The following is a 144,179-nucleotide window of genomic DNA, read 5'->3' on the forward strand; positions in this document are numbered from 1 at the left end:
AATTGTCACTTCAACTCAGGTATTGTTTTGGTCCTGGTTCCGAGTTTTCCACCAGCTACTCTTTTTCTGAAATGCAAAACACGTCGATGATTTTTCGGTTCTTGTAAAGGCTTGTCGATTATTTCGGAAGTTTGTTCAAGGAAATGGTAACTATACAAATTTCCTTCTATGAAAACCAATTCAATTATTTGGTGTTTTTTATTGAACCATTTTTACTAAGTCCAGATTTGCTAGACTTGCTTATTTATAATTCTTCCTTTTGCACGGAGGAACCATATATCATATATGTTATAATTCTTAGATTATTGAGTAGTACCCTTTTTCAGAAACTTCTTACCTTTGCAACATATTTTGTACCATAATTCCCTTTGTCTTGATCTGTAATTTTATTTTCTTGATGTTGGACAAAACTAAATCTAGCCATATTACTGTTATTTGGTGGTAGCTAGTTGATGACTTTTGCTTGTCATATGAATTTTAGAATCACTTCTTTTTGCTTATGGTAACATTTGAGCACGTTATTAGGTGGTCCCAAGCTTATTATGAGGATTTTCCCCTGGGAAATTATTATAAAAGCGATATAAATGAAAATATTGATTGGTCTCTAAACCACTGTAGTGCCATTGTTTGTTATTTGTCCTTACATTGCTTATATACTTGGTTTTGTAATTGATAACCCATTAATCTTAAATTATTTCTAACTGATAGCACATATTTCTTAGTATTAGATGGTTTGATAATTTATTATTTCCTTATCCACTCTCAGCTATTGTGACAATTGTCTTGTGGTTTTAACTAATGTAAGTCTTCTCCTCCAAGATAATATATGTTTGTAGGCGGATTATTTGTTTCTTTTATCTTTATCCATCAGTATATGCTTTTGTCTGTTTTGTATCAGGAGAAAAAAAAAGTCTATAATTTCTATGTGTCTATCTTTTTCTCTTAACTCATGGTCATTCTATTGATGACTTCTTTTCTTTTTGTCCTTATTTGGTGCTATATGCTCAAAGGAAATCATCATCGGTTACAAAGGATTTTCAGAGGGTTGAATAATGTAAGGTATGTTATATGTAGAAATGTCAATTAAAGAGATGTAATATGTGAATTGGCATTTTGGTATAACATCGCATTTGAAGAATTTTATTGTTGATACCCTTGGAATAACAAAAACTATTGGTATGTGTTAGTTTACGAGGTGTTGATGTTTGTTATGATGTTTTTAGAAACATTTGTAGTTACCAATGTTAAACTTAATTGTTCATTTAGTTTTTGTTCATAATTTAAGGTTCCTTTTGGTCATAGAAGCTTGAATGGGGGGCATTGTAATTTTCTTCTTAGATATGACATTATTGAACAAGGTCTTGTTAACGAACCAATCTTTTCCTTTTGGCTTAATCGAAATGTTGAGGAGGAGGAAGGAGGCGAAATTGTGTTTGGAAGGTTTGACCCAAAGCATTATATAAGGGCAAGCATACTTATGTTCCTGTCACACAGAAATGTTTATTGGTAGGTTGGTTTCGAAGTAGTCATCTCGTACCTCCTAGTTCATATTTTCTTTCTTGATTTGTAGTTTGACACGAGCGATCTTCTCGTAGATGGTGAACCAACCGGTGTGTTTCCAAATCGATTATTAATTATAATACATCTAAAGTTAGTAGAATATTAAAAAGGAAAGAAGACAAATTTTCTCTCTCTTTTTTCTTTTATTCATGTAATATGGGATGATTTTTAAATATGCATTTATGTGCTTCTGACTAAAGAAAATTGTTAATTCAAGTTAATGTGAAGGTGGATGTTGAGCAATTGTAGATTCTAGAACTTCACGTTTGGTTGGTCCAACTGTGTGTACATAGACTTAAAACTTTCCTTGTAATCTGCAACTTCACTGGCTTTACATATGTTACCACGCATGATACTTTTTGAATCAATAAGCTGGAACACCTTTTATTCATTGAATATATCTGGAACTTTTTTTCTTCTGTATCATATTGTTAGAGGTTGGTATTTATATGCTTGTTTAACGTTTTTTTCAATATTACACTACTTGTTTCTACCAACTCTCTCTGAAGTGGCAAGCAATGTGAACAATATATTCTCAAGGTGGGTGAGGGTGTTGTAGCTTAGTGCATTAGTGGATTCATAACATTTGATATTCCTCCTCCTTGTGGACCCCTCTGTTATATGTCTTAACCATTGATTCTGCTTTTAGCATAATTCAAAGTATAATTTCCTTTCATTAAGAACCTGTTTTTATTGGTGACAGGATCTTGGGAGATGTCTTCATGGGCCGTTACCATACTGTCTTTGATTTTGACAAGCTGAGAGTCGGATTTGTAGAGGCAGCTTGGAAGAAACCCACTTGGTTGGTCGCTTTGTTCAAAGATGAAGCTCAATTCCATAATGTTATATAATCCTCAATACTTGATGAATTTTGTATTTTGTGAACGTTGTATAGTTGCTAATTACATTTGATGTATTTCTTTTATTATTGGATAACTTTTTGTTATTTTGATTTTTTATTAGCTAACAATGTATGAGACATGAACTACCTTTTAAATAAATTTCATTCACATAATTGGCATGTATATTGTATGTTGATGTTTGGAATTGAATATTGATATTTCAAAAAGTTTATTATAGATAAAATATGTGAAAATACTACATTATTATAGCTTTCATTTAAAGGTATGATTAAACGTTTATATTTGTTAAAAAATGTTATTATAAACAATCAACAACTTTTTAAACTTGCTAGAACACGTTTTTCATAGCTTTTAAAAAAACGTTATCATAAATTATATAAATAGAAAAATATGTTAATAAAAAGTTGTTTTTATAACATTTCCAAAACGCTATCAAAATACATACTTTATATAACTTTTATAAAACACTATTAAAAATCCAGACTTTTAATAACGTGAGCTATCACGACTTTTGGTAAAACGTTATAAAATGTCTATGATAGCGTTTTTAGCGAGCTATCGTAGACTGCTTTTCCTGTAGTGAAAACTCGTCTCGCAATATTCTAAACCAACAAGAGCATATATGAAATTTATGAAAAAATAATCAAGTTTTATGGACTTTTCTTATTTTGTTATACGGGCCATAAATATTTAGGGTTTTTGTTACATTTATGTAAATTAAGCTTTCCAAAAAGTTATTTTAAACAAATGTCAAACACCTCAATTTATTTTTAAATAAATTATTTTAAAAAATAAATACTTCAAAAATCAATCCAAACATAGGAGTAGTAGATCCCCTAATATTAACATTGCCATGACATAAGTTCCTACCACTTGAAAGCTAAGTAAAAAAAAAAAAAAAACCATCAGACTCATGCAAATGGGAAAGGAGAAAAATGTATTTGAATGAAGAGTTTTGACCAATGGAAAGGTAGCAGCTTTTCCATTCTACTGACTTTCGTTTGTTTAACCTGTTGGAGTTGATGCCCTAAATCTCGTAGTCTTGTAGTTTGTAATTGTATTGTACAAACATTTTGTTTATCTAATAAAATAAAATGTTTTATTTTATTTGACATTTAGTTGTGTTAACCCATAAAACCAATAAACTAACATCCAAGATTATCTTTTGTAACCTAAACATGTATGTGGAGACATACAAGTGAATCATGTTTAAGTAATAACCTAAATAATTTGTATTATATGAATAAGGTTGGATACCTTATCCTAGTGACACTACGAATACGACTTGTTTTGTAGTTGTTACAATTGTTCAAAAGTGCTACAAATGATTTGATCCTAATCATTCATGTTGAGACATTAGAGCAGGGGTATTCTATACAAAAAGTTTATATAAGATCGGAACATGAAATGAATAGTCTATCTTTTTAATAACGTTACTAGTTGAGACCACATTTCACCAAGATAACCATAGGTGACTTGACCTGAATTCTGGGTGAGTTGTAAATTTCTGCCTATGAAAGCGGTTCTTTAATTTGCATGGGTGAGAGTCGCCTATGTCACCAACTCAATATGCCTACCATTTTGGGGATTCATCTAATTGAGGAGCTGGGAATACAAGTATACAAGACGGAATTCACTCATTCTCTATAGATATAGCAAGTAGAGAAATTGGTTTCTTAAGGGCTGATTCCAGGGCTTGAACAATGTGACACCACACCCTTTCTTGGCCCGAACGAAGTTCAGTTATAGTGAGATTATAACTTACCGTTCATTAAGGAATCAGTAGTACTTAAGGAGTTAGATGTAACTACATGGGCAAAATGGTAATTTTTGGCCTAGTTGTACTTACGAGCAATTTGTGAATATTCATTGCACTGTTGATTGGTTATATCTAATGAACATAAAAATGTATATACAGTAAGAAGAGTGCAACTGTTAGTCTTTAGTGGAACAACCGATAGTTAATGAACGATGATTAATTTAGTTAAAGAGTTTAATTAATTAATTAATCTCATATCATTGAAGCTTGTCTATAAAGTCCCCTTGTTAGCTCAATAAGAAAAAATGAGAATCAAATTTATTTTGGTTTAAATTTGAATTATTTAAATTGATTAAAGGGAATAAATTGTATATGATAAACTTAATATAATGTATTTGATACATTATGGTATAAAGTTTTACGAGAGAAATAAATATTTGAATATGATTAAAATAATATTAATAGGAATAAGATTCATAAATAAACTATAGGCTAAAATTAATATGGGATTTGATTCATATTAGAACTATAAGCCATTTGAGAGATCTAAACCATTGGTTATATTAGATATGATATAATATAAAGTTTATATTATATGAGATATAATATGATTTAAATATATATTAAATTTATTTTATTTTAATTAATATATTTTTAATTAATAAAATAACTCCCACGAGAGTTATTCTACGTGTAGAGAGAGGGAGGGAGTTATTTGATAACTTCCCTCCATCTCTCTTAAAATGGTTAAGATATATTGTACAAAGAACAATCTCTCTGCTCTCTATTTTTTTGACCATCTCTCTGTTCCAAAAAGAAAAAGAAATCTCTCTAAAAAATTTTTTTCTTACCATATCACAGAAGCCCACAACTCTCTGTTGACTGTTACCTTGAGAATAACGAGGAAAATTTCGTGGTGTTCTTGGAAAATTCAAGAAGTTCTTGGGAGGTTCTAGAGAGGTTTAGTTTTCTTTTTCCTTTTCCTCCTTAGAAGCATGTTTAGGCTTTTCTGTTGTTTTCTCTGAATTCGTTTTTGTGTGTTTCAAATTGAATTCCATTTGCACGACATTCATATGCTTCTCTATGCAAATTACATTCCCCTGTTGTTTTACAGATCGCGAATATGTTAAATATGATAAGTAATTAATGATATCAGACGACTATAATCATAGGGCTATTGGAGGGCTATCAGAGCATTATTCGCTTTTAAATTTACTGCTTTTGTAATTTAGAAAATGTAGAGACATGAGCCTTATTATCATAATTTTTTTTGTTATTTTTGCAAGCGCCCCTATATTTATTGTAAGGGTATAGACTATAAATACATACTATTAATCTACACTACAAATGCAAATTATTATAACTCAACTATAATAAGCTAGGACTATAATTACTTACATTACTTATCCAAAACGTCTTCTAAAAAAGCGTTTCATGTTTTTTTGGCCCTAAAGTTGATAAAGATCAACTTATTAAAAAAATGTCATATTACATTATTTAACAAAATGTCATTATACATATTTACTTAGTGCCTATTTAATAACGTTTCTATACCCTGTTTTTTATTTTTTGTTCTTTGTTTGAGAAAGGAAACGAGACTATGTTTGATAATTATTCTTGTTTTCAGTTTCTTAAAAAATAATAAACAGAACCAGAAATTTGTTTGATAATCATTTATAGTTTCTTGTTTTACTTTTCATAACGTTTTCACTTTTTTAAAACATAATTTAATTATGTCAAAAATAATAATATATATATATATATATATATATAATTCATTAAAATATAAAAATAATTATAAAACATTAATATTATTAAATACACATAAATCTCGTTGCAAAGTTAATAACTATAATATAATAGATTTTATTAATCTTGTCGTTAAAATTTTATTTCTCATTCAATTCATTTATTTTAAATGGTGTTGATTCAAATCCAATTCAATTATATTATAATGTAAATATCGTGGTGGTAAATTATTAAAGATAACTAAAATGAACATTTTAGTAAAATAATTTGTATAATGTAAAATTCTAAACCCTAAATCCTAGTTTCTCAAGTTTTTACCTTTGAGAAATGTTTCTTAAAATGTGAGAATGAAAAACGTGAACGATTATCAAACACATCTATTTTTTGAATTATGAAAAATAAAAACAAGAAACGACAGAAAACAAGAATGTTATCAAATGGATCATTAGTTGCCATTAACTTAAAAATATTTGATAGTTTATCATTTTGAATATTTATGTTATAAATATGTATATCATATCTATCAAGTGTATATCAACATATTAAGTATATATCAAATGCATAAGATGTATCATTTGGGTTGATTTTTTTTATCATATCTATGAAATGAGAATATTTTGCAAATCCCAAACCTCAAATTGTCACCCACTACTATTTGTCTATTAAAACTAACCTGCATTTGTTGATACAATGTTTTATTTTAAAATTAAATTATTGAATAAATTAGTGGTGGAATTATCGTAGAATGTTGAAATTCCATTTATTTAAATTTTAGGTTATTTTCATTTTATTTTTTAAGGATTATAATGGTCAATTTTTTAAAGTTAAAGACTAAAAATAAACTGTAGTTGAAAGTACAAGACCCAAAATGAACCATTTAAAAGTAGAATCAAAATGAGTCAAAGATGAAAGTATAGAGTCAAAATAAAGATTTTCAAAGTATAGGGTCCAAAATGAACAAAAATCCAAAATATAGGGACTAAACTAGTATTTAAATCTAATTGTAAAAATTAGATCCACGAATAATAAAAGTTGAATTCTTAAACTTATATAATAAGTACTAGTTAGGAAAGTTTTAAGAGTTCAATTTTAAAATTTAGACCATTTTGAAGGTTCAATTTTTAATTTTGATAATTTAATGATATAATTGCAACTACTTCAAGTTTTTGCAATTTGCTCTAAATTATACGGAGAACAAACTAGATACAAAGAATTCCTTCAGATAAAACAAAAGACCGAACTAGTCCCAATAGAAATTTCAAACCCCATACTAGGAGAAGAGATGCAATAAAAGAAAGATGTGTGAAAGCTAGAAGCCTCATTAACAAAAGCCATGAACAACTCTATTCCAAGCATTTAATTAAGAGATAGGTGATACTTCTTATTGACAAGTTAAATAATTCTTTTTCTTAAAAACATCAACTTACCTCAATAAAGAAGTCAATTACTATCTTTTTTTTTTTTTTTTTAGAAGCGAGCATTTAGTAATTTTTCTTTAAAAAAAGCATCGACCTACCTCAATAAAGAAGTCGATTACTATCTTTTTGTAGAAGCCAAAGTTTGGTAATAGTTTTTTTTCTAAAAAACAGTAACCTACGTCAATAAATTAAGAAGTGAATTAATTACCATCTTTTTGTAGAAGCAAATGCTTAGTAATTCTTTTTTCTAAAAACATCAGCCTCCGTCAACAAAGAAGTCGATTAATTACCATCTCTTTGTAGAAGCAAAGGTTTGGTAACTTATTTTTCTAAAAACATCAACCTACCTCAATAAAGAAGTTGATTACTATCTTTTCATTGAAGCGAAGGTTTGGTAATTTTTCTTCTCAAAAACATCACCCTACCTCAATACAGAAGTCGATTACTATCTTTTCGTAGAAGGCAAAGTTTGATCCCCTCACATTCTATTTCTACCCACACGTGTGAAATTAAAATTAAAATTAAAATTTAAAATAAATAAATAAATAAGTTGACCATCACAACGACCATAAAGTATGTACCACTAATTAAAAAAAGGTTTTGAAATTGAGATCCTTCTGCTTATACAGCTAGAAAATGCTGATGCTAATAAATAAAATACAAAAAGAATATTTTAAAACTATAAAAAAATGAATAAAAAATATCTACAAATATAACAAAATATCATATTTATCTTTTATTGGCCACGATGGACTCCTATATATATGTATCTATTATGACACAAATAGACTGTTATTTCATTATATTTGTAGGTATTTTTAACGGTTTTATAATTTAAAACAATTTTATAAAAATGATCCAAATATGATAGATATATAATGAATCTAACGATAAATTATTTAAAATATATTTTAACAATATATTTTAGTTTTTGTTCAAGTTTGATTATGTTATGTACCAAATTTTAAATTTAGTCGTGGAAAGTAAACTTTTATCAAAATTAGTTAACTAATAACAATAATATTTATATAAAAAAGATAGCGTATAAATATAATTCTATCATGATAGATTTTCATGGGGATAGAGGGTTTGTACGATAGAGTATCTTAAAATAGAAATCTAAAATTAAGAGATTAAATGAAATTTTGTTTGAGATGTACTTGGTAGCATGTCCAAAAATTAAATTATTATTTAGATTAGGAAAATTGTATCATATGATAAAAAATTTTTTTAGAAAAAAGTAGCCCATAACACCTATTTTTTGCATATTACAAATATGACAAATATGACAAGTAATTAGATATATCAGAGGACTATTCGCTATTCAATATGTTACTTTTGCAATTTAGAAAATGTAGTGACATATGCCTTATTAACATAAATGTTTTTGCTACTTTTGCAAACACTCCTTTAGCTTATATATAACATATTAATTGACAATAAACAATTCTTAATTTATGAACATGTTTTATATTAAACAAAATTTGTACAAGAAGTATTATATATTATAAGATAAATTAAAAATTAGTCTCTATGTTTTTGGGAGAAAATTAGAATTTAGGTTTTCTGGTTTATATAATAGAGACTACTTAAGATGATTCCATATATATGCCATTACATATCAAATTGTATTGACTAGTTAAATTCTAACTTTTAAATCATATAGACTAACTTTGCGAAGGAATCAAGTTACTTAGCGGAAGCATGTGAACATATTTGCTAGTGAATTTCGTTTTGAAAAGCTTAGAAAACATAGAAGTAGGACACAAGATAGACAAAGGCATGCTTTCTATACAGGAGAAAAAGATGACAAACTAAACCTTGAAGACATTCTTTAATGCCTTCCTTCTCTGCAATCCCACGAGCAGCTACAAACTGTTCAAATCTTCCTCGAACTCGAATCATATTCCAATATCAAAATCAACCAACGAGACACCACGATTGAGCTTTCCTTGCTACTCTTAGGACAAGGAATACGATGATGTCATCCTTCTTGTATTTTAAGATAAAAGGATAGAGTTGAGAGAGAATGAGAGATTTCTTTTGGTGTTTAGAGAGTTTTTGTACGATGAGAGATTTCTTTTGGTGTTTAGAGAGTTTTTGTACCGTAACCACCGTAGAAAAAAAAATTGAGAATGAAAATTATATTATTAAACTCTGTCTGGCTAAATTACATCTAGCCTTCTGAAAGATTATTATTCTTGACTTTCATTATTATGATATAAAAACGACTCACCATCAAAATGAAAGACGGTCGATTATCTACCCAAGACGATAGCGAGTCCCACATATGAGAAAATGTCAAAATAGAGTTAAACCAAGTAATATTGCAAAGACATAATGATCGTAGGGCCAAATACCTTATATCCTTTTAATACTTTGAACAATTCAAATTATTTCAGAACATTTATTTCTTGTTTTCATCCATAGTGAGCTAGCAAGGGAATATATCTTATGAACCGACATATTATAAACTTCAATGATACAATATTAATTAATTAAATTAATCAACATTTATTAATTGTGTGACACTCCACTAAAGACTGACAGTTGTACGTTTTGCAATATAGATATATTTTTGTGTCCAAGGGTAACCTATCAAAAATAAGTTAATTCTTTACAAACCAAGCTTGTAATTACAGCTGGATCAAATTACCGTTTTACCTCTATAATTACATCTAACTCTTTAAGTCTCTACTGATCCTCTAATGAACAACCTATTTGTGATTCTACCATAAACAAAACCCTTTCGGGCCAAATGAGATGGTGAGACCCCATTATCCAAGACTTGGAGTTGCACTTACAACTTTTGTACAATTACAAAATGGGTAGGCAGTGTTACTAGGATAAGACATCTAACCTTATCCATATTTACTAAAAATTATTTAGGTTATTACTTAAACATGATTTACTTCTATGTCAACCATACATGCTTTAAGTTACATAAAATAACATTATATTTTTGAGAAATTTTCATAAATATAACAAACCACTAAAATATTTATGGTCCGTGTAATAAAACCCATGAAGTTAGCCATTTCTTAAATATTTCAAGTTTGCCCTTTCCGTCTTTCTTCTACTCTTTGCTGCGATTTTTTATATTGTCTTTCTTCTTTTCCTCTTTTTTTTCTTCCTCTGCGATTTCTTTCCATCGTGTTTCTTCTTCTCTTATTTTTTTTTCTCACTGCGATTTTTTTCATCGTCTTTTTTCTTTTCTTTTTTTTTTTTTCGCTACAATTTCTTTCCATCGTTTTTCTTCTTTTCCTCTTCTTTTTTTACATGCATGGTTTAAATTTGGGTAACCAAATGATCGTGTACAAAAAATAGCCAAATCTAAAAGATTGTGTATAAAGAATCTTTAAAAAAATCGTTTAGATTGGAGTAGCCAAATATAAACGATCGTGTAAAAAAAGTAAACAATCATGTAAAAAAAATAAACGATCGTGTAGACAAAGCTAAACGAACGTATGCCAAAAGAATTTTAAAAAACCGTTTAGTCAAATCTAAACAATCATGTACGAAAAGAATCTTGAAAAAATTCGTTTAGCCAAATCGAAATTACCAAATTTTGAAAAAAAAATCGTTTAGATTTAGCTACAAATCTAAATGGTCGTGCACGATCGTGTAACCAAATTAAACGATCGTGTAACTAAATTAAACAATATAATTAAAAAAAATAAATCATTTAGATTTGTATAGCCAAATCTAAACGATCGTGTATTAAACAATAGACAAATTTAAATAATCATGTACTAAATATATAACGCGTGTTGTTGACGGGGAATTTTTGATATTTTCCATCGTAGGTTTTTTACGTTTTCCGAATTGTTATATGTAGTGTAAAAATTCTACGTTTTGTTACATTTTTTTTTAAAGACTCCTATATTTTTCTTTAGTTAATTATTGCATATATAAAGTTATCGACCACTATTTCAAATAACATATAATTACGAGACTTTAAGACATTCATCCGGACACTTTTAACTTTATCCAAACTATAGAGACCAAATTTATAATTCAATGTAATTTACATTACATAATACACATTTTAAATTTAAAAACAATGAATTGAGCTTACAGTATATTATATTGTATTTTAAAATGTTATTGTCTTCCATTTAATATAATTTTGCATTTTAAGTTATAAAATCCCAATTTCAAATATAACAAAAACATAAAAGTATTTCAAAATTTATACCATTTGAATCACATAATCTAGAAAAACAGTTTTAATAAATCAAATTCGAACGGTCCATCCAACAGATATTTCCTAAACCAACTCAATCTGAAAAGCATAAAATATAATTTGAATTCTGAACCAAACTAATGTTTAGTTAAAAAAATGAAACTAATTTTAAAATGTATTTTGCCTAAAGAAATTTGAACTGTATTAAATACTGAAAGTAAAATTGGACCAAAGTTAAAAGGAAGTCCAAACTACATAAATCAAATTCTAATGTTTGCCCAAAAAGAATATTTTAAAAAAAAGAAAGAAAAAAGTAAAAGGGGTGGCAATAAATAATGGAGATTAAACTTTTTCTTCTTTGGAAATAATAATGGATTGATTTCAACTAACTCATCTGTAACTCACGGTATCTGGGCACAGTGTTTCAAATATTTTAAAACTCCTTCAAAGTCAGAAAAGAAGAACAATTTCGTTGGAGAAGAGCAATCTCTCTTTTCTCCCTTTGTTCTCTCTGTGTGGAAGCCATATGGGTATTCCTCGAAAATAGCAAAGGAATTGGGAAAATAAAGAAATACAAGGCAAAGTTTGTTGAAGATTCTTTGTGGGTTTGGTCGTTTTTTCCCCTTTTTTTGGGGGGGGGGGGGGGGGGGGGGGGGAGGGCTTTGAAGGGGTTTCAAGAGTATCAATTGAAGGATGTTTGGGTGGGAGTGTTGGTGCTGGAATGGCGTCGTTGATCCTCTTGACTTTTGCCTTTCTGACCCTCAACCCTTCTCTTTGCCTTCACCTCTTCCAAAATGGCCTCCAGGTATTACTTCTTGTTCTTGATTCATCATTTCAACACCACCCCAATTTCTCGAGTTTCTGAATATCCATTTCCAATGCTTAACTTCATGTTCTAAGTTGTTTGGATTTCTGTGTTTTTATACTGCCTTCTTTCTGGGTTTCTGTTTTGGATTCTTCTCTTTCAACCCTTTGGTGGATTTTTGTTTTTGTTTTTATTGTTTTACCCTTCTCTTTCAAACACCCAAATTGAGATAGTTTTTGTTTTTTGGGATGAACAATCTGATGTTGAAAGTTGTTTGGATTGTTGGTTTCTTTCTGGGTTTTAATTTTATTTTTGTTTCTTTTTCTATATTATTTTAGCTTTCCCTTTTGAACCAACTTTAGCTAGTTTTTACATGTTGGCACGATAAAACTGATGTTGGAAGTTGTTTAAATTACTGGTGCTTTGATGCTAGTTTTTTCTGGGTACTCTGTTTTGGTGGATATTTTTTCAGCTAGTTATTGCATATTGGAGAAAGTTGTAGGGATTGCTGGTATTTTTTTGAGGCTGGTTTCTATCAGGGCAAGTGTTTTTGGTTTTTTTCTTTCAACCCTTTGATGTATATATCTAAAATATCTCTTTTATTTTAATTTTTTCTTTCTTGTGATGCTTGTAGAAATATCAAATTTGTAAAGACAAAATGAGTGAATACAAAATTAGCAACTTCTCCATAGTGGGATGATCAAGAGAAGGCATTCCTTTTTTTTCATTTTTTTTTTCTTTCAACTCTCTGGCGGATCTATTTCTATATTGTTTTGCCTTCTCTTTCATTTACTGCGTGCAGCCATCCCAATTTGTAATCCCAAAACAGAGTTTTTTTTTTGGGTTTGAAGAATTTCTCTTTGTTTGGAGATTTGAGAGTAGTGATTGTTATACAAATTTCTTGAGTTCCCATATAACGACTGGAGCCATTAGCTTGAGCATAACTCGACTAGTCAAAGTATTTGTAACCTTCTTAAGAGAAGTTGGTCTAGGTCTGAATCTTCTTTTGTTTTTCCCCTTATTTGTGATGCTTTGATATCGACTAGTGTTGTATTGTACTAAAAAACTTTAAATAAGTGGAGGATATATGTGATCTTTCATTCTTTCACATGTGGAATTGAATATTAATTGGATTTAGAAAGTCTTAGCATATTAACCGTTCATATCAATTGGGGAAAATGACCGTGCAAGAGTTCTAATTGGACCTTTGTAGTACAACATTAAAGTACTTCTAAACTCAATGGCTTAAGGCTCGGTTGACCGGTGACCACCATTTGGTTTTTGGTATTTTGTCTTTGAAAATTAAGCTTGTAAGCACTATTTTCCTATATTAGGTTTTTGCTTTGTTAGGAGCGTCTTGAAAATCTAAGCCAAGCTTTGAAAACTAAAAGAAATAGTTTTTGACTTGTTTTTGAAATTTGGAAATTGGTTCATAATTCAAATGCTCTTTTAATAAAAATGGAAATCATAGTAAAGAGCGGTGAGAAAACTAGTACAATATTCTAAAACCAAATGGTTATCGAATGGGGCATTAGCTTAAGATTTTAGGTGGTGTGTTTGAACTTCGACTTTTATATATGCTCTTAATACCATTTATTTTTGCAGCCATGTGAAGCTTCTTTTTGTGAATTTGTTCACTAGGAAAAGGTTTTTCCACCGGAAGAATAAGCCTTGGAGAGATAGAAGTTTACAAGATCTCAAAATTAAAGAAAGTTTGGCGATGCAGCCAGGGTGCTGTATTTTACAAGCCTCAGGCAATCCCAGATGGCTTTTTCTGCCTTGGACACTATTGCCAGCCTAGTGACAATCCATTGAAAGGCTATGTTCTAGTTGCTCGTGGGGTATCGGAAGTTGATCATGTTGACAATTCTGTCAGGGAATCTCCCGCTTTAAAGCGACCAGTAAATTATACGTTAATCTGGAGTTCTGGTTTAAATGGAGTGGATTCTGGCTTTATTTGGCTGCCTAATGCTCCCGAGGGTTATAGAGCCATGGGATTCTTGGTCACTGACAGGTCGGAGGAGCCTTCACCTGACGATATTCGGTGCGTGCGAGCTGATCTTACAGAGAGATGTGAGACTGGTGACTTAATTGTTACAATTAAGTCCAAATCTCAATCATTTCATGTTTGGGAAACAAGACCCTTCGAAAGGGGAATGTACAAGAGTGGTGTTTCTGTGGGCACATTCTTCTGCTGCACTTCATTGAAAGAGTATCTGAATATTTCCTGTTTGAAGAATCTCAGTTCCACATTTGAAGGAATGCCAAATCTGAACCAGGTTCAGGCACTCATTGGACATTATGGCCCAACCGTTTTCTTTCACCCTGACGAGGCATATTTCCCATCATCAGTGCCGTGGTTTTTTAAAAATGGCGCTCTTTTGTATCGAAATGGTAATACGAAGGGTGAGCCTATTGACATGAAAGGCTCCAATCTGCCTTGTGGAGGGGAAAATGATGGTGAGTATTGGATCGATCTGCCAACAAATGATAATGCAAGAGAAACTTTGAAGAGCGGGAACATTGAAACCGCCAGACTCTATGTTCATGTTAAACCAGCACTGGGAGGAACTTTTACTGATATTGTCATGTGGGTTTTCTGCCCCTTTAATGGACCAGCAGCCATCAAAGTTAGTTTTCTTAATATCAAACTGAAAAAGATTGGGGAGCATGTTAGTGATTGGGAACACTTCACGCTTCGAATCTGCAACTTTTCTGGGGAGCTATGGCGAGTGTACTTCTCAGAGCATAGCGGTGGGAAATGGGTGGATGCCTCTGACTTGGAATTCATTCAAGGCAATAAGCCAATCGTGTATTCGTCGAAACATGGTCATGCTAGCTACCCGCATCCTGGGAGTTATCTTCAGGGTTCAGTAGCTGGAATTGGAGTGAGGAATGATGCAGCTCGGAGCAAGTTTTTCATTGATTCGAGTTCTAAATATGAAATCATTGCTGCTGAATATCTTGGCGATGGCTACATTGCTGAACCAGATTGGTTACAGTACATGAGAGAGTGGGGTCCAACCGTTATGTATAATTCGAGATCAGAGATTGAAAGACTAATCGATCTCCTTCCTCCATTTGTCCAATTTTCTTTGGAAGATCTACTTGCTCTATTCCCGACCGAGCTCTACGGTGAAGAAGGACCAACTGGACCAAAGGAAAAAAACAACTGGTTCGGAGATGAAAGGTGCTAGAGATATACATACAGATTCATCAATTAACAACACCACAACATGAATAGCTATCAGTTAACTTTCTAAAGTGGCCGTTTCTTCATCGAAACACGGTGAAAGTGAGTAGATAGGTCAAAACATTTAGCTCCATTATTCTGTTACAGTTACTTGCTGATCTCGCTGCAGATACAACTCTTGAATTCGGATTTGAGGGGATTGCGTCATTGAGATGAATTGTAGTTTCGCCTCGGCTTGCAGAAAGGGAGTGTGTTGTATATTTCATTGTAAAAGTATTTAAGTTTATAGTTCATGGAATGAAACGTTTAGAAGTTCAAAGAAAAGAAGATTGTGAAAGAATGAATAAAAGAAATTAGGCTTTCTTATGGATACACGATATAATTGTGTTGATATATAGTTACTATTTGATTGAAATTCAGCAAATTTCAATTGTCATAATTTAACATTCTATTGGAATGAAGTTAGGTATGTTTACCATCTCGCAATTATAATGAATGTGACCTGGGAAACACATTTGATTACTTTGGTGGTTGTTTACACAATTCTATATGCAGATCCACACAAAATTTTTCTTCTCCTCCATTGGATCATCAATAGTTTGGTATCAACTGCTCCATTTACTGTTCATGCTCTACTTCACAATAAAAAATGTCGAAATTATTGGAAAGTACGTACTCACTTTATCCTCTATCGTTCGGGGAAAAGATCAAGAACACACTACCCTTAACTAAAGACCAAAAATACCCAATTTTATCAAAACATATACGTAGTATTTTGCTCATCGTAGGGTTTCTTCTTTCTCCCACTCTTGATACATGGTCAAAACCAAACACGTAGATACTTTTTGCTTTGATTTAAGAATGCAGAGCGAGATGAAGTTATTTTTTGGGCTTCCAATCTTGAATTTATCAATAAATTACTCTCTTGCTCTTCCTCCCAATCTCGCTCTCCATCCAACTAGTTCATTCTTGATTTTGGTCGTTCTCCAATACGCTCTGGGGATACTAGACTTGCTAGGTACTTCTAACTTTGATTTAAAGCATTAAATAAAACATTAATTATAAAGATTTTGCATAATTAAATATTTTGTTTTGAAAGATATAATATAACCATCTAATTCTTGCATGTTCTTTCCAATGGGTTTTAAAAATTAAACCCATAGTACAGACTTATAGACTTTTGTAAAAATGGCAGAAAAAGCTCTACCTACGTGATACACCTAATAAGCACCTGATACATTATTGCACTACAAGAAATAACATAAACGATAACTAACGAAAAACGCTATAATAGACTTTTTATAGCGTTTTTCGAGAGTCCTGACAGCCTATGTTATTAAAAGTCTGGGTCTTTTTATAGCGTTTTTTCAAAGCTATAACTAGTGCTATCGTAGAGTTTGAAGATATAGCTTATATACGTTGCTATAAAAACATTTGATAGCGTTTTTCGTTAGAGCTATAATAAATTAATATAGCTTAAATAATGTGCTATCTTTAAGATGTAATAGCGCTTTCTCGACGCTATAGTATAGTATTTATAACTATAATTTTCAGCTATAATAGCCTTTTTTCGATGCTATAATATAGTATTTATGACTATAATTTTCAGCTATAATAGCCTTTTTTCGATGCTATAATATGGTATTTATAACTATAATTTTCAGCTATAATAGCATTTTGTCGATGCTATAGTATATTGTTTATAACTATAATTTTTAACTATAATAGCCTTTTTCGACAGTATAGTATTTATAGCTATGATTTTCAGTAATAATGCTATTTAATCGTTTTCAATCAAAATATAGGTAACATTTTTCTCAAAAATCTATAAAACCATTCATAATGTACTAAAATTACCAAACAATGTAGTCATTCTAAATGTACCAACCATACACATTACCAATCAAAATACACATATTAGTAAATAATGTATGAACCGCACAAATTAACCCTCAAAATACAAATAAAGTTCATCATAAGTCTACAAGCAAAGTTCGTCATAAGTGTACAATCTTTAGTCCTCTGGTGAAGACGACTCCATTTCATTCACCTATATAAATTTATAAAACATATATTAATTAAACAAGTATAGAAAATCTTTAAAAAATATAGACAAAAAATATTAGAATTAGACAACATACTAATGATCACTTTATCAGATGGCCATGCAACTGTACTTCCCAAAGCTTCTTCAATACATGTCATTTCTGATATTGGCCTCCACAAATATGCGTTTGGTTTCTTTGCTACATCAACCCATACTCTAATTGCATGTGGACCAATAGGAATATGATGGACCATAGCAGTTGGATCATTAGAAGACCATCTTCCTTCAGCAACAATCTCTCCCGAGCCATACCAATCTAATAACTTGCACTTAGTTTGACTGTTGTTATTGATACTCTGTGAAAAGACAAATATGAGATACTAGAATAAGAAGATAATGACATCATAAACAATTTTCATCCTATTACAAATAAATTTACCGATGGAGAAGACATTGGAGGAATATTTAGTCGCTTAAACACACTTGCAGTAGCATTTGAAAGTTCCTCACTTGGTTCAGTCTATGATAATCACATATGAAACCAAAAATATAGTTAACTACTACGAGAAAAAAAAAGAATCTAAGTTAGTAAAAGAAAAAAAGAAATACCTGTTTCTTTAAATAAGATAACATAAGTGCTTTCATTTCGATCATTTCATCTTTCATTGTTTTCATTTCTACCATTTCTTCCTTCATCTTCAAATATTCTTTTTCAAGAACCTTATACTTGTGGTCTTGTTGAGACAAAAGAGATAGTTTTGAACGAGTCACACCAAACCCAAATCCTCTTACATGACCACGATCGGGGCCAAGAACTTTACTTAAAGCATCATCAACCACGTTTGTTGTTGAAACTGTCGTCTCAGCCTCAGTTTGTTCAATACGCTCCTAGCAATATACAAACAAACAAACCTTAACAATTCTTAAAGATCTAAGCTGCTGTAACTTTTAGCTACTGTTTTAAGCTGCTGTTTTATTAAAGATGTAAGCTACTGTAACATAATTCTTAGTGGACTGTAGGTATTTTGGCTTGCTGTTTTGTAACTTTTACCTACTGTTTTGTAACTTTTACCTACTGTTTTGTAACAATATATATACACTTCTAGCAATATATAAACACATATCTAACATTACACTTAGTCAAAGTGATGTTCAGCAATTCTTTAATACAAGTTGTTGTTGTTGTTGTTGTTTACTGTTTGATTGGTGGTGTGTTGTAGGTTTGGAAAGATGTGGGAAAAGTTGTAGGCTAAGATGGATAAACTACTTGAAACCTGATTTGAAGAGAGGAATGTTTTCACAACAAGAAGAGGATTTAATTATCAGTCTCCATGAAGTTTTGGGAAACAGGTGAACACAAGGCACGTCAATATTGAAATGTCTAAATCTAACTATAATTGTAGGTGAACACAAATGTCTAAATCTGCACGTCAATATGCAAACAGGTGAACACAACAAGTTGGAGGCGTTTCAGCAATAATGTTCTAAATATATGCAGACACGAAACAAGGTTTCACGGGCTGATGTGGATAATGCAATCATTTACAGCTGGTTCAGTGAAGTTTTACAACTTATTTTTGGCAGGAACAGTTTAGTAGTTTCCTTCAGCTATCTGACAAATTCAAATGACCCATTTTTTTCAAGTATGTATTAGCTAGAGCACATTGTTTGCAAAGTATTTATTATATTTATGTCTTCATGTACATTTATCTGGAAACAAATAATTCAAAAGGCATCATTTTCTGTTGGAACTGTACAGGGTATCAATAATTTGTTTTGGAACAAATAGCTTTATAGAATTTTTCTTTTTTCAACAATTCAAGGGTTGCTTAGATCCTTTTCACTTGATTCTTGGAATGTAAGAATTTGAACTTTGTTGTTTATGAGTTTTCTTCTCTTCAGCCAACTTTCTGAGTTAGTCAAATCCATTATTGCTTATTTAATAATCTCTTGGATTGATTTCTCTACTTATTTCATTTTAAAGGTTGTGGTTAACATTGGTGGATTATTTATAATGGAAAATAGTCGTGGGGTTTGAGAGTTATGATTGTTTGTGGAAAATTTGAATAAAGTTTATATGAATACATATGATTTTTGGTTGAATATCAAAAATCATTAGAAAAGCTAAAGATTCCTGCACACAGAAAGACCCAACAACATATATAATTAAGATACCACAAGATTCAATAACGATAATCAAGTCTAAGAATACGAACAGAAATTGCAAAGAAGACATACAAGTGCCTCAGCAACTTGTGAATTCACCGGTTGTCCATCCTTCCTTTTGTGTGCTTTAGTCCATAATGCAACCCTTGTGACCAAAGATGGATCCAAACTACTTTTTCTCTACAAAATGAGATTTATACAATGAAACCACATATACGATACGAAAGCAAAATTGAAGTATAGTAACAAACTTTACCATCTCTTCGGCCAAACGAGCATACCCTTTTCTACTACATGTATGTGGGAGTTGTTTTTTCTTCATGGCTTTGTACTTTTCACTTTTCAACTACTCAAATAAAAGACATTCAAACTTCACACAAATTAATAATTCAAATGTAAGTGTATATGTTTTGAAGTAGAGATTTACGTACCTTGAAGGTTGCACTAGTCTTCTCACTCATAAAATCCATCCAATCATCTACAGATTGTAAATTATCAGGCATTAGCTTCAAAATTGCATCCTTTGTTGGGGCATCTCGAATTTGTTTTACTAAACGAGATTTTCCAGCCCTCCATAATCTACCCATCTTTTGGAAGAAAAACTTTTTTTGCCAATCTTCCACATTGTACCTTGACTGAAGTATAAAAGAGTTAGAAATGAAAAATAATGTAACTTAATAAAGTAATGAACTTATTAGAGAAAAATAAAGTAACTTAATACCTGGATAGATTTCCATAACACTACTTTCAATCTTGTTGGTAGTTTTAGCCAAAAATATTGTTAAACAAAAACATTAGCCAACACCAAATCTTTAACAACAATTTCTATGTTCTGTTGTTCATATATATAGTTTCTGTTTTTATTTCTGTTCATATATATGTGCTATGTTGTTATTCCCAGTTCAAGTACTAATACTACATCCAATTATGCAGCTATAATCTTTACTGTTTTTTAATCCTAAACTACAAGTAAAACAAAGATTCATACGTCCAACTATTTTTTTCAGGGTGAGATTGATAAGGTGGACTGAGTATGAGTTCTAGGTTCAAATGAGGACATCTTTCTTAAATTAGGAAAACTTCCCTTTCTAAATCTTGAAACTCTTCAACAACAGCCATGAGTTTATCTTCTTCCACTTTTACTTTCACATCAGTAGTAGTGAAGGAGATTGTTGTTGAAGCTACATAACCAAAGTTATTTCTGATACAAAAAACTTATAACAAGAACTTGAGGAAGCAAAATAAATGAATCTATGAACACAAAATAAATATCACAAAATAAGCAAACTTATAATGAGTCTAAAATATCACAAAATAAATTTATGAACACCTCAGTGCAGTCGTATACAAGGAGGAGTCCTCGGCTTTGTCTTGAAGTGCATCTGTAAAGCTTTACGAGGTTAGGATGTTGCAATTTTGAGAGAATCTCAACTTCATTTGTGAACAACATAACACTTTTGTAATTATTCTCGTATAGCCCGCTTTACTGCAACTGTCCTTCCATCCTTGAGTGTTCTTGATTAACAGTCAAAACAAAGGGTTCAAGTAACAGTATCACATCAAATCAAGACCTCCTTAGAACATACACAATCAAAATAGTTTAAATACTATGTCATTCTTATAAGATACACAATCTCAAGACAGTACCATAACCTCCATCTCCAAGCTCTCTTGATCGGTCAAAATTATGAGTTACTTCCTCAAGTTCAGCATAAGTAAGTCCATTAACACCTCAGTGGAGTATCTAAAGATGAAGAAGATTATTATTATTAGACATTGAAACGAAAATGTTGCAGTTGTGTAAAAAATTAAAGGAAATGCACGAAGAAATTATTTTGAGATAAGGAAAGGAAACATTTCAAGCTTCATTGCCTAACGTAATGATTCAGTCAAGTTTCTAACCTAGAAAGGAAGAAGAAGCTAACCTCGAATCATTAGGTTTCAAGTGTAATGTCGACGGTGAGTTCCCTTGTACGAATAGAGAGACGATCGGCTATCGCGCGTAGTGACGATGAACACAGAGGGACACAGACAGAGATGGAAGCAATGTCGTCGTCATTTGAATGGAAGTGTGAGAGGTTGGCCAATGAAGGGATGAGATGAAGAAATCAATTGAATAATGTGAGAGATGAAGCCGATTGAACTGTGAGGGCGATGAAGAACTCCAAAGAGATGAAGAAATCGAAAAGAAAAAACTTTAGGGCTTATCGTGCGTGTGGGTTTTTTGTTTAATTATTTCAATTATTTTTTTCCTTTTCAATAGCTCAATTTAAAATGGGCTATGTTGAAGGGCTATTAAAAGCCCAATATGTTGTAGTGTTGATATACTCGATATACACTATTAATATACACTTGGTACACTTATGATATATACTTGATATACTTGATACCCTTTTAGTAGACATTTGTTACATCTGATATCCTTCTAACAAACACTTGATATATACTTGATAAAACACTCGGTACAAATTTGATATATATCTGATACACATGATACATTTGATATACACTTAATACATTTGATATACACTTGATACACACTTGAAATGCCAAATATTTGGATTTATGACAAAAGATTTTGAACTTTTGGAGGATTGTGAAAAGAAAAATATATTTTTCTTGTAAAAGTATAAACCATAAACACATACTATTATACCTCAAACAAAAATAACCTACACTCTAATCACAAACTATTATAACCCAGCTATAATATTTAGAACTATAGTAACTCATCCCTAGAGGTGTTTAAATAACCCGACAACTTGAACAACCGGAACTACCCCAACCCAAATTGTAAGGACAGAGTTGGGTTAGCTTTTATTTTGGGTTAGGTTAGATTGAATCTTTTATGGCTTTTTCAAGTTGGGTTGGGTTTGGATTACATTTTTAAAAAACTGGGTTGACCTAACCAAACTTGAATTTCTTAATACTATTAAAATATATATTATAACTTATAAATATTGTAATTCATTCATCTATTATGAAGTTTGTTTAAAGTTTGTAATAGAAATATTGGATTTTGATATTTATCATTTGAGTTTTATGAAATTTTAGTTATTAATATGTGTTGTAGACAAATTTAAGTGCTTTAAGTTAATAAAAAATATACTAAAAAAAGAAAAGAAAATAAATAAATAACCCCAACAACCCAACTCAACTCAAATTTAAGAGTTGAGTTGGGTGGGTTAGAGATCTTATTTGAATTGTCAATTTGACCAACTCAAAAATTTGGTTGGTTAAAAAAATCTCCTTAACCTAACCCAATCCAACTCATTTACACCCCTACTTACTCCAAATGTCCCCTTATTTTTTTTTGTTCGCATTTTTTTTACCACAAAGTTGATAAAGATCAACTTACTTACAAAAATGTCACATTACTTTATTTATCAAAATGCCATTATGACATATTTACTTAATTGCCATTAAATTAAAAACTTTTAATATTTTATCATTTTCAGCATTTATGTATATAAATATTTGTATCAAGTGTATTAGGTATATCAAGTGTATATAAGGTGTATCAAGTGTATATCAGGCATATCAGGAGGTGCATCAGGTGTATTAAGTGTATATTTAGTGTATCATATGTATCAAGTGTGTATCAACTTATCAGATGCATCAAGTGTATCAAATGTATATCGGGTGAATTGAGTGTGAGACCCTGATCGTATCTTAAGCTACGCGATAAGACTGTATGCAATAAATAGTTGTCAACTAAAAGTGTTTCTCGCGATTTGACGCGTTGAGGAGTTTCAATCGAGCGTTAAGGCGATTCAATCAACCATTGAGGAAGTTCCTAGCGTTTTGGAAAAAGGCGACCGATGGTTCCTTCACAAAGAAGTAGTTGATGTCATTCTTTATGTATTAAGAGCTGCGGTTAGTAAGTTAGTATTATGATCCAACTGCTCATTAACAATCAAGATTTGGACAGCGAGAGCTATATGGAAAAACGCGATTTGTTAAAACTCACCATCAAGTAGAATTAATCATTCATGCATGAAAATTCTCATTGGAGAATTGTACAAATAAGGAAGTTTCGGGCAAGTTCTGGAAACTTAATCTAAACTCTGAGCTAAGTAAAGATCGTATAATTTATGAGGTTGACAAGGTGTTTGGCTAAGTGTTTAGGCTAGAAGGAGATATCATCTCGACTATGAGTGGTTTTAAAACATTCTGAAAACCAAAATAATTTCCAACTCATATTGATTTTGTTTAATATTCCAAATTGATTTATAAATAAGTATATTTTGATAATGAATTATGATTTGTGCTTGTGAAATGTTCTTGGTACCCTACACGATGAATATGTCTTACATTTACTTTGCTATCTGGAGTAAGATACCTTATACTTGTTTTGTGATCTGGTGGTATAAGATGCCGTTTGGTTGCTTTGTGATCTGACACTGAAAGACGCATTATGCGTAATTGGAATTGATGGTATTCACTGATTGCCATTACAAGAAGAAGGGAGTCTGTCGACGTAGAGATGTGTCGACAGAAGCCAAAACTGCATCGGTAGAGGCTATGCCAATGCAGAAATAGCTGTCGGTAAGAACGTTGTGAGACAAGCATCGTGAAAGGCGTTTTCGTCACGCGAACGGGACGATGTCGACAAAGAGTTACTATCGATGCAATGTTCGCCAACATGGTCAACACGTCGACAACGAGAAACTGTTAACATCTGGTAACGTCATTGCAATTACGTTACTACCGACGTCGTCAAGTATGTCGACGTACGACATTGACAAATTTTTGCTGACGCCGCATAATAGTGGCAATTACCAAACTTGACTTTTCTCACCTAGTTTCTACATGCTATGTGAGATAATAGTGGCAATTACCAAAATTATGCGATTAAGGAGGTACGGTAGGCGATTAAGACCACAAGTTCAACGTCGAATGTCCTTTACTACCTGTGGGGGGGGGGGGAGGGGAATAGAAAAAAAATTTGAAGGATTAAACGAAAGCGCCTAGTGAGTGGGATCTTTTGTCAAACACTTTAAATAAATCAAAATTGCCTTATCGCCACATAACTATTTATCCGAATAGGCATTATAGCAAAGTGTAAATCTAACTATTTCGCAGTTTATCGCGTTGTATGCTTTTCGCATACTAGATGTTATTTCACAGATTGATTATGTACAATTAATTACGTTTCTGCGTACCCTTTCTCTGGCTCAAGCATTTACCACTCTATTGCCAATTTGTAGGCATGTGGTAAAATCTTAACGCATTGGTAAATATCATTAATTCTTCCACGCATAATGCGTCTTCCCATGTCAGACAACACAATAAGAAAAATGGCATTCTATACCAGATCACACAACAAGTATGAGGCATCGTAATCAAGATCACACAGTATGAATAGGGCATTCTATTCTAGATCACACAACAAGAATAGAGCATCTTATCCTAAGTCACACGACAAGGATAAGACATCTCATCATAGGTCACACAATAAGGGTAATGCATCATACTACGTAGGATACATAGATCATTTTATTTTAATTTTAAAAAATCTTGTGCATTATCTAGAAATCACCATTTCAAGGCATAACGTCAACATTAATCTCAATGCATTTAACATAATGTAACACCAGACTCAAAGAGGATGCTTTGGCCACAACATTCATTCTACTAGGTCATTCACAAAATACTTCTTTTCCATTTATAAATCACTTACGTTTTGAAGGTGGAAAAGCATAATGGAAATCATATGGTTCATGGTTTCAAAAGAAAATATTAAAGATTTAAATAAATTTTAGAAACCCTTTTTCGTTTGGAAACATTTGGTAAGGAGAACCACTCATAGTCACAGTCGATTAGCTTCCTAGGCCAAAGTCTCCCTTATACTTCTTGGAATCCTTGTTAAAAATGAGCTCGTTTCACGCTTCGAATCCTTGGATACCTCTCCAATTCTTTCTTAACAAAATCAAGGTAAAAACAACCTCAAATGACTTGAAATTCCTCTATTTATAGATTTCTCCGGTGAGAAGTGACCCAATCTCAAAACACCACGTGCCTTTGTCAACCCCTTATCCTGAACTTGGATTGGATGGCTGTGTCAAATCAATCGTCGACCTATGGGCATCTGGGTCACATCATTATTTGTAGGTGAAGTACCTCAGTTTGTTTGTTTGTTCACCGCGTAACCCTCTCTATGTAGAGGCTTTCGTTGCATAATCCTTCCTTAAATCACGATTTACTAATAGAAGTCTCTTCACACATTAACCTCATCGCAGGGCCTTCATACGTAAGACCCGTAATTAAGACCTATAATTAAGATCCATAGTTAAGACCTGTAGTTAAGATAAGAAGTAAAAATTTGACTAAGTATCAAAAAACAGGCATTTTGGATGGTGTACGTGAGAAGAGGTTGGTTAGTCCGTGAGAAAGGTTATGCGAGAAGACTTTTGAAAGGTTAGGTGATTAGAGTTCTTCGTGAATGTTGTCTAGTTGGTGTCAATAGTTTCAATCTTGTGATGACCCCTTTGATGCCTTGCATACAAAACAAGAACTTGTCTCAAATGTTGAATAGACTACTGGCTAACTTATCTAATATAGATCAGATTTGAAAGTAAAGTATCAAAGATCAAAAAGGTAATATAAGAGACGGATCACTTTTTTGACTCTTTGAGTCTGATCACAAAGTTAGTTTCTACAATGTTAATTATTAACGATCCAATGATCATGTGCTTTCAACTATTGCAATAGGACAACTCTTCCTATTATTATCGTAACAATATGTTTTCTTTTATGCTTTACATGTTCATGAAAAGATTCCTTGTTTTGTTGTGACCATTTATATGGGGTTGTTTTGAGAAATGGCAGGTCCACATCGACGAGATGTTAATGAGAAGAGAGATTGTTTGTTCTGATATTTTGATATTTTGATATTTCTACTAGCAACTAGGTCATAACATTGTTACTTATCAATTCAACCATCTTGATGTCTTTTACAGGGAGTTATCACTAAACAAATGACTGCAATAGAAGAAATGGTTGCAAGTGAGTACAATTAGCCAGACCCTCATCTTTGTGACAAGATCTTGAAGTTGGTCATTTGTGAAGCGTTCTACTTTGCTATTAGTTGCAGTTTTAGTTATTGCTCTCTCAATATATTCTTTTTCTTTCTTTCTTTCTTTTTTTCCAAAGGATGATCAGTGTAATAATTAAGCTTCATAATTTCTGTGTTTGGATCCAAGTTGTATATAAATGTCACATTATTAAGATTTCATTTTGTATATGTACAAGTAAAAGATTTCATTTTAACTATTTGGTGTCATACAAAATGGACAATAATGCAAGGATTTAATAAAAATAAATTTGAAAAAACGACATTAAAGACAGCTTTAATGTCGGTTAAAAAAAATTAAAGACATCTTTAATGTCGTGGAAAAACGACATTAAAGATGTATCATAAGTGACATTAAAGACATATTTAATGTCGGTTATCCACCGACATTAAAGATGAACCGACATTAAAGGTCTTCAATAACACCTTCAAAGATGTCGGTTTATAACCGACATTGAAGGGCTTTAATGTCGGTTTATAACCGACATTAAAGATGTCTTTAATGTCGGTTATAAACCGACATTGAAGCCCAACCGACATTAAAGCCCTTTAATAAGGCTCGCAAAGATGTCGGTCGCCAAGCGACATTAAAGGCCTTTAATGTCGGTTTTAAACCGACATTAAAGGCCAAATTTCTTGTAGTGTATTCCATCGTAGAAACATATCAAACTACCAAACATTTGCTGAGAACATGATCTCTAACAAAATGAACATCTAATTTGATTTGCTTGGTTCGAGCATAAAAATGAGGTTAGAGGCAATGTAACGCCCCCAAAATTTTGAGGTAATTTCTCAACATTTTTATCCTAAGTTATTAAGATTTTATTTGGTTGGGTGTTGTGTTATTTGATTTTGGTAAGAAAGAGAAAAATTGATTTTGTAAAAGAGAAAAGAAAAGGGAGAAAGATAATATTAATAATAATAATATAATTATATATTGAAAAACGGTGTGAAATAATCAAATAAACCTTTAGTTAATTCTAAAGTATTTAACTGTTGAAAGAGCTAGAGGGACAACAGAAGAAAATAACACATAAAACTTTGGTAACTTAGTTCGGCAAATATCACCTATCTCTGGAAAGCTGCGCATAACTCAGATGAGTAATATTATTTAGATTCACAATAGTCAATATACATTCATACAACAAGTGGTTTTTACTCAAATATATGACTATCTTATAATACTTAATAACTTATGTATTCAAGCTCCTCTTGAACATATGAGTGAATTTACTCGATGATGTCTTCATGCTCCCTTTGAGTTTAAGGTGACCTATTGATCACTACTTCATCTTTCACATTACTCCTCATTGAGTTCATCACAGTTCAACATGTTGATACCATAGATAATAAGTCGCACTACCTTCTTTTTGCTTGTAGCTTCGGTGACAGTAAATTCGACTCATCTTCTGTAATTGCTTTCTGCGTTATTAGCCGTACCAAACCTTACAATTTCTGTAGTATATAAATATATTTCTTCAAGAATAATCTAAAAAAGATATTGATTTATTTAAAATAAAGAAAGATCATTTATCTTTTTGGAATTAAATAACTCATTAATAAAAGATAATCTCATAAAATCTTTTTGACAAAATCCCAACAAACTCCCCCTTTTGTCAAAAAAGAGGACATTTTTTTTCAAGTTCAAGTCAACGCTTCTTAGTGACTTCTCATGGTGCAACGATCATCAAATAGCCATATTCAACCTCATAACAGCACATCAGATCAACACATTCATCAACAGATTAGCCATACAATACTGAAGATCAATATTTCATTTCTCTAATTCGTATCCATCACAACAGAAGCAAAAAAAGAAAAAAAAAACAATAAACATCATACGATTATATAACCTCGTATGATCCCCTTAAAATCTTAAAAAAAAAACTTCAAAAAGAAACTTTAAAACAACATCAAAACTGCATAGCTTTAGCACTAACAAAAACAACAACCAACTACAACTACTCCTCTAGCTCTACTTCTCCCCTTTTGAACAGAAAAGAAATACTACTCCTGCTTTTGAGCACCAGTGCTAGAGGAGGGAATTAGTATCTTCAAATGATGGACAAGCGAATCAATCTCCAAATGCCAATCAGTGAGCAAGTTTATAGATGTAGAGAGAGCTCGAGACTCAGCTGTAAGTGTATTTATAATTCTGGAGGCTAAGTCTTGATGAACAAAAAACCCTTCAGCACTCTCATCTACATCTTCTATGTCAAACATATAGGGGTTCCTCGAAGGTCCCATATCATGTTCTATGTCAAGAACATGACTTCCCTAAAAAAATCTATAACTTAAGGACAAATTCTTCGGGTCAGGCCCAGGAGCATCAATTGGAGTTAGAACCTCATCATTTAAATGTATCAGTAAACTCGAGAAAAACGGGGCAAACATATAGGAATTTTGACTTCAAATGTTTTCACATGTCTTAGAAGCTAATTGTATATAAAAAGTCCAGCATCCACAATCTCATCATTGCATATTTGATAAAGAAAAGTTCCTAAAGCAACAGAAACACTGGAAGCATGTGAAAAGGGAGACCAATTAGCAATGCCAATTTTATGAAGAATGGCATATTTTACACTAATAGACACAGTTGGAATTCCATTCACAGGCCAAACAAATAACGTTCCTCCAGATAGTACAAAAGCTAAGACTTCATTAGATGGATGTGAAGGAGTAGAGTTAGATTCCACAGTGTTACCCAAGAACCCATTAATTATAGTAGAAGAAATTTTGAACTTCAAACCTCGAATGTGCACTATTTGATAATCAAGACTATTTAGATTGTTGAAATCAGTAAGCAAGTTGATAATAAATTCCTTGATCAGCTAAGGATAGAATGACCCAACATTTGAAATTGTTTTGGACAGTCCTACCTTAACAATTAGGTCCATCTCACTTAAACAAGAATGGTGCTTATCAAATACAATACGCCTCTATACTACATATTTCCATCTTTGCACTCTCTCTTCGAGTTGAAACGAAATTCTATCAATGGGAACAGATGGAATATTCGGTAGAATCTTCTTCCTTCCAATTTTTGTAGTGATGTTTCGCCTATTTTGTTGAAATTTCTTTTCCTTTGATCTTGATTCACCTAGAGACTGTTGAGTCTCTTTTTGAGGAACATCCATATTTGGTTCAACATTGTCGGGTGCACAATTATTAGTAGGTTCAACATGAGCATCAACATTCGCATCAGGATTCTCATTAGCAGGATCAACAATGTTCTCACCCAAATTATTAGTAAAATCACCTATAGGATCAGGGTACGAAACTGAATGTTGATCGTCAGCTGAAGAACCAAACTAAACAGAAGACCTAACTAGTGGAGAATGCCCAGATTGACCAACTTCTTCACTTATAGAAGAAGGATGACCCCTACGTTGGAACAAAAACGTCTACAGAAGATGAGCTTTCGTCAGAATGAGTAAAGTTTATAGGAACATCAGCTACAAAGGCTCAACATTTGAAAATAACCCATTCTTCAACAACTTGGCTAAGGGAACATCTTCTCGCTCATCCGAATTCATCTCAGAAATAAGAGACTTAAATACACCTGGTGCAATTTCAACATCCTCAGTAGCATTATCAGTAATATGCTCACCATGCACAGAAACAAGAGAACTTTCAGAAATATTCACCTGAGACTTTTTCGATGGTAGTCGATAAGGTCTTTGAATGAGAATTCTTTTGAAACGACGACCCCTCATTCACACACCATGCATGTTGGTTTGAGAATCAGGAGCTTCATCAACTGCTTTGGACGAATGAGCTTGATAGTTCCCTTTTTGAGTATTCACCATTTTCGATTTTGAAAGGATAGCAATAGTCAAGACTTCAAGAATGTGTCCGTTGTATTTCTAAAGATGAATAATCTTCTTTGAAGCTCTGGAGTCTTAAAATACAAAAAACTTCCCACTTAAAAACGATGTGCCCATTATTAAAGCCTATTTCGGTGCTGACGTGCCTATTAATAGTGACCATAATTACTTTTCTTCACCTTTTCGAAAACAAATAATAAACTTAAATTCTACATACTCCTAAACCAGACCTCAAAAGCTCAAAAGAATTTACATCTAGTGGTTTAAGCATAGTGTTTTTTTTTCTTCTATAAGCTCCCTGATAAAATGATGCCTTATGTCAATATGCTTTGTCTTGCTGTGCTGAATTGGATTTTTGGAGATATCAATAGCACTCAAATGATCACAATAAAGTTTCATAATACTCTGTTGAATATCATATTCCTATAACATTTGCTTCATCCACATAAGTTGAGTATACCCACTTCCTACTGCAATGTATTCTATCTCTACTAAAGAAAGTGACGTACAATTCTATTTTTTACTAAACCAGGAGATTAGATTATTTCCTAGAAAGAAGCATCCTCTAAAGGTTCTTTTCCTATCATCTGAGCATCCAGCCCAATTGGCATCATAATATCCAACAAGAATGAAATTTGTATCATAAGAATATAGAACTCTAAATTCACTTGTTTCATGAACATATTTGATTATTGTTTTGACTGCAGCTAAATGTGAAACACGAGGATCAGATTGAAACCGAGCATATACCAACAACATAAGCAATATCAGATCTGCTAGCTATTAAATAAAGTAGACTCCCTATCATGCATATCTATAATTTATGATCTACAGACTCCCCAGTAATTTCCTTAGTGATTTTAACATGTGTAGCAGCTGGAGTCCTCTTTTGCTAGGATTTTTCAAGACCAAATTTCTTAACTAAATTTTTGGCATATTTCTCTTGAGTAATAAAGATGCCCTCTTTTTTTTTTTACTTGATCCGAAGACCCAAAAAATAAGATAGCTCACCAACCATACTCATATCGAATTCTGATTACATGATATCAATAAATTTTTTAACAAGTTTGTTAGGAAAACCTCTTAATATAATATCATCTACATAAATTTGCGGTGCTTGCTTTAAACCATATAGAGCTTTATTTAGTTTATATACATGTTGCAGATACACAGAATCAATAAAAACCCTTAGGTTGAGCTACATAAACTTCTTCGTTCAAATACCCATTACGAAAGGCACTCTTGACATCCATCTGATACAGTTTGAACTTTCGAATGCATGATATGCTAAGTAACAAGCATATAGCTTCAAGTCTAGCTACAAGTGCAAAGGTTTCATCAAAATCTACTCCTTCGACCTGCGAGTAACCTTGAGCCACCAATCGTTCCTTGTTTCTTGTTACATGTCCCTTCTAATATGTTTTATTTTTAAATATCCACTTAGTTCCTATAATATTTGCTCCCTCAGGTTTAGGAAACAAGGTCCACACATTGTTTCGTTTGAACTACAGTAATTCTTCTTGCATCACATTTATCCAGAATTCATTTTTAAGAGCTTCATTTAGGAGATGTAGGTCCAATAGATGAAGTATAGCAAATATCAGCAATCATCTTTGTATAATCAACCTTGTCCTTCTTTTTGATGGTAAACCCAGCTGAAGGATTTTCAATTATAGAACTGACGGATGATATTTTCAGATATGTGAAAATGGAATAAGTTCACTCTCCTTTGATGTACTTCCTTCTGAGTTGATTTTGAGCCATCTTTAAAGCTATTTACACTTGTATCAGCTATAGGAGCATCAGCAGCAGCTACTTCAAGTACCATGGTAACTTTAGGTGCTACTTCATCATCATCATCTATTCGTTTGTATGTCTGCTCATAGTCATTTACAACCACATTGATAGTCTCCATAACCACTGTGGTTCTATTATTGAATACTTTGTAAGCCCGTCTATTTTGAGAATAACCAAGAAAAATTCCCTCTTCTAATTTAGCATCCCATTTTCTATGGTACTCTCTGTCAGCAAGAATGTAGCAAGTACTACCAAAGACATGGAAATACATAACATTAGTTTTCCTACCCTTCCATAACTCATACAAAGTGACAGTTGTTCCAGAACGAGTAGTAATTATGTTGTGAATATGACAAGCAATATTAACAGCTTCAGCCCAAAAATGCAAAGGCAAAGATTTAACATGAATCATGACTCGAGCAATCTCTTGTAGGGTTCTGTATTTCCTCTATACTACACCATTCTACTGTGGAGTTAATGAAGCTGAGTATTACTGATGAATCCCTTCTGCTTCACAGAAATTATTTAATTCTTCATTTTCAAATTCTTTTCCATGATCACTCCCGATTCGAACAATATTCTTCCTTTGTTCATGCTGTAAACTCAAACATAAACTGATGCAAACTTTGGCAGTATCAAGTATTTCTTTCGAGAAATCTTATCCACATGAAGCGAGAGAAATCATCCACAACTATAAACACATACTTCTTCACTCTAACGCTCTCAGTTTCCATGGGACCCATAAGATCCATATGCAATAATTCTAAAACTCTGTTCGTGTAACACTGATTCATAATTTTGTGAGATGCTTTGATTTTCTTTCAAACTTAACAGTCACCACAAAAGAACTTGCTCTTTGAGTCAATGTTTTGAATTCCTATGTCAGCCTCATTTTTTACCGCTTTATCAATACACCTTAAGCTGGCATGTCCCAGTTTTCTGTGCCACAGTCAAGTTTGATCTTTTTTGATTGAGTGGCAAACATCAGAATTGTTGGATATCTAATGATAGCAGTTATCAGCTTGTCTACAGCTATGTATAAGAATTCTTTTATTTGCATCAATCACTACACAATTATCTTTCCTAAAATTTACAATGTAACCTTGGTCACAAAGTTGACTGACACTAATTAGATTTTCCTTGAGCCCTTCAACATATCAAACATCATTTAGATATGGTAGATTGTATTTCTCAATATTACCTTTTGCTATTCTTCTTCCTTTTGCGCCATCTCTAAAAGTAACATGTCCAGATGCACACTCTTTTAACTCAGAAAAGAAGGATCTGTTTTCAGTCATGTGTCTAGAACATCTACTTTCAAAATACCAAACATTAGTTGAAGCTTGAATTGTTGTAAAGGCAATATTACAATTTTCAGAGTTCTTGTCTTCCCATTCCTGATAACTTCTCTTGCCTTTTGATGAATTTGGCCTGTGCTTATGTGAATTATGTGTAGCTTTTTGAAATCGAAATCCATATCTTCAAAAAATAAAAAAATGGTTGGATATGACCCTTCTTACCATAGTAATGACATACCCAGTTACTTATTTTTGTAAAAGTGCTAATAGTTTTGTTTTAACAGGTAATTCAGCCTTGATGTTTACTGTAGCAGGAACAAATTTTATCCAGATGTCTAACCAATGTTCTTTTCAGATGAGTCAATGCCAAGACCATATCTGTTGGAACTGAACTGTCCTAAACTCAGTATTTAATCTAAATTTCCAGATCCTGAATTTAACATTTTTACAGATTACATAGTTTGATCATATTTAGTTTGAATCTCCCTTAATTTTAGCTTCAGTGAGGATATAATAGACAGTAGTCGTTCATTTTCATCCAAGAGGCCTTGTATCTTTTCATTCTGTATAGCTCTAACTTTTGAATCCTTTTTCCACTGAATTTTCAGCTGTTTAAAAGACAACTCATTATCACTCTCTTCTTTAGAATTTTCACTTTCATCTTCAGTCACAGAGTCAGTCTCAGTGATATTTACTATGAATGCATTTGTGCCACCATCATTTTCCTCACTATCATCGGTGTCTACATCAGACAATGTAACACGAAAATTCTTCTTTTTGCTTTCTTAGAAACGTAGGACATTCAGCCTGATAATGGTTAATCCTCTACACTCCCTACATTTGAAAATTCTACCTTCATCATCTCTTCTTCTAAAGTTAATTGAGTTCCTAGAGTTGGATCCAGTTGTATTCATATTTTTGAATTTCTTTACCACTTTAGAAAACTGTTTCGTCAGAAGAGCTATAAACTCATTTACATTTGCTACACTTGGTGATTTATTGTCAGTTGACTCTTCTTCATATACCGATTTAGAAGCAACACCTGTACCTTTTTTATTTTCTCTGTTTGATATGGTCATCTCAAACGTGAGAAGAGACCCAAACAATTCATCCAATTTTAGCTTAGTAATGTCATGTGCTTCCTCTATAGCTGTAACCTTCATGTCAATTTTTCCAGGCAGAGAAAGCAACATTTTTCGCACTATCTTGGATTCAGAAATCTTTTCTCCAAGGTTGAATGATCCATTAGCTATTTCCAGAACTCTCTCATTATATTCAGCTACAGACTCATCCTTGGACATTTTTAAAGCTTTAAATTTTGAGGTTACCAACTGTAATCTGGATATTTTAACTTTTGTAGTGCCATCATATGAAACCTTCAATGTTTTCCATGCTTCTTTGGCCGAGCTACAAGAGAATTAATTTAAACACATTTAAATCAATACCATTAAAGATAATATTAATGGCTCTAGAATTTTCTAGAGAGGCTTGTTCTTCAGCATCAGTCCAGTCAACTTTAGATTTAGGAACTGAATTACCATCTACGGTGATCATTGGTGGTTCCTATCCAGCTCTCTAAGCCCTTCCATCAAGAGTTTTGAGAAACGAGATCATGCGGGGGTTTCTAGTGAATAATTTTTGCCATCAAGTATAGGAGGACGGAAGATTAAAGGACCTTCCCTAATTATCTCCACGGATTAGCAATCGACTATGATACCAATTACAAAACGGTGTGAGATAATCAAATAAACATTTAATTAATTCTAAAGTATTTAACTGTTGTAATAGCTAGAGGGATAGCAGAAGAAAATAACATAATGAACTTTGGTAACCCAGTTCGGCAAATATCACTTACGTCTATGGAGCTGCGCACAACTTAGATGAGTAATATATATTCATACAGCAAGTGGTTTCCACTCAAATATATGACTATCTTAAAACACTTAATAATTTAAGTATTCAGGCTCTTGCTGAACATATGAGTGAATCTACTCGATGATGTCTTCATGCTCCCCCTAAGTTTAAGGTAACCTCTTGATCACTACTTCATCTTTCACATTGCTCGTCATTGAGTTCATCATAGATCAACATGTTGATACTATAGATAATAAGTCACACTACCTTCTTTTTACTTGTAGCTTCGGCGATAATAAACTCGACTAATCTTCTGCAATTGCTTTCTACGTCATTAGCCATATCGAACCCCACAAGTTCCGTAGTATATAAATATATTTCTTCACAAATAATCTCAAAAAACTATTGATACAAGATTCCTAAAATAAATGAAGATCTTTTATCTTTTTGGAATTAAATAACTCATTAATGTCTTTTTGAAATTAAACCACTCATCTACTTACTCTAAAGTCGGAAAGGAGTGAATTCCATCTTGTGTGATTATGTTCCCAACTCTCCACTCGGTCTTGTCCCCAAAATGATAAGCATATTGGGCTGACAATCTGACTACTCTCACCCATACAAATCAAAGGACAATCCCTTGCGAACTAGAGTTCATAATACACTCAGGATTAAGACTAAGTTACCTAAGTCATCCTAATGAAATAGAAACCTAACTAGTTAACGGAGTTACATTTAGTGGTTACTATTTCATAGTCAAGTCTTATGCAAACTCATTGCTAGGATATCCTCATTCGCATGTCACCTACATGAACGCATTAGATCATTGCGTTTGTATCAAATATAAAGTGAGTCGTATCTATATCGTTACCAAAATAAGGTACCTAGTCTTATCTCTATACTATAGACCCTTTAAGTTGCATCTTGAATGTTGATCCCTATATGTCTCTGTGTACTATTCAAGACTCATCAAACTTATGAAACATCCTTGGGTCTCCTTTTTCCAATCGAGTTCTTCTTCTAGCCGAGCTGCCAAGCTTTATTCTACTTTTTTTCAGCTGTTTTGATCCACCTTGGGTAAGTTTTGAATGGAGTTTTGATGGGTTTTGGTTATATGCATCAAATGATAATGTTTAATTTTGTTTATAATTGGAGTTTTTCCTTGAAAGTTATTCAATTGACTAACTTTGGAAACTTCAGGGGTGTTTGGGGTGTGGAGTGGATTATTATAATTTGTGGGTTATTATAATCTGTGTTTGGGGTGCAGATTATTATAGTCTGGGTTATTATAATCTGTTTTTGGGGTGCAGATTATAATAATCTGGGTTATTATAATCAGTGTTTGGGGTGCAGGTTATTATAGTCTATTTATTATAATCTGTGTTTGAGGTGCAAATTATTATAGTCTATGTTATTATAATCTGTGTTTGGGGTGTAGATTATTATAATCTAGGGAATATTAAAAGTGTTTTTTTCAATATTCTTATTTGCAATACACATTTTTTTCCAAAATTATTTTATTCAATCTTGTTAATTACAGTTCGTTTAATAAATTTATCTATAATCTCCCTAATGTAATTTTCTCATTTGTTTAGGTGCTCGTGTTTGAAATATCCTTACAAATCGTCGACAAATTTCAAAGAGATTAATCCAACAAAATTAAATTCCTCCACAATATGTTCTTAGTGAAATATAAATATATAAAGTTCCATAACACTTGTAATTAAAACTTAGATCAATACAAACCAAGTACATGAGTTCATAAAATAAAAGTACAAAGTCATAAAATAGTTAATTGGTCAAACCCTAATTTTACAAGAGAATATTGCAATACTCCAATTTAAGTTATGTTGGAATCGACAAGAATCCTTCAATAGCCTCCACACTACGAAATAGGATTTGCATAACCTTTGCCTATCTCAACTTTGTATTTCAAGGATATCTTGTAGCTGTTTCACAACTTCAGCATGTCATTCGACCTCTATTGCACGCTTCTCTTTTAGCCAATTTGCAATTGCCTTTAATTGATCATTTCCAAATTCTAATGCACTCCTCATCATCTCTACTGTTTCAGAATGTTCACTACCTCGTTTCCTCTTACTTCCACTTGAACATTTTTTTCTCTCACTTGCTTGACCTGCACGTATTCCAAAGATCTCATCTGGTGACATATGCTCTCCTTGGCTATACATCATCGGGATGTCTTGATCATGTGAATCACCGAGTGGAACGTCGTCATTAAACATGTTTGGGACATTAGATCCTATATCAGCAAAGGTCTCTGAACGCGCTTTTGTTACCCGATCTTTGATCTTTGTCGAAGACATAGGACAAATCATCATAATATGGAAATGATTTGTATAGAAGGTCTTTGGCTGCAGGATGACTCTGTAGAAACGTAATTTAGACAGATTAGTTGACGATTGTGATTATAAAAAGTATGTACAATTGTATTATGAAATTAATACCTTTACCCAACTATCAAACAAATCTCGTTCTGCGATGATGCAATGGAATTCTTCATTCCATCTAAAGTCACTACATGATGGCCCCCTCATTTCTGCAATTGCTTGGTAGGTTTTTTAAAGAGATTTCACACGACAATCTATTGTCGGCGATCCTTGGATATTAGTGTCGGGCAACTTCTCTACCATCATTCGTTGCAATTGGGCCAGGTACCCAAATCGAAATGTCCCATTATCAAACCTCCATCCCCCAGCTGAAACCAATTCCACCAAGCACTCAACAAGTTTTGCTTCTTCCTCTTTAGTCCATGTGTGTTTCGGTGCTCGTGACGAACTTACCATTCTATCGTATATATTAGCAGCATTTAATAAAGTGAAACAAGAGATGTTAGTATTCAACATAATTAATTGTAGACAATCGAAATTACATATTTAGTAAATATCACAAGAATGACATATATTAAGAGTGTTTCTAGTGCATACATTTCACAACATATTAGCAGTTTAGAACAAATGACAAAATAATTTGAAGAGTTGACTATAATTAGAAGAGTATTAAAGCACTACTGGTCACGTAACTCCCAATCACTGAACATTGTATGAGCCAATTAATCCCTCCATTCACTCCATTCGTTTGAAGCCTTAATGTAATTAACCTCATCACCTCCAGTTGTAGCGTATGTTGAATCACCCTCATCCAAATCATCGATTATTTCACTGTTAGTCATCTCTCTATTGATAAGATTGTGTAGCAGACAACACGCCATGATTGTTCGACATTGGACATTGACTGGGTAGTATGACTTTCCTCTTAAAATTGCCCAGCGACCTTTTAACAACCAAAATGCTCTTTCGGTGACATTCCGTGCCAACGAATGTTTCATGTTGAAGAACTCTCGAGCTGTTGTTGGTGCATTACCTCCTCCACGCCACTCTGAAAGATGATATCTTTCTCCCCTATATGAGGCCAAAAAACGCTAAGCATTTAGGTACCCGACATCACATAAATAATAATACCCTGTTCAAAACTCGACTATTTGAATTCTCATCCTATGAATATAAAGACTACAAAGAGATAAAACATCTAGCTATTTACCCTTTGGAAGCTTCAGTCTGTTATGTCTTGATATTGCATCTTTAAGAATTCTGGAATCAGCGGCCGATCCTTCCCACCCAGATAAAACAAACACGAAATCACCTTTTGTATCACAAACACCAAGTACATTTGTCGCAACTTCACCCTTCCGTGTTCTGTACCTTGGACGATCGGTTGCACTGACATTCACCTTAATGTATGTGCCATCTAACGCACCAAGACAATTATACGGTATGATAACGTAAATTTGTATGAAATAGCCATCTAACGCATATTGTTTGGTAGGTCTAGCTAACATTCAGACAGTTGGTATTCACCTCAAACCATTTTTATCTCGGATCTGTGGACGAGTTTGTTACTAGCTTAGGTTTTTTCAACTACTCGTCGTGTAACTGCAAAACTGCTAACAAGACAAGGTTGAAATGTCTAGAAACATCTCACAAGACTGTACAAATTCCCTTTGTATTATTCGATTCTTCACGTCATGAGCTAATATATGCAGGAACATGGCAACCATCTCCTCTACATCTATAACTTCTGTTCCGACTAATCCAACAGTCATCCTTAGTAAATGGCATAAAATGGCAAAACACCTTCTATTCATTCATGTACTTTGACGACAACAAAGATCTGACTCATGGATTAGTCGAAAATATGCTAATTGTCTAATACAATGTCTACTATCAAATGATGTATGTTTTATCCTCTTATGATCATTTAGTAATAATTCTAGTGTCAGAAGTAACTGACATTGGAAAGTTGTAAACACTGTAAGTATCGTAACTAACTCTTGTGGATCCATTATGTGATGAGAACTGATGACCTGAACAATTCATATTGTTTGTTTATAGTTAATACACCAAATTTAGTACCACTTAGCAAGACACCAAACAATTTGATGTTAACAAATAGGAAAGAAAAATTAGATATGCTGAAAAATAGAAGTAAAATAGTTTATTTAATAATTTTAAATGTGAAACTAATTGATATATTCTTATAAATTTCCCTAGGAGGGTAGAGTGGAAAATAAATATTTGAAAAAAAAAACAATATCTAAACCAAATTGGAAAATATATTTTCAAGTAAATATTAGAAACAATAATTTTGAAAAAAAAAAAGATTGAGTTCCCTAAGAAAATATATCTGTAATCTATTGATTTTTTAATAAAATGTTTTTTATCTAAATTTTTTGAAGTGTTTGAAAACCATTGGAATATTTTTTTCAAAATAATTTATTTTCAACTTAAATAAGGTATCACTTTTTAGTGGTCAAATGTTAATAGAAAATTAGGCTTCTTTAATAATAATAATAATAAATCATTCTCTTGTTCATGTATCAATTTAACATAATTTAGAAGTCAAAATAGTACAAGTTTAGAATTCAAACCTTTCGGTAGGGAAAATGAAATTGTGAGAGGATAAAACTTTGTTTTATATTTTCTTTTTCTTATTTTTGAAAATTAAGTTTAAAAATACTCTATAGTTTGCTTGCCTTTTGTTTTTAAAAGCCAACTTAATACTTTTTAAGCTGAAAAAATAAACTTTTAAAAACTTGATTTTGTTATATATATTTTTTAATTTGATAGATTTTGTTAATTTTCATTAAAACGTTAGTGTGTATATTGATATTTTGAATCTAATTGTTATGTTCGTAAGTATTTCAATTTATTTCCTCACAATTTTTTCATAGTGATGTTAGTAAACATTTGAATTTTAATTAAATTTAGAAAACAAAATTTGAAATCATTTATAACAGGTAGATTACAAGACAGAGGTAGGGGCAAGTTTTTTATTTGGGAGTATGAACTTCCTAAATTTTATGTTATTGTTCTTATTATTATTTTAAGGAAAAGTGTATTGTTATTATAAATTCAATCCAATATTCTTAATTGAAATAATAATCTAATGATAAAATATATGTTGAGACATAATATTTAAATATAGGACAATGAACCTTTCACCAAAACACACAATTGGTTGTCATGAAAACAAAAACCAAACAGCAAATCCCTATCAACTATCAAATTTCGAACCTATCAAATTCGAACCTATCAACTATAAGAAACTCTATCCACTTGATAAATACCTCAAATAACAAACTCTTGCTCTTCAACCTAAAAAAACGTCACACAGAAAAATGTTAGCCACGAAATTCATTAAACAAACATTTACAATATTACAAAAGTAGAAGGAAGGATGACATACCACTATTGTTTAACCAGATGTACACCCGTTTAAGGTTAAAAAAAGGAAGGGTAAAAAAAGTTTGAATACATGTAGGACAGTAGATATAAGGTAAAAAAAATTAAATTGGACAAGCCTCAGAGGTAAGAAATTCATTAGATTAGTTGAACTTGAATTTCTTGTATAATTAATAGCATTTTGGATACGAATCAAGTGTAAATAAAACATGCAAAACAGAGAGGAATATGTTTTGCATACAAACATGACATACAGATAGAAAATATAGAACATAACTACAAAAGAATTGGTCCAGTCTTAATCAGTGCCAAACAATTGCAAGGAATGATAAGAAAACAGAGAGGGATGAAGACCAAATACATAACAGAGAATGACGAAAAAATAATTATGTTTATACTAAACAATTGGAGAGCAAACATAAGTGAAAAATACAGAAGCCTACCAAGGAATGATCAGAAAACAGATATGGGATGAAGTTGAATAATACTTGAGTTAAATTGAAACCATTTATAATGGTTGGGTGAAAAAGTCCATGTGACCCAAAACTATCAAATAAAAAGTACATAACACATCTTAAAGATGTTGACCATCAAGTACATGGGAAGATGTTGAAATTTTTTTGAGTGCAATAATGACTTTGCAGAGAATCAAAATAGTATAAAAAAAATCCATGAAAACAGGGATATGTCTTAACCTAACCCTAACATCAATCAAGATATTAATCCAAAAAACAAGGGATATGACAATGATGTAATGAACCTAATTCATAGGGTAACTAGTTCACACAACAGGTCAAGGGTTACAAAAAAATACTTATCATGTGCCTCTTTATTTATGACTTTGTTAAAGGAAGTTGCTGCTAGGTAATGTATAAAAATACAAACACATATAATAAATTGTTAAAGGAAGTTGGAATGTGAGCAGTACCAACATTATAAAAATAGGTTTTCAACCTCAACCTTGTTCTCACCACGATGGAGGAGACTTGAGAGGAGTATCTACTACCTAGTTTTTTTGTCTTCATGAATTCTACAGAAAAGGGTTGGGATAAAGCGAAAGGACTGGCCTAAAGGGATGGTCAGACTAAATTCTAAAGGGGCAATTCATTAGGGTTGTTTTGGATGCTCTTTATTTAAACTTTGAACAGGATGCAACCCCCAATTTTCAGGAATCATGGTTGAGTATCCATTAACCGTAAAAGAATTGGCTTCAACACTGGAGACGGGACTCTCCATTTGAACCGCTATTGAAACTTAAGCCTAATGCTAATACTGACTTATAGTCCTTCGTATCCCAGTAAGAAAAACAAAATAGAGAAGGAAGCAAATGAACAGAAGGCAGGAAAATGACTAATTGAATAAACAATAGAAAATGTGAAAAATAGATTTCCATTTTCTCTTCATAGATATTCAAACCACTCGAAACTAATGCTAATACTAACTTATAGTCCTTTGTATCCTAGTAAAAAAAACCAGAGAAGGAAGCAAATGAACAGAAGGCAGGAAAATGGCTAATTGAACAAACAATAGAAAATGTGAAAAATAGATTTCCATTTTCTCTTCGTAGATATTCAAACCACTCGAAACTAATACAATGCAAAAAGCCACGAAATCTGGTTATGCCGAAACTCGAAATTTGAGAATTTATCACAACTTAGAACTAATCATTTGGAATTTCTAAAATGGGTTACAAAAATTACACAAACCCATAAAATCATCAGTAATAAGTTTCAATCCAACAATCTTAAGTTTCTTGAAACAATTGAAAGATCAGGAAATAGAGTAGAGAAAGATCTGGAAAGAATCACATAATTTCACGAACAAATCAGAGAAAATAAAGAACCTCATCATCGGCTTTTCTAAAATAAAAAAGAGAAGTGATACAAACCGCGAAGGGATGGGAAATCTTCATCCCTACCATGATCTTTTCAAACCTTAACCATGCTCATATCCTCGTAAAACCCTACCAAGCTCCAAAAAAAAGTCCACAAACCCTAATAACGGATCCGTGAACGACTACAACCAAATGATGGCCAAAAGGAAAATATTTTGGGTACAAGATTGGAGAGGCAACCAAATGATCGTTCGCGGAAACTGTGAAGGATTAGGATTATGAAGAAATAACCCTAATCCTTTGGTTATTGTATAATACGTGGGCCAAACATGGAGTGGGCTATTATAGCTCACTCCACTTTACCTCACTTCGTGGGTCAAACAACCCCATAATGTATGGAATTTTTCCTTCTCTATCACTACAGGAACATTTTTTAAAGCTAATTTCTCTGTAATCTGAACATAAAATTAAGAGCCTATGATACAAACCAAGAAATGAGAATTGAATCAAATGAAGAAGTTGAAAGAGATCTAATACTGGAAGTTGAAAAGTTATTTGGACAAGCCAAAAGTCTTAAAATTAAATGTTCAAGGAATTGTGTGTTTATTTAATATAATGTGTTTTAATTTATTATAATAGTTTAAAGGACATAAAATTAAATTATAAATAGTTTTAATTTTCACATTTAAATAATAAGATTTGGGATGAATGAAATATGAAAATACTAAAATGTAGAATTTTGTTCTTGTGTGTAGTGATAGAACATACGCTGAATCCCTACCACTTTTGTCTTCTAGCAAACCTCTTCTTGGCTATTGATTTGGCCTTCTCACCTATTATTCGTGTGAGTTCCTTTGCAATTCGCTAGATTCATCTTTTGTTCTTAATCATGCATTTAGACACTAAAAACAAGGTGAAACAGGTATGAAAGTTTGTGTAAAAGTTTTCTTAATATTTATGAATATACATCATAAGCTATGCGCTTTGACACATTTCTTATACATTTTGGTCAGATTATTCTCTCTAAAAGGTTATAATAACTTGTATTTCTACAAGTCCTCAGAAGTGGATAAAGTTCTTGAAGAGTTTTGAATCCTTTTATTTGGTCAAAGAATGCTTTTTATTTATTTACTGGAGTGTTTGGCTTTGAGTGGGAAATCTTAGGGCATTTTCTATAAGTCTGTTCCTCTCCTCAACTATAACTCTTATCACCTCTTATTACTCAACTCTCTACTTTTTACTTTTGAAACTTTGCTTCTTATTTTTAGCGAGAGGAGGCAACATAGGAATTATTATTTTTAATTGAATAAAAGAATGACAAAATTTTAAAATTTCACACTTTTTGGCTTTGCTTTTAACTTTTGTTAAAATGCCTTGTTTTTAAACACCTTGATAGGATTTTCAAAAAAATTTAAAAGCTTTAGCTCGAACCTCGCACACCCCCAAATTTAGAGGTTAGCAATGCCTCCATTGCTAAAAGTTGAATGATAAGATTATTCGTATAAAAATCTTACAAAAGAGGTTTGAGGTAAACATTGCTCGCCTAATAAACTCTAGAACTGTTTCCTAATTAAGTTTCCTCAACAAGTTAAATACCTAAATAACAAGTGAAACTTTATTTCACATGGTTTATTTCACTAAAGTTGTCATTGAAACACAAGGAAATACTAAAATACTAAAAGGCGGTAAGTGAAACTTGCGACAAGCAAAGCTAAACACATAATAATTGTGTCAAAGTATGTACTTGTATTGAAAATATTATAAATACAAGGAAATATAATTTACATAACGAAAATTGGAAATTCACAAAAGAAGACATAAACAAAAGTACAGAATAATCCCCTTTTAAGGTTGTGGCGGTGGAGGTTGTTGATTTCTCGTAGCTTTAACCATTAGACAAAACGCATCAAGGGTCTTTCTATGTTTTGTGGAACTTGAGGCTCTAGAATGGTGCGACAAAACAGAAGCTGCTGATATCTTAATAATGCGACGAATTACCTGTCGCACCTCGTGGCCATCTCCTTTACCAAACCAGTCAGCGGTTCGTTCTTTTCCTTTATTGCCTCATTTTATTACCTCCTGATTTTGTGTTTTGAGTTTTGTCATTTCCCCTTATGTTGATTTAATTGTGCCTCAGTATTTTCGTTTGCATTGTCTATTCTTAGTTTTAGATCGTTCAATTGTCTTTGACTTTGCAGATGCATTTCTTGCAAGTTTTTTCTAGCACTAGATTTTATCTTCAATTCCATTATTCACAAGTTTGCATATAAAATTATCAATGAATTTAAAGAAATAATCCTCATCAACTTCTTTTTCACCTTCCCTTATTGCCTCTTTCCTTTTCTCTGCTCGCGTAGAGACTTCTGGAGCTGACTTTGAGGAGAGGGGAGGCGCGTCTCGCCATCTACCTCAAGGTTTATTTTTTTTTCTTTTGAGTTGGCCATTAACTTCCTCCTCTATAACTTCTTTTCTTTCAGGGGATAGAACTAGGCTTCCCGCCCTATCTTTTTGCTTTTCATTAAACACATCATCAATAAATGAGGTAAGGTCTGAGATGGGGTCTTGGAAGATATTCTGATTGGATTTTTCTAAGCTCAAAGGTTTACTTTGGTTGGTTGGGTCGGCGATAAGGGATAGAGGATTTTCCTCTTGTCTTAAATTAAGGTTCCTTCCATATTTTGTACAATAATGGCAAGATTTTCATTAGGCTCTTACTTGGAAAAGGGAGAGGTATTTTAGATTTGTTGGATTGAGGTTAACGACTTGGATTTCTTGGGAGGTGGTGGCGTTTTGGACTTGGTAGGAGTTTTAGTGCTAGTGGCCTTGGAGGATTTGGATTTATCAGGCAATGGGTTTTTCTTCTTAGGACTCTTTGTAGACACAGGCGACAAAGTTTCCTTAGATTCCATGGCCTCAGAGGATTTCATTCTTCTTTATCTTGAGGCCTCCTCGCTTTACCGTTTGCGTTTCAATGGAATTTCTTCTTCTTCTTTCTCGTCTTCATCTTCACCGTCCAATTTTTCAGCCTCTGATTTACCACCTTATTTGATTTTGAGGCGTTTTCACTTTGCGTTGTTCTTGTGGACAGAAATTTACGGTGAATGGTTGTGGCAGTCTAAACCTCATCCTTCACTTCTACTTGAGGAAGCTTTTCTAACGTCGAGCATGCATTTAAGCTCAATGTCTCAATTAAGTTCGGGAAGTGTCTCGCTCCATGAGGATGCTTAACCCAAACTATGATATGCTCGCTTATTCTCTTGCTTATGTGCACCAAAAGCTTCTCCATTATGTAGTAGACTAACATTATCCTTTCCATAGAGATGGTGGTATCATGGTGAGTAGGCGTGAGCTTCTTCTTCACAAATACCAACCAGATGCTGGCTTTCGCATTTAAGTTGTATGGAAAGAGCTGGTATTTTCCTGTCGGCGTTATGTCCCATTTTGTCATAGACCAGGAAACTATCACTACAGGAAAAAAGGTCTACGATAGCCAACGAAAAATGCTATCATAGACATTTTATAGCGTTTAACAAAAAGTCGTGTCAGCCCACATTATTAAAAGTCTGAATTTTTAATAGCGTTTTTCCAAAGCTATAAAAAGTGTGCATTTTTATAGCTTTTTATGTAGGTTATGAAAACAACTTTGTAATAGCGATTTTGTATTTGTATCATTTATGATAGTGTTTTCTTGAAGCTATGAAAATGTTTTTATAGTGTGTTGTGAAAGCTATGAAAAGTGTACATTTTGATAGCATTTTAGAACAGCTATAAAGACATCTTTTTAATAGCATTTGTTGTATGCATATTATTTATGATAGCGTTTGGTTAGAGCTATAAAAAACTTTTTATAGCAAGTATTTATTGTTTATAAACGTTTAATCATACATTTAGATAAAAGCTTTGATAAAGTACGATTTTCACATAGTTTATCTATAATAAACTTTTTTAAATATCAATATTCCATTCCCAACATCAAAATATAAAATCATCCCACTTATATGAAGAAAGTATATTTCAAATCCTATGGTTCATGACTCATACATAAAAAGTCAAGTAACAAAAAATATCCTTACATATTGCCCTGCACAAAATACAACTCAAAAGATTTATAATGCCCTGCACAAATGCTATTTCTATGGTTAAGTATTCACACAAAAGATAGTGACTAATATATCATCTAATCCAACACGATGATCAACCTATACTATCCATTAGTTACAAAAAGGTTAGGGCTTTGTACAATTCTTGGTCATGACATTCTTGGACTTTGTACAATTGTTCTTTCATCAACCTACAAAAAAAATTATGAATAAAACTAAATGACTAACTATGTTTATACACAAAGATTTTAGTTGAAAAAGCAAGCTACAAGTTAATAGTTAAGGATGTACATACTTAAAATAGCTTTGTCAAGAGGCCATGCTACTGTGCTTCCAACAGCATCCTCAATGTATGTCATCTCTGAGTTAGGTCTCCATAAAAATGCATCCGACTTCTTTGGCAAGTCCACCCAAACTCTAATAGCATGAGGACCGAGAGGAACATGGTGAACAGTAACATTAGGATCATTTGAGGACCATCAAAACCTTCGGACAACTAAAACATTTATTTACGACCAAAGGAAGTTGTACTTAAAGGTACTTTTTCCAAATAGAGCATAAATAGAACATAACCACTAGCCATTCGAAGTTAAAAATTCAGTAACTATGAAGCAACAAGGTTACCAAGCAACTCAATTACATACTATGATTGATGACTTTGTGCAATCAACAATCCGAGTCCAATGATGATACTTTCAAACAAAGGTCTAAAAACTCAAAAGGTCCTACTCCTACTATTATCATAAACATACACTAGAATGACTATAAACTACTTCTTTGATAGAAAATATAAAACAAACTCAAATGAAAGAATTCTCCTAATAACCAACAAGCAAAGATCAAAAGTAAGGAGAAGAAGAGGGAAACACTAAGTTGTTAAAAAAAGAGTAACTATTTACTTGACTAAGCCTCAAGATCTAAAGACTCATGCTTGACTCAAGTCTCCTAATATCAAAACCTTCGGACAACTAAAACATTAATTTACGACCAAAGGAAGTTGTACTTAAAGGTACCTTTTTCAAATAGACCAGAAATATAACATAACCACTAGCCATTCCAAGTTCAAAATTCAGTAACTATGAAGCAACAAGGTTACCAAGCAACTCAATTACATACTACGATTTAAGACTTTGTGCAATCAAGAATCCAACTCCAATGATGATACTTTCAAACAAAGGTCTAAAAAGTCAAAAGGTCCTACTCCTACTATTATCATAAACATCCATATTAAATAATCATGCTACTTCTTTGATAGCAAATAGTAAAGAAACTCAAATGAAAAAATTCTCGTAATAACCAACAAGCAAAGATCAAAAGTAAGGAGAAGAAGAGGGTAATAGTAAGTCGTTAAAAAAACGGTAACTAGCTACTTAACTAAACATCCATATTAAATAATCATGCTTCACTCAAGTCTCATAACATCAAAACCTGCCGACAACTAAAACATTAATATACAACCAAAGGAAGTTGTACTTAAAGGTACTTTATTAAAAAAGAGCAGAAATAGAATGTAACCACTTGCCATTCTAAAAAAGTAAATGGTCCAACTCCTACTATTATTATAAACATCCACTAGAATGAATATAAACTACTTCCTTGATAGGAAATAACACACAAACTCAAATGAACAAATTTGGCAGCAATAATGATCAACAAACAGATGGAAGAAACAACTAAATATTTAAAAAAATGACTCCAAAGTAAATATTTGATAAAAGAAAATGACCCTTTAATTATCCAAAAGTAACTGAAATAAACAAGATATATATATTTTTAAAAAGAGTTATTGAGGATGAGAAGAGAAGAAAATTGTGTGGCTCTCGTAACTGTCTCATGAAGAAACTGAGTCCCTATCCCAATCTCAATCCCAATTATGTGATTCGGTCTTTACCATGAAACTCATAAATAAGTGGTACAAGAAGTGATTTCTATTCAACTCCAGTTCCAAGTCCCTTAGATCTTGTGTTTGAACCTTTGCAAAGTTATTTCTATTTAAGGATAAAAGATAAGAAGAGTGTTAGCCAGAAATCAATGATTTAAAAGAACCAACCATCATTTCATCCCATGTTGTATTTTTTTTTTCAATTGACAATAATGATTTGTAAGGTTATACTATTTTGTTCACAGGTGGTAGAGTTGAAGTAGAATGCAGAGATAAAAAAAATCCCAATGTCAGTTTCAAATAGCGAGTTAAAACCAACAAAAATAGGAAATTTAAAGTTGTTTTGTCATTCTCAATTGCTAAACATATTAAAAAAATTGAAAGATGTTCTGTTAAATAGATAAAATTCAACTACTGTGTTTAAGATTAGTGAGAAAAAAAGGAAAGTAACAGGATAGGTTATCTATAAAAGCCTAAACCGAAACTTGTGTACACAGCATGATTTCGACTCGCAAACAACACTTTACTGGGGTATTAAGCTAAAGAAACAATGAAATCACCGACACTATCACTATCTTAACAATGAAATAGAGAAAGTCGAGAAGATACTTACCCGCCCAGGAGAGAGGACGTCGTCATCGGTTGAACGACTGTCGAAAGAGGGAGGGATTTTTTGCTTTGGTTTTCGATTGAACGACCGTCGTCGGTTGAACGACCTTCTCGAGAACCGCCGTCGATCGACTGTAGAGAGACGAACAGAGATCTCGCGGTCGATCGAGTAGGGTTCTTCACAACTTCTTCTTCGTTCGGCGTTTTGTGCAATATAATTATTGTTCCCCTTTTTTTCCCTCTTTTTCTTTTTGTATTTTGGGCTTGGCCGGTTTTATTAATTTTCCCCCTTTTTTTCGTTTTTAATAATAGCCCATTGTAAAAAGGCTATCCTCCAAAGCAATTAAAAGCCCATATTTTTGTAGTGTATCTTCAACGCGTCTTCTAGATCTCGCTTTTGTGAGTTTCTGAAAATTGCATGTCATATTTCATTCGCAATCTACTTTTTCCCTTTAACCATGGCACAACGTTCTTCTTCATTGATATATCCTTTGTAGAACATCTTCACTGTGTCAGGTCTTATTGTGGTCACCCCTTGGAAAAACCTCTTCCATCTAAACACCTAGATGGCTGCCATGAGGAACCCTGGCATGGTTCCTTGGTACGGATAGAGCCTCTTTTCTATCATCAACTGTTTGCTAACTTGGGAAAAGGAGAGTGGTCCTTCTAATTCACTTTCCTCGCTCTCTTCCCATTTATCTTCTTGAGGCTTTCTTTTCACCTTTTCAGCTCACCTATTTTCAAAATGCGCTCTCAAAACCTTCTTTTTCATTGTAATCTTTCTCTCTTTTTTTTGGCTTTGGCGCCTCTTCTTCCAAAGGACTTAAATTTTTTATCTCCTTCTCAAACTCCTTGCAATGCTCATCAAATGTCATTTCTTTGCCCTTTCCTTATTCGTGACTAGGCTACCTTCTCTACCTAGCTAAGGAGTTCTTCTTGCCTCTCCTTATTTGTTTCAAATTATTCTTCAACCAAGGCTTTCAAACCTTGCACTTTGACTTTTATTTTTAAAAGTCTAGACTTCACCTTCTCAGTCTTTTCTTGGGGCTTCTTCGCCATTCTCTCAAACTCAATCTCTGCGATAGGTGAGGAGGTACTATCTATTGTGCCTTGTGTTTCTATCACCACCTTGCCTTCTTTTCTTGCCTCTTCCTCTTTCTTTTTCTTCTAATCTTTTTCCTCTTCTTTTCCTCCTTTTTCTTATTCTCTTCTTCTTCTTCTTCTTCTTCTTCTTCTTCTTCTTATCTCCTTCCTTTTCCTATTCTAATTTTTCTCTCTTAGCTCTCTTCTATTTCTCTTTCTTTTCTCTTTCTTGTTTTTCTTTCTACTCTTTCTTAACCCTCGCTTTCTCAGACTTTTCGTTTTCTAACCTTTCTCGCTCTTCTTGTTCTTTCTGCTCTTCTTATTTTCTGAAGTCTCCCTAGAGACGATGACGAGTAGGCCTTCCAATTTATCCTATGATAGTTGGATCTTTACTCCATTAATAACAACTATTTTAAGTTGTATTTCTCTTTTCTCCTCTGACACAGGACCGTCGACTGGAGAATGCTCATCTGCTTCATTAGACAAGCTTGCTTTGCAAATAGTGGCTCGGTATTTCTTGAGTGCTTCGATAGGGGATGTTCTCCAGACATGGTTGGTAAGAGTTAAATGAAAAATGAACGTAAGGCATGAATTAGGGAAAGAAAAACTTACAGGATTCTCATCGAAAGGGACAGTTGGAAAAGTTGGGGGAGCTTAAAGGTAATTGTGGGGTTCACTAGAAGATCTTGATCATTTGGCCAAATGTTTAGATTAAGGGTTTAAGACGGTCTTATATAGATGTGGTTTATTGTGGTTAAGGGGTAGGTTACCGCGGTTAGCATCATGCATTTTAATACATATGTGATGTCTGACACTATGGTTTGTTTCTTAAGCACAGCATAATCATGACTTTTAGAAGTGAATTTTAAAAGCAATGAGATGGTTGAAATTTCCCAAAACCCTTATCATTTCGAACGAAACCCTAGGCTCAATCACCATGCAAGAAGAAAAAAATGCTTAATGTGTTTTGAAACGAACCCTTCTCGCAAGGTGGCTTCATCGCAAAAACCCTAATTAGCCTAAAACTTCGCGAGACAACTCGCACTCCCTACTTGTCAAAAATTATAAACTACAAAACTAATTCATAAGTATAAAATAATTACAAGTATGGTATGCACAAGCTAATATACACAATTTATGGATGCCAATTATAATAAGAATAAGGACAGTTTGTACATTATAAGTACATCCTTGCGTTCAAGCTTTTTGGCAATAAAGAACTGTGTCTCATTGAGTATTGCTTTGCATAGCCTTCCTAACCACATTACCTTTTCCTGAACTTCCTTTATCATTTGTTGCATGACTCTTGCGTCACGATCGATCATCGCAATAAGCCTCTACTCTCAACCATTCATCGGAATATTCAAATGATCTCTCTTGGTCCCTAAATGCATAGTTAGTAAAGATACAGATCTTACTAAACTTACAGCTTGGACACTTTCTTTTACACCTTACTTTGGGTTCTCAAATTTCAATAGATTAAACATTTAAGATCTCAGGCGTTTGAGGATCTCAGCAGCATACATGAATTTAATTTATTTTGACTTTTCTCAATAGCATCCATGAATTTAATTTATTCTGACTTTTCTATTGAATCGCTCACTGATCGAAAGATATGCTTAATTATGGGGTCAGTTCATGTAATCACAAATTACTCTGGTACCTTGAAACTTTTCATACGTTCTTCGGCTAAACGCGTGATTCACCAAAATTAAATGTTTTGCCCAAAATAAAAGTAGAACTCTACTCTAGTGTTTGAGAAATCAAGTTTTAGGCAACGTCGCCAAAAACTTGCTTGGTGATCGAACTTGAGATTGAATTTATGGAGTCAAGGCTTGTGGGGAATCAATCCCAGTCAACCATTCCTACAACTTGATCTAATGTGTCATTGATTCAAGATCATTGCATGCAAAATGCTCTTCAGGAATTTCTTCCTTATGCACTCAAACATGAACATTGCATGCAAAATGCTCCTAATGTCTCTATTTATCACATACTTCTAACTCCTCGTCATGTACAAGTTTTCCTATTGCTTGCTCTAGTGTAAGCAAAACAATAGGTTTATCTGGATGATCCAGAGTCGAATACGGGGAATTGATATTAAAGCTTAGTTTTAGGGGTCATTAGGCGTTTAGGCAGCATAAAAGAATAAATTATATAATATAAATCTATATCTACTTATCTACACTAGAGAATCTGTAAAGGAGAATTAAAATGGATGCGAAATGGACTTGTAAACTAACTTGCATAAAAGAATGGGGATGAAGGAAAGTTTATGCATTACCAGGTGATTAAGCAATCAAAGATTCTTGATGCGATACAACTTAGTTAGCGTGCTTATGATTAAGGGAAACTCCTCTCGAAGTCTTTATACGCCACACTTGCCCAACTCTCGGGATTCAAATGACTCTACATTAAGCAAGTTATATCTATAATGTTCACCTATAAGACTTATAGAGTTTCGCGTTTAAGGGTGGCAACCTCTCGACACCTAATACCCACACTTGTTCTCCTTCGGGATACAAATGATGGAAGTTATCTTGCCAAGGTGGAGTTTTTCTCCAAACTCCTCCTTACGTGCGTCAACCATATCCTTGCTACTTGCCTTCTCAGGTAGTTTGTGATATACACTAGCTAAGTGATGAAAATAGCTTAGCTAATGCGATAAGAAATATAAGCTAACCTTCTTATCAAGAACTTATCATAAGAATTAAACTACAAATAACACAAAGATGGATGAACAATAAAGAGATGGAAGATTAAAACTAGTATGAATATGCAATTATTAAAGAATACAGGCTTAGGCCAATGTACAAAATGAATGAATACATTCCATTGAAATGTACAAAAATGGAAAGAATAGAAATGTTAATACAAGTTAGTGGAAGACGAGAATGGGATCTTCTTCACCCAACCTTAAGTTTCACTCGTTGGCTGACTGGAGAAGATGAAGAAAGACTTTACAGATGGTGGAAAGGCTACTTCTTCCCACCACTCTCTGAGGTTCAACCCATGTAGGCTGACCATGGGTCCATTTAGACCTGGGCCGGCCACAGACATTTGGCTCTTCACACAACCGACCTTATTCTTTTCTTGATGGTGATAGATTTATTTATATAGACAGATTTGTGTTGCAAATCTAATCTTCTGAACATGCCAGCATCGAAAGTTGTTTCTATGTTAAGTCATATCAACTTCAACTACCACTTTTGTCTTTTAGCGAACCTCTTCTCTTCTACTATTTGACCTTCTCGCATAGTCTTCGCGCAATTTCCTCTATGATTCGTTAGCTTCTTCTTTTGTTCTTAATCCTGCATTTAGACACTAAGAACAAGGTGAAACAGGTATAAAAGATTATGTAAAATGTATTTCCAAATATTTATGAATTTACAACATAAGCTACACGTTTTGACACATTTCTTATGCATTTTGATCTCATTAGTTTCTCTAACAGACTATAATAACTTGTATTTCTAGAAATTATCAACTACTTATTTCTCTTTTGCCTAATAATTTCTGCATTAAGACTTAAAACCATGATAAATAGACATAATACTCTTTTGACATTTATAATGCGTAATCATCTTATTTTATCTATTTCATTATGCATTTTCTTTCTTTTTCCTTAGTTGAGACTTCATTATTCTACCTAAAAGACCATAATACTAATATCATTCAATCATAACCAAGCTAAGTTCTCATAATTGATTAAATTTGAAATCTGGTACCATTTTCTCACATTTCTCACACAATTCACTTCACATCACCATCTTTATTTGTTTGTTTAACACATTTGGTTACTTCAATTCAAGTTTTCTCATTCATTATCGATTGCAAGTCTTTGGGTTTCAAGAAATAATCTAATAAGCTTCTTGTGGATTGTCTCTTGTCGAATTAAAAATTCTTTACGCAATAACACTACACGATATGCGATGATATGCGATAAGGACAAAGCTATGCGATTGATAGTTTTGAAAGTCCTATGCGGTAGAGTTATCGAATTTTATAAATTATGTTATATTGATCATGACTATACAGTAATACTAGTTATGCGAGATGTTAGAATATCTCATTGCATACGTTGACATCCTAGGCAGAATGGTCAAGCAAGATGAGATATAATAAATGGCATGATACTTATTACATAATTAAAGAATCAAACATTTTATTACCATTTTACAGTTACTTATCAACATAATCTTCCCATAAACTACAAACGGTTTCATAACTAAGGATTGCGCTTTGACCACTAGGCATTTTGATTAGTTGGCATTCTGTTCAATTGTCGAGGTGATCAATAGGCGACTTGATCAGATGAGATACTAGTATCTTACGCGAGATACAAGGCAAGGAAAAATACGTTTTATCTAGCCGATCTATCTAGACATTAAAGCTTCTCAACTTACTACTCCTTCTTGGTGAAGCACAACAACAATTTTAAGACGTTTACATTCTGCTTCGATGGCCGAACAATTCGAAGGTGATTTTACATCCTCTGACCTCAGTTGTTCTTTTCGCTTTGAAAGAGTACACTTCAAAAGATGGAAGCAAAGATGTTGTTCTTCCTCACTTTTAAGAAAGCCGTCGCTACATGTACCACTGAAAAACCAAAGGTTCCAAAAATTAAACCAACGGAGGAGCAAATTAATAATTTTACCGCGTGAACAGAGACAGACTTCATCGGTAAGAATTTAATTCTTAATGATCTTCCTAATGAGTTGTATGATTATTACAGTACCATGTCTGCAGCAAAAGAAGTATGGGACGTGTTACAGAAAAAGTATGAAACTAAGGAAGCGGGATCGAAAACGTATGCAGTAAGCCGATACGTGCGATATCAAATGATAGATGATAGATTCATGGAGGCTCAATCACATGAAATTCAAAAGATAGCACATGAAATTATCAACGAAGGTATGAGGCTTGACGATCAATTTCAAGTTGCAGTTATCATTGACAAATTGCCTCCTCTGTGGAAAGATTTCAAGAATACTCTAAGGCACAAAACCCAGGAGTTCTCGTTGGAAAGTCTCATCATGCGTCTAAGGATAGAGAAGGAGGCGAGAAAACATGATCAAAAGGAGGAAGTAAACGTAATTCATAGGAAAAAGTCTATCGTAGTTCTGAAGCTGGATCTGAAGTTTAAAGAGAACAAGATGAAACACGGATCCAATAAAGAGAACAACTTGCAGAAACCCCAGTCCAAAATTACGGTACAATTGGTTTGTTATAACAGCTGTAACAAAACTAGGCATATAGCTAGAATTTTTAGAAATGAGAATCGTCCTGTTGCGCTAGCAAACCTGGTAGAAGAAGATTTAGTAGCTATGATCACAGAAGTAAATGTGATCGGAGGGTCTGTACGTTGGTGGCTAGACACTGGTGCATCTCGCCACATCTGTCATGACCTTAAATTATTTAGAAAATATAATGAGACTAAGGATAAAAAAATCCTTTTGGGAGAACATCACACAACTAACGTGGCCGACGTTGGAGAAACACTTATGCTGAAGGAAGTTATACATACTCCTGAAATTCAAAAGAATTTGGTCTCCAAATATCTCCTCAACAAGGCTAGCTTCACACAAACCATAGGATCAGACTTGTTTACTTTAACTAGAAACATGTATTTGTGGGAAATGGTTACGCTACTGATGGGATGTTTAAATTGAATTTGGAAATGAATAAGAAATTATCTTCTACTTACATGTTGTCTACTTCTGATATTTGGCATGCTAGACTCTGTCATGTTAATAAAAGACTAATTGGCAACATGAGTAGGTTAAATCTTATTCCTAAGTTATCTTTGCATGAATTTAAGAAATGTGCATGTTGTAGTTAAGCTAAGATAACAAAGACTTCACATAAATATGTAACTAGGGTAATAAAGCCTGTTGAATTAATTCATTTCGATTTATGTGAATTCGATGGCATGTAAACTAGGAACAGTAAAGGGTATATTATAACCTTTAGAGATGATTCTTCTGAGACTACACTTTTATTTACCTACTTAAAAATAAAAGTAATGTCTTGAACATGTTCAAGATGTTAGTAACTGAAATAGAAAATCAATTTAACAATAGAATTAAGAGACATCATAGTGATAGAGGAACTTAATATGATTCAGTTGCTTTTGATGAGTTTACAACTCGAAAGGAATAATACAACGAAACATCAACTGCACACCTTATTCCCTTGAAATGAATGGAAATGCTGAAAGGAAGAATATAACTCTAACTAAGTTAGTAGTTGCTATCTTGCTTGAATCAAGAATAGCAACATCTTAGTAGCGTGAATTAATTAAAACAGTCAACTATGTCCTTAATAGGATTCCTAAATCAAACAGTAAAACTTCACCATACGAAGTCTTTATAAAACACAAAACTTGTCTTTTCTCAGAACATGGGTATGTCTAGCCTATGTTAAAATACCTGATCCAAAAAGAAGAAAACTAGCAATTAGAGCCTATAGATGTGTCTTTATAGGATACGCTAAAAACTATAAAGCCTATAAGTTCTATGACTTAGAGAACAATGTCATCGTAGCATCAAACGACGTTGATTTTTTCGAGGATAGATTTCCTTTTAAATCTAGAAATAGTGGGGTAGATTTCCCTTCTTTTTGTAAGCAAAATCGTCAGGTGAAAGAGTTTCTTATTCAAGTTATCCTATGTTGAATTTAACTACGTTGAATATCATCAATATCTAAGATAACCACAAACTATAAAACATTGGAAAATCTTTCTTTTCCTGCCAGGTGACTCCTTACATAACTCTTTTTTTTTTTTTTTTTTTTTTTTTGTTCTTTCTTTATGTAGATATAGGTCTTTTTTTTTCCTTATTTGATTTGGTAAAATCAGAAAGAAAATAAATTAAATAGGGATAAATTTGTTTAACTACAATGCACTAACAAATTTGGTAGAGATTTTGGGATAAGGAAAATAAGATCCGTTTAGTTACATTGTATTTTCTTTTGCTATTAATTTGGATGATTTTCGAAATTACATTCTTCTTCTTCTTCTTCTTCCTTCTTTTGGATAGAAGACGTCAGAAATAAGAAAAATATCATAAAGATTATGATAATTAAGAAAACAAATCTGAATAAGAAAACCAATAATGTCATATACATGAGAAAATAAAAAATCTGATATATTGGTAAATAATTTAATTGAATACATAAAATATTTTATGTATCGTAGTTATTGTATTTTAATACAAAGAAAGGTGAAGGAATTAAGAAAGACGAATGAAGGAATGCATATACTATAAATTTGTGTGTATCCACATATATAAAAAATAAAAAAGCAGAATACAGAAAAGAAAAAGTGTCTATCCTCAAGAAAGAAGAAGCCGAAAAGAATGTCCGGAGTTTCTTGGCCTCCATATCCTCCGTGTGTTAGTGGTACTTGTACCGACTCTGCATGTTGTACTTTAGGTCGAGGTGAGATTTTGTTTTATATTTTTAGATTTACTAGGTTGAATAAATATGTATTTAGTAGATCGTTTGAATTTTGTTTTCAAAATTTAATCATGTGAATGAGCAAATTTAAAAAACCAACATTTTATATTTTCAATAAACATTTAATAGAAGAGACAGTTTATTTTATAAATTCTAAAAAGGTGGTTGATACAGGTCAACGTAAATTTAGATGGCCGGAACTAAGGGGAAAAAATGGAGCAGATGCCAAGAACCAAATCAACAAAGACGCCCCTTTTGTGACGGTTGTTTTCATTAGACCGGGGCAGGTTGCACTGCCTAATTTTTGTTGCAATCGTGTTAACGTTGTGCTTGATCCAAGTGGAAAAGTCTCTAATATTCCTTTCATCGGTTAAAAATTTGATGTTTTGATTGCAATTTAATACAAAAATATTACATTTTTGTACTAAAATGTTTAACCACACATTGTTGAACTTAAATAAAGTCTCTGCCTATTGACTATGAATAATCTCTCTCTTTGATTCATTTATGTCGTTACTTGTCTTACATTTGTAAATTATATGTGAAAACAAATTCTTAGACAGTATTTTAATAATCATCTGACATATGAAGCTAAATATGCTTCTTGTGAATTGACTTGAACTTGCAATGGTTTCATCACCTATTTTAACATCCCCCTAAACGAGGGGCGATAGCAGCTAAACATAGTTCGGATCAAAGCTAGGAAAATTGAGTATGAATGAGAGGCTTCATAAGACAATCAACCAACTATCACTACAACAAATCTGGCCTTTAATGTCGGGTGGAAAAAATGAAAAATGGGCTCTAATGTCGGTTTTCAAAAGGCGGACGTTTAATGTCGGTTTTAAACCGACATTAAAGCCCCTTTGTAATTTTTTATTTTTTTTAATTTGGTAAAAAATCAAGTTTTCTCTCTCTTACTTTACCTTTTTTTTTTCCTTAAAAATTTCTATATAAAGTCTCCTCCTCTCTTCTTCCTCCTTTGAAATCTTCTAACCCTAATCAAAATTTCTTGCTTTCATTTCCTATCATCGTAGATTCTTTTTTCCATCAACACTTCAAAGATTTACTATTTGAAGATTTGAAGATTTCTTGCTTCTTCTTTCAAGGTTTCACTTCTTCAACTTTTCTTTCCAACCTCTTTCCTCTTCAACTTTATGTAAAAAAATTTTGTATGCATTGTCTTCTTGTTTTCTGTGGATTTGGTTGGAATTGTGGTTTTAACTTTGATTGTTTAAACTATCGGAGCTATAGCTAAACGATGTTAATTCGATCTTCAAATTTGTATCATTCTCACTTTATCTGGCTGTAAACAGGATCTTCGTTGTTGATTAATGATTCTCTTCGTTTTGTTTGTATTCGCTGTGTGTGGTTACGGAAATGACAGGTTGAAGTTACGATTGTTGATGTTTCTACAAGTCATCAGATTGGGATCGACAGTTTGGATGATTTTTTCTTCGTGTCGAGGGAGGAAGTTCTCTCTTGCTATAATCTCACTGGAAATGATCTTCCCGATGATCGAGGAAAAGCAATTTCGATAATGAGTAAAGCACTTGAATCTTATCTTAGTAAAGCCAAGGAGGATGGGATTATTGCTGGAGTTATAGGACTTGGAGGCAGTGGAGGGACGTCTCTGATATCCTTTGCGTTGAGACGTTGAAAGATTCTTGTGATTCCAATGGAAAACAACAGTGGGTTTAACAATGTTTGGGGTTACGACTCCCTGTGTCAATGCTGTTAAAGAAATATTGCTTACAGAAGGATACAAAATCCTTGTTTTTCATGCTACTGGGGTTGGGGGGAAGGCAATGGAATCTCTGGTCAAAGAGGGATTTATACAGGTGCTTTTATGAAGAGAATTATTTTATTTTAAGTAGCTTCATGATAAAATCTGTAAGTTCACTGCCAAATAGGATTTATACAGGATTTATACATGCTTCATAATGCATGTTGACTTGTTGAATTGTTTTATGTATTATTGAAAAGATAAATATATTTTTTGTGAAAGAAATAAGTTTGTTGTTTTCTAAATCATTTCAACTCGAACATGTTACCTGTACTCTCTCAAAAAATATTTTCTGTCTTATCAGTGAATGAAAAAAAACCATGAGGGTCAGTAATCCCATCCTATCCCCCCAATTGGAGATAACTTGATCATTAACAGGTTTCTTTATTTTCTATCTTAATTTTTTATGGTTGAACGTTTCCTTTCTGTATCGCATAGGGAGTCTTGGACATCACCACCACAGAGGTCGCAGACTACTTAATTGGAGGTGTCATGGCTTGTGACAGTACCCGCTTTGATGCCATTATAGAGAAGAGGATCCCATTAGTTCTAAGTGTAGGAGCAGTGGATATGGTGAACTTTGGATCCAAAGATACAATACCCTCAAATTTTCACGGAAGGAATATATATGAACATAATAAATAGGTGATTCTTATATGAGGCTCTGTTTTGTTTGTTTCTTGGCAATTTATTTCATTGACTTTTGACATTGTAATATCTCAAATTAACTATTTGTCTCTCTTGTTCAATTTAGGACAGTAAGTTATCATCCACTATTCTTTATGATCAGATTTGTTAAAGTTTTTCATACCTGTCTCCATGCTGGCTGGAAATAGTTTGTTTATGTTTCTCTTCATTCATACTAAACAAGAAAACTGATAACTTTTCAGGTTTCTCTAATGCGAACTACGGTGGAGGAATGGTACTCACAAAATTTTAGAGCTATTATTATTGATTTTGATAGAATGCTGGTCTTGCAAGAAATCAAGGAGCGAAGAGGCAAGAATCATGGTAGGATCTCCAAGAACAATACTAACAATGGTCTGAATGAAAACCTTGAGGATTTTCCAATACTTATTCCTACTTGTGCCAGATATGTAGGTGATCTTGTACATTGCTTCTAAATCAGAACCTTCCATTCTCTGTACTTGCTTCGTGGCTTGACAACCTTGATCATACTTGTGAGTGCATCTATAATAGCTCCTGTTTTGTTCATTCTTTCCACATTAGTATCAATGTTTGAATGCTAAATTATAAGTAGTTTTTGTTAAATCTGTCAACATTTTAATTTTATGTTTACTATCTTTAGGATAGTTGGCGCATTTTTAGTTTATTACCCCTAAAATTGAATGTTTTATTTAACAATACATTATACTTTTTGACCATTGCCAATTTTTTTTTTTACTATCTATTTGAACATGTTTGACACTGATTTTCTAATAGGTCAATTTTTATAACCAAGAGCCGAGTCTGTGATCATGGAGTAGAACCTTTTGAACTGACATTCTAGAAACGAAAAACTTAAATCTAATGTCTTTGCCTGCAATTTGTGACTGAGTGTTTACTGACTTGGTCTTAGGATGAACTGTTTGAGTTTCAATAATTAAATGAAAAGAGTTGTTTTTCATTAATTAGATGCATGTTGACAAGTTAATTTTGTGGATTTTCATTGTTATTATGGTTGAATGATAGGATTCAAGGTCAAAGAGACTTCAAAGTTAGGACCTCGCCCAGAGAAGCCTATTGAGATATATGAGTTTGAGAGGTACATTGCTTGCTCTGTACTATGAGGTTGCACAGTGAAGTCTAGTATTTGTGTTCCAAAGCCTAGACTGACTTCATCTTTTTTGTTGAAATTTTCATGTGTTGTGAACTTACTATGATTGACATAGACTAACTTCAATCTTTCTTTTTATTACCATGTAAATTCATGGATTGTCATCAACGGATATAGTTGTCCATTTTGTCGGAAGGTAATTTTTCCCCAAAAAACTTTATCAAATGAAGGTTCTTGCATCTCCATTGTTTTTCATTGGTTCCTTTGCATAGTTATCACTAAACTCCTGATGGTTGAGGTCTTTTTAGAATATTATTTCACTTGCCACACATGATGATCCAGGCACATCACACATGTGAATGTTGTCTAGTTGGTGTCAATAGTTTCAATCTTGTGATGACCCCTTTGATGCCTTGCATACAAAACAAGAACTTGTCTCAAATGTTGAAAAGACTACTGGCTAACTTATCTAATATAGATCAGATTTGAAAGTAAAGTATCAAAGATCAAAAAGGTAATATAAGAGACGGATCACTTTTTTGACTCTTTGAGTCTGATCACAAAGTTAGTTTCTACAATGTTAATTATTAACGATCCAATCATCATGTGCTTTCAACTATTGCAATAGGACAACTCTTCCTATTATTATCGTAACAATATGTTTTCTTTTATGCTTTACATGTTCATGAAAAGATTCCTTGTTTTGTTGTGACCATTTATATGGGGTTGTTTTGAGAAATGGCAGGTCCACATCGACGAGATGTTAATGAGAAGAGAGATTGTTTGTTCTGATATTTTGATATTTTGATATTTCTACTAGCAACTAGGTCATAACATTGTTACTTATCAATTCAACCATCTTAATGTCTTTTACAGGGAGTTATCACTAAACAAATGACTGCAATAGAAGAAATGGTTGCAAGTGAGTACAATTAGCCAGACCCTCATCTTTGTGACAAGATCTTGAAGTTGGTCATTTGTGAAGCGTTCTACTTTGCTATTAGTTGCAGTTTTAGTTATTGCTCTCTCAATATATTCTTTTTCTTTCTTTCTTTCTTTTTTTCCAAAGGATGATCAGTGTAATAATTAAGCTTCATAATTTCTGTGTTTGGATCCAAGTTGTATATAAATGTCACATTATTAAGATTTCATTTTGTATATGTACAAGTAAAAGATTTCATTTTAACTATTTGGTATCATACAAAATGGACAATAATGCAAGGATTTAATAAAAATAAATTTGAAAAAACAACATTAAAGACAGCTTTAATGTCGGTTAAAAAAAATTAAAGACATCTTTAATGTCGTGGAAAAACGACATTAAAGATGTATCATAAGTGACATTAACGACATATTTAATGTCGGTTATCCACCGACATTAAAGATGAACCGACATTAAAGGCCTTCAATAACACCTTCAAAGATGTCGGTTTATAACCGACATTGAAGGGCTTTAATGTCGGTTTATAACCGACATTAAAGATGTCTTTAATGTCGGTTATAAACCGACATTGAAGCCCAACCGACATTAAAGCCCTTTAATAACGCTCGCAAAGATGTCGGTCGCCAAGCGACATTAAAGGCCTTTAATGTCGGTTTTAAACCGACATTAAAGGCCAAATTTCTTGTAGTGTATTCCATCGTAGAAACATATCAAACTACCAAACATTTGCTGAGAACATGATCTCTAACAAAATGAACATCTAATTTGATTTGCTTGGTTCGAGCATAAAAATGAGGTTAGAGGCAATGTAACGCCCCCAAAATTTTGAGGTAATTTCTCAACATTTTTATCCTAAGTTATTAAGATTTTATTTGGTTGGGTGTTGTGTTATTTGATTTTGGTAAGAAAGAGAAAAATTGATTTTGTAAAAGAGAAAAGAAAAGGGAGAAAGATAATATTAATAATAATAATATAATTATATATTATTATATATTGAAAAACGGTGTGAAATAATCAAATAAACCTTTAGTTAATTCTAAAGTATTTAACTGTTGAAAGAGCTAGAGGGACAACAGAAGAAAATAACACATAAAACTTTGGTAACTTAGTTCGGCAAATATCACCTATCTCTGGAAAGCTGCGCATAACTCAGATGATTAATATTATTTAGATTCACAATAGTAAATATACATTCATACAACAAGTGGTTTTTACTCAAATATATGACTATCTTATAATACTTAATAACTTATGTATTCAAGCTCCTCTTGAACATATGAGTGAATTTACTCGATGATGTCTTCATGCTCCCTTTGAGTTTAAGGTGACCTATTGATCACTACTTCATCTTTCACATTACTCCTCATTGAGTTCATCACAGTTCAACATGTTGATACCATAGATAATAAGTCGCACTACCTTCTTTTTGCTTGTAGCTTCGGTGACAGTAAATTCGACTCATCTTCTGTAATTGCTTTCTGCGTTATTAGCCGTACCAAACCTTACAATTTCTGTAGTATATAAATATATTTCTTCAAGAATAATCTCAAAAAGATATTGATTTATTTAAAATAAAGAAAGATCATTTATCTTTTTGGAATTAAATAACTCATTAATAAAAGATAATCTCATAAAATCTTTTTGACAAAATCCCAACAAACTCCCCCTTTTGTCAAAAAAGAGGACATTTTTTTTTTCAAGTTCAAGTCAACGCTTCTTAGTGACTTCTCATGGTGCAACGATCATCAAATAGCCATATTCAACCTCATAACAGCACATCAGATCAACACATTCATCAACAGATTAGCCATACAATACTGAAGATCAATATTTCATTTCTCTAATTCGTATCCATCACAACAGAAGCAAAAAAAGAAAAAAAAAACAATAAACATCATACGATTATATAACCTCGTATGATCCCCTTACAATCTTAAAAAAAAAAACTTCAAAAAGAAACTTTAAAACAACATCAAAACTGCATAGCTTTAGCACTAACAAAAACAACAACCAACTACAACTACTCCTCTAGCTCTACTTCTCCCCTTTTGAACAGAAAAGAAATACTACTCCTGCTTTTGAGCACCAGTGCTAGAGGAGGGAATTAGTATCTTAAAATGATGGACAAGCGAATCAATCTCCAAATGCCAATCAGTGAGCAAGTTTATAGATGTAGAGAGAGCTCGAGACTCAGCTGTAAGTGTATTTATAATTCTGGAGGCTAAGTCTTGATGAACAAAAAACCCTTCAGCACTCTCATCTACATCTTCTATGTCAAACATATAGGGGTTCCTCGAAGGTCCCATATCATGTTCTATGTCAAGAACATGACTTCCCTAAAAAAATCTATAACTTAAGGACAAATTCTTCGGGTCAGGCCCAGGAGCATCAATTGGAGTTAGAACCTCATCATTTAAATGTATCAGTAAACTCGAGAAAAACGGGGCAAACATATAGGAATTTTGACTTCAAATGTTTTCACATGTCTTAGAAGCTAATTGTATATAAAAAGTCCAGCATCCACAATCTCATCATTGCATATTTGATAAAGAAAAGTTCCTAAAGCAACAGAAACACTGGAAGCATGTGAAAAGGGAGACCAGTTAGCAATGCCAATTTTATGAAGAATGGCATATTTTACACTAATAGACACAGTTGGAATTCCATTCACAGGCCAAACAAATAACGTTCCTCCAGATAGTACAAAAGCTAAGACTTCATTAGATGGATGTGAAGGAGTAGAGTTAGATTCCACAGTGTTACCCAAGAACCCATTAATTATAGTAGAAGAAATTTTGAACTTCAAACCTCGAATGTGCACTATTTGATAATCAAGACTATTTAGATTGTTGAAATCAGTAAGCAAGTTGATAATAAATTCCTTGATCAGCTAAGGATAGAATGACCCAACATTTGAAATTGTTTTGGACAGTCCTACCTTAACAATTAGGTCCATCTCACTTAAACAAGAATGGTGCTTATCAAATACAATACGCCTCTATACTACATATTTCCATCTTTGCACTCTCTCTTCGAGTTGAAACGAAATTCTATCAATGGGAACAGATGGAATATTCGGTAGAATCTTCTTCCTTCCAATTTTTGTAGTGATGTTTCGCCTATTTTGTTGAAATTTCTTTTCCTTTGATCTTGATTCACCTAGAGACTGTTGAGTCTCTTTTTGAGGAACATCCATATTTGGTTCAACATTGTCGGGTGCACAATTATTAGTAGGTTCAACATGAGCATCAACATTCGCATCAGGATTCTCATTAGCAGGATCAACAATGTTCTCACCCAAATTATTAGTAAAATCACCTATAGGATCAGGGTACGAAACTGAATGTTGATCGTCAGCTGAAGAACCAAACTAAACAGAAGACCTAACTAGTGGAGAATGCCCAGATTGACCAACTTCTTCACTTATAGAAGAAGGATGACCCCTACGTTGGAACAAAAACGTCTACAGAAGATGAGCTTTCGTCAGAATGAGTAAAGTTTATAGGAACATCAGCTACAAAGGCTCAACATTTGAAAATAACCCATTCTTCAACAACTTGGCTAGGGGAACATCTTCTCGCTCATCCGAATTCATCTCAGAAATAAGAGACTTAAATACACCTGGTGCAATTTCAACATCCTCAGTAGCATTATCAGTAATATGCTCACCATGCACAGAAACAAGAGAACTTTCAGAAATATTCACCTGAGACTTTTTCGATGGTAGTCGATAAGGTCTTTGAATGAGAATTCTTTTGAAACGACGACCCCTCATTCACACACCATGCATGTTGGTTTGAGAATCAGGAGCTTCATCAACTGCTTTGGACGAATGAGCTTGATAGTTCCCTTTTTGAGTATTCACCATTTTCGATTTTGAAAGGATAGCAATAGTCAAGACTTCAAGAATGTGTCCGTTGTATTTCTAAAGATGAATAATCTTCTTTGAAGCTCTGGAGTCTTAAAATACAAAAAACTTCCCACTTAAAAACGATGTGCCCATTATTAAAGCCTATTTCGGTGCTGACGTGCCTATTAATAGTGACCATAATTACTTTTCTTCACCTTTTCGAAAACAAATAATAAACTTAAATTCTACATACTCCTAAACCAGACCTCAAAAGCTCAAAAGAATTTACATCTAGTGGTTTAAGCATAGTGTTTTTTTTTTCTTCTATAAGCTCCCTGATAAAATGATGCCTTATGTCAATATGCTTTGTCTTGCTGTGCTGAATTGGATTTTTGGAGATATCAATAGCACTCAAATGATCACAATAAAGTTTCATAATACTCTGTTGAATATCATATTCCTATAACATTTGCTTCATCCACATAAGTTGAGTATACCCACTTCCTACTGCAATGTATTCTATCTCTACTAAAGAAAGTGACGTACAATTCTATTTTTTACTAAACCAGGAGATTAGATTATTTCCTAGAAAGAAGCATCCTCTAAAGGTGCTTTTCCTATCATCTGAGCATCCAGCCCAATTGGCATCATAATATCCAACAAGAATGAAATTTGTATCATAAGAATATAGAACTCTAAATTCACTTGTTTCATGAACATATTTGATTATTGTTTTGACTGCAGCTAAATGTGAAACACGAGGATCATATTGAAACCGAGCATATACCAACAACATAAGCAATATCAGATCTGCTAGCTATTAAATAAAGTAGACTCCCTATCATGCATATCTATAATTTATGATCTACAGACTCCCCAGTAATTTCCTTAGTGATTTTAACATGTGTAGCAGCTGGAGTCCTCTTTTGCTAGGATTTTTCAAGACCAAATTTCTTAACTAAATTTTTGGCATATTTCTCTTGAGTAATAAAGATGCCCTCTTTTTTTTTTTTACTTGATCCGAAGACCCAAAAAATAAGATAGCTCACCAACCATACTCATATCGAATTCTGATTACATGATATCAATAAATTTTTTAACAAGTTTGTTAGGAAAACCTCTTAATATAATATCATCTACATAAATTTGCGGTGCTTGCTTTAAACCATATAGAGCTTTATTTAGTTTATATACATGTTGCAGATACACAGAATCAATAAAAACCCTTAGGTTGAGCTACATAAACTTCTTCGTTCAAATACCCATTACGAAAGGCACTCTTGACATCCATCTGATACAGTTTGAACTTTCGAATGCATGATATGCTAAGTAACAAGCATATAGCTTCAAGTCTAGCTACAAGTGCAAAGGTTTCATCAAAATCTACTCCTTCGACCTGCGAGTAACCTTAAGCCACCAATCGTTCCTTGTTTCTTGTTACATGTCCCTTCTAATATGTTTTATTTTTAAATATCCACTTAGTTCCTATAATATTTGCTCCCTCAGGTTTAGGAAACAAGGTCCACACATTGTTTCGTTTGAACTACAGTAATTCTTCTTGCATCACATTTATCCAGAATTCATTTTTAAGAGCTTCATTTAGGAGATGTAGGTCCAATAGATGAAGTATAGCAAATATCAGCAATCATCTTTGTATAATCAACCTTGTCCTTCTTTTTGATGGTAAACCCAGCTGAAGGATTTTCAATTATAGAACTGACGGATGATATTTTCAGATATGTGAAAATGGAATAAGTTCACTCTCCTTTGATGTACTTCCTTCTGAGTTGATTTTGAGCCATCTTTAAAGCTATTTACACTTGTATCAGCTATAGGAGCATCAGCAGCAGCTACTTCAAGTACCATGGTAACTTTAGGTGCTACTTCATCATCATCATCTATTCGTTTGTATGTCTGCTCATAGTCATTTACAACCACATTGATAGTCTCCATAACCACTGTGGTTCTATTATTGAATACTTTGTAAGCCCGTCTATTTTGAGAATAACCAAGAAAAATTCCCTCTTCTAATTTAGCATCCCATTTTCTATGGTACTCTCTGTCAGCAAGAATGTAGCAAGTACTACCAAAGACATGGAAATACATAACATTAGTTTTCCTACCCTTCCATAACTCATACAAAGTGACAGTTGTTCCAGAACGAGTAGTAATTATGTTGTGAATATGACAAGCAATATTAACAGCTTCAGCCCAAAAATGCAAAGGCAAAGATTTAACATGAATCATGACTCGAGCAATCTCTTGTAGGGTTCTGTATTTCCTCTATACTACACCATTCTACTGTGGAGTTAATGAAGCTGAGTATTACTGATGAATCCCTTCTGCTTCACAGAAATTATTTAATTCTTCATTTTCAAATTCTTTTCCATGATCACTCCCGATTCGAACAATATTCTTCCTTTGTTCATGCTGTAAACTCAAACATAAACTGATGCAAACTTTGGCAGTATCAAGTATTTCTTTCGAGAAATCTTATCCACATGAAGCGAGAGAAATCATCCACAACTATAAACACATACTTCTTCACTCTAACGCTCTCAGTTTCCATGGGACCCATAAGATCCATATGCAATAATTCTAAAACTCTGTTCGTGTAACACTGATTCATAATTTTGTGAGATGCTTTGATTTTCTTTCAAACTTAACAGTCACCACAAAAGAACTTGCTCTTTGAGTCAATGTTTTGAATTCCTATGTCAGCCTCATTTTTTACCGCTTTATCAATACACCTTAAGCTGGCATGTCCCAGTTTTCTGTGCCACAGTCAAGTTTGATCTTTTTTGATTGAGTGGCAAACATCAGAATTGTTGGATATCTAATGATAGCAGTTATCAGCTTGTCTACAGCTATGTATAAGAATTCTTTTATTTGCATCAATCACTACACAATTATCTTTCCTAAAATTTACAATGTAACCTTGGTCACAAAGTTGACTGACACTAATTAGATTTTCCTTGAGCCCTTCAACATATCAAACATCATTTAGATATGGTAGATTGTATTTCTCAATATTACCTTTTGCTATTCTTCTTCCTTTTGCGCCATCTCTAAAAGTAACATGTCCAGATGCACACTCTTTTAACTCAGAAAAGAAGGATCTGTTTTCAGTCATGTGTCTAGAACATCTACTTTCAAAATACCAAACATTAGTTGAAGCTTGAATTGTTGTAAAGGCAATATTACAATTTTCAGAGTTCTTGTCTTCCCATTCCTGATAACTTCTCTTGCCTTTTGATGAATTTGGCCTGTGCTTATGTGAATTATGTGTAGCTTTTTGAAATCGAAATCCATATCTTCAAAAAATAAAAAAATGGTTGGATATGACCCTTCTTACCATAGTAATGACATACCCAGTTACTTATTTTTGTAAAAGTGCTAATAGTTTTGTTTTAACAGGTAATTCAGCCTTGATGTTTACTGTAGCAGGAACAAATTTTATCCAGATGTCTAACCAATGTTCTTTTCAGATGAGTCAATGCCAAGACCATATCTGTTGGAACTGAACTGTCCTAAACTCAGTATTTAATCTAAATTTCCAGATCCTGAATTTAACATTTTTACAGATTACATAGTTTGATCATATTTAGTTTGAATCTCCCTTAATTTTAGCTTCAGTGAGGATATAATAGACAGTAGTCGTTCATTTTCATCCAAGAGGCCTTGTATCTTTTCATTCTGTATAGCTCTAACTTTTGAATCCTTTTTCCACTGAATTTTCAGCTGTTTAAAAGACAACTCATTATCACTCTCTTCTTTAGAATTTTCACTTTCATCTTCAGTCACAGAGTCAGTCTCAGTGATATTTACTATGAATGCATTTGTGCCACCATCATTTTCCTCACTATCATCGGTGTCTACATCAGACAATGTAACACGAAAATTCTTCTTTTTGCTTTCTTAGAAACGTAGGACATTCAGCCTGATAATGGTTAATCCTCTACACTCCCTACATTTGAAAATTCTACCTTCATCATCTCTTCTTCTAAAGTTAATTGAGTTCCTAGAGTTGGATCCAGTTGTATTCATATTTTTGAATTTCTTTACCACTTTAGAAAACTGTTTCGTCAGAAGAGCTATAAACTCATTTACATTTGCTACACTTGGTGATTTATTGTCAGTTGACTCTTCTTCATATACCGATTTAGAAGCAACACCTGTACCTTTTTTATTTTCTCTGTTTGATATGGTCATCTCAAACGTGAGAAGAGACCCAAACAATTCATCCAATTTTAGCTTAGTAATGTCATGTGCTTCCTCTATAGCTGTAACCTTCATGTCAATTTTTCCAGGCAGAGAAAGCAACATTTTTCGCACTATCTTGGATTCAGAAATCTTTTCTCCAAGGTTGAATGATCCATTAGCTATTTCCAGAACTCTCTCATTATATTCAGCTACAGACTCATCCTTGGACATTTTTAAAGCTTTAAATTTTGAGGTTACCAACTGTAATCTGGATATTTTAACTTTTGTAGTGCCATCATATGAAACCTTCAATGTTTTCCATGCTTCTTTGGCCGAGCTACAAGAGAATTAATTTAAACACATTTAAATCAATACCATTAAAGATAATATTAATGGCTCTAGAATTTTCTAGAGAGGCTTGTTCTTCAGCATCAGTCCAGTCAACTTTAGATTTAGGAACTGAATTACCATCTACGGTGATCATTGGTGGTTCCTATCCAGCTCTCTAAGCCCTTCCATCAAGAGTTTTGAGAAACGAGATCATGCGGGGGTTTCTAGTGAATAATTTTTGCCATCAAGTATAGGAGGACGGAAGATTAAAGGACCTTCCCTAATTATCTCCACGGATTAGCAATCGACTATGATACCAATTACAAAACGGTGTGAGATAATCAAATAAACATTTAATTAATTCTAAAGTATTTAACTGTTGTAATAGCTAGAGGGATAGCAGAAGAAAATAACATAATGAACTTTGGTAACCCAGTTCGGCAAATATCACTTACGTCTATGGAGCTGCGCACAACTTAGATGAGTAATATATATTCATACAGCAAGTGGTTTCCACTCAAATATATGACTATCTTAAAACACTTAATAATTTAAGTATTCAGGCTCTTGCTGAACATATGAGTGAATCTACTCGATGATGTCTTCATGCTCCCCCTAAGTTTAAGGTAACCTCTTGATCACTACTTCATCTTTCACATTGCTCGTCATTGAGTTCATCATAGATCAACATGTTGATACTATAGATAATAAGTCACACTACCTTCTTTTTACTTGTAGCTTCGGCGATAATAAACTCGACTAATCTTCTGCAATTGCTTTCTACGTCATTAGCCATATCGAACCCCACAAGTTCCGTAGTATATAAATATATTTCTTCACAAATAATCTCAAAAAACTATTGATACAAGATTCCTAAAATAAATGAAGATCTTTTATCTTTTTGGAATTAAATAACTCATTAATATCTTTTTGAAATTAAACCACTCATCTACTTACTCTAAAGTCGGAAAGGAGTGAATTCCATCTTGTGTGATTATGTTCCCAACTCTCCACTCGGTCTTGTCCCCAAAATGATAAGCATATTGGGCTGACAATCTGACTACTCTCACCCATACAAATCAAAGGACAATCCCTTGCGAACTAGAGTTCATAATACACTCAGGATTAAGACTAAGTTACCTAAGTCATCCTAATGAAATAGAAACCTAACTAGTTAACGGAGTTACATTTAGTGGTTACTATTTCATAGTCAAGTCTTATGCAAACTCATTGCTAGGATATCCTCATTCGCATGTCACCTACATGAACGCATTAGATCATTGCGTTTGTATCAAATATAAAGTGAGTCGTATCTATATCGTTACCAAAATAAGGTACCTAGTCTTATCTCTATACTATAGACCCTTTAAGTTGCATCTTGAATGTTGATCCCTATATGTCTCTGTGTACTATTCAAGACTCATCAAACTTATGAAACATCCTTGGGTCTCCTTTTTCCAATCGAGTTCTTCTTCTAGCCGAGCTGCCAAGCTTTATTCTACTTTTTTTCAGCTGTTTTGATCCACCTTGGGTAAGTTTTGAATGGAGTTTTGATGGGTTTTGGTTATATGCATCAAATGATAATGTTTAATTTTGTTTATAATTGGAGTTTTTCCTTGAAAGTTATTCAATTGACTAACTTTGGAAACTTCAGGGGTGTTTGGGGTGTGGAGTGGATTATTATAATTTGTGGGTTATTATAATCTGTGTTTGGGGTGCAGATTATTATAGTCTGGGTTATTATAATCTGTTTTTGGGGTGCAGATTATAATAATCTGGGTTATTATAATCTGTGTTTGGGGTGCAGGTTATTATAGTCTATTTATTATAATCTGTGTTTGAGGTGCAAATTATTATAGTCTATGTTATTATAATCTGTGTTTGGGGTGTAGATTATTATAATCTAGGGAATATTAAAAGTGTTTTTTTCAATATTCTTATTTGCAATACACATTTTTTTCCAAAATTATTTTATTCAATCTTGTTAATTACAGTTCGTTTAATAAATTTATCTATAATCTCCCTAATGTAATTTTCTCATTTGTTTAGGTGTTCGTGTTTGAAATTTCCTTACAAATCGTCGACAAATTTCAAAGAGATTAATCCAACAAAATTAAATTCCTCCACAATATGTTCTTAGTGAAATATAAATATATAAAGTTCCATAACACTTGTAATTAAAACTTAGATCAATACAAACCAAGTACATGAGTTCATAAAATAAAAGTACAAAGTCATAAAATAGTTAATTGGTCAAACCCTAATTTTACAAGAGAATATTGCAATACTCCAATTTAAGTTATGTTGGAATCGACTAGAATCCTTCAATAGCCTCCACACTACGAAATAGGATTTGCATAACCTTTGCCTATCTCAACTTTGTATTTCAAGGATATCTTGTAGCTGTTTCACAACTTCAGCATGTAATTCGACCTCTATTGCACGCTTCTCTTTTAGCCAATTTGCAATTGCCTTTAATTGATCATTTCCAAATTCTAATGCACTCCTCATCATCTCTACTGTTTCAGAATGTTCACTACCTCGTTTCCTCTTACTTCCACTTGAACATTTTTTTCTCTCACTTGCTTGACCTGCACGTATTCCAAAGATCTCATCTGGTGACATATGCTCTCCTTGGCTATACATCATCGGGATGTCTTGATCATGTGAATCACCGAGTGGAACGTCGTCATTAAACATGTTTGGGACATTAGATCCTATATCAGCAAAGGTCTCTGAACGCGCTTTTGTTACCCGATCTTTGATCTTTGTCGAAGACATAGGACAAATCATCATAATATGGAAATGATTTGTATAGAAGGTCTTTGGCTGCAGGATGACTCTGTAGAAACGTAATTTAGACAGATTAGTTGACGATTGTGATTATAAAAAGTATGTACAATTGTATTATGAAATTAATACCTTTACCCAACTATCAAACAAATCTCGTTCTGCGATGATGCAATGGAATTCTTCATTCCATCTAAAGTCACTACATGATGGCCCCCTCATTTCTGCAATTGCTTGGTAGGTTTTTTAAAGAGATTTCACACGACAATCTATTGTCGGCGATCCTTGGATATTAGTGTCGGGCAACTTCTCTACCATCATTCGTTGCAATTGGGCCAGGTACCCAAATCGAAATGTCCCATTATCAAACCTCCATCCCCCAGCTGAAACCAATTCCACCAAGCACTCAACAAGTTTTGCTTCTTCCTCTTTAGTCCATGTGTGTTTCGGTGCTCGTGACGAACTTACCATTCTATCGTATATATTAGCAGCATTTAATAAAGTGAAACAAGAGATGTTAGTATTCAACATAATTAATTGTAGACAATCGAAATTACATATTTAGTAAATATCACAAGAATGACATATATTAAGAGTGTTTCTAGTGCATACATTTCACAACATATTAGCAGTTTAGAACAAATGACAAAATAATTTGAAGAGTTGACTATAATTAGAAGAGTATTAAAGCACTACTGGTCACGTAACTCCCAATCACTGAACATTGTATGAGCCAATTAATCCCTCCATTCACTCCATTCGTTTGAAGCCTTAATGTAATTAACCTCATCACCTCCAGTTGTAGCGTATGTTGAATCACCCTCATCCAAATCATCGATTATTTCACTGTTAGTCATCTCTCTATTGATAAGATTGTGTAGCAGACAACACGCCATGATTGTTCGACATTGGACATTGACTGGGTAGTATGACTTTCCTCTTAAAATTGCCCAGCGACCTTTTAACAACCAAAATGCTCTTTCGGTGACATTCCGTGCCAACGAATGTTTCATGTTGAAGAACTCTCGAGCTGTTGTTGGTGCATTACCTCCTCCACGCCACTCTGAAAGATGATATCTTTCTCCCCTATATGAGGCCAAAAAACGCTAAGCATTTAGGTACCCGACATCACATAAATAATAATACCCTGTTCAAAACTCGACTATTTGAATTCTCATCCTATGAATATAAAGACTACAAAGAGATAAAACATCTAGCTATTTACCCTTTGGAAGCTTCAGTCTGTTATGTCTTGATATTGCATCTTTAAGAATTCTGGAATCAGCGGCCGATCCTTCCCACCCAGATAAAACAAACACGAAATCACCTTTTGTATCACAAACACCAAGTACATTTGTCGCAACTTCACCCTTCCGTGTTCTGTACCTTGGACGATCGGTTGCACTGACATTCACCTTAATGTATGTGCCATCTAACGCACCAAGACAATTATACGGTATGATAACGTAAATTTGTATGAAATAGCCATCTAACGCATATTGTTTGGTAGGTCTAGCTAACATTCAGACAGTTGGTATTCACCTCAAACCATTTTTATCTCGGATCTGTGGACGAGTTTGTTACTAGCTTAGGTTTTTTCAACTACTCGTCGTGTAACTGCAAAACTGCTAACAAGACAAGGTTGAAATGTCTAGAAACATCTCACAAGACTGTACAAATTCCCTTTGTATTATTCGATTCTTCACGTCATGAGCTAATATATGCAGGAACATGGCAACCATCTCCTCTACATCTATAACTTCTGTTCCGACTAATCCAACAGTCATCCTTAGTAAATGGCATAAAATGGCAAAACACCTTCTATTCATTCATGTACTTTGACGACAACAAAGATCTGACTCATGGATTAGTCGAAAATATGCTAATTGTCTAATACGATGTCTACTATCAAATGATGTATGTTTTATCCTCTTATGATCATTTAGTAATAATTCTAGTGTCAGAAGTAACTGACATTGGAAAGTTGTAAACACTGTAAGTATCGTAACTAACTCTTGTGGATCCATTATGTGATGAGAACTGATGACCTGAACAATTCATATTGTTTGTTTATAGTTAATACACCAAATTTAGTACCACTTAGCAAGACACCAAACAATTTGATGTTAACAAATAGGAAAGAAAAATTAGATATGCTGAAAAATAGAAGTAAAATAGTTTATTTAATAATTTTAAATGTGAAACTAATTGATATATTCTTATAAATTTCCCTAGGAGGGTAGAGTGGAAAATAAATATTTGAAAAAAAAAACAATATCTAAACCAAATTGGAAAATATATTTTCAAGTAAATATTAGAAACAATAATTTTGAAAAAAAAAAGATTGAGTTCCCTAAGAAAATATATCTGTAATCTATTGATTTTTTAATAAAAAGTTTTTTATCTAAATTTTTTGAAGTGTTTGAAAACCATTGGAATATTTTTTTCAAAATAATTTATTTTCAACTTAAATAAGGTATCACTTTTTAGTGGTCAAATGTTAATAGAAAATTAGGCTTCTTTAATAATAATAATAATAAATCATTCTCTTGTTCATGTATCAATTTAACATAATTTAGAAGTCAAAATAGTACAAGTTTAGAATTCAAACCTTTCGGTAGGGAAAATGAAATTGTGAGAGGATAAAACTTTGTTTTATATTTTCTTTTTCTTATTTTTGAAAATTAAGTTTAAAAATACTCTACAGTTTGCTTGCCTTTTGTTTTTAAAAGCCAACTTAATACTTTTTAAGCTGAAAAAAATAAACTTTTAAAAACTTGATTTTGTTATATATATTTTTTAATTTGATAGATTTTGTTAATTTTCATTAAAACGTTAGTGTGTATATTGATATTTTGAATCTAATTGTTATGTTCGTAAGTATTTCAATTTATTTCCTCACAATTTTTTCATAGTGATGTTAGTAAACATTTGAATTTTAATTAAATTTAGAAAACAAAATTTGAAATCATTTATAACAGGTAGATTACAAGACAGAGGTAGGAGCAAGTTTTTTATTTGGGAGTATGAACTTCCTAAATTTTATGTTATTGTTCTTATTATTATTTTAAGGAAAAGTGTATTGTTATTATAAATTCAATCCAATATTCTTAATTGAAATAATAATCTAATGATAAAATATATGTTGAGACATAATATTTAAATATAGGACAATGAACGTTTCACCAAAACACACAATTGGTTGTCATGAAAACAAAAACCAAACAGCAAATCCCTATCAACTATCAAATTTCGAACCTATCAACTATAAGAAACTCTATCCACTTGATAAATACCTCAAATAACAAACTCTTGCTCTTCAACCTAAAAAAACGTCACACAGACAAATGTTAGCCACGAAATTCATTAAACAAACATTTACAATATTACAAAAGTAGAAGGAAGGATGACATACCACTATTGTTTAACCAGATGTACACCCGTTTAAGGTTAAAAAAAGGAAGGGTAAAAAAAGTTTGAATACATGTAGGACAGTAGATATAAGGTAAAAAAAATTTAACTGGACAAGCCTCAGAGGTAAGAAATTCATTAGATTAGTTGAACTTGAATTTCTTGTATAATTAATAGCATTTTGGATACGAATCAAGTGTAAATAAAACATGCAAAACAGAGAGGAATATGTTTTGCATACAAACATGACATACAGATAGAAAATATAGAACATAACTACAAAAGAATTGGTCCAGTCTTAATCAGTGCCAAACAATTGCAAGGAATGATAAGAAAACAGAGAGGGATGAAGACCAAATACATAACAGAGAATGACGAAAAAATAATTATGTTTATACTAAACAATTGGAGAGCAAACATAAGTGAAAAATACAGAAGCCTACCAAGGAATGATCAGAAAACAGATATGGGATGAAGTTGAATAATACTTGAGTTAAATTGAAACCATTTATAATGGTTGGGTGAAAAAGTCCATGTGACCCAAAACTATCAAATAAAAAGTACATAACACATCTTAAAGATGTTGACCATCAAGTACATGGGAAGATGTTGAAAATTTTTTGAGTGCAATAATGACTTTGCAGAGAATCAAAATAGTATAAAAAAAATCCATGAAAACAGGGATATGTCTTAACCTAACCCTAACATCAATCAAGATATTAATCCAAAAAACAAGGGATATGACAATGATGTAATGAACCTAATTCATAGGGTAACTAGTTCACACAACAGGTCAAGGGTTACAGAAAAATACTTATCATGTGCCTCTTTATTTATGACTTTGTTAAAGGAAGTTGCTGCTAGGTAATGTATAAAAATACAAACACATATAATAAATTGTTAAAGGAAGTTGGAATGTGAGCAGTACCAACATTATAAAAATAGGTTTTCAACCTCAACCTTGTTCTCACCACGATGGAGGAGACTTGAGAGGAGTATCTACTACCTAGTTTTTTTGTCTTCATGAATTCTACAGAAAAGGGTTGGGATAAAGCGAAAGGACTGGCCTAAAGGGATGGTCAGACTAAATTCTAAAGGGGCAATTCATTAGGGTTGTTTTGGATGCTCTTTATTTAAACTTTGAACAGGATGCAACCCCCAATTTTCAGGAATCATGGTTGAGTATCCATTAACCGTAAAAGAATTGGCTTCAACACTGGAGACGGGACTCTCCATTTGAACCGCTATTGAAACTTAAGCCTAATGCTAATACTGACTTATAGTCCTTCGTATCCCAGTAAGAAAAACAAAATAGAGAAGGAAGCAAATGAACAGAAGGCATGAAAATGACTAATTGAATAAACAATAGAAAATGTGAAAAATAGATTTCCATTTTCTCTTCATAGATATTCAAACCACTCGAAACTAATGCTAATACTAACTTATAGTCCTTTGTATCCTAGTAAAAAAAAAACAGAGAAGGAAGCAAATGAACAGAAGGCAGGAAAATGGCTAATTGAACAAACAATAGAAAATGTGAAAAATAGGTTTCCATTTTCTCTTCGTAGATATTCAAACCACTCGAAACTAATACAATGCAAAAAGCCACGAAATCTGGTTATGCCGAAACTCGAAATTTGAGAATTTATCACAACTTAGAACTAATCATTTGGAATTTCTAAAATGGGTTACAAAAATTACACAAACCCATAAAATCATCAGTAATAAGTTTCAATCCAACAATCTTAAGTTTCTTGAAACAATTGAAAGATCAGCAAATAGAGTAGAGAAAGATCTGGAAAGAATCACATAATTTCACGAACAAATCAGAGAAAATAAAGAACCTCATCATCGGCTTTTCTAAAATAAAAAAGAGAAGTGATACAAACCGCGAAGGGATGGGAAATCTTCATCCCTACCATGATCTTTTCAAACCTTAACCATGCTCATATCCTCGTAAAACCCTACCAAGCTCCAAAAAAAAGTCCACAAACCCTAATAACGGATCCGTGAACGACTACAACCAAATGATGACCAAAAGGAAAATATTTTGGGTACAAGATTGGAGAGGCAACCAAATGATCGTTCGCGGAAACTGTGAAGGATTAGGGTTATGAAGAAATAACCCTAATCCTTTGGTTATTGTATAATACGTGGGCCAAACATGGAGTGGGCTATTATAGCTCACTCCACTTTACCTCACTTCGTGGGTCAAACAACCCCATAATGTATGGAATTTTTCCTTCACTATCACTACAGGAACATTTTTTAAAGCTAATTTCTCTGTAATCTGAACATAAAATTAAGAGCCTATGATACAAACCAAGAAATGAGAATTGAATCAAATGAAGAAGTTGAAAGAGATCTAATACTGGAAGTTGAAAAGTTATTTGGACAAGCCAAAAGTCTTAAAATTAAATGTTCAAGGAATTGTGTGTTTATTTAATATAATGTGTTTTAATTTATTATAATAGTTTAAAGGACATAAAATTAAATTATAAATAGTTTTAATTTTCACATTTAAATAATAAGATTTGGGATGAATGAAATATGAAAATACTAAAATGTAGAATTTTGTTCTTGTGTGTAGTGATAGAACATACGCTGAATCCCTACCACTTTTGTCTTCTAGCAAACCTCTTCTTGGCTATTGATTTGGCCTTCTCACCTATTATTCGTGTGAGTTCCTTTGCAATTCGCTAGATTCATCTTTTGTTCTTAATCATGCATTTAGACACTAAAAACAAGGTGAAACAGGTATGAAAGTTTGTGTAAAAGTTTTCTTAATATTTATGAATATACATCATAAGCTATGCGCTTTGACACATTTCTTATACATTTTGGTCAGATTATTCTCTCTAAAAGGTTATAATAACTTGTATTTCTACAAGTCCTCAGAAGTGGATAAAGTTCTTGAAGAGTTTTGAATCCTTTTATTTGGTCAAAGAATGCTTTTTATTTATTTACTGGAGTGTTTGGCTTTGAGTGGGAAATCTTAGGGCATTTTCTATAAGTCTGTTCCTCTCCTCAACTATAACTCTTATCACCTCTTATTACTCAACTCTCTACTTTTTACTTTTGAAACTTTGCTTCTTATTTTTAGCGAGAGGAGGCAACATAGGAATTATTATTTTTAATTGAATAAAAGAATGACAAAATTTTAAAATTTCACACTTTTTGGCTTTGCTTTTAACTTTTGTTAAAATGCCTTGTTTTTAAACACCTTGATAGGATTTTCAAAAAAATTTAAAAGCTTTAGCTCGAACCTCGCACACCCCCAAATTTAGAGGTTAGCAATGCCTCCATTGCTAAAAGTTGAATGATAAGATTATTCGTATAAAAATCTTACAAAAGAGGTTTGAGGTAAACATTGCTCGCCTAATAAACTCTAGAACTGTTTCCTAATTAAGTTTCCTCAACAAGTTAAATACCTAAATAACAAGTGAAACTTTATTTCACATGGTTTATTTCACTAAAGTTGTCATTGAAACACAAGGAAATACTAAAATACTAAAAGGCGGTAAGTGAAACTTGCGACAAGCAAAGCTAAACACATAATAATTGTGTCAAAGTATGTACTTGTATTGAAAATATTATAAATACAAGGAAATATAATTTACATAACGAAAATTGGAAATTCACAAAAGAAGACATAAACAAAAGTACAGAATAATCCCCTTTTAAGGTTGTGGCGGTGGAGGTTGTTGATTTCTCGTAGCTTTAACCATTAGACAAAACGCATCAAGGGTCTTTCTATGTTTTGTGGAACTTGAGGCTCTAGAATGGTGCGACAAAACAGAAGCTGCTGATATCTTAATAATGCGACGAATTACCTGTCGCACCTCGTGGCCATCTCCTTTACCAAACCAGTCAGCGGTTCGTTCTTTTCCTTTATTGCCTCATTTTATTACCTCCTGATTTTGTGTTTTGAGTTTTGTCATTTCCCCTTATGTTGATTTAATTGTGCCTCAGTATTTTCGTTTGCATTGTCTATTCTTAGTTTTAGATCGTTCAATTGTCTTTGACTTTGCAGATGCATTTCTTGCAAGTTTTTTCTAGCACTAGATTTTATCTTCAATTCCATTATTCACAAGTTTGCATATAAAATTATCAATGAATTTAAAGAAATAATCCTCATCAACTTCTTTTTCACCTTCCCTTATTGCCTCTTTCCTTTTCTCTGCTCGCGTAGAGACTTCTGGAGCTGACTTTGAGGAGAGGGGAGGCGCGTCTCGCCATCTACCTCAAGGTTTATTTTTTTTTCTTTTGAGTTGGCCATTAACTTCCTCCTCTATAACTTCTTTTCTTTCAGGGGATAGAACTAGGCTTCCCGCCCTATCTTTTTGCTTTTCATTAAACACATCATCAATAAATGAGGTAAGGTCTGAGATGGGGTCTTGGAAGATATTCTGATTGGATTTTTCTAAGCTCAAAGGTTTACTTTGGTTGGTTGGGTCGGCGATAAGGGATAGAGGATTTTCCTCTTGTCTTAAATTAAGGTTCCTTCCATATTTTGTACAATAATGGCAAGATTTTCATTAGGCTCTTACTTGGAAAAGGGAGAGGTATTTTAGATTTGTTGGATTGAGGTTAACGACTTGGATTTCTTGGGAGGTGGTGGCGTTTTGGACTTGGTAGGAGTTTTAGTGCTAGTGGCCTTGGAGGATTTGGATTTATCAGGCAATGGGTTTTTCTTCTTAGGACTCTTTGTAGACACAGGCGACAAAGTTTCCTTAGATTCCATGGCCTCAGAGGATTTCATTCTTCTTTATCTTGAGGCCTCCTCGCTTTACCGTTTGCGTTTCAATGGAATTTCTTCTTCTTCTTTCTCGTCTTCATCTTCACCGTCCAATTTTTCAGCCTCTGATTTACCACCTTATTTGATTTTGAGGCGTTTTCACTTTGCGTTGTTCTTGTGGACAGAAATTTACGGTGAATGGTTGTGGCAGTCTAAACCTCATCCTTCACTTCTACTTGAGGAAGCTTTTCTAACGTCGAGCATGCATTTAAGCTCAATGTCTCAATTAAGTTCGGGAAGTGTCTCGCTCCATGAGGATGCTTAACCCAAACTATGATATGCTCGCTTATTCTCTTGCTTATGTGCACCAAAAGCTTCTCCATTATGTAGTAGACTAACATTATCCTTTCCATAGAGATGGTGGTATCATGGTGAGTAGGCGTGAGCTTCTTCTTCACAAATACCAACCAGATGCTTGCTTTCGCATTTAAGTTGTATGGAAAGAGCTGGTATTTTCCTGTCGGCGTTATGTCCCATTTTGTCATAGACCAGGAAACTATCACTACAGGAAAAAAGGTCTACGATAGCCAACGAAAAATGCTATCATAGACATTTTATAGCGTTTAACAAAAAGTCGTGTCAGCCCACATTATTAAAAGTCTGAATTTTTAATAGCGTTTTTCCAAAGCTATAAAAAGTGTGCATTTTTATAGCTTTTTATGTAGGTTATGAAAACAACTTTGTAATAGCGATTTTGTATTTGTATCATTTATGATAGTGTTTTCTTGAAGCTATGAAAATGTTTTTATAGTGTGTTGTGAAAGCTATGAAAAGTGTACATTTTGATAGCATTTTAGAACAGCTATAAAGACATCTTTTTAATAGCATTTGTTGTATGCATATTATTTATGATCGCGTTTGGTTAGAGCTATAAAAAACTTTTTATAGCAAGTATTTATTGTTTATAAACGTTTAATCATACATTTAGATAAAAGCTTTGATAAAGTACGATTTTCACATAGTTTATCTATAATAAACTTTTTTAAATATCAATATTCCATTCCCAACATCAAAATATAAAATCATCCCACTTATATGAAGAAAGTATATTTCAAATCCTATGGTTCATGACTCATACATAAAAAGTCAAGTAACAAAAAATATCCTTACATATTGCCCTGCACAAAATACAACTCAAAAGATTTATAATGCCCTGCACAAAATGCTATTTCTATGGTTAAGTATTCACACAAAAGATAGTGACTAATATATCATCTAATCCAACACGATGATCAACCTATACTATCCATTAGTTACAAAAAGGTTAGGGCTTTGTACAATTCTTGGTCATGACATTCTTGGACTTTGTACAATTGTTCTTTCATCAACCTACAAAAAAAATTATGAATAAAACTAAATGACTAACTATGTTTATACACAAAGATTTTAGTTGAAAAAGCAAGCTACAAGTTAATAGTTAAGGATGTACATACTTAAAATAGCTTTGTCAAGAGGCCATGCTACTGTGCTTCCAACAGCATCCTCAATGTATGTCATCTCTGAGTTAGGTCTCCATAAAAATGCATCCGACTTCTTTGGCAAGTCCACCCAAACTCTAATAGCATGAGGACCGAGAGGAACATGGTGAACAGTAACATTAGGATCATTTGAGGACCATCAAAACCTTCGGACAACTAAAACATTTATTTACGACCAAAGGAAGTTGTACTTAAAGGTACTTTTTCCAAATAGAGCATAAATAGAACATAACCACTAGCCATTCGAAGTTAAAAATTCAGTAACTATGAAGCAACAAGGTTACCAAGCAACTCAATTACATACTATGATTGATGACTTTGTGCAATCAACAATCCGAGTCCAATGATGATACTTTCAAACAAAGGTCTAAAAACTCAAAAGGTCCTACTCCTACTATTATCATAAACATACACTAGAATGACTATAAACTACTTCTTTGATAGAAAATATAAAACAAACTCAAATGAAAGAATTCTCCTAATAACCAACAAGCAAAGATCAAAAGTAAGGAGAAGAAGAGGGAAACACTAAGTTGTTAAAAAAAGAGTAACTATTTACTTGACTAAGCCTCAAGATCTAAAGACTCATGCTTGACTCAAGTCTCCTAATATCAAAACCTTCGGACAACTAAAACATTAATTTACGACCAAAGGAAGTTGTACTTAAAGGTACCTTTTTCAAATAGACCAGAAATATAACATAACCACTAGCCATTCCAAGTTCAAAATTCAGTAACTATGAAGCAACAAGGTTACCAAGCAACTCAATTACATACTACGATTTAAGACTTTGTGCAATCAAGAATCCAACTCCAATGATGATACTTTCAAACAAAGGTCTAAAAAGTCAAAAGGTCCTACTCCTACTATTATCATAAACATCCATATTAAATAATCATGCTACTTCATTGATAGCAAATAGTAAAGAAACTCAAATGAAAAAAATTCTCCTAATAACCAACAAGCAAAGATCAAAAGTAAGGAGAAGAAGAGGGTAATAGTAAGTCGTTAAAAAAACGGTAACTAGCTACTTAACTAAACATCCATATTAAATAATCATGCTTCACTCAAGTCTCATAACATCAAAACCTGCCGACAACTAAAACATTAATATACAACCAAAGGAAGTTGTACTTAAAGGTACTTTATTAAAAAAGAGCAGAAATAGAATGTAACCACTTGCCATTCTAAAAAAGTAAATGGTCCAACTCCTACTATTATTATAAACATCCACTAGAATGAATATAAACTACTTCCTTGATAGGAAATAACACACAAACTCAAATGAACAAATTTGGCAGCAATAATGATCAACAAACAGATGGAAGAAACAACTAAATATTTAAAAAAATGACTCCAAAGTAAATATTTGATAAAAGAAAATGACCCTTTAATTATCCAAAAGTAACTGAAATAAACAAGATATATATATTTTTAAAAAGAGTTATTGAGGATGAGAAGAGAAGAAAATTGTGTGGCTCTCGTAACTGTCTCATGAAGAAACTGAGTCCCTATCCCAATCTCAATCCCAATTATGTGATTCTGTCTTTACCATGAAACTCATAAATAAGTGGTACAAGAAGTGATTTCTATTCAACTCCAGTTCCAAGTCCCTTAGATCTTGTGTTTGAACCTTTGCAAAGTTATTTCTATTTAAGGATAAAAGATAAGAAGAGTGTTAGCCAGAAATCAATGATTTAAAAGAACCAACCATCATTTCATCCCATGTTGTATTTTTTTTTTCAATTGACAATAATGATTTGTAAGGTTATACTATTTTGTTCACAGGTGGTAGAGTTGAAGTAGAATGCAGAGATAAAAAAAATCCGAATGTCAGTTTCAAATAGCGAGTTAAAACCAACAAAAATAGGAAATTTAAAGTTGTTTTGTCATTCTCAATTGCTAAACATATTAAAAAAATTGAAAGATGTTCTGTTAAATAGATAAAATTCAACTACTGTGTTTAAGATTAGTGAGAAAAAAAGAAAAGTAACAGGAGAGGTTATCTATAAAAGCCTAAACCGAAACTTGTGTCCACAGCATGATTTCGACTCGCAAACAACACTTTACTGGGGTATTAAGCTAAAGAAACAATGAAATCACCGACACTATCACTATCTTAACAATGAAATAGAGAAAGTCGAGAAGATACTTACCCGACCAGGAGAGAGGACGTCGTCATCGGTTGAACGACTATCGAAAGAGGGAGGGATTTTTTGCTTTGGTTTTCGATTGAACGACCGTCGTCGGTTGAACGACCTTCTCGAGAACCGCCGTCGATCGACTGTAGAGAGACGAACAGAGATCTCGCGGTCGATCGAGTAGGGTTCTTCACAACTTCTTCTTCGTTCGGCGTTTTGTGCAATATAATTATCGTTCCCCTTTTTTTCCCTCTTTTTCTTTTTTTATTTTGGGCTTGGCCGGTTTTATTAATTTTCCCCCTTTTTTTCCTTTTTAATAATAGCCCATTGTAAAAAGGCTATCCTCCAAAGCAATTAAAAGCCCATATTTTTGTAGTGTATCTTCAACGCGTCTTCTAGATCTCGCTTTTGTGAGTTTCTGAAAATTGCATGTCATATTTCATTCGCAATCTACTTTTTCCCTTTAACCATGGCACAACGTTCTTCTTCATTGATATATCCTTTGTAGAACATCTTCACTATGTCAGGTCTTATTGTGGTCACCCCTTGGAAAAACCTCTTCCATCTAAACACCTAGATGGCTGCCATGAGGAACCCTGGCATGGTTCCTTGGTATGGATAGAGCCTCTTTTCTATCATCAACTGTTTGCTAACTTGGGAAAAGGAGAGTGGTCCTTCTAATTCACTTTCCTCGCTCTCTTCCCATTTATCTTCTTGAGGCTTTCTTTTCACCTTCTCAGCTCACCTATTTTCAAAATGCGGTCTCAAAACCTTCTTTTTCATTGTAATCTTTCTCTCTTTTTTTTGGCTTTGGCGCCTCTTCTTCCAAAGGACTTAAATTTTTTATCTCCTTCTCAAACTCCTTGCAATGCTCATCAAATGTCATTTCTTTGCCCTTTCCTTATTCGTGACTAGGCTACCTTCTCTACCTAGCTAAGGAGTTCTTCTTGCCTCTCCTTATTTGTTTCAAATTTTTCTTCAACCAAGGCTTTCAAACCTTGCACTTTGACTTTTATTTTTAAAAGTCTAGACTTCACCTTCTCAGTCTTTTCTTGGGGCTTCTTCGCCATTCTCTCAAACTCAATCTCTGCGATAGGCGAGGAGGTACTATCTATTGTGCCTTGTGTTTCTATCACCACCTTGCCTTCTTTTCTTGCCTCTTCCTCTTTCTTTTTCTTCTAATCTTTTTCCTCTTCTTTTCCTCCTTTTTCTTATTCTCTTCTTCTTCTTCTTCTTCTTCTTCTTCTTCTTCTTCTTCTTCTTCTTCTTCTTATCTCCTTCCTTTTCCTATTCTAATTTTTTTCTCTTAGCTCTCTTCTATTTCTCTTTCTTTTCTCTTTCTTGTTTTTCTTTCTACTCTTTCTTAACCCTCGCTTTCTCAGACTTTTCTTTTTCTAACCTTTCTCGCTCTTCTTGTTCTTTCTGCTCTTCTTCTTTTCTGAAGTCTCCCTAGAGACGATGACGAGTAGGCCTTCCAATTTATCCTATGATAGTTGGATCTTTACTCCATTAATAACAACTATTTTAAGTTGTATTTCTCTTTTCTCCTCTGACACAGGACCGTCGAATGGAGAATGCTCATCTGCTTCATTAGACAAGCTTGCTTTGCAAATAGTGGCTCGGTATTTCTTGAGTGCTTCGATAGGGGATGTTCTCCAGACATGGTTGGTAAGAGTTAAATGAAAAATGAACGTAAGGCATGAATTAGGGAAAGAAAAACTTACAGGATTCTCATCGAAAGGGACAGTTGGAAAAGTTGGGGGAGCTTAAAGGTAATTGTGGGGTTCACTAGAAGATCTTGATCATTTGGCCAAATGTTTAGATTAAGGGTTTAAGAAGGTCTTATATAGATGTGGTTTATTGTGGTTAAGGGGTAGGTTACCGCGGTTAGCATCATGCATTTTAATACATATGTGATGTCTGACACTATGGTTTGTTTCTTAAGCACAGCATAATCATGACTTTTAGAAGTGAATTTTAAAAGCAATGAGATGGTTGAAATTTCCCAAAACCCTTATCATTTCAAACGAAACCCTAGGCTCAATCACCATGCAAGAAGAAAAAAATGCTTAATGTGTTTTGAAGCGAACCCTTCTCGCAAGGTGGCTTCATCGCAAAAACCCTAATTAGCCTAAAACTTCGCGAGACAACTCGCACTCCCTACTTGTCAAAAATTATAAACTACAAAACTAATTCATAAGTATAAAATAATTACAAGTATGGTATGCACAAGCTAATATACACAATTTATGGATGCCAATTATAATAAGAATAAGGACAGTTTGTACATTATAAGTACATCCTTGCGTTCAAGCTTTTTGGCAATAAAGAACTGTGTCTCATTGAGTATTGCTTTGCATAGCCTTCCTAACCACATTACCTTTTCCTGAACTTCCTTTATCATTTGTTGCATGACTCTTGCGTCACGATCGATCATCGCAATAAGCCTCTACTCTCAACCATTCATCGGAATATTCAAATGATCTCTCTTGGTCCCTAAATGCATAGTTAGTAAAGATACAGATCTTACTAAACTTACAGCTTGGACACTTTCTTTTACACCTTACTTTGGGTTCTCAAATTTCAATAGATTAAACATTTAAGATCTCAGGCGTTTGAGGATCTCAGCAGCATACATGAATTTAATTTATTTTGACTTTTCTCAATAGCATCCATGAATTTAATTTATTCTGACTTTTCTATTGAATCGCTCACTGATCGAAAGATATGCTTAATTATGGGGTCAGTTCATGTAATCACAAATTACTCTGGTACCTTGAAACTTTTCATACGTTCTTCGGCTAAACGCGTGATTCACCAAAATTAAATGTTTTGCCCAAAATAAAAGTAGAACTCTACTCTAGTGTTTGAGAAATCAAGTTTTAGGCAACGTCGCCAAAAACTTGCTTGGTGATCGAACTTGAGATTGAATTTATGGAGTCAAGGCTTGTGGGGAATCAATCCCAGTCAACCATTCCTACAACTTGATCTAATGTGTCATTGATTCAAGATCATTGCATGCAAAATGCTCTTCAGGAATTTCTTCCTTATGCACTCAAACATGAACATTGCATGCAAAATGCTCCTAATGTCTCTATTTATCACATACTTCTAACTCCTCGTCATGTACAAGTTTTCCTATTGCTTGCTCTAGTGTAAGCAAAACAATAGGTTTATCTGGATGATCCAGAGTCGAATACGGGGAATTGATATTAAAGCTTAGTTTTAGGGGTCATTAGGCGTTTAGGCAGCATAAAAGAATAAATTATATAATATAAATCTATATCTACTTATCTACACTAGAGAATCTGTAAAGGAGAATTAAAATGGATGCGAAATGGACTTGTAAACTAACTTGCATAAAAGAATGGGGATGAAGGAAAGTTTATGCATTACCAGGTGATTAAGCAATCAAAGATTCTTGATGCGATACAACTTAGTTAGCGTGCTTATGATTAAGGGAAACTCCTCTCGAAGTCTTTATACGCCACACTTGCCCAACTCTCGGGATTCAAATGACTCTACATTAAGCAAGTTATATCTATAATGTTCACCTATAAGACTTATAGAGTTTCGCGTTTAAGGGTGGCAACCTCTCGACACCTAATACCCACACTTGTTCTCCTTCGGGATACAAATGATGGAAGTTATCTTGCCAAGGTGGAGTTTTTCTCCAAACTCCTCCTTACGTGCGTCAACCATATCCTTGCTACTTGCCTTCTCAGGTAGTTTGTGATATACACTAGCTAAGTGATGAAAATAGCTTAGCTAATGCGATAAGAAATATAAGCTAACCTTCTTATCAAGAACTTATCATAAGAATTAAACTACAAATAACACAAAGATGGATGAACAATAAAGAGATGGAAGATTAAAACTAGTATGAATATGCAATTATTAAAGAATACAGGCTTAGGCCAATGTACAAAATGAATGAATACATTCCATTGAAATGTACAAAAATGGAAAGAATAGAAATGTTAATACAAGTTAGTGGAAGACGAGAATGGGATCTTCTTCACCCAACCTTAAGTTTCACTCGTTGGCTGACTGGAGAAGATGAAGAAAGACTTTACAGATGGTGGAAAGGCTACTTCTTCCCACCACTCTCTGAGGTTCAACCAATGTAGGCTGACCATGGGTCCATTTAGACCTGGGCCGGCCACAGACATTTGGCTCTTCACACAACCGACCTTATTCTTTTCTTGATGGTGATAGATTTATTTATATAGGCAGATTTGTGTTGCAAATCTAATCTTCTGAACATGCCAGCATCGAAAGTTGTTTCTATGTTAAGTCATATCAACTTCAACTACCACTTTTGTCTTTTAGCGAACCTCTTCTCTTCTACTATTTGACCTTCTCGCATAGTCTTCGCGCAATTTCCTCTATGATTTGTTAGCTTCTTCTTTTGTTCTTAATCCTGCATTTAGACACTAAAAACAAGGTGAAACAGGTATAAAAGATTATGTAAAATGTATTTCCAAATATTTATGAATTTACAACATAAGCTACACGTTTTGACACATTTCTTATGCATTTTGATCTCATTAGTTTCTCTAACAGACTATAATAACTTGTATTTCTAGAAATTATCAACTACTTATTTCTCTTTTGCCTAATAATTTCTGCATTAAGACTTAAAACCATGATAAATAGACATAATACTCTTTTGACATTTATAATGCGTAATCATCTTATTTTATCTATTTCATTATGCATTTTCTTTCTTTTTCCTTAGTTGAGACTTCATTATTCTACCTAAAAGACCATAATACTAATATCATTCAATCATAACCAAGCTAAGTTCTCATAATTGATTAAATTTGAAATCTGGTACCATTTTCTCACATTTCTCACACAATTCACTTCACATCACCATCTTTATTTGTTTGTTTAACACATTTGGTTACTTCAATTCAAGTTTTCTCATTCATTATCGATTGCAAGCCTTTGGGTTTCAAGAAATAATCTAATAAGCTTCTTGTGGATTGTCTCTTGTCGAATTAAAAATTCTTTACGCAATAACACTACACGATATGCGATGATATGCGATAAGGACAAAGCTATGCGATTGATAGTTTTGAAAGTCCTATGCGGTAGAGTTATCGAATTTTATAAATTATGTTATATTGATCATGACTATACAGTAATACTAGTTATGCGAGATGTTAGAATATCTCATTGCATACGTTGACATCCTAGGCAGAATGGTCAAGCAAGATGAGATATAATAAATGGCATGATACTTATTACATAATTAAAGAATCAAACATTTTATTACCATTTTACAGTTACTTATCAACATAATCTTCCCATAAACTACAAACGGTTTCATAACTAAGGATTGCGCTTTGACCACTAGGCATTTTGATTAGTTGGCATTCTGTTCAATTGTCGAGGTGATCAATAGGCGACTTGATCAGATGAGATACTAGTATCTTACGCGAGATACAAGGCAAGGAAAAATACGTTTTATCTAGCCGATCTATCTAGACATTAAAGCTTCTCAACTTACTACTCCTTCTTGGTGAAGCACAACAACAATTTTAAGACGTTTACATTCTGCTTCGATGGCCGAACAATTCGAAGGTGATTTTACATCCTCTGACCTCAGTTGTTCTTTTCGCTTTGAAAGAGTACACTTCAAAAGATGGAAGCAAAGATGTTGTTCTTCCTCACTTTTAAGAAAGCCGTCGCTACATGTACCACTGAAAAACCAAAGGTTCCAAAAATTAAACCAACGGAGGAGCAAATTAATAATTTTACCGCGTGAACAGAGACATACTTCATCGGTAAGAATTTAATTCTTAATGATCTTCCTAATGAGTTGTATGATTATTACAGTACCATGTCTGCAGCAAAAGAAGTATGGGACGTGTTACAGAAAAAGTATGAAACTAAGGAAGCGGGATCGAAAACGTATGCAGTAAGCCGATACGTGCGATATCAAATGATAGATGATAGATTCATGGAGGCTCAATCACATGAAATTCAAAAGATAGCACATGAAATTATCAACGAAGGTATGAGGCTTGACGATCAATTTCAAGTTGCAGTTATCATTGACAAATTGCCTCCTCTGTGGAAAGATTTCAAGAATACTCTAAGGCACAAAACCCAGGAGTTCTCGCTGGAAAGTCTCATCATGCGTCTAAGGATAAAGAAGGAGGCGAGAAAACATGATCAAAAGGAGGAAGTAAACGTAATTCATAGGAAAAAGTCTATCGTAGTTCTGAAGCTGGATCTGAAGTTTAAAGAGAACAAGATGAAACACGGATCCAATAAAGAGAACAACTTGCAGAAACCCCAGTCCAAAATTACGGTACAATTAGTTTGTTATAACAGCTGTAACAAAACTAGGCATATAGCTAGAATTTTTAGAAATGAGAATCGTCCTGTTGCGCTAGCAAACCTGGTAGAAGAAGATTTAGTAGCTATGATCACAGAAGTAAATGTGATCGGGGGGTCTGTACGTTGGTGGCTAGACACTGGTGCATCTCGCCACATCTGTCATGACCTTAAATTATTTAGAAAATATAATGAGACTAAGGATAAAAAAATCCTTTTGGGAGAACATCACACAACTAACGTGGCCGACGTTGGAGAAACAGAACTGAAATTCACATATGGCAAGACACTTATGCTGAAGGAAGTTATACATACTCCTGAAATTCAAAAGAATTTGGTCTCCAAATATCTCCTCAACAAGGCTAGCTTCACACAAACCATAGGATCAGACTTGTTTACTTTAACTAGAAACATGTATTTGTGGGAAATGGTTACGCTACTGATGGGATGTTTAAATTGAATTTGGAAATGAATAAGAAATTATCTTCTACTTACATGTTGTCTACTTCTGATATTTGGCATGCTAGACTCTGTCATGTTAATAAAAGACTAATTGGCAACATGAGTAGGTTAAATCTTATTCCTAAGTTATCTTTGCATGAATTTAAGAAATGTGCATGTTGTAGTTAAGCTAAGATAACAAAGACTTCACATAAATATGTAACTAGGGTAATAAAGCCTGTTGAATTAATTCATTTCGATTTATGTGAATTCGATGGCATGTAAACTAGGAACAGTAAAGGGTATATTATAACCTTTAGAGATGATTCTTCTGAGACTACACTTTTATTTACCTACTTAAAAATAAAAGTAATGTCTTGAACATGTTCAAGGTGTTAGTAACTGAAATAGAGAATCAATTTAACAATAGAATTAAGAGACATCATAGTGATAGAGGAACTTAATATGATTCAGTTGCTTTTGATGAGTTTACAACTCGAAAGGAATAATACAACGAAACATCAACTGCACACCTTATTCCCTTGAAATGAATGGAAATGCTGAAAGGAAGAATATAACTCTAACTAAGTTAGTAGTTGCTATCTTGCTTGAATCAAGAATAGCAACATCTTAGTAGCGTGAATTAATTAAAACAGTCAACTATGTCCTTAATAGGATTCCTAAATCAAACAGTAAAACTTCACCATACGAAGTCTTTATAAAACACAAAACTTGTCTTTTCTCAGAACATGGGTATGTCTAGCCTATGTTAAAATACCTGATCCAAAAAGAAGAAAACTAGCAATTAGAGCCTATAGATGTGTCTTTATAGGATACGCTAAAAACTATAAAGCCTATAAGTTCTATGACTTAGAGAACAATGTCATCGTAGCATCAAACGACGTTGATTTTTTCGAGGATAGATTTCCTTTTAAATCTAGAAATAGTGGGGTAGATTTCCCTTCTTTTTGTAAGCAAAATCGTCAGGTGAAAGAGTTTCTTATTCAAGTTATCCTATGTTGAATTTAACTACGTTGAATATCATCAATATCTAAGATAACCACAAACTATAAAACATTGGAAAATCTTCCTTTTCCTGCCAGGTGACTCCTTACATAACTCTCTTTTTTTTTTTTGTTCTTTCTTTATGTAGATATAGGTCTTTTTTTTTCCTTATTTGATTTGGTAAAATCAGAAAGAAAATAAATTAAATAGGGATAAATTTGTTTAACTACAATGCACTAACAAATTTGGTAGAGATTTTGGGATAAGGAAAATAAGATCCGTTTAGTTACATTGTATTTTCTTTTGCTATTAATTTGGATGATTTTCGAAATTACATTCTTCTTCTTCTTCTTCTTCCTTCTTTTGGATAGAAGACGTCAGAAATAAGAAAAATATCATAAAGATTATGATAATTAAGAAAACAAATCTGAATAAGAAAACCAATAATGTCATATACATGAGAAAATAAAAAATCTGATATATTGGTAAATAATATAATTGAATACATAAAATATTTTATGTATCGTAGTTATTGTATTTTAATACAAAGAAAGGTGAAGGAATTAAGAAAGACGAATGAAGGAATGCATATACTATAAATTTGTGTGTATCCACATATATAAAAAATAAAAAAGCAGAATACAGAAAAGAAAAAGTGTCTATCCTCAAGAAAGAAGAAGCCGAAAAGAATGTCCGGAGTTTCTTGGCCTCCATATCCTCCGTGTGTTAGTGGTACTTGTACCGACTCTGCATGTTGTACTTTAGGTCGAGGTGAGATTTTGTTTTATATTTTTAGATTTACTAGGTTGAATAAATATGTATTTAGTAGATCGTTTGAATTTTGTTTTCAAAATTTAATCATGTGAATGAGCAAATTTAAAAAACCAACATTTTATATTTTCAATAAACATTTAATAGAAGAGACAGTTTATTTTATAAATTCTAAAAAGGTGGTTGATACAGGTCAACGTAAATTTAGATGGCCGGAACTAAGGGGAAAAAATGGAGCAGATGCCAAGAACCAAATCAACAAAGACGCCCCTTTTGTGACGGTTGTTTTCATTAGACCGGGGCAGGTTGCACTGCCTAATTTTTGTTGCAATCGTGTTAACGTTGTGCTTGATCCAAGTGGAAAAGTCTCTAATATTCCTTTCATCGGTTAAAAATTTGATGTTTTGATTGCAATTTAATACAAAAATATTACATTTTTGTACTAAAATGTTTAACCACACATTGTTGAACTTAAATAAAGTCTCTGCCTATTGACTATGAATAATCTCTCTCTTTGATTCATTTATGTCGTTACTTGTCTTACATTTGTAAATTATATGTGAAAACAAATTCTTAGACAGTATTTTAATAATCATCTGACATATGAAGCTAAATATGCTTCTTGTGAATTGACTTGAACTTGCAATGGTTTCATCACCTATTTTAACATCCCCCTAAACGAGGGGCGATAGCAGCTAAACATAGTTCGGATCAAAGCTAGGAAAATTGAGTATGAATGAGAGGCTTCATAAGACAATCAACCAACTATCACTACAACAAATCTGGCCTTTAATGTCGGGTGGAAAAAATGAAAAATGGGCTCTAATGTCGGTTTTCAAAAGGCGGACGTTTAATGTCGGTTTTAAACCGACATTAAAGCCCCTTTGTAATTTTTTATTTTTTTTAATTTGGTAAAAAATCAAGTTTTCTCTCTCTTACTTTACCTTTTTTTTTTTCCTTAAAAATTTCTATATAAATTCTCCTCCTCTCTTCTTCCTCCTTTGAAATCTTCTAACCCTAATCAAAATTTCTTGCTTTCATTTCCTATCATCGTAGATTCTTTTTTCCATCAACACTTCAAAGATTTACTATTTGAAGATTTGAAGATTTCTTGCTTCTTCTTTCAAGGTTTCACTTCTTCAACTTTTCTTTCCAACCTCTTTCCTCTTCAACTTTATGTAAAAAAATTTCGTATGCATTGTCTTCTTGTTTTCTGTGGATTTGGTTGGAATTGTGGTTTTAACTTTGATTGTTTGAACTATCGGAGCTATAGCTAAACGATGTTAATTCGATCTTCAAATTTGTATCATTCTCACTTTATCTGGCTGTAAACAGGATCTTCGTTGTTGATTAATGATTCTCTTCGTTTTGTTTGTATTCGCTGTGTGTGGTTACGGAAATGACAGGTTGAAGTTACGATTGTTGATGTTTCTACAAGTCATCAGATTGGGATCGACAGTTTGGATGATTTTTTCTTCGTGTCGAGGGAGGAAGTTCTCTCTTGCTATAATCTCACTGGAAATGATCTTCCCGATGATCGAGGAAAAGCAATTTCGATAATGAGTAAAGCACTTGAATCTTATCTTAGTAAAGCCAAGGAGGATGGGATTATTGCTGGAGTTATAGGACTTGGAGGCAGTGGAGGGACGTCTCTGATATCCTTTGCGTTGAGACGTTGAAAGATTCTTGTGATTCCAATGGAAAACAACAGTGGGTTTAACAATGTTTGGGGTTACGACTCCCTGTGTCAATGCTGTTAAAGAAATATTGCTTACAGAAGGATACAAAATCCTTGTTTTTCATGCTACTGGGGTTGGGGGGAAGGCAATGGAATCTCTGGTCAAAGAGGGATTTATACAGGTGCTTTTATGAAGAGAATTATTTTATTTTAAGTAGCTTCATGATAAAATCTGTAAGTTCACTGCCAAATAGGATTTATACAGGATTTATACATGCTTCATAATGCATGTTGACTTGTTGAATTGTTTTATGTATTATTGAAAAGATAAATATATTTTTTGTGAAAGAAATAAGTTTGTTGTTTTCTAAATCATTTCAACTCGAACATGTTACCTGTACTCTCTCAAAAAATATTTTCTGTCTTATCAGTGAATGAAAAAAAACCATGAGGGTCAGTAATCCCATCCTATCCCCCCAATTGGAGATAACTTGATCATTAACAGGTTTCTTTATTTTCTATCTTAATTTTTTATGGTTGAACGTTTCCTTTCTGTATCGCATAGGGAGTCTTGGACATCACCACCACAGAGGTCGCAGACTACTTAATTGGAGGTGTCATGGCTTGTGACAGTACCCGCTTTGATGCCATTATAGAGAAGAGGATCCCATTAGTTCTAAGTGTAGGAGCAGTGGATATGGTGAACTTTGGATCCAAAGATACAATACCCTCAAATTTTCACGGAAGGAATATATATGAACATAATAAATAGGTGATTCTTATATGAGGCTCTGTTTTGTTTGTTTCTTGGCAATTTATTTCATTGACTTTTGACATTGTAATATCTCAAATTAACTATTTGTCTCTCTTGTTCAATTTAGGACAGTAAGTTATCATCCACTATTCTTTATGATCAGATTTGTTAAAGTTTTTCATACCTGTCTCCATGCTGGCTGGAAATAGTTTGTTTATGTTTCTCTTCATTCATACTAAACAAGAAAACTGATAACTTTTCAGGTTTCTCTAATGCGAACTACGGTGGAGGAATGGTACTCACAAAATTTTAGAGCTATTATTATTGATTTTGATAGAATGCTGGTCTTGCAAGAAATCAAGGAGCGAAGAGGCAAGAATCATGGTAGGATCTCCAAGAACAATACTAACAATGGTCTGAATGAAAACCTTGAGGATTTTCCAATACTTATTCCTACTTGTGCCAGATATGTAGGTGATCTTGTACATTGCTTCTAAATCAGAACCTTCCATTCTCTGTACTTGCTTCGTGGCTTGACAACCTTGATCATACTTGTGAGTGCATCTATAATAGCTCCTGTTTTGTTCATTCTTTCCACATTAGTATCAATGTTTGAATGCTAAATTATAAGTAGTTTTTGTTAAATCTGTCAACATTTTAATTTTATGTTTACTATCTTTAGGATAGTTGGCGCATTTTTAGTTTATTACCCCTAAAATTGAATGTTTTATTTAACAATACATTATACTTTTTGACCATTGCCAATTTTTTTTTTACTATCTATTTGAACATGTTTGACACTGATTTTCTAATAGGTCAATTTTTATAACCAAGAGCCGAGTCTGTGATCATGGAGTAGAACCTTTTGAACTGACATTCTAGAAACGAAAAACTTAAATCTAATGTCTTTGCCTGCAATTTGTGACTGAGTGTTTACTGACTTGGTCTTAGGATGAACTGTTTGAGTTTCAATAATTAAATGAAAAGAGTTGTTTTTCATTAATTAGATGCATGTTGACAAGTTAATTTTGTGGATTTTCATTGTTATTATGGTTGAATGATAGGTTTCAAGGTCAAAGAGACTTCAAAGTTAGGACCTGGCCCAGAGAAGCCTATTGAGATATATGAGTTTGAGAGGTACATTGCTTGCTCTGTACTATGAGGTTGCACAGTGAAGTCTAGTATTTGTGTTCCAAAGCCTAGACTGACTTCATCTTTTTTGTTGAAATTTTCATGTGTTGTGAACTTACTATGATTGACATAGACTAACTTCAATCTTTCTTTTTATTACCATGTAAATTCATGGATTGTCATCAACGGATATAGTTGTCCATTTTGTCGGAAGGTAATTTTTCCCCAAAAAACTTTATCAAATGAAGGTTCTTGCATCTCCATTGTTTTTCATTGGTTCCTTTGCATAGTTATCACTAAACTCCTGATGGTTGAGGTCTTTTTAGAATATTATTTCACTTGCCACACATGATGATCCAGGCACATCACACATGTGAATGTTGTCTAGTTGGTGTCAATAGTTTCAATCTTGTGATGACCCCTTTGATGCCTTGCATACAAAACAAGAACTTGTCTCAAATGTTGAATAGACTACTGGCTAACTTATCTAATATAGATCAGATTTGAAAGTAAAGTATCAAAGATCAAAAAGGTAATATAAGAGACGGATCACTTTTTTGACTCTTTGAGTCTGATCACAAAGTTAGTTTCTACAATGTTAATTATTAACGATCCAATGATCATGTGCTTTCAACTATTGCAATAGGACAACTCTTCCTATTATTATCGTAACAATATGTTTTCTTTTATGCTTTACATGTTCAAGAAAAGATTCCTTGTTTTGTTGTGACCATTTATATGGGGTTGTTTTGAGAAATGGCAGGTCCACATCGACGAGATGTTAATGAGAAGAGAGATTGTTTGTTCTGATATTTTGATATTTTGATATTTCTACTAGCAACTAGGTCATAACATTGTTACTTATCAATTCAACCATCTTGATGTCTTTTACAGGGAGTTATCACTAAACAAATGACTGCAATAGAAGAAATGGTTGCAAGTGAGTACAATTAGCCAGACCCTCATCTTTGTGACAAGATCTTGAAGTTGGTCATTTGTGAAGCGTTCTACTTTGCTATTAGTTGCAGTTTTAGTTATTGCTCTCTCAATATATTCTTTTTCTTTCTTTCTTTCTTTTTTTCCAAAGGATGATCAGTGTAATAATTAAGCTTCATAATTTCTGTGTTTGGATCCAAGTTGTATATAAATGTCACATTATTAAGATTTCATTTTGTATATGTACAAGTAAAAGATTTCATTTTAACTATTTGGTGTCATACAAAATGGACAATAATGCAAGGATTTAATAAAAATAAATTTGAAAAAACGACATTAAAGACAGCTTTAATGTCGGTTAAAAAAAATTAAAGACATCTTTAATGTCGTGGAAAAACGACATTAAAGATGTATCATAAGTGACATTAAAGACATATTTAATGTCGGTTATCCACCGACATTAAAGATGAACCGACATTAAAGGCCTTCAATAACACCTTCAAAGATGTCGGTTTATAACCGACATTGAAGGGCTTTAATGTCGGTTTATAACCGACATTAAAGATGTCTTTAATGTCGGTTATAAACCGACATTGAAGCCCAACCGACATTAAAGCCCTTTAATAACGCTCGCAAAGATGTCGGTCGCCAAGCGACATTAAAGGCCTTTAATGTCGGTTTTAAACCGACATTAAAGGCCAAATTTCTTGTAGTGTATTCCATCGTAGAAACATATCAAACTACTAAACATTTGCTGAGAACATGATCTCTAACAAAATGAACATCTAATTTGATTTGCTTGGTTCGAGCATAAAAATGAGGTTAGAGGCAATGTAACGCCCCCAAAATTTTGAGGTAATTTCTCAACATTTTTATCCTAAGTTATTAAGATTTTATTTGGTTGGGTGTTGTGTTATTTGATTTTGGTAAGAAAGAGAAAAATTGATTTTGTAAAAGAGAAAAGAAAAGGGAGAAAGATAATATTAATAATAATAATATAATTATATATTATTATATATTGAAAAACGGTGTGAAATAATCAAATAAACCTTTAGTTAATTCTAAAGTATTTAACTGTTGAAAGAGCTAGAGGGACAACAGAAGAAAATAACACATAAAACTTTGGTAACTTAGTTCGGCAAATATCACCTATCTCTGGAAAGCTGCGCATAACTCAGATGATTAATATTATTTAGATTCACAATAGTAAATATACATTCATACAACAAGTGGTTTTTACTCAAATATATGACTATCTTATAATACTTAATAACTTATGTATTCAAGCTCCTCTTGAACATATGAGTGAATTTACTCGATGATGTCTTCATGCTCCCTTTGAGTTTAAGGTGACCTATTGATCACTACTTCATCTTTCACATTACTCCTCATTGAGTTCATCACAGTTCAACATGTTGATACCATAGATAATAAGTCGCACTACCTTCTTTTTGCTTGTAGCTTCGGTGACAGTAAATTCGACTCATCTTCTGTAATTGCTTTCTGCGTTATTAGCCGTACCAAACCTTACAATTTCTGTAGTATATAAATATATTTCTTCAAGAATAATCTCAAAAAGATATTGATTTATTTAAAATAAAGAAAGATCATTTATCTTTTTGGAATTAAATAACTCATTAATAAAAGATAATCTCATAAAATCTTTTTGACAAAATCCCAACAAACTCCCCCTTTTGTCAAAAAAGAGGACATTTTTTTTTTCAAGTTCAAGTCAACGCTTCTTAGTGACTTCTCATGGTGCAACGATCATCAAATAGCCATATTCAACCTCATAACAGCACATCAGATCAACACATTCATCAACAGATTAGCCATACAATACTGAAGATCAATATTTCATTTCTCTAATTCGTATCCATCACAACAGAAGCAAAAAAAGAAAAAAAAAACAATAAACATCATACGATTATATAACCTCGTATGATCCCCTTACAATCTTAAAAAAAAAAAACTTCAAAAAGAAACTTTAAAACAACATCAAAACTGCATAGCTTTAGCACTAACAAAAACAACAACCAACTACAACTACTCCTCTAGCTCTACTTCTCCCCTTTTGAACAGAAAAGAAATACTACTCCTGCTTTTGAGCACCAGTGCTAGAGGAGGGAATTAGTATCTTAAAATGATGGACAAGCGAATCAATCTCCAAATGCCAATCAGTGAGCAAGTTTATAGATGTAGAGAGAGCTCGAGACTCAGCTGTAAGTGTATTTATAATTCTGGAGGCTAAGTCTTGATGAACAAAAAACCCTTCAGCACTCTCATCTACATCTTCTATGTCAAACATATAGGGGTTCCTCGAAGGTCCCATATCATGTTCTATGTCAAGAACATGACTTCCCTAAAAAAATCTATAACTTAAGGACAAATTCTTCGGGTCAGGCCCAGGAGCATCAATTGGAGTTAGAACCTCATCATTTAAATGTATCAGTAAACTCGAGAAAAACGGGGCAAACATATAGGAATTTTGACTTCAAATGTTTTCACATGTCTTAGAAGCTAATTGTATATAAAAAGTCCAGCATCCACAATCTCATCATTGCATATTTGATAAAGAAAAGTTCCTAAAGCAACAGAAACACTGGAAGCATGTGAAAAGGGAGACCAGTTAGCAATGCCAATTTTATGAAGAATGGCATATTTTACACTAATAGACACAGTTGGAATTCCATTCACAGGCCAAACAAATAACGTTCCTCCAGATAGTACAAAAGCTAACACTTCATTAGATGGATGTGAAGGAGTAGAGTTAGATTCCACAGTGTTACCCAAGAACCCATTAATTATAGTAGAAGAAATTTTGAACTTCAAACCTCGAATGTGCACTATTTGATAATCAAGACTATTTAGATTGTTGAAATCAGTAAGCAAGTTGATAATAAATTCCTTGATCAGCTAAGGATAGAATGACCCAACATTTGAAATTGTTTTGGACAGTCCTACCTTAACAATTAGGTCCATCTCACTTAAACAAGAATGGTGCTTATCAAATACAATACGCCTCTATACTACATATTTCCATCTTTGCACTCTCTCTTCGAGTTGAAACGAAATTCTATCAATGGGAACAGATGGAATATTCGGTAGAATCTTCTTCCTTCCAATTTTTGTAGTGATGTTTCGCCTATTTTGTTGAAATTTCTTTTCCTTTGATCTTGATTCACCTAGAGACTGTTGAGTCTCTTTTTGAGGAACATCCATATTTGGTTCAACATTGTCGGGTGCACAATTATTAGTAGGTTCAACATGAGCATCAACATTCGCATCAGGATTCTCATTAGCAGGATCAACAATGTTCTCACCCAAATTATTAGTAAAATCACCTATAGGATCAGGGTACGAAACTGAATGTTGATCGTCAGCTGAAGAACCAAACTAAACAGAAGACCTAACTAGTGGAGAATGCCCAGATTGACCAACTTCTTCACTTATAGAAGAAGGATGACCCCTACGTTGGAACAAAAACGTCTACAGAAGATGAGCTTTCGTCAGAATGAGTAAAGTTTATAGGAACATCAGCTACAAAGGCTCAACATTTGAAAATAACCCATTCTTCAACAACTTGGCTAGGGTAACATCTTCTCGCTCATCCGAATTCATCTCAGAAATAAGAGACTTAAATACACCTGGTGCAGTTTCAACATCCTCAGTAGCATTATCAGTAATATGCTCACCATGCACAGAAACAAGAGAACTTTCAGAAATATTCACCTGAGACTTTTTCGATGGTAGTCGATAAGGTCTTTGAGTGAGAATTCTTTTGAAACGACGACCCCTCATTCACACACCATGCATGTTGGTTTGAGAATCAGGAGCTTCATCAACTGCTTTGGACGAATGAGCTTGATAGTTCCCTTTTTGAGTATTCACCATTTTCGATTTTGAAAGGATAACAATAGTCAAGACTTCAAGAATGTGTCCGTTGTATTTCTAAAGATGAATAATCTTCTTTGAAGCTCTGGAGTCTTAAAATACAAAAAACTTCCCACTTAAAAACGATGTGCCCATTATTAAAGCCTATTTCGGCGCTGACGTGCCTATTAATAGTGACCATAATTACTTTTCTTCACCTTTTCGAAAACAAATAATAAACTTAAATTCTACATACTCCTAAACCAGACCTCAAAAGCTCAAAAGAATTTACATCTAGTGGTTTAAGCATAGTGTTTTTTTTTTCTTCTATAAGCTCCCTGATAAAATGATGCCTTATGTCAATATGCTTTGTCTTGCTATGCTGAATTGGATTTTTGGAGATATCAATAGCACTCAAATGATCACAATAAAGTTTCATAATACTCTGTTGAATATCATATTCCTATAACATTTGCTTCATCCACATAAGTTGAGTATACCCACTTCCTACTGCAATGTATTCTATCTCTACTAAAGAAAGTGACGTACAATTCTATTTTTTACTAAACCAGGAGATTAGATTATTTCCTAGAAAGAAGCATCCTCTAAAGGTGCTTTTCCTATCATCTGAGCATCCAGCCCAATTGGCATCATAATATCCAACAAGAATGAAATTTGTATCATAAGAATATAGAACTCTAAATTCACTTGTTTCATGAACATATTTGATTATTGTTTTGACTGCAGCTAAATGTGAAACACGAGGATCAGATTGAAACCGAGCATATACCAACAACATAAGCAATATCAGATCTGCTAGCTATTAAATAAAGTAGACTCCCTATCATGCATATCTATAATTTATGATCTACAGACTCCCTAGTAATTTCCTTAGTGATTTTAACATGTGTAGCAGCTGGAGTCCTCTTTTGCTAGGATTTTTCAAGACCAAATTTCTTAACTAAATTTTTGGCATATTTCTCTTGAGTAATAAAGATGCCCTCTTTTTTTTTTTACTTGATCCGAAGACCCAAAAAATAAGATAGCTCACCAACCATACTCATATCGAATTCTGATTACATGATATCAATAAATTTTTTAACAAGTTTGTTAGGAAAACCTCTTAATATAATATCATCTACATAAATTTGCGGTGCTTGCTTTAAACCATATAGAGCTTTATTTAGTTTATATACATGTTGCAGATACACAGAATCAATAAAAACCCTTAGGTTGAGCTACATAAACTTCTTCGTTCAAATACCCATTACGAAAGGCACTCTTGACATCCATCTGATACAGTTTGAACTTTCGAATGCATAATATGCTAAGTAACAAGCATATAGCTTCAAGTCTAGCTACAAGTGCAAAGGTTTCATCAAAATCTACTCCTTCGACCTGCGAGTAACCTTGAGCCACCAATCGTTCCTTGTTTCTTGTTACATGTCCCTTCTAATATGTTTTATTTTTAAATATCCACTTAGTTCCTATAATATTTGCTCCCTCAGGTTTAGGAAACAAGGTCCACACATTGTTTCGTTTGAACTACAGTAATTCTTCTTGCATCACATTTATCCAGAATTCATTTTTAAGAGCTTCATTTAGGAGATGTAGGTCCAATAGAACCTTGTCCTTCTTTTTGATGGTAAACCCAGCTGAAGGATTTTCAATTATAGAACTGACGGATGATATTTTCAGATATGTGAAAATGGAATAAGTTCACTCTCCTTTGATGTACTTCCTTCTGAGTTGATTTTGAGCCATCTTTAAAGCTATTTACACTTGTATCAGCTATAGGAGCATCAGCAGCAGCTACTTCAAGTACCATGGTAACTTTAGGTGCTACTTCATCATCATCATCTATTCGTTTGTATGTCTGCTCATAGTCATTTACAACCACATTGATAGTCTCCATAACCACTGTGGTTCTATTATTGAATACTTTGTAAGCCCGTCTATTTTGAGAATAACCAAGAAAAATTCCCTCTTTTAATTTAGCATCCCATTTTCTATGGTACTCTCTGTCAGCAAGAATGTAGCAAGTACTACCAAAGACATGGAAATACATAACATTAGTTTTCCTACCCTTCCATAACTCATACAAAGTGACAGTTGTTCCAGAACGAGTAGTAATTATGTTGTGAATATGACAAGCAATATTAACAGCTTCAGCCTAAAAATGCAAAGGCAAAGATTTAACATGAATCATGACTCGAGCAATCTCTTGTAGGGTTCTGTATTTCCTCTATACTACACCATTCTACTGTGGAGTTAATGAAGCTGAGTATTACTGATGAATCCCTTCTGCTTCACAGAAATTATTTAATTCTTCATTTTCAAATTCTTTTCCATGATCACTCCCGATTCGAACAATATTCTTCCTTTGTTCATGCTGTAAACTCAAACATAAACTGATGCAAACTTTGGCAGTATCAAATTTTTCTTTCGAGAAATCTTATCCACATGAAGCGAGAGAAATCATCCACAACTATAAACACATACTTCTTCACTCTAACGCTCTCAGTTTCCATGGGACCCATAAGATCCATATGCAATAATTCTAAAACTCTGTTCGTGTAACACTGGTTCATAATTTTGTGAGATGCTTTGATTTTCTTTCAAACTTAACAGTCACCACAAAAGAACTTGCTCTTTGAGTCAATGTTTTGAATTCCTATGTCAGCCTCATTTTTTACCGCTTTATCAATACACCTTAAGCTGGCATGTCCCAGTTTTCTGTGCCACAGTCAAGTTTGATCTTTTTTGATTGAGTGGCAAACATCAGAATTGTTGGATATCTAATGATAGCAGTTATCAGCTTGTCTACAGCTATGTATAAGAATTCTTTTATTTGCATCAATCACTACACAATTATCTTTCCTAAAATTTACAATGTAACCTTGGTCACAAAGTTGACTGACACTAATTAGATTTTCCTTGAGCCCTTCAACATATCAAACATCATTTAGATATGGTAGATTGTATTTCTCAATATTACCTTTTGCTATTCTTCTTCCTTTTGCGCCATCTCTAAAAGTAACATGTCCAGATGCACACTCTTTTAACTCAGAAAAGAAGGATCTGTTTTCAGTCATGTGTCTAGAACATCTACTTTCAAAATACCAAACATTAGTTGAAGCTTGAATTGTTGTAAAGGCAATATTACAATTTTCAGAGTTCTTGTCTTCCCATTCCTGATAACTTCTCTTGCCTTTTGATGAATTTGGCCTGTGCTTATGTGAATTATGTGTAGCTTTTTGAAATCGAAATCCATATCTTCAAAAAATAAAAAAATGGTTGGATATGACCCTTCTTACCATAGTAATGACATACCCAGTTACTTATTTTTGTAAAAGTGCTAATAGTTTTGTTTTAACAGGTAATTCATCCTTGATGTTTACTGTAGCAGGAACAAATTTTATCCAGATGTCTAACCAATGTTCTTTTCAGATGAGTCAATGCCAAGACCATATCTGTTGGAACTGAACTGTCCTAAACTCAGTATTTAATCTAAATTTCCAGATCCTGAATTTAACATTTTTACAGATTACATAGTTTGATCATATTTAGTTTGAATCTCCCTTAATTTTAGCTTCAGTGAGGATATAATAGACAGTAGTCGTTCATTTTCATCCAAGAGGCCTTGTATCTTTTCATTCTGTATAGCTCTAACTTTTGAATCCTTTTTCCACTGAATTTTCAGCTGTTTAAAAGACAACTCATTATCACTCTCTTCTTTAGAATTTTCACTTTCATCTTCAGTCACAGAGTCAGTCTTAGTGATATTTACTATGAATGCATTTGTGCCACCATCATTTTCCTCACTATCATCGGTGTCTACATCAGACAATGTAACACGAAAATTCTTCTTTTTGCTTTCTTAGAAATGTAGGACATTCAGCCTGATAATGGTTAATCCTCTACACTCCCTACATTTGAAAATTCTACCTTCATCATCTCTTCTTCTAAAGTTAATTGAGTTCCTAGAGTTGGATCCAGTTGTATTCATATTTTTGAATTTCTTTACCACTTTAGAAAACTGTTTCGTCAGAAGAGCTATAAACTCATTTACATTTGCTACACTTGGTGATTTATTGTCAGTTGACTCTTCTTCATATACCGATTTAGAAGCAACACCTGTACCTTTTTTATTTTCTCTGTTTGATATGGTCATCTCAAACGTGAGAAGAGACCCAAACAATTCATCCAATTTTAGCTTAGTAATGTCATGTGCTTCCTCTATAGCTGTAACCTTCATGTCAATTTTTCCAGGCAGAGAAAGCAACATTTTTCGCACTATCTTGGATTCAGAAATCTTTTCTCCAAGGTTGAATGATCCATTAGCTATTTCCAGAACTCTCTCATTATATTCAGCTACAGACTCATCCTTGGACATTTTTAAAGCTTTAAATTTTGAGGTTACCAACTGTAATCTGGATATTTTAACTTTTGTAGTGCCATCATATGAAACCTTCAATGTTTTCCATGCTTCTTTGGCCGAGCTACAAGAGAATTAATTTGAACACATTTAAATCAATACCATTAAAGATAGTATTAATGGCTCTAGAATTTTCTAGAGAGGCTTGTTCTTCAGCATCAGTCCAGTCAACTTTAGATTTAGGAACTGAATTACCATCTACGGTGATCATTGGTGGTTCCTATCCAGCTCTCTAAGCCCTTCCATCAAGAGTTTTGAGAAACGAGATCATGCGGGGGTTTCTAGTGAATAATTTTTGCCATCAAGTATAGGAGGACGGAAGATTAAAGGACCTTCCCTAATTATCTCCACGGATTAGCAATCGACTATGATACCAATTACAAAACGGTGTGAGATAATCAAATAAACATTTAATTAATTCTAAAGTATTTAACTGTTGTAATAGCTAGAGGGATAGCAGAAGAAAATAACATAATGAACTTTGGTAACCCAGTTTGGCAAATATCACTTACGTCTATGGAGCTGCGCACAACTTAGATGAGTAATATATATTCATACAGCAAGTGGTTTCCACTCAAATATATGACTATCTTAAAACACTTAATAATTTAAGTATTCAGGCTCTTGCTGAACATATGAGTGAATCTACTCGATGATGTCTTCATGCTCCCCCTAAGTTTAAGGTAACCTCTTGATCACTACTTCATCTTTCACATTGCTCGTCATTGAGTTCATCATAGATCAACATGTTGATACTATAGATAATAAGTCACACTACCTTCTTTTTACTTGTAGCTTCGGCGATAATAAACTCGACTAATCTTCTGCAATTGCTTTCTACGTCATTAGCCATATCGAACCCCACAAGTTCCGTAGTATATAAATATATTTCTTCACAAATAATCTCAAAAAACTATTGATACAAGATTCCTAAAATAAATGAAGATCTTTTATCTTTTTGGAATTAAATAACTCATTAATATCTTTTTGAAATTAAACCACTCATCTACTTACTCTAAAGTCGGAAAGGAGTGAATTCCATCTTGTGTGATTATGTTCCCAACTCTCCACTCGGTCTTGTCCCCAAAATGATAAGCATATTGGGCTGACAATCTGACTACTCTCACCCATACAAATCAAAGGACAATCCCTTGCGAACTAGAGTTCATAATACACTCAGGATTAAGACTAAGTTACCTAAGTGATCCTAATGAAATAGAAACCTAACTAGTTAACGGAGTTACATTTAGTGGTTACTATTTCATAGTCAAGTCTTATGCAAACTCATTGCTAGGATATCCTCATTCGCATGTCACCTACATGAACGCATTAGATCATTGCGTTTGTATCAAATATAAAGTGAGTCGTATCTATATCGTTACCAAAATAAGGTACCTAGTCTTATCTCTATACTATAGACCCTTTAAGTTGCATCTTGAATGTTGATCCCTATATGTCTCTGTGTACTATTCAAGACTCATCAAACTTATGAAACATCCTTGGGTCTCCTTTTTCCAATCGAGTTCTTCTTCTAGCCGAGCTGCCAAGCTTTATTCTACTTTTTTTCAGCTGTTTTGATCCACCTTGGGTAAGTTTTGAATGGAGTTTTGATGGGTTTTGGTTATATGCATCAAATGATAATGTTTAATTTTGTTTATAATTGGAGTTTTTCCTTGAAAGTTATTCAATTGACTAACTTTGGAAACTTCAGGGGTGTTTGGGGTGTGGAGTGGATTATTATAATTTGTGGGTTATTATAATCTGTGTTTGGGGTGCAGATTATTATAGTCTGGGTTATTATAATCTGTTTTTGGGGTGCAGATTATAATAATCTGGGTTATTATAATCTGTGTTTGGGGTGCAGGTTATTATAGTCTATTTATTATAATCTGTGTTTGAGGTGCAAATTATTATAGTCTATGTTATTATAATCTGTGTTTGGGGTGTAGATTATTATAATCTAGGGAATATTAAAAGTGTTTTTTTCAATATTCTTATTTGCAATACACATTTTTTTCCAAAATTATTTTATTCAATCTTGTTAATTACAGTTCGTTTAATAAATTTATCTATAATCTCCCTAATGTAATTTTCTCATTTGTTTAGGTGTTCGTGTTTGAAATATCCTTACAAATCGTCGACAAATTTCAAAGAGATTAATCCAACAAAATTAAATTCCTCCACAATATGTTCTTAGTGAAATATAAATATATAAAGTTCCATAACACTTGTAATTAAAACTTAGATCAATACAAACCAAGTACATGAGTTCATAAAATAAAAGTACAAAGTCATAAAATAGTTAATTGGTCAAACCCTAATTTTACAAGAGAATATTGCAATACTCCAATTTAAGTTATGTTGGAATCGACAAGAATCCTTCAATAGCCTCCACACTACGAAATAGGATTTGCATAACCTTTGCCTATCTCGACTTTGTATTTCAAGGATATCTTGTAGCTGTTTCACAACTTCAGCATGTCATTCGACCTCTATTGCACGCTTCTCTTTTAGCCAATTTGCAATTGCCTTTAATTGATCATTTCCAAATTCTAATGCACTCCTCATCATCTCTACTGTTTCAGAATGTTCACTACCTCGTTTCCTCTTACTTCCACTTGAACATTTTTTTCTCTCACTTGCTTGACCTGCACGTATTCCAAAGATCTCATCTGGTGACATATGCTCTCCTTGGCTATACATCATCGGGATGTCTTGATCATGTGAATCACCGTGTAACGCTCCGAAAATTTAAGGTAAAATTTTTCTCGTTTTATGTAAAGTGCAAGTTGATATAATAATAATATAATATTAATTATATTATTATTATTAATATTTATTTTATTTGTTATAATATTAATATTATAAATATTATTATTAATTAATATTATAGAAATATTGTTATTTCTAAAACAATAAAATAAATTATTATTTATTTAATATTAATGTTATTAATATATTATTATTATTACTTTATTATTATTATTATTATTTATATTTAATATATATATTATTATTTAATTTAAATTATTAATATTATATAATTATTAAGAATTATATATATATATATATGTATATATATAATAAATGTTTTTTTTTTTAAAAAAAAAACAAACCCTAATTTCAGCGCCGCCCCCCCCCCCCCCCGATTTTTCTTCTTCTTTCTTCTCCCTTCCACGCCCGACGCCCGAGCCCCCCTTCCACCTTCTTCTTCGTTTCGTCTGCCCGGCGCCGCAGCCGTCTCTCTCCCTCCCTCTTCGTTTCCGTTTCAACGCCGCCACCATCCTCCTCAATCTTCTCCTTCTTTTCCGACGGCAGCAGCACCGCTTCCACCTCCGATCTCCGCCTCCATCTCACCGCTACGGCCGCTTCCATCTCCGATCTCCCTCGGTATTAAGTAGCTACGGGTCCGCCGGCCGTCTCGGTCTCTACCACCAGCAACGCCTCTTCCTCCGTGCCGTCCGGTGCAACCCATAGAGTCCAGTGTAAGCCGAAGACCGTCGCCGCCATCGCCGGGTTATTTTTGGTCTGTCGTCGCGCGCAGCCGAGGTGATCGTGAAGCCGAGCCGCCATCCTTGTCCGAGCCGAGCCCCAAGCCGAGCGAGCCGCGAGCCGAGCCGCGAGTTGAGTGAGCCGAGCCGCGAGCCGAGCCCCAAGCCGAGCGAGCCGCGAGCCGAGCCGCGAGCCGAGTAAGCCGAGCCAACCGAGAACCAAGCCGAGCCGAGCCGAGCCGAACCGAGAACCAAGCCGAGTAAGCCGAGCCGAGCCGAGAACCAAGCCGAGCCGAGCCGAGCCGAGCCGAGAACCAAGCCGAGTTAAGCCGAGCCGAGCCGAGCCGAGCCGAGTCCAAGCCGAGCCGAGCCGAGCCACCTAAGCCTTCCTTCCTTCACTTCGGTTCACGGTGAGTCTTCGGTAAGGATTGTTCTGATGAATTCCCTAATGTTGCCTCGTCCGATTCGAGTTTGAATGTTGGATTAAGATATGACCCTACTTTTCTCCCTTGAAGGTAGTACAGAGTTGACGCTTAGGTTCTCGGATTTCGCGGTAGGCCTGGTTGGAGATAGCTTCCTTTCCTTGGGTGAGTCAACGGATGACCTTTTAAAACAACTGCTACTAACGTCATCAACTAAAACCGTTGTGTTTTCGTTTAGGTTGATCTGTTGAGCGTGGATTCAATCGAGGGGCATAACTGAGTATCAGGTAAGGGTTTTCCTACTACTGGACCCCGAGTCCAGGCTAAAACCGTAGTAATCCACAGGGGATTACACGTTAGTGACTGTACTGAATATCTGTATGCGTGTTGACTGTTAAGTACTGATATTATATTTTGTCTGATGAAAATTATACTGTGACTGCTATTTGTGGATTGAGATTTTATGTTGATGGACCTTAAAGTTACGGTTCAGTATGTAGTAAAACACTGGTCTGTATGTGGTTCATGGAGTTTGGACGGGGAAGAACAGTGAGTCCGGTTCTGGTTGGTTAGTCGATTGAATTTAGGGTTTTCCCTAATGGCGTACGAATCGGTAATGCATATAGCAACTGAGGGTGTAGATGTTTAAACCTATACTATCTGACTGACAAAGCCTATGGCGGGACTGTGATATGAATGCCGTTGGGATGTGATTGATGTAGACAGTTTAGTTTGGACTGAGGGGTAACGGTTAGCTTCATCTATGGGGTAGTGTGCCTTACGGATATGTGCATCCTTCGGGAGCATTAGACTGATATGTGCATCCTTCGGGAGCACTAGACTGATATGTGCATCCTTCGGGGGCACTAGACTGATATGTGCGTCCTTCGGGAGCACTAGACTGATATGTGCATCCTTCGGGGGCACTAGACTGATATGTGCGTCCTTCGGGAGCACTAGACTGATATGTGCATCCTTCGGGAGCACTAGACTGATATGTGCATCCTTCGGGAGCACTAGACTGATATGTGCGTCCTTCGGGAGCACTAGACTGATATGTGCATCCTTCGGGGGCACTAGACTGATATGTGCATCCTTCGGGAGCACTAGACTGATATGTGCATCCTTCGGGAGCACTAGACTGATATGTGCATCCTTCGGGAGCACTAGACTGATATGTGCATCCTTCGGGAGCACTAGACTGATATGTGCATCCTTCGGGAGCACTAGACTGTTATGTAGGGTACCCCCGAATAGGAAGTTAACTGTTGTCCCCTAACGGGCCCAGTAGTGGGTCCCTTACTGGGTATGTTTATACTCACCCTTTCTCTTCTTTAACTTTTCAGGTAGGGGCACAGCGAGGGGCAGACCGACGAGAGGCAGGAAGGATGCGTGAAGGCCATATGGACGCGTCTGGTTTTCTTATCGCTTCTGCTATGTATTTTGTCAGAATATTTTGACTTGTGATTTTGAACTGGTGCCTTGATATTTTTATTTTGTGACTTTCTTGATTTATTTAAAATAGGGCCCGAAACTGTCTTTTGTAAGGTTTCTAATGTTTTAATGAATCGTAACTGGTCTGTTTTAAATTTTATGTTGAATGGTCGAGTTTTGGTATTTGGTAGTGACCTCAGCTTAGTCCGGAAAGTTGGGTCGTTACAGTTGGTATCAGAGCCTAAGTTTTAGGTTCTGTAGACTGACTTATAATGTGAGTCTGTGTTTTGTGTCCTTATGGCTGAAACGATCCTTGCCGCTCGTCAGGTACGCTCTCATGAAAGTATATGTATAACTCTACATGCATTACCTTACCTAAGTTAAACTGCAAATTCAATTACCATTTATGACTAAAGGAATCGTTGGTGGTTGTTAGGAAAATGCCACCAAGGAGAGGTGCACGTAGGGGTGGCCGAGGTGGCCGAGGAAGGGGAGCAGGACGCGTTCAGCCTGAGGTGCAGCCTGTAGCCCAAGCCCCTGATCCGGCTGCGCCAGTTACTCATGCGGACCTAGCCGCCATGGAGCAGAGGTTTAGAGATATGATTATGCAGATGCGGGAGCAGCAGAAGCCTGCCTCGCCAACTCCGGCGCCAGCTCCAGCGCCAGCTCCAGCGCCAGCTCCAGCACCAGTTCCTGCTCCAGCTCCGGCTCCGGTACCAGTTGCGCCTCAGTTTGTGCCGGATCAGTTGTCGGCAGAGGCTAAACATCTGAGGGATTTCAGGAAGTATAATCCCACGACGTTCGATGGGTCTTTGGAGGACCCCACCAGGGCTCAGATGTGGTTATCGTCCTTGGAAACCATATTCCGTTACATGAAATGCCCTGAGGATCAGAAGGTTCAGTGTGCTGTTTTTATGTTGACTGACAGAGGTACTGCATGGTGGGAGACTACAGAGAGAATGTTAGGTGGTGATGTGAGTCAGATCACGTGGCAGCAGTTCAAGGAGAGTTTCTATGCGAAATTCTTCTCCGCCAGTTTGAGAGATGCCAAGCGGCAGGAGTTTCTGAACTTAGAGCAGGGTGACATGACAGTGGAGCAGTATGATGCGGAGTTTGACATGTTATCCCGCTTCGCTCCCGAGATGATAGCGACCGAGGCGGCCAGAGCTGATAAGTTTGTTAGAGGCCTCCGACTGGACATTCAGGGTTTGGTCCGAGCTTTCAGACCCGCTACTCATGCCGATGCACTGCGCCTGGCAGTGGATCTCAGTTTACAGGAGAGGGCTAACTCGTCTAAGACCGCTGGTAGAGGTTCGACGTCGGGACAGAAGAGGAAGGCTGAGCAGCAGCCTGTTCCAGTGCCACAGCGGAATTTCAGACCAGGTGGTGAGTTTCGCAGCTTCCAGCAGAAACCTTTTGAGGCAGGGGAGGCTGCCAGAGGAAAGCCGTTGTGTACCACTTGTGGGAAGCACCATCTGGGCCGTTGCTTATTCGGGACCAGGACCTGCTTTAAGTGCAGGCAAGAGGGTCATACAGCTGATAGATGCCCGTTGAGACTCACGGGGATCGCGCAGAATCAGGGAGCAGGTGCTCCACATCAGGGTAGAGTCTTTGCTACCAACAGGACTGAGGCTGAGAAAGCAGGCACAGTAGTGACAGGTACGCTCCCAGTGTTGGGGCATTACGCCTTAGTCTTGTTTGATTCGGGTTCGTCACATTCTTTTATCTCTTCCGCATTTGTGTCGCATGCCCGCTTAGAGGTAGAACCCTTACACCAGATTCTGTCAGTATCTACTCCTTCCGGGGAATGTATGTTGTCGAAGGAAAAGGTGAAAGCATGCCAGATTGAGATAGCAGGCCATGTGATTGAGGTAACGCTGATAGTTCTGGATATGCTGGACTTTGATGTAATCCTGGGTATGGATTGGTTGGCCGCTAACCACGCCAGTATAGATTGTTCACGTAAGGAGGTAACGTTTAACCCTCCCTCGATGGCCAGTTTTAAATTTAAGGGAGGAGGGTCAAAGTCGTTGCCTCAGGTAATCTCAGCCATCAGGGCCAGTAAACTGCTCAGTCAGGGTACTTGGGGTATCTTAGCGAGTGTGGTGGATACTAAAGAGGCGGATGTATCCCTGTCGTCAGAACCGGTGGTGAGGGACTATCCGGACGTTTTTCCTGAGGAACTTCCAGGGTTACCTCCGCACAGGGAGGTTGAGTTTGCCATAGAGTTGGAGCCGGGCACGGTCCCTATATCCAGAGCCCCTTACAGAATGGCCCCCGCAGAACTGAAAGAACTGAAGGTACAGTTACAGGAATTGCTTGATAAGGGATTCATTCGACCGAGCGTGTCGCCTTGGGGTGCGCCAGTCTTATTCGTTAAGAAGAAGGACGGATCGATGCGTCTGTGCATTGACTATAGGGAGTTGAACAAAGTAACCGTAAAGAACAGATATCCCTTGCCCAGGATTGACGATCTATTTGACCAGTTACAGGGAGCCACAGTGTTCTCTAAGATTGATCTTCGGTCGGGATACCATCAGCTGAGAATTAAGGATGAGGATGTACCGAAGACAGCATTTCGTTCCAGATATGGACACTACGAGTTTATTGTGATGTCTTTTGGTTTGACGAATGCTCCGGCAGTGTTTATGGACTTGATGAACAGAGTGTTTAGGGAGTTCCTAGATACTTTTGTGATTGTGTTTATCGACGATATCTTGATATACTCCAAGACGGAGGCCGAACACGAGGAGCATTTACGTATGGTTTTGCAAACACTTCGGGATAATAAGTTGTATGCAAAGTTCTCGAAATGCGAGTTTTGGCTGAAGCAGGTGTCCTTTCTGGGCCACGTGGTTTCTAAGGATGGAGTCTCTGTGGATCCAGCTAAGATAGAGGCAGTCACCGGTTGGACCCGACCTTCCACAGTTAGTGAGGTTCGTAGCTTTCTGGGTTTAGCGGGCTATTATCGACGGTTTGTGGAGAACTTCTCCCGTATAGCTACTCCTCTTACTCAGTTGACCAGAAAGGGAGCTCCTTTTGTTTGGAGCAAGGCATGTGAGGACAGTTTCCAGACCCTTAAACAGAAGCTAGTTACCGCGCCGGTTCTTACTGTACCTGATGGTTCTGGCAGTTTCGTGATTTATAGTGATGCTTCCAAGAAGGGTCTGGGTTGTGTTTTGATGCAGCAGGGTAAGGTGGTCGCTTATGCGTCTCGTCAGTTGAAGAGTCATGAGCAGAACTACCCTACACATGATCTAGAGTTAGCAGCAGTGGTTTTTGCTTTGAAAATATGGAGGCATTATTTATATGGTGAAAAGATACAGATATTCACAGATCATAAGAGCTTGAAATACTTCTTTACTCAGAAAGAATTGAATATGAGACAGCGAAGGTGGCTTGAGTTAGTGAAGGATTACGATTGTGAGATACTGTATCATCCAGGCAAGGCAAATGTGGTAGCTGATGCTCTTAGTAGGAAGGTGTTCCATTCAGCAGCACTTATTACCCGGCAGGCCCCATTGCATCGGGATCTCGAGCGGGCTGGGATTGCAGTGTCAGTGGGGGCAGTTACTATGCAGTTAGCCCAGTTGACGGTACAGCCGACTTTGAGGCAGAGGATCATCGATGCTCAGAGTAACGATCCTTATCTGGTTGAGAAACGTGGCCTAGCAGAGGCAGGGCAAACGGCTGAGTTCTCGTTATCCTCTGATGGTGGACTGTTGTTTGAGAGACGGCTCTGTGTTCCGTCAGATAGTGCGGTTAAGACAGAATTATTATCTGAGGCGCACAGTTCCCCATTTTCCATGCACCCAGGTAGTACGAAGATGTATCAGGACTTAAAGCGGGTTTATTGGTGGCGTAACATGAAGAGGGAAGTAGCGGAATTTGTTAGTAAATGCCTGGTGTGTCAGCAGGTTAAGGCACCAAGGCAGAAACCAGCGGGTTTATTACAACCCTTGAGCATACCGGAATGGAAGTGGGAGAACGTGTCCATGGATTTCATTACAGGGCTACCGAGAACTCTGAGGGGATTTACAGTGATTTGGGTTGTGGTGGACAGACTTACTAAATCAGCGCACTTCGTTCCGGGTAAATCCACCTATACTGCTAGTAAGTGGGCACAGTTGTACATGTCTGAGATAGTGAGATTACACGGAGTGCCAGTGTCGATTGTTTCTGATAGAGATGCCCGTTTCACTTCCAAATTTTGGAAGGGTTTGCAGACTGCTATGGGCACGAGGTTGGACTTTAGTACGGCTTTCCATCCACAGACTGACGGTCAGACTGAGCGTCTGAACCAGGTTTTAGAGGATATGTTGCGAGCGTGTGCATTGGAATTTCCAGGTAGCTGGGACTCCCACTTACATTTGATGGAATTTGCTTATAATAACAGCTATCAGGCTACTATTGGCATGGCACCGTTTGAGGCCCTGTACGGCAAATGTTGTAGATCCCCGGTTTGCTGGGGTGAGGTAGGTGAGCAGAGATTGATGGGTCCTGAGTTAGTTCAGTCTACTAACGAAGCGATACAGAAGATTAGATCACGCATGCATACCGCTCAGAGTAGGCAGAAGAGTTATGCAGATGTGAGGCGGAAGGACCTTGAGTTTGAGATAGGGGATAAGGTGTTCTTAAAGGTAGCACCTATGAAAGGTGTCTTGCGTTTTGAAAGGAGGGGAAAATTGAGTCCCCATTTTGTTGGGCCATTTGAGATTCTGGAGCGGATTGACCCTGTAGCTTATCGCTTGGCGTTGCCTCCATCACTCTCGACAGTTCATGATGTGTTTCACGTTTCTATGTTGAGGAAGTACGTGCCAGATCCATCCCATGTAGTGGATTACGAGCCACTAGAGATTGATGAAAACTTGAGCTATGTTGAACAACCTGTTGAGGTGCTTGCTAGAGAGGTGAAGACGTTGAGAAATAAACAAATTTCCCTAGTTAAAGTCTTATGGCGGAATCACCGGGTAGAAGAGGCTACATGGGAGCGTGAAGACGACATGAGATCCCGTTATCCCGAACTGTTCGAGGAATAAAACTTTCAAGGACGAAAGTTCCCTAAGGAGGGAAGAATGTAACGCTCCGAAAATTTAAGGTAAAATTTTTCTCGTTTTATGTAAAGTGCAAGTTGATATAATAATAATATAATATTAATTATATTATTATTATTAATATTTATTTTATTTGTTATAATATTAATATTATAAATATTATTATTAATTAATATTATAGAAATATTGTTATTTCTAAAACAATAAAATAAATTATTATTTATTTAATATTAATGTTATTAATATATTATTATTATTACTTTATTATTATTATTATTATTTATATTTAATATATATATTATTATTTAATTTAAATTATTAATATTATATAATTATTAAGAATTATATATATATATATATAATAAATGTTTTTTTTTTAAAAAAACAAACCCTAATTTCAGCGCCGCCCCCCCCCCCCCCCCGATTTTTCTTCTTCTTTCTTCTCCCTTCCACGCCCGACGCCCGAGCCCCCCTTCCACCTTCTTCTTCGTTTCGTCTGCCCGGCGCCGCAGCCGTCTCTCTCCCTCCCTCTTCGTTTCCGTTTCAGCGCCGCCACCATCCTCCTCAATCTTCTCCTTCTTTTCCGACGGCAGCAGCACCGCTTCCACCTCCGATCTCCGCCTCCATCTCACCGCTACGGCCGCTTCCATCTCCGATCTCCCTCGGTATTAAGTAGCTACGGGTCCGCCGGCCGTCTCGGTCTCTACCACCAGAAACGCCTCTTCCTCCGTGTCGTCCGGTGCAACCCATAGAGTCCAGTGTAAGCCGAAGACCGTCGCCGCCATCGCCGGGTTATTTTTGGTCTGTCGTCGCGCGCAGCCGAGGTGATCGTGAAGCCGAGCCGCCATCCTTGTCCGAGCCGAGCCCCAAGCCGAGCGAGCCGCGAGCCGAGCCGCGAGTTGAGTGAGCCGAGCCGCGAGCCGAGCCCCCAAGCCGAGCGAGCCGCGAGCCGAGCCGCGAGCCAAGTGAGCCGAGCCGCGAGCCGAGCTGCGAGCCGAGCCGCGAGCCGAGTAAGCCGAGCCGAGCCGAGAACCAAGCCGAGCCGAGCCGAGCCGAGCCGAGAACCAAGCCGAGTTAAGCCGAGCCGAGCCGAGCCGAGCCGAGTCCAAGCCGAGCCGAGCCGAGCCACCTAAGCCTTCCTTCCTCCACTTCGGTTCACGGTGAGTCTTCGGTAAGGATTGTTCTGATGAATTCCCTAATGTTGCCTCGTCCGATTCGAGTTTGAATGTTGGATTAAGATATGACCCTACTTTTCTCCCTTGAAGGTAGTACAGAGTTGACGCATAGGTTCTCGAATTTCGCGGTAGGCCTGGTTGGAGATAGCTTCCTTTCCTTGGGTGAGTCAACGGATGACCTTTTAAAACAACTGCTACTAACGTCATCAACTAAAACCGTTGTGTTTTCGTTTAGGTTGATCTGTTGAGCGTGGATTCAATCGAGGGGCATAACCGAGTATCAGGTAAGGGTTTTCCTACTACTGGACCCCGAGTCCAGGCTAAAACCATAGTAATCCACAGGGGATTACACGTTAGTGACTGTACTGAATATCTGTATGCGTGTTGACTGTTAAGTACTGATATTATATTTTGTCTGATGAAAATTATACTGTGACTGCTATTTGTGGATTGAGATTTTATGTTGATGGACCTTAAAGTTACGGTTCAGTATGTAGTAAAACACTGGTATGTATGTGGTTCATGGAGTTTGGACGGGGAAGAACAGTGAGTCCGGTTCTGGTTGGTTAGTCGATTGAATTTAGGGTTTTCCCTAATGGCGTACGAATCGGTAATGCATATAGCAACTGAGGGTGTAGATGTTTAAACCTATACTATCTGACTGACAAAGCCTATGGCGGGACTGTGATATGAATGCCGTTGGGATGTGATTGATGTAGACAGTTTAGTTTGGACTGAGGGGTAACGGTTAGCTTCATCTATGGGGTAGTGTGCCTTACGGATATGTGCATCCTTCGGGAGCATTAGACTGATATGTGCATCCTTCGGGAGCACTAGACTGATATGTGCATCCTTCGGGGGCACTAGACTGATATGTGCGTCCTTCGGGAGCACTAGACTGATATGTGCATCCTTCGGGGGCACTAGACTGATATGTGCGTCCTTCGGGAGCACTAGACTGATATGTGCATCCTTCGGGGGCACTAGACTGATATGTGCATCCTTCGGGAGCACTAGACTGATATGTGCATCCTTCGGGAGCACTAGACTGATATGTGCATCCTTCGGGAGCACTAGACTGATATGTGCATCCTTCGGGAGCACTAGACTGATATGTGCATCCTTCGGGAGCACTAGACTGATATGTGCATCCTTCGGGAGCACTAGACTGTTATGTAGGGTACCCCCGAATAGGAAGTTAACTGTTGTCCCCTAACGGGCCCAGTAGTGGGTCCCTTACTGGGTATGTTTATACTCACCCTTTCTCTTCTTTAACTTTTCAGGTAGGGGCACAGCGAGGGGCAGACCGACGAGAGGCATGAAGGATGCGTGAAGGCCATATGGACGCGTCTGGTTTTCTTATCGCTTCCGCTATGTATTTTTTCAGAATATTTTGACTTGTGATTTTGAACTGGTGCCTTGATATTTTTATTTTGTGACTTTCTTGATTTATTTAAAATAGGGCCCGAAACTGTCTTTTGTAAGGTTTCTAATGTTTTAATGAATCGTAACTGGTCTGTTTTAAATTTTATGTTGAATGGTCGAGTTTTGGTATTTGGTAGTGACCTCAGCTTAGTCCGGAAAGTTGGGTCGTTACACACCGAGTGGAACGTCGTCATTAAACATGTTTGGGACATTAGATCCTATATCAGCAAAGGTCTCTGAACGCGCTTTTGTTACCCGATCTTTGATCTTTGTCGAAGACATAGGACAAATCATCATAATATGGAAATGATTTGTATAGAAGGTCTTTGGCTGCAGGATGACTCTGTAGAAACGTAATTTAGACAGATTAGTTGACGATTGTGATTATAAAAAGTATGTACAATTGTATTATGAAATTAATACCTTTACCCAACTATCAAACAAATCTCGTTCTGCGATGATGCAATGGAATTCTTCATTCCATCTAAAGTCACTACATGATGGCCCCCTCATTTCTGCAATTGCTTGGTAGGTTTTTTAAAGAGATTTCACACGACAATCTATTGTCGGCGATCCTTGGATATTAGTGTCGGGCAACTTCTCTACCATCATTCGTTGCAATTGGGCCAGGTACCCAAATCGAAATGTCCCATTATCGAACCTCCATCCCCCAGCTGAAACCAATTCCACCAAGCACTCAACAAGTTTTGCTTCTTCCTCTTTAGTCCATGTGTGTTTCGGTGCTCGTGACGAACTTACCATTCTATCGTATATATTAGCAGCATTTAATAAAGTGAAACAAGAGATGTTAGTATTCAACATAATTAATTGTAGACAATCGAAATTACATATTTAGTAAATATCACAAGAATGACATATATTAAGAGTGTTTCTAGTGCATACATTTCACAACATATTAGCAGTTTAGAACAAATGACAAAATAATTTGAAGAGTTGACTATAATTAGAAGAGTATTAAAGCACTACTGGTCACGTAACTCCCAATCACTGAACATTGTATGAGCCAATTAATCCCTCCATTCACTCCATTCGTTTGAAGCCTTAATGTAATTAACCTCATCACCTCCAGTTGTAGCGTATGTTGAATCACCCTCATCCAAATCATCGATTATTTCACTGTTAGTCATCTCTCTATTGATAAGATTGTGTAGCAGACAACACGCCATGATTGTTCGACATTGGACATTGACTGGGTAGTATGACTTTCCTCTTAAAATTGCCCAGCGACCTTTTAACAACCAAAATGCTCTTTCGGTGACATTCCGTGCCAACGAATGTTTCATGTTGAAGAACTCTCGAGCTGTTGTTGGTGCATTACCTCCTCCACGCCACTCTGAAAGATGATATCTTTCTCCCCTATATGAGGCCAAAAAACGCTAAGCATTTAGGTACCCGACATCACATAAATAATAATACCCTGTTCAAAACTCGACTATTTGAATTCTCATCCTATGAATATAAAGACTACAAAGAGATAAAACATCTAGCTATTTACCCTTTGGAAGCTTCAGTCTGTTATGTCTTGATATTGCATCTTTAAGAATTCTGGAATCAGCGGCCGATCCTTCCCACCCAGATAAAACAAACACGAAATCACCTTTTGTATCACAAACACCAAGTACATTTGTCGCAACTTCACCCTTCCGTGTTCTGTACCTTGGACGATCGGTTGCACTGACATTCACCTTAATGTATGTGCCATCTAACGCACCAAGACAATTATACGGTATGATAACGTAAATTTGTATGAAATAGCCATCTAACGCATATTGTTTGGTAGGTCTAGCTAACATTCAGACAGTTGGTATTCACCTCAAACCATTTTTATCTCGGATCTGTGGACGAGTTTGTTACTAGCTTAGGTTTTTTCAACTACTCGTCGTGTAACTGCAAAACTGCTAACAAGACAAGGTTGAAATGTCTAGAAACATCTCACAAGACTGTACAAATTCCCTTTGTATTATTCGATTCTTCACGTCATGAGCTAATATATGCAGGAACATGGCAACCATCTCCTCTACATCTATAACTTCTGTTCCGACTAATCCAACAGTCATCCTTAGTAAATGGCATAAAATGGCAAAACACCTTCTATTCATTCATGTACTTTGACGACAACAAAGATCTGACTCATGGATTAGTCGAAAATATGCTAATTGTCTAATACGATGTCTACTATCAAATGATGTATGTTTTATCCTCTTATGATCATTTAGTAATAATTCTAGTGTCAGAAGTAACTGACATTGGAAAGTTGTAAACACTGTAAGTATCGTAACTAACTCTTGTGGATCCATTATGTGATGAGAACTGATGACCTGAACAATTCATATTGTTTGTTTATAGTTAATACACCAAATTTAGTACCACTTAGCAAGACACCAAACAATTTGATGTTAACAAATAGGAAAGAAAAATTAGATATGCTGAAAAATAGAAGTAAAATAGTTTATTTAATAATTTTAAATGTGAAACTAATTGATATATTCTTATAAATTTCCCTAGGAGGGTAGAGTGGAAAATAAATATTTGAAAAAAAAAACAATATCTAAACCAAATTGGAAAATATATTTTCAAGTAAATATTAGAAACAATAATTTTGAAAAAAAAAAAGATTGAGTTCCCTAAGAAAATATATCTGTAATCTATTGATTTTTTAATAAAAAGTTTTTTATCTAAATTTTTTGAAGTGTTTGAAAACCATTGGAATATTTTTTTCAAAATAATTTATTTTCAACTTAAATAAGGTATCACTTTTTAGTGGTCAAATGTTAATAGAAAATTAGGCTTCTTTAATAATAATAATAATAAATCATTCTCTTGTTCATGTATCAATTTAACATAATTTAGAAGTCAAAATAGTACAAGTTTAGAATTCAAACCTTTCGGTAGGGAAAATGAAATTGTGAGAGGATAAAACTTTGTTTTATATTTTCTTTTTCTTATTTTTGAAAATTAAGTTTAAAAATACTCTATAGTTTGCTTGCCTTTTGTTTTTAAAAGCCAACTTAATACTTTTTAAGCTGAAAAAAATAAACTTTTAAAAACTTGATTTTGTTATATATATTTTTTTAATTTGATAGATTTTGTTAATTTTCATTAAAACGTTAGTGTGTATATTGATATTTTGAATCTAATTGTTATGTTCGTAAGTATTTCAATTTATTTCCTCACAATTTTTTCATAGTGATGTTAGTAAACATTTGAATTTTAATTAAATTTAGAAAACAAAATTTGAAATCATTTATAACAGGTAGATTACAAGACAGAGGTAGGAGCAAGTTTTTTATTTGGGAGTATGAACTTCCTAAATTTTATGTTATTGTTCTTATTATTATTTTAAGGAAAAGTGTATTGTTATTATAAATTCAATCCAATATTCTTAATTGAAATAATAATCTAATGATAAAATATATGTTGAGACATAATATTTAAATATAGGACAATGAACCTTTCACCAAAACACACAATTGGTTGTCATGAAAACAAAAACCAAACAGCAAATCCCTATCAACTATCAAATTTCGAACCTATCAAATTCGAACCTATCAACTATAAGAAACTCTATCCACTTGATAAATACCTCAAATAACAAACTCTTGCTCTTCCACCTAAAAAAACGTCACACAGACAAATGTTAGCCACGAAATTCATTAAACAAACATTTACAATATTACAAAAGTAGAAGGAAGGATGACATACCACTATTGTTTAACCAGATGTACACCCGTTTAAGGTTAAAAAAAGGAAGGGTAAAAAAAGTTTGAATACATGTAGGACAGTAGATATAAGGTAAAAAAAATTAAATTGGACAAGCCTCAGAGGTAAGAAATTCATTAGATTAGTTGAACTTGAATTTCTTGTATAATTAATAGCATTTTGGATACGAATCAAGTGTAAATAAAACATGCAAAATAGAGAGGAATATGTTTTGCATACAAACATGACATACAGATAGAAAATATAGAACATAACTACAAAAGAATTGGTCCAGTCTTAATCAGTGCCAAACAATTGCAAGGAATGATAAGAAAACAGAGAGGGATGAAGACCAAATACATAACAGAGAATGACGAAAAAATAATTATGTTTATACTAAACAATTGGAGAGCAAACTTAAGTGAAAAATACAGAAGCCTACCAAGGAATGATCAGAAAACAGATATGGGATGAAGTTGAATAATACTTGAGTTAAATTGAAACCATTTATAATGGTTGGGTGAAAAAGTCCATGTGACCCAAAACTATCAAATAAAAAGTACATAACACATCTTAAAGATGTTGACCATCAAGTACATGGGAAGATGTTGAAATTTTTTTGAGTGCAATAATGACTTTGCAGAGAATCAAAATAGTATAAAAAAAATCCATGAAAACAGGGATATGTCTTAACCTAACCCTAACATCAATCAAGATATTAATCCAAAAAACAAGGGATATGACAATGATGTAATGAACCTAATTCATAGGGTAACTAGTTCACACAACAGGTCAAGGGTTACAGAAAAATACTTATCATGTGCCTCTTTATTTATGACTTTGTTAAAGGAAGTTGCTGCTAGGTAATGTATAAAAATACAAACACATATAATAAATTGTTAAAGGAAGTTGGAATGTGAGCAGTACCAACATTATAAAAATAGGTTTTCAACCTCAACCTTGTTCTCACCACGATGGAGGAGACTTGAGAGGAGTATCTACTACCTAGTTTTTTTGTCTTCATGAATTCTACAGAAAAGGGTTGGGATAAAGCGAAAGGACTGGCCTAAAGGGATGGTCAGACTAAATTCTAAAGGGGCAATTCATTAGGGTTGTTTTGGATGCTCTTTATTTAAACTTTGAACAGGATGCAACCCCCAATTTTCAGGAATCATGGTTGAGTATCCATTAACCGTAAAAGAATTGGCTTCAACACTGGAGACGGGACTCTCCATTTGAACCGCTATTGAAACTTAAGCCTAATGCTAATACTGACTTATAGTCCTTCGTATCCCAGTAAGAAAAACAAAATAGAGAAGGAAGCAAATGAACAGAAGGTAGGAAAATGACTAATTGAATAAACAATAGAAAATGTGAAAAATAGATTTCCATTTTCTCTTCATAGATATTCAAACCACTCGAAACTAATGCTAATACTAACTTATAGTCCTTTGTATCCTAGTAAAAAAAAAACAGAGAAGGACGCAAATGAACAGAAGGCAGGAAAATGGCTAATTGAACAAACAATAGAAAATGTGAAAAATAGATTTCCATTTTCTCTTCGTAGATATTCAAACCACTCGAAACTAATACAATGCAAAAAGCCACGAAATTTGGTTATGCCGAAACTCGAAATTTGAGAATTTATCACAACTTAGAACTAATCATTTGGAATTTCTAAAATGGGTTACAAAAATTACACAAACCCATAAAATCATCAGTAATAAGTTTCAATCCAACAATCTTAAGTTTCTTGAAACAATTGAAAGATCAGCAAATAGAGTAGAGAAAGATCTGGAAAGAATCACATAATTTCACGAACAAATCAGAGAAAATAAAGAACCTCATCATCGGCTTTTCTAAAATAAAAAAGAGAAGTGATACAAACCGCGAAGGGATGGGAAATCTTCATCCCTACCATGATCTTTTCAAACCTTAACCATGCTCATATCCTCGTAAAACCCTACCAAGCTCCAAAAAAAAGTCCACAAACCCTAATAACGGATCCATGAACGACTACAACCAAATGATGGCCAAAAGGAAAATATTTTGGGTACAAGATTGGAGAGGCAACCAAATGATCGTTCGCGGAAACTGTGAAGGATTAGGATTATGAAGAAATAACCCTAATCCTTTGGTTATTGTATAATACGTGGGCCAAACATGGAGTGGGCTATTATAGCTCACTCCACTTTACCTCACTTCGTGGGTCAAACAACCCCATAATGTATGGAATTTTTCCTTCACTATCACTACAGGAACATTTTTTAAAGCTAATTTCTCTGTAATCTGAACATAAAATTAAGAGCCTATGATACAAACCAAGAAATGAGAATTGAATCAAATGAAGAAGTTGAAAGAGATCTAATACTGGAAGTCGAAAAGTTATTTGGACAAGCCAAAAGTCTTAAAATTAAATGTTCAAGGAATTGTGTGTTTATTTAATATAATGTGTTTTAATTTATTATAATAGTTTAAAGGACATAAAATTAAATTATAAATAGTTTTAATTTTCACATTTAAATAATAAGATTTGGGATGAATGAAATATGAAAATACTAAAATGTAGAATTTTGTTCTTGTGTGTAGTGATAGAACATACGCTGAATCCCTACCACTTTTGTCTTCTAGCAAACCTCTTCTTGGCTATTGATTTGGCCTTCTCACCTATTATTCGTGTGAGTTCCTTTGCAATTCGCTAGATTCATCTTTTGTTCTTAATCATGCATTTAGACACTAAAAACAAGGTGAAACAGGTATGAAAGTTTGTGTAAAAGTTTTCTTAATATTTATGAATATACATCATAAGCTATGCGCTTTGACACATTTCTTATACATTTTGGTCAGATTATTCTCTCTAAAAGGTTATAATAACTTGTATTTCTACAAGTCCTCAGAAGTGGATAAAGTTCTTGAAGAGTTTTGAATCCTTTTATTTGGTCAAAGAATGCTTTTTATTTATTTACTGGAGTGTTTGGCTTTGAGTGGGAAATCTTAGGGCATTTTCTATAAGTCTGTTCCTCTCCTCAACTATAACTCTTATCACCTCTTATTACTCAACTCTCTACTTTTTACTTTTGAAACTTTGCTTCTTATTTTTAGCGAGAGGAGGCAACATAGGAATTATTATTTTTAATTGAATAAAAGAATGACAAAATTTTAAAATTTTAAAATTTTACACTTTTTGGCTTTGCTTTTAACTTTTGTTAAAATGCCTTGTTTTTAAACACCTTGATAGGATTTTCAAAAAAATTTAAAAGCTTTAGCTCGAACCTCGCACACCCCCAAATTTAGAGGTTAGCAATGCCTCCATTGCTAAAAGTTGAATGATAAGATTATTCGTATAAAAATCTTACAAAAGAGGTTTGAGGTAAACATTGCTCGCCTAATAAACTCTAGAACTGTTTCCTAATTAAGTTTCCTCAACAAGTTAAATACCTAAATAACAAGTGAAACTTTATTTCACATGGTTTATTTGACTAAAGTTGTCATTGAAACACAAGGAAATACTAAAATACTAAAAGGCGGTAAGTGAAACTTGCGACAAGCAAAGCTAAACACATAATAATTGTGTCAAAGTATGTACTTGTATTGAAAATATTATAAATACAAGGAAATATAATTTACATAACGAAAATTGGAAATTCACAAAAGAAGACATAAACAAAAGTACAGAATAATCCCCTTTTAAGGTTGTGGCGGTGGAGGTTGTTGATTTCTCGTAGCTTTAACCATTAGATCAAAACGCATCAAGGGTCTTTCTATGTTTTGTGGAACTTGAGGCTCTAGAATGGTGCGACAAAACAGAAGCTGCTGATATCTTAATAATGCGACGAATTACCTGTCGCACCTCGTGGCCATCTCCTTTACCAAACCAGTCAGCGGTTCGTTCTTTTCCTTTATTGCCTCATTTTATTACCTCCTGATTTTGTGTTTTGAGTTTTGTCATTTCCCCTTATGTTGATTTAATTGTGCCTCAGTATTTTCGTTTGCATTGTCTATTCTTAGTTTTAGATCGTTCAATTGTCTTTGACTTTGCAGATGCATTTCTTGCAAGTTTTTTCTAGCACTAGATTTTATCTTCAATTCCATTATTCACAAGTTTGCATATAAAATTATCAATGAATTTAAAGAAATAATCCTCATCAACTTCTTTTTCACCTTCCCTTATTGCCTCTTTCCTTTTCTCTGCTCGCGTAGAGACTTCTGGAGCTGACTTTGAGGAGAGGGGAGGCGCGTCTCGCCATCTACCTCAAGGTTTATTTTTTTTTCTTTTGAGTTGGCCATTAACTTCCTCCTCTATAACTTCTTTTCTTTCAGGGGATAGAACTAGGCTTCCCGCCCTATCTTTTTGATTTTCATTAAACACATCATCAATAAATGAGGTAAGGTCTGAGATGGGGTCTTGGAAGATATTCTGATTGGATTTTTCTAAGCTCAGAGGTTTACTTTGGTTGGTTGGGTCGGCGATAAGGGATAGAGGATTTTCCTCTTGTCTTAAATTAAGGTTCCTTCCATATTTTGTACAATAATGGCAAGATTTTCATTAGGCTCTTACTTGGAAAAGGGAGAGGTATTTTAGATTTGTTGGATTGAGGTTAACGACTTGGATTTCTTGGGAGGTGGTGGCATTTTGGACTTGGTAGGAGTTTTAGTGCTAGTGGCCTTGGAGGATTTGGATTTATCAGGCAATGGGTTTTTCTTCTTAGGACTCTTTGTAGACACAGGCGACAAAGTTTCCTTAGATTCCATGGCCTCAGAGGATTTCATTCTTCTTTATCTTGAGGCCTCCTCGCTTTACCGTTTGCGTTTCAATGGAATTTCTTCTTCTTCTTTCTCGTCTTCATCTTCACCGTCCAATTTTTCAGCCTCTGATTTACCACCTTATTTGATTTTGAGGCGTTTTCACTTTGCGTTGTTCTTGTGGACAGAAATTTACGGTGAATGGTTGTGGCAGTCTAAACCTCATCCTTCACTTCTACTTGAGGAAGCTTTTCTAACGTCGAGCATGCATTTAAGCTCAATGTCTCAATTAAGTTCGGGAAGTGTCTCGCTCCATGAGGATGCTTAACCCAAACTATGATATGCTCGCTTATTCTCTTGCTTATGTGCACCAAAAGCTTCTCCATTATGTAGTAGACTAACATTATCCTTTCCATAGAGATGGTGGTATCATGGTGAGTAGGCGTGAGCTTCTTCTTCACAAATACCAACCAGATGCTGGCTTTCGCATTTAAGTTGTATGGAAAGAGCTGGTATTTTCCTGTCGGCGTTATGTCCCATTTTGTCATAGACCAGGAAACTATCACTACAGGAAAAAAGGTCTACGATAGCCAACGAAAAATGCTATCATAGACATTTTATAGCGTTTAACAAAAAGTCGTGTCAGCCCACATTATTAAAAGTCTGAATTTTTAATAGCGTTTATCCAAAGCTATAAAAAGTGTGCATTTTTATAGCTTTTTATGTAGGTTATGAAAACAACTTTGTAATAGCGATTTTGTATTTGTATCATTTATGATAGTGTTTTCTTGAAGCTATGAAAATGTTTTTATAGTGTGTTGTGAAAGCTATGAAAAGTGTACATTTTGATAGCATTTTAGAACAGCTATAAAGACATCTTTTTAATAGCATTTGTTGTATGCATATTATTTATGATAGCGTTTGGTTAGAGCTATAAAAAACTTTTTATAGCAAGTATTTATTGTTTATAAACGTTTAATCATACATTTAGATAAAAGCTTTGATAAAGTACGATTTTCACATAGTTTATCTATAATAAACTTTTTTAAATATCAATATTCCATTCCCAACATCAAAATATAAAATCATCCCACTTATATGAAGAAAGTATATTTCAAATCCTATGGTTCATGACTCATACATAAAAAGTCAAGTAACAAAAAATATCCTTACATATTGCCCTGCACAAAATACAACTCAAAAGATTTATAATGCCCTGCACAAAATGCTATTTCTATGGTTAAGTATTCACACAAAAGATAGTGACTAATATATCATCTAATCCAACACGATGATCAACCTATACTATCCATTAGTTACAAAAAGGTTAGGGCTTTGTACAATTCTTGGTCATGACATTCTTGGACTTTGTACAATTGTTCTTTCATCAACCTACAAAAAAAATTATGAATAAAACTAAATGACTAACTATGTTTATACACAAAGATTTTAGTTGAAAAAGCAAGCTACAAGTTAATAGTTAAGGATGTACATACTTAAAATAGCTTTGTCAAGAGGCCATGCTACTGTGCTTCCAACAGCATCCTCAATGTATGTCATCTCTGAGTTAGGTCTTCATAAAAATGCATCCGACTTCTTTGGCAAGTCCACCCAAACTCTAATAGCATGAGGACCGAGAGGAACATGGTGAACAGTAACATTAAGATCATTTGAGGACCATCAAAACCTTCGGACAACTAAAACATTTATTTACGACCAAAGGAAGTTGTACTTAAAGGTACTTTTTCCAAATAGAGCATAAATAGAACATAACCACTAGCCATTCGAAGTTAAAAATTCAGTAACTATGAAGCAACAAGGTTACCAAGCAACTCAATTACATACTATGATTGATGACTTTGTGCAATCAACAATCCGAGTCCAATGATGATACTTTCAAACAAAGGTCTAAAAACTCAAAAGGTCCTACTCCTACTATTATCATAAACATACACTAGAATGACTATAAACTACTTCTTTGATAGAAAATATAAAACAAACTCAAATGAAAGAATTCTCCTAATAACCAACAAGCAAAGATCAAAAGTAAGGAGAAGAAGAGGGAAACACTAAGTTGTTAAAAAAAGAGTAACTATTTACTTGACTAAGCCTCAAGATCTAAAGACTCATGCTTGACTCAAGTCTCCTAATATCAAAACCTTCGGACAACTAAAACATTAATTTACGACCAAAGGAAGTTGTACTTAAAGGTACCTTTTTCAAATAGACCAGAAATATAACATAACCACTAGCCATTCCAAGTTCAAAATTCAGTAACTATGAAGCAACAAGGTTACCAAGCAACTCAATTACATACTACGATTTAAGACTTTGTGCAATCAAGAATCCAACTCCAATGATGATACTTTCAAACAAAGGTCTAAAAAGTCAAAAGGTCCTACTCCTACTATTATCATAAACATCCATATTAAATAATCATGCTACTTCTTTGATAGCAAATAGTAAAGAAACTCAAATGAAAAAATTCTCGTAATAACCAACAAGCAAAGATCAAAAGTAAGGAGAAGAAGAGGGTAATAGTAAGTCGTTAAAAAAACGGTAACTAGCTACTTAACTAAACATCCATATTAAATAATCATGCTTCACTCAAGTCTCATAACATCAAAACCTGCCGACAACTAAAACATTAATATACAACCAAAGGAAGTTGTACTTAAAGGTACTTTATTAAAAAAGAGCAGAAATAGAATGTAACCACTTGCCATTCTAAAAAAGTAAATGGTCCAACTCCTACTATTATTATAAACATCCACTAGAATGAATATAAACTACTTCCTTGATAGGAAATAACACACAAACTCAAATGAACAAATTTGGCAGCAATAATGATCAACAAACAGATGGAAGAAACAACTAAATATTTAAAAAAATGACTCCAAAGTAAATATTTGATAAAAGAAAATGACCCTTTAATTATCCAAAAGTAACTGAAATAAACAAGATATATATATTTTTAAAAAGAGTTATTGAGGATGAGAAGAGAAGAAAATTGTGTGGCTCTCGTAACTGTCTCATGAAGAAACTGAGTCCCTATCCCAATCTCAATCCCAATTATGCGATTCTGTCTTTACCATGAAACTCATAAATAAGTGGTACAAGAAGTGATTTCTATTCAACTCCAGTTCCAAGTCCCTTAGATCTTGTGTTTGAACCTTTGCAAAGTTATTTCTATTTAAGGATAAAAGATAAGAAGAGTGTTAGCCATAAATCAATGATTTAAAAGAACCAACCATCATTTCATCCCATGTTGTATTTTTTTTTTCAATTGACAATAATGATTTGTAAGGTTATACTATTTTGTTCACAGGTGGTAGAGTTGAAGTAGAATGCAGAGATAAAAAAAATCCCAATGTCAGTTTCAAATAGCGAGTTAAAACCAACAAAAATAGGAAATTTAAAGTTGTTTTGTCATTCTCAATTGCTAAACATATTAAAAAAATTGAAAGATGTTCTGTTAAATAGATAAAATTCAACTACTGTGTTTAAGATTAGTGAGAAAAAAAGAAAAGTAACAGGAGAGGTTATCTATAAAAGCCTAAACCGAAACTTGTGTCCACAGCATGATTTCGACTCGCAAACAACACTTTACTGGGGTATTAAGCTAAAGAAACAATGAAATCACCGACACTATCACTATCTTAACAATGAAATAGAGAAAGTCGAGAAGATACTTACCCGACCAGGAGAGAGGACGTCGTCATCGGTTGAACGACTATCGAAAGAGGGAGGGATTTTTTGCTTTGGTTTTCGATTGAACGACCGTCGTCGGTTGAACGACCTTCTCGAGAACCGCCGTCGATCGACTGTAGAGAGACGAACAGAGATCTCGCGGTCGATCGAGTAGGGTTCTTCACAACTTCTTCTTCGTTCGGCGTTTTGTGCAATATAATTATCGTTCCCCTTTTTTTCCCTCTTTTTCTTTTTTTATTTTGGGCTTGGCCGGTTTTATTAATTTTCCCCCTTTTTTTCCTTTTTAATAATAGCCCATTGTAAAAAGGCTATCCTCCAAAGCAATTAAAAGCCCATATTTTTGTAGTGTATCTTCAACGCGTCTTCTAGATCTCGCTTTTGTGAGTTTCTGAAAATTGCATGTCATATTTCATTCGCAATCTACTTTTTCCCTTTAACCATGGCACAACGTTCTTCTTCATTGATATATCCTTTGTAGAACATCTTCACTATGTCAGGTCTTATTGTGGTCACCCCTTGGAAAAACCTCTTCCATCTAAACACCTAGATGGCTGCCATGAGGAACCCTGGCATGGTTCCTTGGTATGGATAGAGCCTCTTTTCTATCATCAACTGTTTGCTAACTTGGGAAAAGGAGAGTGGTCCTTCTAATTCACTTTCCTCGCTCTCTTCCCATTTATCTTCTTGAGGCTTTCTTTTCACCTTCTCAGCTCACCTATTTTCAAAATGCGCTCTCAAAACCTTCTTTTTCATTGTAATCTTTCTCTCTTTTTTTTGGCTTTGGCGCCTCTTCTTCCAAAGGACTTAAATTTTTTATCTCCTTCTCAAACTCCTTGCAATGCTCATCAAATGTCATTTCTTTGCCCTTTCCTTATTCGTGACTAGGCTACCTTCTCTACCTAGCTAAGGAGTTCTTCTTGCCTCTCCTTATTTGTTTCAAATTTTTCTTCAACCAAGGCTTTCAAACCTTGCACTTTGACTTTTATTTTTAAAAGTCTAGACTTCACCTTCTCAGTCTTTTCTTGGGGCTTCTTCGCCATTCTCTCAAACTCAATCTCTGCGATAGGCGAGGAGGTACTATCTATTGTGCCTTGTGTTTCTATCACCACCTTGCCTTCTTTTCTTGCCTCTTCCTCTTTCTTTTTCTTCTAATCTTTTTCCTCTTCTTTTCCTCCTTTTTCTTATTCTCTTCTTCTTCTTCTTCTTCTTCTTCTTATCTCCTTCCTTTTCCTATTCTAATTTTTCTCTCTTAGCTCTCTTCTATTTCTCTTTCTTGTCTCTTTCTTGTTTTTCTTTCTACTCTTTCTTAACCCTCGCTTTCTCAGACTTTTCTTTTTCTAACCTTTCTCGCTCTTCTTGTTCTTTCTGCTCTTCTTCTTTTCTGAAGTCTCCCTAGAGACGATGACGAGTAGGCCTTCCAATTTATCCTATGATAGTTGGATCTTTACTCCATTAATAACAACTATTTTAAGTTGTATTTCTCTTTTCTCCTCTGACACAGGACCGTCGACTGGAGAATGCTCATCTGCTTCATTAGACAAGCTTGCTTTTCAAATAGTGGCTCGGTATTTCTTGAGTGCTTCGATAGGGGATGTTCTCCAGACATGGTTGGTAAGAGTTAAATGAAAAATGAACGTAAGGCATGAATTAGGGAAAGAAAAACTTACAGGATTCTCATCGAAAGGGACAGTTGGAAAAGTTGGGGGAGCTTAAAGGTAATTGTGGGGTTCACTAGAAGATCTTGATCATTTGGCCAAATGTTTAGATTAAGGGTTTAAGACGGTCTTATATAGATGTGGTTTATTGTGGTTAAGGGGTAGGTTACCGCGGTTAGCATCATGCATTTTAATACATATGTGATGTCTGACACTATGGTTTGTTTCTTAAGCACAGCATAATCATGACTTTTAGAAGTGAATTTTAAAAGCAATGAGATGGTTGAAATTTCCCAAAACCCTTATCATTTCGAACGAAACCCTAGGCTCAATCACCATGCAAGAAGAAAAAAATGCTTAATGTGTTTTGAAGCGAACCCTTCTCGCAAGGTGGCTTCATCGCAAAAACCCTAATTAGCCTAAAACTTCGCGAGACAACTCGCACTCCCTACTTGTCAAAAATTATAAACTACAAAACTAATTCATAAGTATAAAATAATTACAAGTATGGTATGCACAAGCTAATATACACAATTTATGGATGCCAATTATAATAAGAATAAGGACAGTTTGTACATTATAAGTACATCCTTGCGTTCAAGCTTTTTGGCAATAAAGAACTGTGTCTCATTGAGTATTGCTTTGCATAGCCTTCCTAACCACATTACCTTTTCCTGAACTTCCTTTATCATTTGTTGCATGACTCTTGCGTCACGATCGATCATCGCAATAAGCCTCTACTCTCAACCATTCATCGGAATATTCAAATGATCTCTCTTGGTCCCTAAATGCATAGTTAGTAAAGATACAGATCTTACTAAACTTACAGCTTGGACACTTTCTTTTACACCTTACTTTGGGTTCTCAAATTTCAATAGATTAAACATTTAAGATCTCAGGCGTTTGAGGATCTCAGCAGCATACATGAATTTAATTTATTTTGACTTTTCTCAATAGCATCCATGAATTTAATTTATTCTGACTTTTCTATTGAATCGCTCACTGATCGAAAGATATGCTTAATTATGGGGTCAGTTCATGTAATCACAAATTACTCTGGTACCTTGAAACTTTTCATACGTTCTTCGGCTAAACGCGTGATTCACCAAAATTAAATGTTTTGCCCAAAATAAAAGTAGAACTCTACTCTAGTGTTTGAGAAATCAAGTTTTAGGCAACGTCGCCAAAAACTTGCTTGGTGATCGAACTTGAGATTGAATTTATGGAGTCAAGGCTTGTGGGGAATCAATCCCAGTCAACCATTCCTACAACTTGATCTAATGTGTCATTGATTCAAGATCATTGCATGCAAAATGCTCTTCAGGAATTTCTTCCTTATGCACTCAAACATGAACATTGCATGCAAAATGCTCCTAATGTCTCTATTTATCACATACTTCTAACTCCTCGTCATGTACAAGTTTTCCTATTGCTTGCTCTAGTGTAAGCAAAACAATAGGTTTATCTGGATGATCCAGAGTCGAATACGGGGAATTGATATTAAAGCTTAGTTTTAGGGGTCATTAGGCGTTTAGGCAGCATAAAAGAATAAATTATATAATATAAATCTATATCTACTTATCTACACTAGAGAATCTGTAAAGGAGAATTAAAATGGATGCGAAATGGACTTGTAAACTAACTTGCATAAAAGAATGGGGATGAAGGAAAGTTTATGCATTACCAGGTGATTAAGCAATCAAAGATTCTTGATGCGATACAACTTAGTTAGCGTGCTTATGATTAAGGGAAACTCCTCTCGAAGTCTTTATACGCCACACTTGCCCAACTCTCGGGATTCAAATGACTCTACATTAAGCAAGTTATATCTATAATGTTCACCTATAAGACTTATAGAGTTTCGCGTTTAAGGGTGGCAACCTCTCGACACCTAATACCCACACTTGTTCTCCTTCGGGATACAAATGATGGAAGTTATCTTGCCAAGGTGGAGTTTTTCTCCAAACTCCTCCTTACGTGCGTCAACCATATCCTTGCTACTTGCCTTCTCAGGTAGTTTGTGATATACACTAGCTAAGTGATGAAAATAGCTTAGCTAATGCGATAAGAAATATAAGCTAACCTTCTTATCAAGAACTTATCATAAGAATTAAACTACAAATAACACAAAGATGGATGAACAATAAAGAGATGGAAGATTAAAACTAGTATGAATATGCAATTATTAAAGAATACAGGCTTAGGCCAATGTACAAAATGAATGAATACATTCCATTGAAATGTACAAAAATGGAAAGAATAGAAATGTTAATACAAGTTAGTGGAAGACGAGAATGGGATCTTCTTCACCCAACCTTAAGTTTCACTCGTTGGCTGACTGGAGAAGATGAAGAAAGACTTTACAGATGGTGGAAAGGCTACTTCTTCCCACCACTCTCTGAGGTTCAACCCATGTAGGCTGACCATGGGTCCATTTAGACCTGGGCCGACCACAGACATTTGGCTCTTCACACAACCGACCTTATTCTTTTCTTGATGGTGATAGATTTATTTATATAGGCAGATTTGTGTTGCAAATCTAATCTTCTGAACATGCCAGCATCGAAAGTTGTTTCTATGTTAAGTCATATCAACTTCAACTACCACTTTTGTCTTTTAGCGAACCTCTTCTCTTCTACTATTTGACCTTCTCGCATAGTCTTCGCGCAATTTCCTCTATGATTCGTTAGCTTCTTCTTTTGTTCTTAATCCTGCATTTAGACACTAAAAACAAGGTGAAACAGGTATAAAAGATTATGTAAAATGTATTTCCAAATATTTATGAATTTACAACATAAGCTACACGTTTTGACACATTTCTTATGCATTTTGATCTCATTAGTTTCTCTAACAGACTATAATAACTTGTATTTCTAGAAATTATCAACTACTTATTTCTCTTTTGCCTAATAATTTCTGCATTAAGACTTAAAACCATGATAAATAGACATAATACTCTTTTGACATTTATAATGCGTAATCATCTTATTTTATCTATTTCATTATGCATTTTCTTTCTTTTTCCTTAGTTGAGACTTCATTATTCTACCTAAAAGACCATAATACTAATATCATTCAATCATAACCAAGCTAAGTTCTCATAATTGATTAAATTTGAAATCTGGTACCATTTTCTCACATTTCTCACACAATTCACTTCACATCACCATCTTTATTTGTTTGTTTAACACATTTGGTTACTTCAATTCAAGTTTTCTCATTCATTATCGATTGCAAGTCTTTGGGTTTCAAGAAATAATCTAATAAGCTTCTTGTGGATTGTCTCTTGTCGAATTAAAAATTCTTTACGCAATAACACTACACGATATGCGATGATATGCGATAAGGACAAAGCTATGCGATTGATAGTTTTGAAAGTCCTATGCGGTAGAGTTATCGAATTTTATAAATTATGTTATATTGATCATGACTATACAGTAATACTAGTTATGCGAGATGTTAGAATATCTCATTGCATACGTTGACATCCTAGGCAGAATGGTCAAGCAAGATGAGATATAATAAATGGCATGATACTTATTACATAATTAAAGAATCAAACATTTTATTACCATTTTACAGTTACTTATCAACATAATCTTCCCATAAACTACAAACGGTTTCATAACTAAGGATTGCGCTTTGACCACTAGGCATTTTGATTAGTTGGCATTCTGTTCAATTGTCGAGGTGATCAATAGGCGACTTGATCAGATGAGATACTAGTATCTTACGCGAGATACAAGGCAAGGAAAAATATGTTTTATCTAGCCGATCTATCTAGACATTAAAGCTTCTCAACTTACTACTCCTTCTTGGTGAAGCACAACAACAATTTTAAGACGTTTACATTCTGCTTCGATGGCCGAACAATTCGAAGGTGATTTTACATCCTCTGACCTCAGTTGTTCTTTTCGCTTTGAAAGAGTACACTTCAAAAGATGGAAGCAAAGATGTTGTTCTTCCTCACTTTTAAGAAAGCCGTCGCTACATGTACCACTGAAAAACCAAAGGTTCCAAAAATTAAACCAACGGAGGAGCAAATTAATAATTTTACCGCGTGAACAGAGACAGACTTCATCGGTAAGAATTTAATTCTTAATGATCTTCCTAATGAGTTGTATGATTATTACAGTACCATGTCTGCAGCAAAAGAAGTATGGGACGTGTTACAGAAAAAGTATGAAACTAAGGAAGCGGGATCGAAAACGTATGCAGTAAGCCGATACGTGCGATATCAAATGATAGATGATAGATTCATGGAGGCTCAATCACATGAAATTCAAAAGATAGCACATGAAATTATCAACGAAGGTATGAGGCTTGACGATCAATTTCAAGTTGCAGTTATCATTGACAAATTGCCTCCTCTGTGGAAAGATTTCAAGAATACTCTAAGGCACAAAACCCAGGAGTTCTCGTTGGAAAGTCTCATCATGCGTCTAAGGATAGAGAAGGAGGCGAGAAAACATGATCAAAAGGAGGAAGTAAACGTAATTCATAGGAAAAAGTCTATCGTAGTTCTGAAGCTGGATCTGAAGTTTAAAGAGAACAAGATGAAACACGGATCCAATAAAGAGAACAACTTGCAGAAACCCCAGTCCAAAATTACGGTACAATTAGTTTGTTATAACAGCTGTAACAAAACTAGGCATATAGCTAGAATTTTTAGAAATGAGAATCGTCCTGTTGCGCTAGCAAACCTGGTAGAAGAAGATTTAGTAGCTATGATCACAGAAGTAAATGTGATCGGGGGGTCTGTACGTTGGTGGCTAGACACTGGTGCATCTCGCCACATCTGTCATGACCTTAAATTATTTAGAAAATATAATGAGACTAAGGATAAAAAAATCCTTTTGGGAGAACATCACACAACTAACGTGGCCGACGTTGGAGAAACACTTATGCTGAAGGAAGTTATACATACTCCTGAAATTCAAAAGAATTTGGTCTCCAAATATCTCCTCAACAAGGCTAGCTTCACACAAACCATAGGATCAGACTTGTTTACTTTAACTAGAAACATGTATTTGTGGGAAATGGTTACGCTACTGATGGGATGTTTAAATTGAATTTGGAAATGAATAAGAAATTATCTTCTACTTACATGTTGTCTACTTCTGATATTTGGCATGCTAGACTCTGTCATGTTAATAAAAGACTAATTGGCAACATGAGTAGGTTAAATCTTATTCCTAAGTTATCTTTGCATGAATTTAAGAAATGTGCATGTTGTAGTTAAGCTAAGATAACAAAGACTTCACATAAATATGTAACTAGGGTAATAAAGCCTGTTGAATTAATTCATTTCGATTTATGTGAATTCGATGGCATGTAAACTAGGAACAGTAAAGGGTATATTATAACCTTTAGAGATGATTCTTCTGAGACTACACTTTTATTTACCTACTTAAAAATAAAAGTAATGTCTTGAACATGTTCAAGATGTTAGTAACTGAAATAGAGAATCAATTTAACAATAGAATTAAGAGACATCATAGTGATAGAGGAACTTAATATGATTCAGTTGCTTTTGATGAGTTTACAACTCGAAAGGAATAATACAACGAAACATCAACTGCACACCTTATTCCCTTGAAATGAATGGAAATGCTGAAAGGAAGAATATAACTCTAACTAAGTTAGTAGTTGCTATCTTGCTTGAATCAAGAATAGCAACATCTTAGTAGCGTGAATTAATTAAAACAGTCAACTATGTCCTTAATAGGATTCCTAAATCAAACAGTAAAACTTCACCATACGAAGTCTTTATAAAACACAAAACTTGTCTTTTCTCAGAACATGGGTATGTCTAGCCTATGTTAAAATACCTGATCCAAAAAGAAGAAAACTAGCAATTAGAGCCTATAGATGTGTCTTTATAGGATACGCTAAAAACTATAAAGCCTATAAGTTCTATGACTTAGAGAACAATGTCATCGTAGCATCAAACGACGTTGATTTTTTCGAGGATAGATTTCCTTTTAAATCTAGAAATAGTGGGGTAGATTTCCCTTCTTTTTGTAAGCAAAATCGTCAGGTGAAAGAGTTTCTTATTCAAGTTATCCTATGTTGAATTTAACTACGTTGAATATCATCAATATCTAAGATAACCACAAACTATAAAACATTGGAAAATCTTTCTTTTCCTGCCAGGTGACTCCTTACATAACTCTTTTTTTTTTTTTTTTTTTTTTTTGTTCTTTCTTTATGTAGATATAGGTCTTTTTTTTTCCTTATTTGATTTGGTAAAATCAGAAAGAAAATAAATTAAATAGGGATAAATTTGTTTAACTACAATGCACTAACAAATTTGGTAGAGATTTTGGGATAAGGAAAATAAGATCCGTTTAGTTACATTGTATTTTCTTTTGCTATTAATTTGGATGATTTTCGAAATTACATTCTTCTTCTTCTTCTTCTTCCTTCTTTTGGATAGAAGACGTCAGAAATAAGAAAAATATCATAAAGATTATGATAATTAAGAAAACAAATCTGAATAAGAAAACCAATAATGTCATATACATGAGAAAATAAAAAATCTGATATATTGGTAAATAATATAATTGAATACATAAAATATTTTATGTATCGTAGTTATTGTATTTTAATACAAAGAAAGGTGAAGGAATTAAGAAAGACGAATGAAGGAATGCATATACTATAAATTTGTGTGTATCCACATATATAAAAAATAAAAAAGCAGAATACAGAAAAGAAAAAGTGTCTATCCTCAAGAAAGAAGAAGCCGAAAAGAATGTCCGGAGTTTCTTGGCCTCCATATCCTCCGTGTGTTAGTGGTACTTGTACCGACTCTGCATGTTGTACTTTAGGTCGAGGTGAGATTTTGTTTTATATTTTTAGATTTACTAGGTTGAATAAATATGTATTTAGTAGATCGTTTGAATTTTGTTTTCAAAATTTAATCATGTGAATGAGCAAATTTAAAAAACCAACATTTTATATTTTCAATAAACATTTAATAGAAGAGACAGTTTATTTTATAAATTCTAAAAAGGTGGTTGATACAGGTCAACGTAAATTTAGATGGCCGGAACTAAGGGGAAAAAATGGAGCAGATGCCAAGAACCAAATCAACAAAGACGCCCCTTTTGTGACGGTTGTTTTCATTAGACCGGGGCAGGTTGCACTGCCTAATTTTTGTTGCAATCGTGTTAACGTTGTGCTTGATCCAAGTGGAAAAGTCTCTAATATTCCTTTCATCGGTTAAAAATTTGATGTTTTGATTGCAATTTAATACAAAAATATTACATTTTTGTACTAAAATGTTTAACCACACATTGTTGAACTTAAATAAAGTCTCTGCCTATTGACTATGAATAATCTCTCTCTTTGATTCATTTATGTCGTTACTTGTCTTACATTTGTAAATTATATGTGAAAACAAATTTTTAGACAGTATTTTAATAACCATCTGACATATGAAGCTAAATATGCTTCTTGTGAATTGACTTGAACTTGCAATGGTTTCATCACCTATTTTAACATCCCCCTAAACGAGGGGCGATAGCAGCTAAACATAGTTCGGATCAAAGATAGGAAAATTGAGTATGAATGAGAGGCTTCATAAGACAATCAACCAACTATTTCATCGGAACATATCAAATCAACATCTTGCAGTATGAAAATGCAATCAATCATAGAAGTTAAACAGAAAAAAAAAATTAATATCTTTTTGTATGTGGATATGATCTTGAACATAAAATCTAATTGCTCCCTAAAGGAAATGAATGAAATAAAAATTTTATCATTACGAAACCTGTGAATAATAATTTATTATTATTCTGATTGATATTTTACATGAGAGGTACATGGGAAGATAAATACACAGGCTAATACAGTTAAATAAGAAAAAGAATATAATTACACCTAATTCTAAAATTAACTCCTAAATATTGTATATCAATATGCATTTATACCCTCCTACAAACTCAAGATGGTAGAATAGTAGTCAAATTGAGTTTGGTAGGTGATTGACTGAAGCGACCAAATGGTAAAGGTTTTGGTGAATATATATGTTGGTTGTTCTGTAGTGGAAACATGGCGTGAAATGAGAGTGTTGCTCATGAGATAATGACAAACAAACTGACAACCATTTGCTATGTGTTTCATATGCTCATGAAAAACATCATTGTGAGTAATCTGAATGGCACTACAATTGTCACAATGAAGAAGGGTGGGACTTTGTTGAGGGACACCCATATCAGCAAGGAGCCAATAGAGTCATAAGAGATCTGCGGTAGCATCAGCAAGAGTGTGATATCCTGATCTAGTACTGGAACGAGAGACAACACTTTGTTTCTTACTGCGATAAGAAATGAGAGAATATCCTAAGTAAAAACAGTAACCTACTATCGATCATCAATCAATAGGATCTCCAGCCCAATCTGCATCAAAGTAGCCAGATAACATAAGAGAGGATTGAGAAGAACACTGAAGTCCATGCCCCAAAGTTCCCTTGTTATAGCCAAGGATGTGTAAAACAACAGTAAAATGGATGGTTCAACGAGCAACCATAAATTGACTAACAATATGAACGACATGTGCAATGTTAGGACAAGTCAAAGTTAAATAGATGAGACTGCCAACAAGTTGTCGATACAAACTCACATCTTCAAGAGGAACACCATCAAAAAGGGCCAGGTGGACATTGGGATCTAACGGGTCAAAGCAGTGTTAGAGTCAATAATTCCTAAGCAGATTAAAAGATTAGAAGCATATTTTGTTTGTGACAGCATATACCCATCCGAGTGCCTAGAGACTTCAAGGCCAAGAAAGTAGTTAACAGATCTAAGATCTTTCATCTCAAAATGTTGACCAAGATAATGTTGGAGGTCGGATATGACATATGGATTATTACAAGTAATAATCATATCATCAACATAAAGAAGAAGAACAATCCAATGAGGTGTCTGATGTGTAAAGTTCAGCGCAGTGTCATGAGGGCAAAGCCAAGTTAAGTAATGGTAGAGCTAAAAGTAGCAAACCAAGCTCATGGTACCTATTTCAGACCATATAATGCTCGATGAAGGAGGCACACCTTGTTAAAAGGAGATGAGGTACAAGGAGGTGACTTCATATAGACTTCTTCAGATAGAGTCCCGTTAAGGAAGACATTTTTGACATCCATCTAAAGGAGAGGCCACTACTTGGCAGCTGCAACTACTAATAGACTTCAAACAGGAGCAAATGTTTATTCATAGTCAATACCATATTCTTAGAAGTATCCTTTCGCAACAAGACAAGCCTTATAACACTCAATAGTACCATCAGAGTGAGTCTATCAACATAGTCCCAAATGTGCGCCTTCTCAAGAGCCTGCAATTCATCATTCATCGCTTTTTGTCATAAAAGGTCAATACTGACCTCTTGATAAGAGGTAGGTTCAACTAGGAAAACAAAAGTGAAAAAAAAAAAGTGATAATCTTGAAGATGAATGAGAGGTTTTTTCTTACCCGAGTAGAACGGTGAAAAGGAGTATCTTATGTAGGCTCAGGAACATTATTGGAGTTAAACAGTTGGTTCAAGCTTGTAGGAGTAGGTGGAGATTGAGCAAGCTCCGTTTCAGGAGTGGACTCAGAGAGAGGAAAAAGGTCAAAAAATTTATCAATGAAGAAGAGATGAGGACTTGAGAAAGAGTTGTGGAATGAGGACAAATGAGAGAACATAGTATGCTCTCAAAAGGTGACATGGCGAGATATATGAAGTTTGTTGGAAAGAGGATCCCAACAACGAAAACCTTTATGTTTTGTGTCATATCCAAGAAAGCAGTAGAGACAGGTATGTGGTTCAAATTTAGTGTGTTTGTGAGGATGAAGAAGAATAAAGCATGCATAACCAAAAACTTTAAGATTAGAGTAATTGGGAGGAGTACCATATAGTTTTTCAAATGGAGAAATGTTTTGAAGAACAGAAGAAGGAAGATGGTTGATGGTATAGACAGATGTAAGAGCAGCCTCACTCTAAAATTTCTCAGGGTAGGAGATAGAAAGAAGGAGGGCACATGCTGAGTCAAGAATGCGACGATGTTTACGCTCAATACGTCCATTTTGCTGAGAGGTGTGGGGACAAGAGAATTAAACAAGAGTGCCCGTTAGGAGAGAAAAGAAAGAAAAGTA

At 34.3% G+C, this 144,179-nt stretch overlaps 1 protein-coding gene and 1 long non-coding RNA gene across 8 annotated transcripts; both read left to right on the forward strand.

Moving 5' to 3' along the window:
• The first annotated feature begins 11,906 nt into the window (after positions 1-11,906).
• Positions 11,907-15,905, forward strand: LOC103487283 (hypothetical protein At1g04090). The gene is made up of 2 exons (XM_051081530.1): positions 11,907-12,340; positions 13,982-15,905. Exons 1-2 carry the CDS (start codon positions 12,229-12,231, stop codon positions 15,535-15,537), a joined length of 1,668 nt encoding a protein of 555 aa, XP_050937487.1. The 5' UTR covers positions 11,907-12,228; the 3' UTR covers positions 15,538-15,905.
• Positions 15,906-59,731: 43,826 nt separating this feature from the next.
• Positions 59,732-99,132, forward strand: LOC107992317 (uncharacterized). 7 transcript variants are annotated; one of them, XR_007819046.1, is made up of 7 exons: positions 59,732-60,166; positions 60,550-60,756; positions 61,002-61,122; positions 61,205-61,292; positions 61,804-61,876; positions 62,066-62,084; positions 98,858-99,132. It is a non-coding gene; the product is annotated as an uncharacterized LOC107992317 (long non-coding RNA). The 7 variants fall into 7 exon arrangements; XR_007819047.1 differs by lacking the exon at positions 62,066-62,084 and adding an exon at positions 98,159-98,177; XR_007819045.1 differs by lacking the exon at positions 98,858-99,132 and adding an exon at positions 62,765-63,039.
• Positions 99,133-144,179: the final 45,047 nt, after the last annotated feature.

The sequence above is a fragment of the Cucumis melo genome, chromosome 2 (assembly GCF_025177605.1).
Source record: "Cucumis melo cultivar AY chromosome 2, USDA_Cmelo_AY_1.0, whole genome shotgun sequence".
In the NCBI taxonomy this organism is placed as follows: Eukaryota; Viridiplantae; Streptophyta; class Magnoliopsida; order Cucurbitales; family Cucurbitaceae; genus Cucumis; species Cucumis melo.

Coding starts and splice junctions, on each gene's coding strand:
- LOC103487283 (XM_051081530.1), top strand. CDS start 12,229: ATGTTTGGGTGGGAGTGTTGGTGCTGGAATGGCGTCGTTGATCCTCTT. Junction 12,341..13,981: donor TCTTCCAAAATGGCCTCCAG/GTATTACTTCTT, acceptor TTTGTTCACTAG/GAAAAGGTTTTTCCACCGGA.